Source organism: Panthera uncia, assembly GCF_023721935.1.
Source record: "Panthera uncia isolate 11264 chromosome A1 unlocalized genomic scaffold, Puncia_PCG_1.0 HiC_scaffold_16, whole genome shotgun sequence".
Classification (NCBI taxonomy): domain Eukaryota; kingdom Metazoa; phylum Chordata; class Mammalia; order Carnivora; family Felidae; genus Panthera; species Panthera uncia.
The window spans coordinates 45,284,005-45,428,183 of NW_026057576.1; the positions used below are offsets into that span (position 1 = coordinate 45,284,005).

The 144,179-nt window shown below is 37.9% G+C and overlaps 4 protein-coding genes and 1 non-coding gene across 13 annotated transcripts in view; 3 read left to right on the forward strand and 2 right to left on the reverse strand.

Annotated features, from left to right (window-relative positions):
• The first annotated feature begins 35,680 nt into the window (after nucleotides 1-35,680).
• On the forward strand, nucleotides 35,681-35,816 carry LOC125934225 (small nucleolar RNA SNORA42/SNORA80 family). Its single transcript, XR_007461273.1, has one exon. It is a non-coding gene; the product is annotated as a small nucleolar RNA SNORA42/SNORA80 family (small nucleolar RNA).
• Nucleotides 35,817-42,062: 6,246 nt separating this feature from the next.
• Nucleotides 42,063-60,491, reverse strand: MZT1 (mitotic spindle organizing protein 1). 2 transcript variants are annotated; one of them, XM_049647067.1, is made up of 3 exons: nucleotides 60,145-60,484; nucleotides 49,619-49,764; nucleotides 42,063-43,820 (listed from the first exon to the last, which is right to left on the reverse strand). In XM_049647067.1, the coding sequence occupies exons 1-3, from the start codon at nucleotides 60,215-60,217 to the stop codon at nucleotides 43,797-43,799; spliced, it is 243 nt and encodes an 80-aa protein (XP_049503024.1). In that variant the 5' UTR covers nucleotides 60,218-60,484; the 3' UTR covers nucleotides 42,063-43,796. The 2 variants fall into 2 exon arrangements, with proteins under 2 accessions (XP_049503024.1, XP_049503023.1); XM_049647066.1 differs by lacking the exon at nucleotides 42,063-43,820 and adding an exon at nucleotides 43,827-49,424 and having other exon boundaries at nucleotides 60,145-60,491.
• Nucleotides 59,927-88,688, forward strand: BORA (BORA aurora kinase A activator). Of its 2 annotated transcripts, none has more exons than XM_049647061.1 (12): nucleotides 59,927-60,118; nucleotides 61,553-61,720; nucleotides 63,476-63,582; nucleotides 66,513-66,558; nucleotides 69,482-69,563; nucleotides 74,252-74,317; nucleotides 75,695-75,751; nucleotides 76,166-76,392; nucleotides 76,956-77,088; nucleotides 79,472-80,079; nucleotides 87,225-87,341; nucleotides 88,370-88,688. In XM_049647061.1, the coding sequence occupies exons 1-12, from the start codon at nucleotides 59,981-59,983 to the stop codon at nucleotides 88,394-88,396; spliced, it is 1,776 nt and encodes a 591-aa protein (XP_049503018.1). In that variant the 5' UTR covers nucleotides 59,927-59,980; the 3' UTR covers nucleotides 88,397-88,688. The 2 variants fall into 2 exon arrangements, with proteins under 2 accessions (XP_049503018.1, XP_049503019.1); XM_049647062.1 differs by having other exon boundaries at nucleotides 59,928-60,118; nucleotides 76,346-76,392.
• A 3,132-nt stretch (nucleotides 88,689-91,820) lies between these two features.
• On the reverse strand, nucleotides 91,821-120,242 carry DIS3 (DIS3 homolog, exosome endoribonuclease and 3'-5' exoribonuclease). Of its 3 annotated transcripts, none has more exons than XM_049647056.1 (21): nucleotides 119,901-120,242; nucleotides 119,549-119,616; nucleotides 116,473-116,666; nucleotides 115,529-115,602; nucleotides 109,521-109,688; nucleotides 108,605-108,769; nucleotides 107,185-107,298; nucleotides 106,921-107,058; nucleotides 105,763-105,909; nucleotides 105,295-105,411; nucleotides 104,937-105,038; nucleotides 103,722-103,786; nucleotides 103,551-103,635; nucleotides 102,043-102,170; nucleotides 98,045-98,131; nucleotides 95,895-96,051; nucleotides 94,313-94,527; nucleotides 94,032-94,200; nucleotides 93,738-93,896; nucleotides 92,946-93,068; nucleotides 91,821-92,066 (listed from the first exon to the last, which is right to left on the reverse strand). In XM_049647056.1, exons 1-21 carry the CDS (start codon nucleotides 120,126-120,128, stop codon nucleotides 91,983-91,985), a joined length of 2,787 nt encoding a protein of 928 aa, XP_049503013.1. In that variant the 5' UTR covers nucleotides 120,129-120,242; the 3' UTR covers nucleotides 91,821-91,982. The 3 variants fall into 3 exon arrangements, with proteins under 3 accessions (XP_049503013.1, XP_049503011.1, XP_049503012.1); XM_049647054.1 differs by lacking the exon at nucleotides 119,549-119,616 and adding an exon at nucleotides 119,129-119,286 and having other exon boundaries at nucleotides 119,901-120,220; XM_049647055.1 differs by lacking the exon at nucleotides 119,901-120,242 and adding an exon at nucleotides 119,129-119,286.
• Nucleotides 120,243-120,459: 217 nt separating this feature from the next.
• The window catches only part of PIBF1 (progesterone immunomodulatory binding factor 1), a 201,543-nt gene continuing 177,823 nt past the window's right edge, over nucleotides 120,460-144,179 (forward strand). For 3 of the 5 annotated variants that reach the window (XR_007461128.1, XM_049647059.1, XM_049647060.1), the window contains exons 1-5: nucleotides 120,460-120,663; nucleotides 121,613-121,908; nucleotides 125,824-125,924; nucleotides 129,035-129,233; nucleotides 131,755-131,874. Coding sequence is in view for 4 of the 5 variants with exons in the window: in XM_049647059.1 (XP_049503016.1) it covers nucleotides 121,657-121,908; nucleotides 125,824-125,924; nucleotides 129,035-129,233; nucleotides 131,755-131,874 (672 nt within the window). In the remaining variant the exon portion in view is untranslated. The remainder of the gene's footprint in view (nucleotides 120,664-121,612; nucleotides 121,909-125,823; nucleotides 125,925-129,034; nucleotides 129,234-131,754; nucleotides 131,875-144,179) is intronic. The other 2 variants (XM_049647058.1, XM_049647057.1) reach the window with 2 other exon arrangements.

Sequence of the window (144,179 nt, forward strand, 5' to 3'; positions counted from 1 at the left end):
TTCACTCATATGAGGACTTAAAACACAGAACCGATGAACATAAAGGAAGGGAAGCAAAAATAATATAAAAACAATGAGGGAACAAAACATAAGAGACAAATATGGAGAACAGAGGGTTACTGGAGGAGTTGTGGGAGGGAGAATGGACTAAATGGATAAGGGGCATTAAGGAATCTACTCCTGAAATCACTGTTGCATTATATGCTAACTAATTGGGATGTAAATTTAAAAAATAAAATTAAAAAAAAGATGTGGTATATATACACAATAAAATATTAATCAGCCATAAAAAAAGAATGAAATCTTGCCATTCATGACAAAAAGAAATGGACTCATAAATACAGAAATCAAGTTCGTGGTTGCCAGAGGCAAACTGGGTGGACAGGTGAAATAGGTGAAGGGGATGAAGAAGTACAAACTTCCAATTCTAAAATAAATAAGTCACAGGGATGAAAAGTATAGCATAGGAAATATAGTCAATAATATTATAATAACTTTGTATGGTGACAGAGGGTAACCACACTTATCATGGCAAACATTTCATAATGTATTTAATTATTGAATCACTATGCTGCACACCTGAAACTAACATAACATGCCAGCTATATTTCAGTTAAACTCTAAAAAATAAATAAGAAAACAACCCAATTTTTTAAATAAGCAAAAGATTTTAACAAACACTTCACCAAGGAAGATATACTAAAACCAAATAAACACATGAAACAATACTAAGCATTATTATTTATTAGGGAAATGCAAATTAAAACCACAATGAGCTATCACCACATGCCTATTAGAATGGCTAAACTTTACAAACTGACCATCCCAAGCATTGACAAAAATGTGGAGTAACTGAAACTTTTATACACTTTTTTTAAATGTTTTATTTATTTTTGAGAGAGTGCAAACTGGGGAGGAGCAGAGAGAGGGGGACAGAGGATCTGAGGCGGGCTCTGTGCTGAGAGCATTGAGCCCGATGTGGGCCTGGAACTCACGAACCTCAAGATCATGACCTGAGGCAAAGTCGGAGGCTCAACTGACTGAGCCACCCAGACACCACCGAAACCTTTATACAGTTTCTATGGGAACATAAGATGGCATAGACCTTTGGTATTTCCTTAAAATGTTAAGTAGACACTTGCCATATGATCCAGCCATTCCACTCCTAGATATTTAGCCAAGAGAAATGAAAAACATATGTCTATACAAAAATCTGTACATGACTGTTTGTAGTAGTTTTATTTGTAATAGTCAAAACTCAGAACAGTTCAAGTGCCCCTCAACAAATGGTTTATCCATACAACGGAACACTAATCAGCACCAAAAAGATATAGTACTGATATATGTAACAACACAGATGAATCTCAAAATAATTGGGCTGAGTAAAATAAGCCAGACAAAAAGAGTACATTATGTGCACTTCCATTTATATGAAAATCTAGAAAAGTGCAAATTAATCTGTAGTGACAGAAGGCAGAGCAGTGATTGTCTGAGCTAGGGTTGGGGCAGTGGGAATTTTGGAGGGAAGATGTGAGAAAAGATTACAAAGAGGGATGTGGAAATATTTGGACATGATTGACGTGTTCAGCATCTTGGTTGTGGCAATGGTTTCATGGGTCAAAACTTCAAATAGTACCTTAAAATATATGTAATTTTTGAATGCCAATCATACTTTAATAAAGTAGGGTAGCCCCTTTTTGTTTACTGGAATTTTCTAGGCAAAGGAAAACACAAGTAAAAAATATTTTTATCATAAACTATTGAGTACAGTTTTTTAATAGAATCTGAGTTCCTAACATCTTACTTTCAAACTTTTTTGTGAATGGGGCACTCCCATTACTGATCCTATGTTCCCAAGTGAATTTTACAGTTCTTCCTTGTGCATCTAGAAACCTTAGCAGGTTAATCTTTGTGAACTGTATACCAAGCATACTTCAAATGCTTGATATGCACTATTCCACTTAATTCTTACAAAAATGCCTTAAGGTACATGTCATTATTATTCCTGTTTTACAACAGAGGAAACTGAGGCTCAGAGGGGTGAAAGAAATTTCTCAGGGTCACATAGCCAGTAAGCCTAGAATCAGGAATTGAACTCGAACAGTCAGAAACTAGAGTACATGTTCCTAAACATATGCTATATTGCTTCACTGTAGAATGAAAATGTATGATCATGTGATCATTTATCTGCCATTGGGAAAACGTGAAGAAGAGGCATAACAGTTTCTTAGGTCATCCTAACAGAGTATCAAAAACTCGACAGCTTAAAACAACAAAAAGTTCTAGAGGTTAGAAATCCAAAATTAAGGGGTTGGCAGGGCCACCGTCTCTCTGATGGTCCTAAGGGAGTCCTTCTTTGCTCTTCTACCTTCTGGTATTTACCAGCATCCCTGCTGTTCCTTGGCATGGAATGCATTACTCCAGCATATGGCTGTCTTCTTGTATCTCTTCACATCATCTTCCCTCTATGCAGTGTCTTCTTCTGTGTCCACATTTCCTTTTTGTATAAGGACACCTGCCACATTGGAAAAGGCTCATCCCAATAACCTCATTTTAACTTGATTACCTCTGTAAGATCCTGTTTCCAAATAAGGTCACTTTCTGATGTGGTGGGGGCCTAGAACTTCAACATTTCTGTTTGGGGGAACATAATTCAACCCGTAAGAGGGAGTAGCGCTAAAGGATGTAGGAAAACTGTATGATTTGCTGTACAACAATGAGTATATTCCTTATCTTTTTTTTTTTTAATGTTTATTTTTGAAGGAGAGAGAGACAGAGCATGAGCAGGTTGGAGGTGGGCAGAGAGAGAGGGAGATGAAGAATCAGAAGCAGGCTCCAGGCTCCGAGCTGTCAGCACAGAGCCCAATGTGGGGCTCGAACCCACAAGCCATGAGATCCTAACCTGGGTGGAAGTTGGACGCTTAACCACTCAGACACCCCAAGTAGATTCCTTATCTTAAACATTAGTAGAATCTCTTGTGGATCCACAAAACTGTAAGAATGGCCTTGCAATCAATCAACTATCTGGGAATTCTTAGGAGAAGAGTATCATGTGCAGCTTTCCTCACCTAAACCAAAGCCCTAGTTTTCTTTACAATTTTCTGATTTTCACAAATTATAAGATCACTATTTGGACATACAATGACTTTACTTATTTACTTATTCTATAAATACTAATAAATAATATTAATCGTGCCATGTACTGGGGATACAGAGTTAAAATATGACAGTCTAGAGGAAAGGCAATGTACCATCAAGTATAACAGGGTGGAAAGGGCCCTACTAGAGGTTTACAGAGAATGCTACTGGGTCCAGAAGAAAACAAATGACCCTACTCAGGAAAGGGGGTGGTGAGCAAGGAAAGCCTGAGGTGATTCTTTTTTTTTTTTTTTTTTCAACTTTTTTTATTTATTTTTGAGACAGAGAGAGACAGAGCATGAACGGGGGAGGGGCAGAGAGAGAGGGAGACACAGAATCGGAAACAGGCTCCAGGCTCCGAGCCATCAGCCCAGAGCCTGACGCGGGGCTCGAACTCACGGACTGTGAGATCGTGACCTGGCTGAAGTCGGACGCTTAACCGACTTCGCCACCCAGGCGCCCCCTGAGGTGATTCTTAAAAGACAAATAGAATTTTGTCAGACAACAAAAATTGGAAACAGTATTTCAGAACATGCAACATCAACTCACTCAAAACCAAACTCCCATTCTTTCCCCCTAATCTGCTCCGATAGCTGCTCTCTCCACATCACATTGCCAGCAACTCCCTCTCTCCAGTGGCTCAGAACAGAAAACTTAGAGGCATTCTTGACTCCTCTTTCTCTCGTACCTCTGTCCAGCCCATCAGGAAAGGCTGTTGTCTTTACCTTCAAAACACATCCACCATCTGTCGACTTTTCACCACCTGTGCCGTTCTAACATCATCTCTCACCTGCAGTAGGCTCCTTCCTACCTAGTCACGCTGCTTCTCGTTCTGCCACCCTCTATAGTCCCATCTCAACCCAGGGCCCGCAGCAACGTGTTAAGATGTAAATCAGGTCATGGGAGTCCCCTGCAACGCCCCCCTTCTCACTCAGCATAACAGCTAAGTTTTGCACTGGTCTAGCAAGCAATTGAGGCCCTCAATTGCCCTCTCTCCTTTCTCTGTCACTGTTACCTCTCTGACCTCTTCACCCTACTCACTGCTCCCCGGCAGCACAAGACAGCCATCTTTCCATTTTAGAGTCTTTGCACCAGCTGTTCCCTCTGCTGGAGCTCTTCTTCCAAATCTCCACATGCCTAATTCCCATACCTTTTTCAAATCTTACTCAAATGTCACCTACCCAAACATTTTATATGATAGTGCCTCTCACATTTCTCCCCAAACTACCACCTCGCATTTTCAAGTCCTCTAATCTTTTCCCCATGGTATTTATCACCATCTAACATACTATAATTTACTTCTCTGATGCTCATTGCTAGTTGGTCTTCTGCACTAGAAAGTAAACTCCATGAGGGTACAGATCTTGGTTCACTTTGTTGACATATACCTGCCTCTTACATCATACGTGTTTGCTTTCTTTCTCTAATGAATGAAAAGCTCATGGAAATGAGGGGGGGGGCATTTTATTGATTTCAAATAATCAGCTGTCATTGGAACATTAGAGGCATGGGACATAAATGCAGAAGGCAAAATTTGAGTTGTAGAAGGCATTTCCGTGCCCTGCTAAAGAGTGCCAACAAGTGGGGAACCGCTGATAAGATTTACACATGGAATTAATGTGATTATATTTGCATATGAGATCACTCTTGCAGTAGCATGGATCAGCCATCTCCAAATTGCACTGTTCACCAAAATAAAATTTTAAAATAGTATTTTTTTATGTTGTCATTAACATGGCCCTCTCTGAGTGCAACAGAAGCATAATTGCTCAGAGCACAGACTCTGGAACAGACTGCCTGGGTTTAAATCCCATTTCTACCAACAGTTCTAGGATTTTGCGCAAATTATTCAGCCTCTCTTGACCTCACCTGCAAAAAAAAAAAAAGAGTTGTTGTGGGGCTTAAAGATCTGGAACAAATAAAACATTAGAACGGTGCCAGGAAGAGTAAGCACTACATACACATTTTAATATTGTAACTTGCTGTGCTGTGTTCTGTTATTTTTAATAGTTTCTTGAATAAATAGCATTTATTTTAAACTGATCAGCAATCCTTTCATGCGTAACATTTTTAATACTGAAAGAAGGAAAACATTTCATGGGTACTTTATTAAATTGCAAAACTATAATTTCATCTTTCCTCCAATAGTTTTGCATTTTCTAAATTGAGTAAGTCTTTTATACATAAATTTCTGTGGTACTGTCATACATTTTAAATTAGCAAAATTTAAAGACATGATCATTGAAACTAACACTTCAAAGAATCAGTGTTCTGTTGTGTTTTGACTTTAAACTACTCCTGTCTCGGATTTCCACAAATTCCAGTCTAGATGAGCAATATTCATTAAAATACTCGCTGCTTGTTTTATTATTTATGGTTTAGATGTCTTTCCATTCAAACAAAGAGACAGATTGTCTTCTAGCTGAGACACCTGGAAGGTGCTTGAAGCACAAAGGCCATGATTCAAAAGTCTGCAGTGCAGTCAACAAGCAATTACTTTTGCATGTGATAGGAGACTGTCAGCTTCAAACACAGGACATTCTTTGGGAAGATTAGTCCAAATTACATTTTATTACATTGGCCCACTTGAATGGCCTAAACTTCATATACTTCTTATTCTAATGGAATTCCAACTGGGGCATTAATATATTGTTTATGACATGTTTGGAGTTCTTGTGTTATCAGCATGCATTCACGAGAGAAGCTTCAAACACTATCAGATAACAGTGAGCTGGATGTTGGCTGTTGTACAGCATAGGGGATTTTATCATCTTGTTGAACCAGTGGCAGTGATTAAATTAAACTGTCTGAACAAAGCTTTTGCATGTCAGACTGTTGAATGGCAAAATGAAAGAGTGACACACTTCAAAGATCAGAGGAAGGGAGAGAGGCCTAGAACAACACAGTTATAGAACTCCTTATTTCCAACATTCAGACACAAAATCAACGGTTAGGAGCAGTTTCCATTTTACTTCATCTTCAAACTTTTTTGTAGCGTTTTATCCGTCTTCTAGGCACGTTCCCCCACATTCTTTTTCAATAACATATTTAATTTAACTTGGAACACTGACTGAATGATGAGGTAGTTTGGGGGACTTTTACTTTTGTTCTGTTTCTTTGTGCAAACGAGGTTTTTTCATTTGTTTTAATTTCTAATTTTTCTCTTATTATTTCCAAATGAAATATTTAAGGAAGAAAAACCCAGGAGATTATGATGCTTCCATAACTTACAGGCACACTATATTTGGAGAGACAAACACAAGGGCTTTTGTTTTACCACTTCAGGAAGCAAATTAAAATTTTTGAAATAAAAGTTTAGGGGCACCTGGGTGGCTCAGTAGGTCAAGCGTCCAACTCTTGGTTTCGGCTCAGGTCCTGATCTCAAGGTTCCTGAGGTCAAGCCCAGACCACAGGCTCTGTGCTGTCTGCTTTCTGCTCTTCTCTCTCTTGCCCTCTCCCTACACCCTACCCTCCTAACCGCCCTCTCCCCCGCTGCTCAAGCTCACACACTCTCTCTCTCTCTCAAAATAAATAAGTAAAGTTTAAAAAATATTATGAAAAGAAAGTCTGATACAATAGAACTAAACAAAATTATTTTTATAAGTTGAAATATCATGATATATGAACTCTCTGAAAAAGTTCATGGTCAAAGAAGTTTTAAGGATCTAAATTTATCTGAGATGCAAAGTAAGCTTTATAGGAATCCACATGTTTCCTATCTAGTGAGACTTTTTAAATCAACAAACTGTTCTGACATTTATTTATAATTATCTTTGTTAGTTTAAAAAAAAAAAAAACGGCTGTTAGTATTAAGAAAAATGCTATTTCCTCTCAAACAAAATAAAACTGGGAAAAAGTCCAGAAAAAGCTAATTGAATTTTAGTGCTATTTCCATTTCAAAATCTACATAGTCCCAGTTTTAAATTATTTTCTAGATTGGTGGTTTCCTTTTTATTTAATATTCTCAGTCAACTATTTAGAAACATTTAAGAAACTTCAATGTGTCATCGTGGTTACAGAAGATAAGTATTCAGATGATATTAATGCTTGTAAATTTATCAGCTTCTAGTTTTACTTCAATTCTGATTTATACAATTTCTAGAACTATAAAGTAATGACCATTTTGCAATAAATGTTGATTCTTAATCATGTATTTTCACAAGTAAGTGTTTCACTTCCATTTATCATGAAAAGTGGTAGCTTTTCATAGAGATTCACTGCTCCATAACATCCACTAATATTGTATTTCACTTTATGCTATTTTATTTTACTATTTTTATCTTATCTTATCTTATCTTATCTTATCTTATTTTATAAGAGTATACACATGCACACGAACTAGCAGGGGAGGGGCAGAAGGAGAGGGAGAGAGAGAAAATCCCAAGCAGGCTCTATGCCCAGCACAGAGCCCGATGCAGGGCTCAATCTCACAACCATGAGATCATGACCTGAGCTGAAATCGAGTCGAGTGCTTAATCAATCGAGCCACCCAGGCATCCTCCACTAACATTTTAAAGTACAAAACACTTTCAATTCAATTCCACTTGAGATATTTAGCGATGAAAAAAAATCATAGGAAACACAAAAACAAAGTCAACCTGTCCTCTTAGAATATATCACTTGGAATAATTACAACAGCATATATGCTTTACAGATTTACTTCTTTCTTTAACTTACTAAATATCCAGGACATGCTGCGTGTAGTGAAGTATAATGAAACCAATAGAGGACAATCAGGATTGTGTACAAATATAACAAAAGATGAATTTTGACTTTGTTATTTGGGAAATTTTCTGAATTAGGTTAGAAACATTCTCATTTATAAGTCTGTGGAGACAACATAAAAATTCTTAAATTCACAGATCTCAGAATTCTGAAATTTTTATAATGGTTAACTTGTTCAGAGTTTCATTTATAAACTGTTTTTTCAGGTTTCGGGCTCCAAGCTGTCAGCACAGATAGGACGCGGGGCTCAAATTCACAAGCAGTGAGATCATGACCTGAGCCGAAGTTGGATGCTTAACCAACTGAACCACTCAGGCGCCCCACAGAGTATGTATTTTTGATTAAAATATAATTAGGGAGAAGTTATTTTGGGAATTTTCTATTACACAGAATGTTTATCAAAGATATTCTTTCAGTTTGTATGCATTCAAAGCCTTCTACAATCTTAAAAACAAACAAAGAATAATGTAAGTAATAACAGTTACTGAGCATATGACTATTGATATTGATATATAATTATCAATATTTGTAGTCTAAAAAGATGAACGTTCCCATTTTTCCCTACACTTTACAAAAATTATTAATGATTTGGCAATGAAGTAAATCTCTGTAAGGTCATAAAAGAAGCAAAATTTTAATATCTATTACCTGGTAAAAATATAAGAAAATCAGAAATGAATAACAAAATTTACATAAACCCTCAATAAGTAAGAAATTCTAAAAAATTCCCCAAGTAAATACTGTTTTAAATAAGAAACTATAATGGGACCATCGTACGTCAAAACTCAAGAAATCTCTTCAAAGCAGACTTTCAAAAGAAAGGCATACTCCTGGGTGTTTATATGATCCAAGAAAGAAAAAAAAGTGAATATAAATTAAATGAGTGCTCAACTAAAAAATTTATAGGAAAGCAAAAATATCAAAAAGTGCAAAAGGTAATTAATAAACATAAATTTTGAAATTAATGAATGAAAACAGAAAACTTTGGAATTGATAACTACACACATAAACTGATACTTGGAAAAGATCAATAAAATAGACAATCCATTGGCAAACCTACTCAAGAAAAAAAGGAGAAAAAGATAAAAACAAATATAATGTTAAAAATTAGAAAGAATCTATAATCACAGATAAAGTTGTCAAATTACAGATTTTTCTCAATTTATGATGATCACATCTGGATAAACACATGTTGGTTTAAAATATCATAAGTGGAAAATACATTTAATACACTTAACCTATCTAACATCATAGCTTAGCTTGGTGTACATTAAACATTTTCAAGGTTGCCTGGGTGGCTCAGTTGGTTAAGCACAGGGCTCTTGATTTTGGCTCAGGTCATGATCTCCTGGTCGTAGGATCAAGCTCCACATCGGGCTCTGTGCTGAACTCGAAGCCTGCTTGGGATTCTCTCTCTCCCTCTCTCTGCCCCTGCCCTGGTAGCACTCTCTCTATCTCTCTCAAAATAAATACACTTAAAAAAAAACAAAAAACAGGGACGCCTGGGTGGCTCAGTTGGTTAAGCATCAAACTTCAGCTCAGGTCATGATCTCACAGTTCATAAGTTTGAGCCCTGTGACCAGCTCTGTACTGACAGTTCAGTCTGCAGCCTGCTTCAGATTCTGTGTCTCCCTCTCTCTCTGTCCCTTCCCTGCTCACGGACTCTTTCTCTCTCTCTCTTTTTCTCTCTCTCTCAAATATAAATTAACATTAAAAAGAAATTAAAACACAAAAGCAAAAAACATTTTCAGAACACTTACATTAAACCATAATTGGGCAAAATCATCTAACAGAAAGCGTAGTTTATAATAAAATCTTGAATATCTCATGTAATTTATTGAATATTCTACTGAGAGTGAAAAACAGAATGGTTGTAAGCATATTGGTTATTGACCCTTGTGCTCATCTGATTGACTGGGGGCTCTGGCTGCCACTCCCACCCAGCCTCACAAGAAAGGATTGTACCAAATACCGCTAGCCCAAAAAAAGATCCAAATTCAAAATTTGAAGTTTGATTTCTACTGAATGTAAAACCATCATAAGTCAGGGGCCATCTGCATAAGAAAATATACTAACACAAAACCCAGAAACCAAAAAAGAAAAATAATTGCTTATTTTACTACATAAATACATCAAACTTTTGTTTGGCAAAAGACATCCTCAACACATTTAGAAAATAAATTACGAAATTAAAATCTGGGAGAAATGTATGTAAGCCATACGAAAGACAACTAAAACAAAAATATACACATTTCAGGGGCGCCTGGGTGGCTCAGTCAGTTGAGCCTTTGACTCAGGTTTTGATTTCGGCTCAGGTCATGGTTCCAAGCTCCTGGGATCAAGCCCTGCATCAGGCCCAACACTGGGTGTGGAGCCTGCTTAAGATTCTCTCTTTCTCTCCTTCTGCCCTCTTCCCTGCTCTCTGTCTGTCTCAAAAATAAAAAATTAAAAAAAAAAAAATTAGGGGCACCTGGGTAGCTCAGTTGGTTTACCATCCAACTTTGGCTCAGGTCACGATCTCGTGGTCTTTGGGTTCCAACCCTACCTCAGGCTCAGTGCTGACAGCTCGGAGCCTGGAGCCTGCTTCTGATTCTATGTCTCCTTTTCTCTCTGCCCTTCCCCCACTCATGCTCTGTCCCTCTCTCTCTCAAAAATAAATAAACATTAAAAAAATTTTTTTAGAATGCCCTCCCCCGGATCATTTAAGTTGTGGTATTATATACTTGATTCACCTATCCCTTGTGTTTTCTGTAACTGAAAGTTAAGTCTGCAATCTCAACTACACATTCAGACTAGATATTTTTGGCAAAATATTAGCAGCTTTCTCTGGGGAATAGGATTACAATGAAAATATCTGTATGATATTTATTTCCTGTGATACACATTTCAATATTACTAGGGTTTTTGCAGTAAACAAGCACATGTACACTTTAAAAAAAAGAAAGAAAGAAAGAAAAAAATGCATTGGCATTGATACCAAAAGTCCTAGTAGTATACAAATCATGTATTTAAGGGAAAAGGAAAGTACAAAGTAAGATCTTTCTTTTCATGAAAAAGAAAGGATTGTGTGTATATGTGCATCTACACATATACACACAACAAATAAATATGGGGGAAAAGTTAACAGAGATTCCTTTTTTAATTTTTTTAATGTTTTTATTATTTATTTTTGAGAGAGATATAGAGAGAGAGACTGAATGTGAGTGGGGGAGGGAAACACAGTCCGAAGCAGGCTCCAAGCTGTCAGCACAGAGCCTGACACGGGGATCAAACTCACAGGCCACAAGATCATGATCTGAGCTGAAGTCAGTCGCTTAACCAACTGAGCCACTCAGGTGCCCCATCAAAGATTACTTTTAACTGTGAGATTATTAATTTTCCAGGTGACTCAATTTTGCCTTTGCTTAGTTTCTACTTTTACTTCCATATGCATGTAATGGTTTTGAAAAGGAGTGAAATTTGTGATTATTTAATGAAACTAATGATTTTAGATGTTGAAAATAGCAACTTCTAACAACCAAGAAAAAGAAAGAACAAATGATTGAAGTATACACAAGAACTCAAAAACAGCAATGGTAGAAACAGTGGCCTGGTTTTTCGAGGAAATACTAAATTATATTCAATATAAGTGATACTTACTTTCCAAAGCTGTGCATTTGTAGGAAATGCATTCCATTTATGGCCTCACAAAGCAGACCATATTTCATAATATCTTTATTATAATTGTGTTTGGGAACAACAGACATGAAAATATATATTTATTCCATAGAGCTTTGCTGAACAAATTATAACTATGACCAAATTTCTTTAGAATCATAGCAACAACAATGACCTGCTACAATAATTTAAAATAAAAAATTATATTCCAAGTAAAAAAATGAACAAGAATATGTTGCTAATTAGCATACAAGAGCCATGGAAGTACATAAATCAACACATAAATATGTATTAAGTTATAAATTTGACCTTTTTAACCTTTATTTTCTAATTTTTTGTTACAAAAGGTTTCATTAATATCTCTCTATGTCAAATAGAGGTATTCAAATTATTTTGACTTATGCATCTCTTGGCATTGAGACCATTTATGTAACTAAGCTTTGCAATGGAATCTTGTAAGCCCCTTTTTAAATTTGGAGGCATGAGATCCTGGAAAGAACGAATGCATAAGTCTTTTTTATTTCTCTTCTTTCCGTGATTTTCCTAGTCTTAACAATAGTGCGAGCTTACCAGATGATTTCACTTGTATGTAGAATCCAACAAACAAAACAAACGAAAAACAACAAAAAAAGAAACAGACCCACAAATATGGAGAACAAATGAATTGTTCCCAGAGGGAAGGGGGATGGAAAGATGGACAAAATGGGGGGGAAGGGGAGTGGGAGATACAGGCTTCCAGTTATGGAATGAATCAGTCATGGGGATAAAAGGTATAGCACAGGGAATACAGCCAATGGCATTGTAACAGTATTGTATGATGACAGATGGTCGCTGCACTTGTAGTGAGCACGGTGTAACACAGATTTGTTGAATCACTATGTTGCACCCGTAAAGCTAATGCAACATTGGGTGTCAACTATAGTTCAATAAAAACAAATAATAAATAATAAATAAATAAATAAATACATTTAACAACAGTGCAAGCTTAAATGGGAAAAGAAATCTTTAAAAGGAATTCTAAGGGATGAGGAAAGTCACAGAACGTTGCTTTACGAATAATGATTTGTGTTAAAGTAGGATTGCGGATATCAACAAATCGTGTAAATATAAACTTCAGAGGTTGTTAGAGCCATCTCCCTCTTCCTCCTGCTTCTTTAGAGTCATTCAAATGAACAAGTATATACTATGTAAAATGAAGTGTGACTACCTTGCTTTTTATTTTTAATGTTTGTTTATTTTGAGAGAGAGAGAGAGAGAGAAAGTGACAGGGCAAGCAGGGGAGGGGCAGAGAGAGAGGGAAAGAGAAAGAATCCCAAGCAGGCTCCGCACTGTCAGCGCAGAACCCGACCTGGGGCTCAAACTCACAAACCGAACCATGAAATCATGACCTGAGCTGAAATCAAGAGGCCGATGCTTAACCAACTAAGCCTCCAAGGCACCCCAAAGTGTGACTATCTTTCAAGTAGTGTCAGCACTGGAGAGGAATATTGTTATTGCTGTTGTTTTAATTTCCATGCGGGTGCCAGTGTCTTCTTCAGATAGATCAGAGCCAAACGCTTCACTAGTTATGCAAGAAATCTCTAGTGAAAAGCTGAATTAACTGACACACTTATGATTTATCCCAGAGCTGTAACAATAACCCTTAAGGATTGGTGCCCCTGATGGCTGCCCAACCTGCTTACTGCTTAGCCCATTCCCAGTGGTCCAGAGCTGGGAAGGGCGGAGGGAACACAGAAGCAGAGCCCAGAAGACTGAGAAAGAACCTGCTATGCGTAAGACAGATCCCACTATGCATAAGAAGCCTTGAGTTAGAGAAGAGAGCCAGTCAGCTGGTCAATTAGTTGCTGCAAAAGTGAGACAGAGAGTCCTCTGCGTCAAAATGGTGAACCCCAGAGGAAGAACCAAGATGAACTCATGCCCAGGGGGCAGCCACTAGGTAGATGAGTCATGGATCCCCAGGGCAGCCCCCACAGCTGGGTTCTGTGGCATTTCAGTGCCCATGCAGCTGTTTTTCCTCCTATTCCCTGCATCTTTACGACAAAAGCCTAAAAGGGGAGTAACATAAACATGTCTCTTTTGCTTACCTCTACAAGGAAATCAACTAACACAAAGTTTTAGATGTTGTTCAATATTGAAAATTATGAATATATTTTCATTTCAATTGGGCTTGAGGGAGGGATTATTTTCAAATATCAAAAATAAAGACTGAAGATGGCAGAACAGCATGGAAGCTTTTTGTGTGTCTCGCGTCCATGAAATACAGCCAGACCAACACTGAACCATCCTACACAACTAGCAAACTGATTGAAGGATCAACACAACAATCTGCACAACCTGAACCACAGAATTCAGCAGGTACGCGACACGAAGACTGAACTTGGGGAGCAAGAAGCCACGAAGTTAGGGAACTGCTTTTGTGGGCAGAGAGAGGACAGAGACTGGGGAGGGGGTAGAATAAAGGAAAAGCACCCCTCCCCAAAAGCAGCTGGAGAGAAAGTGGAAAATTGGAAACAGCCGCAGGGACTAAAACTAAAAAGGGAGAAAGGAGAAAGGAGAGGGTTTAAATTCCATTAAGACTGTAAACAAGGGGAGCGCAAAGGCTGCAACTCCGCAGCTCCATACCTGGCGGTGCTCTGGTGGGAAGGGCGAATCCCCAGGAGCAGAGTGGGGTCCGGGAGGTTCTCGGGCCACACGGGGAAAAGCGGTTCCACTGCTGGAAGGACATTTGGTAGAGACTGTTGAAGCCACCTGGTCCCAGCAGACCCCGGAAGGCAGCCACATTCGCTGGTGCTAGGGCAAGGTTGTTGAGGGTGAAGCCTGGTGCCAGATGTGTGATGTGATTTTCCATAATCCCTGAAATGCTGTTGCTACACTATCTCATGGACTTTTCCTGGGGTGGGCTGGCACCTTGCTTCAGTCTCGGGGTACTGGCAGCAGCAGGGTCCAGTGGGCGTTCCTGGGTGCAGACAATATTCGGCCATTGCTCATTCGGCCATTTCTCGGTGAGACCTTCCCACAGAGTGGGGGAAAGAGTCAAAGCGGCAGTCCTTCGGACATAAGGGGCCGGGAAAAACAGCCGCATCTGAGACAAAACTCGGAAGACAGGTACTGCCTGAGGCCTGGTCACGGAGAGTGAAAAATGGGGGAGTGGACAAGAGCTGAAGACAGAGGAGGGGTGCGCGGTTTCTGATCTGGGCGAACAGACTGAGTAGCTGGGTGGCCGCATTTGCCCCACTCCCGCGCATGCGCATACGCACCTACGAGCTTCGCAACAATCCACCCCAGTAGGCTAGCAGCGCCATCTAGTGGAGAGCGGAGCCATTACACTGACCCCCGCCCAAATGCACCAACTTTGCTCTTTAAGAACACAAGTCTCACCACCTGCTTAGTTTATGGATTATAAAGCGCTTCGTAGTCTGACTTCTAGAAGAAAACGACATAATTTCAGTCCTACTTCAATCTGTTAGCAGGTCCATCATTTCAATTTTCTTTCTTTTTTCTTTTTCTTTTACAATTTTCTTTTTCTTGAATACAGAAAGAGAAAAAATTCATTTTTATATTCAATTTTTATTAAACATATCTTTCTTTAATTTTTATTACTATGTTTTTTACTTTTGTATAACTATTTTCAAATTTTACTTTACTTCCATCATTTTCTTTTAGTCTACTTCAGTGTATGTACCTTTCCAAATTTTCAAACAGTTTCCTCTTTTCTCTTTTTCTTTCTGTTTCTTTTTTTCTCTTTTTCCTTTCTTTTCTTTTTCTTGAATGCAGAAAGAGAAAAACTTCATTTTTACTTTCAATTTCTATTAAATATATTCTTATTTAGTTTTCATTACTATAGTTTTTGCTTTTAGGTAAATTTTTTCAAATTCTATTTTCTTCCATCATTTTATTTTAGTCTACTAGAGTGTATTCACTTCTTCAAATTGTCAAACCATTTCTTTTTTTTCTTTATTTTTTTAATTTTTTTCTTTTTCTTTTCTTTTCTTTTTTCTTAAATACAGAAAATGAAAAATTCATATTTATTCTTAATTTTTATTAAAAATATTTTTCTTAATTTTTTTCTACTATATTCTTTACTTTTGTGTATATTTTTTCAAATTCTATTTTCCCCCCATCATCTCATTTTAGTCTACTTCAGTGTATTCATTTTTTCAAATTCTCAAACGATTTCCTTTTTTTTCTTCCCCCCCACTTTTTTTTTTTCTAATCTGTCAAACCACTTTCAACACCCAGACCAAAACACACCTAGGATCTAGCATCATCTATTTGATTTGTGTGTGTGTGTGTGTGTGTGTGTGTGTGTTTCTGTGCTTAATTTCTAATTTTAATATTTTTTTAATTTTAATTCTTTTATTTCAATTTTTCTACCTCATTAATTCTTTTTCTCCCTTCAAAATGACAAAACGAAGGAATTCACCCCAAAAGAAAGAGCACAAAGAAACAACAGCCAGGGACTTAACCAACACAGATACAAGCAAGATGTCTGAACCAGAATTTAGAATCACGATAATAAGAATACTAATTTGAGTTGAAAATAGATTAGATCCCTTTCTGCAGAGATAAAAGAAGTTTAAAAAAAAAAGCCAGAATGAAATTAAAAATGCTATAACTGAGCTGCAATCATGGATGGATGCAGTGGCGGCAAGGATGGATGAGGCAGAACAGAGAACCAGCGATATACAGGACAAACTTATAGAGAATAATGAAGCAGAAAAAAAAGGGAGAGTAAGGCAAAAGAGCACAATTTCAGAATTAGAGAAGTCAGTGATTCATTAAAAAGGAACAACATCAGAATCATAGGGGTCCCAGAAGAGGAAGAGAGAGAGAGAGGGGTAGAAGGGTTATGTGAGCAAATCATAGTGGAAAACTTTCCTAACCTGGGGAAAGACACAGACGTCAAAATCCAGGAAGCACAGAGGACCCCCATTAGATTCAACAAAAACCAACCACCAACAAGGCATATCATAGTCAAATTCACAAAATACTCAGGCAAGGAGAGAATCATGAAAGCATGAAGGGAAAAAAAGTCCCTAACCTGAAGACAGATCAGGTTTGCAGCAGACCTATCCACAGAAAACTGGCAGGCCAGAAAGGAGTGGCAGGATATATTCAATGTGCTTAATCAGAAAAATATGCACCCAAGAGTTCTTTATCCAGCAAGGCTGTCATTCAAAATAGAGGGAGAGATAAAAAGTTTCCCAGACAAACAAAAATTAAAGGAGTTTGTGACCCCTAAACCAGCCCTGCAAGAAATTTTAAGGGAGACTCTCTCTGAGGGGAGAAAAGATGGAAATATATAAATAAATAAATAAATAAATAAATAAATAAATACCAAAAGCAACAAAGACTAGAAAGGACCAGAGAACACCACCAGAAACTCCAACTCTACAATCATCATAATGGCAATAAATTCACATCTTTCAGTACTCACTCTAAGTGTCAACAGACTCAATGCTCCAATCAAAAGACATAGGGTAACAGAATGGATAAGAAAACAAGATCCATCTACATGCTGTTTACAAGAGACTCACTTCAGACCTAAAGACACCTTCAGATTGAAAGTAAGGGGATGGAGAACAATCTATCATGCTAATGGTCGACAAAAGAAAGCTGGAGTAGCCATACTTATATCAGACAATCTAGACTTTAAAATAAAGACCGTATCAAGAGATGAAGAAGGGCATTATGTCATAATCAAGGGGTCTATCCACCAAGAAGACCTAACAATTGTAACCATTTATGCGCCAAATGTGAGAGCACCCACATATATAAATCAATTAACCCCATACATCAAGAAACTCATCGATAGTAATACCATAATAGTAGGAGATTTCAACACCCCACTCACAGCAATGGACAGATCATCTAATCAAAAAATCAACAGGGAAAAATGGCTTTGAATGACACACTGGACCAGATGGGCTTAATAGATATATTCAGAACGTTTCATCCTAAACCAGAGGAATATACATTCTTCTCCAGTGCACATGGAACGTTCTCCAGAATAGACCATATACTGGGACACAAATCAGCCCGAAGTAAGTACAAAAAGATGAAGATCATACCATGCATATTTTCAGACCACAACGCTATGAAACCCTAAATCAACCACAAGAAAATATTTGGAAAGGTAACAAATACTTGGAGACTGAAGGACATCCTACTAAAGAATGAATGGGCTAACCCAGACTTTAAAGAAGAAATTAAAAAGTATATGGAAGCCAATGAAAATTATAACACTACAAGCCAAAACCTCTGGTACACAGCAAAGGCAGTCATAAGACGAAAGTATATAGTAATCCAGGCCTTCCTAAAGAAGGAAGCAAGATCGCAGATACACAACCTAACCTTATGCCTTAAGGAGCTGGAAAAAAGAACAGCAAATAAAACACAAAACCAGCAGAAGACAGGAAATAATAAAGATTAGAGCAGAAATTAATGTTATCGAAACCAAAAAAACAAAACAAAACAAAACAAAACAAAAAAACCAGTAGAACAGATCAGTGAAACCAGAACCTGGTTCTTTGAAAGAATTAACAAAATTGATAAACCACTAGCCAGTTTGATCAAGAAGAAAACGGAAAGGACCCAAATAAATAAAATCAAGAATGAAAGAGGAGAGATCACAACCAACACAACAGAAATAAAAACAATAATAAGAGAATATTATGAGCAATTATATGCCAATAAAATGGGTAATCTGGAAGAAATGGACAAATTCCTAGAAACATATAAACTACCAAAACCAAAACAGGAAGAAATAGAAAATTTGAACAGACCCATAACCAGTAAGGAAATCGAATTGGTAATAAAAAATCTGCCAAAAAAACAAGAGTCCAGGGCCAGATGGCTTTCAGGGGAATTCTACCAAACATGTAAGGAAGAGTTAACACCTCTTCTCTTGAAACTGTTCCAAAAAATAGAAATGGAAGGAAAACTCCCAAACTCTTTCTATGAAGCCAGCATTACCTTGATTCCAAAACCAGACAGAGACCCCACTAAAAAGGAGAACTATAGACCAATTTCCCTGATCAACATGGATGCAAAAATCCTCAACAAGATATTAGCCAACCAGATCCAACAATACATTAAAAAAATTATTCATCATGACCAAGCGGGATTTATACCTGGGATGCAGGGCTGGTTCAATATCCGCAAAACAATTAATGTGATTCATCACATCAATAAAAGAAAGGACAAGAACCATATGATCCTCTCAATAGATGCCGAGAAAACATTTGACAACATATAGCATCCTTACTTGATAAAAACCCTCAAGAAAGTAGGGATAGAAGGAGCATACCTCGAGATCATAAAAGCCATATATGAATGACCCAACGTTAATACCATCCTCAATGGGGAAAAATTGAGAACTTTCCCCCTAAGGTCAGGAACACGACAGGGATGTCCACTCTCACCACTGTTATTGAACATAGTATTGGAAGTCTTAGCCTCTGCAATCAGACAACACAAGGAAATAAAAGGCATCCAAATCGGCCAGGAGGAGGCCAAACTTTCACTCTTCGCAGATGACATGATCCTCTCTATGGAAAACCCAAAAGATGCCACCAAAAACCTGCTAGAACTGATTCATGAATTCAGCAATGTTGCAGGATATAAAATCAATGCACAGAAATCGGTTGCATTCCTATACACCAACACTGAAGAAACAGAAAGAGAAATCAAGGAATCGATCCCATTTACAATTGCACCAAAAACCATAAAATACCTAGGAATAAATCTAACCAAAGAGGTGAAAAATCTATACACTGAAAACTATAGGAAGCTTATGAAAGAAATTGAAGAAGCCACAAAAAAATGGAAAAAGAATCCATGCTTCTGGATAGGAAGAACAAATATTGTTAAAATGTCAATACTACCCAAAGCAATCTACATATTCAATGCAATCCCTATCAAAGTAACACCAACATTCTTCACAGAGCTAGAACAAATAATCCTAAAATTTGTATGGAACCAGAAAAGACCCCAAATAGCCAAAGCAATCTTGAAAAAGAAAACCAAAGCAGGAGGCATCACAATCCCAGACTTCAAGCTATCCTACAAAGCTGTAATCATCAAGACAGTATGGTACTGGCACAAGAACAGACACTCAGACCAGTGGGACAGAACAGAGAACCCAGAAAGGACCCACAAATGTATGGCCAACTAATCTTTGACAAAGCAGGAAAGAATATCCCATGGATAAAGACAGTCTCTTCAGCAAATGATGCTGGGAAAACTGGACAGCGACATGCAGAAGAATGAACCTGGACCGCTTTCTTACACCATACACAAAAATGAACTCAAAATGGATGAAAGACCTCAATGTAAGACAGGAAGCCATCAAAATCCTCGAGGAGAAACCAGGCAAAAACCTCCTGGATCTTGGCCGCAGCAACTTCCTCAACACGTCTCCAGAGGCAAGGGAAACAAAAGCAAAAATGAACTACTGGGACCTCATCAAAATAAAAAGCTTCTGCACAGCGAAGGAAACAATCAGCAAAACTAAAAGGCAATCGACAGAATGGGAGAAGGTATTTGCAAATGACACATCAGATAAAGGGTTAGTATCCAAAATCTATAAAGAACTTATCAAACTCAACACCCAAAAAACAAGTAGCAAGGGTAGAAATGGGCAAAAGACATGAACAGACCCTTCTCCAAAGAAGACATCCAGATGGCCAACCAACACATGAAAAAATGCTCACCATCACTCATCATATGGGAAACACAAATCAAAACCACCATGATATACCACCTTACACCTGTCAGAATGGCTAACATTAACAACTCAGGCAACAACAGATGTTGGTGAGGATGCGGAGAAAGAGGATCTCTTTTTCATAGTTGGTGGAAATGTAAGCTGGTGCAGCCACTCTGGAAAACAGTATGGAGGTGTCTCAAAGAACTAAAAATAGAACTACCCTACAACCCAGCAATTGCACTACTAGGCATTTATTCAAGGGATACAGGTGTGCTGTTATGAAGGGACACATGCACCCCCATGTTTATAGCAGCACCATCAACAGTGGCCAAAGTATGGAAAGAGCCCAAATGTCACCGATGGATGAATGGATAAAGAAGAAGTGGTATATACATACAATGGAGTATTACTCAGCAATCGAAAGGAATGAAATCTTGCCATTTGCAACTATGTGGATAGAAATGGAGGGTATTATGCTAAGTGAAATTAGTCAGAGAAAGGCAAAAATCATATGATTTCAGTGATGTGAGGACTTTAAGAGACAAAACAGATGAACATAAGGGAAGGGCAACAAAAATAGTATAAAAACAGGGAGGGGGGACAAAACAGAAGAGACTCATAAATATGGAGAACAAAATGAGGGCTGCTGGAGGGGTTGTGGGAGGGGGGATGGGCTAAATGGGTAAGGGGCATTAAGGAATCTACTCCTGAAAACATTGTTTCACTATATGCTAACTAATTGGGATGTAAATTTTAAAAAATAAAAAATAAAATTTAAATAAATAAATAAATATTTACTGACAGGGAAAATAAAAATAAAAATAAAGACTATTTGTCAACCTTTTGAGCAAAAGAAGCCAGCATCTCCTAACACGTTTCAGTTTATAAACCACTTCCATGCTCCCACTGCCACGTAACCCTCACAGTGGGGTAGGCATTATTAGCTCTATTTTACAGATGAAGACACAAAGCACACTTATATACACCCTGTTGGTATTTAAAAAAACAAAAAGCAAGTGATGGGCAACTAGTCTTATATATTTATACACGATTTTTTTTAATGTTTATTTTTTATTTTTGAGAGAGAGAGGCTGGAAGGGAGAGAGAGCACAAGCAGGGGAAGGGCAGGGAGAATGGGGGACAGAGAATCTTAAGCGGACTCTGAACTGTAGCAGTGAACCCAGCTTGGGGCTGGAACTCGCAAACCTCAAGATTGTGGCCTGAGCCGAAGTCAGACAATCAACTGACTGAGCCACCCAGGTGCCCCTACTTACACAGGATTTTTAAAAATTCTTCACCAATTGAAATATATCTTATGCAAATATTTTGTGTAATTCCCAAATAGTTAGATTGATCATATTTTTAGTAAGCAGTTTCCATTACTCCAGGGCAAATTGAGATGAATGAACATCTAGTAAGTAATGAGTGATATATATGCATAAATCAATTCAGGAGAGACTTTTTAATCATTTTAACTACAGCAAGAAATTCACAATATTATTAGTGACTATTATTAGGGCTGTAATAACACACAAACAAAAGTTTTCATCTTTCTGGGAATTTGAAAACATTTAATATGTAATCTTCCCTGTGTCTACTGGAGGTTTTTCTTTTCACTTGGTGTTTTTAATCAATATAATATCTCACCAAGATACTATTCTTTAAAATTGTCTGTAGTGGGTTTTCTAGAGAGGAAGTTCAGTGTGGTGTTTATGAGCATAGATTCTGATACAGATTGCCTGGGTTCAACTCCCAGCCCAGCCATTTACCTTAGGCAAATTATTTTACCTCTCTTTGTCAGTTTGCTCATTCATAACATGGGAGTGATTATAATAATGGTATATATCCTCAAAAGATTTTTTTGAGGATTAAATTATTTAACACCCACTAAACTCTTAAAAATAATACTTTCCTTGCATGCTGTAGTCCCTCAATAGTTGACAGACATTGTCAATACATTTATTCTTTATATCTAACTTACGAGGAAGGTTAACGTAACCAGATTTAACTTGAGGAAAGGGTAGGTCTCCAAAGGTTTGTTTACAAATTAGAATGCACTGCTTCAAAGAAACAGTATTGCCAATAGTAGACAAATCCGTCTACAGTGGTAGACAGGAATCCAAAGAAGCCCATACATGTCCCTTTCACCCATGATGCAGTTGAGATTGTATGGTACTAGCAGCCACTGCACTGTCTGAGCCCTTCTAAGTTCTGGGAGCACAAGTTACAAGGTATGGTAGGACCCGTGCATGTCCCTTGCCACACCAGGGAACAACAAGAGGTTATGGAAAAGACGTAGGAAGGGGCTGTGAGGGACAACATAACTCCAGTATAGGATGTGGGAGAACTCTTCTTTTTGATGTTTGAAGAAGGCTCAAAACTCCAGACTTCAAGAATATCAGTTGCAAGGAAAAATTCCAGGTTGCCAGCATGGCAGCATATTTAATGATTTTTAGAAATAATCTACTAAAAACTTTGTGCCAGCATTATAGTTTTCAAGATGAGAAAAGTAAATACCAAAAGACCTACTCAATCTTATTTTCCATTCTGGTTAAAAGGTGGATCTGCATGAGTAATGGTGGGAAGAGCACGTTTTCTCTGAGGGCAACAAGTCTCGAAACAATATCATGAATGAAAAGAAAAGGAGGGAGAGGCTGACATGCTTCTGGGTTTGGCACTCTGCCACCTTAGACTGCAAGTGGATGTGTCCTGGGCATTGTACTTGAAGGCCACACTTTTGCCTTCTCCATTTCTCTCCAACCATTTCAGGAAGGAGCTGGGACAGAAGGACTCACAATGTAGCAGGGAAATGAAAAGGCATCTTGGCTTTTGCACATACTGTTTCATCTGCCTGGATTCTGTTTTCAAACCAAATACTTATGGTTATGGCCAACCTGGGCTTTGAGTCTTATTTAGAAATCCCTGGTTCCAGAAAACAGCTTTCCATATCCGGCCAAAGTAGGTGTGTGTTTATCTCCATTACAGCAATTGTGCACTCTATTGGAATGGCTTGTTTGTTAGTCTTTATTAATTTGTGAGCTCCTTGAGAGTACAGAAAGTGTCTTACTCATCTTTGGGTCTTTGGGTCTGCGATGCCCTATGTTGTGACTCTCACATAGGAGCTACCCAACAAATACTGCTTAAATGAACGAACGAACTAAAGCAGGAATTTCAGGGAGGTGGAAAGATGATTCTTCAGTCCTTTCCTATTCTTTGTTTTGTTTTGACTTGGACCTGAGTGTACCCTGATCCTTTCTCTGTAGAATAAACTAGAGCTAATATAAGGTCCAGAGTAAAAACTGCAAGAAGCTGGCTGTTCAGAGCTAGTTCGGTCCAGGCTGTAAAGAGGAGAGATGAAGAGAGAATTGTGGTTTCCCTGCTATCCAGGCAAGTTGACAGGAGCAAGAAATCAGAAGTGTCAGAGCAAAACCCCTAACTGGGAAAGAGCTGACATCCAGTTACAGTAACCTCTGCCTTCTGTGTCTTTTAGGAATGCAAGCATAGAACCAGGCAGATGAACAGGTATTGATCAAATAGAAGAATGAAAACTCCAACAGTGGCCACTCAATTAAAGCTCACTTCTACAGAGGGCAGATCTGTCCTTTACTGACACACACTAGGTAAGTGTGAATTGGGAATAAGGAAGGAGTGAGCCTAATTACAGAAAGCGAGCCGGGCGCGCTGGGTAAGGCCTCCTCTCACCTGCTAGGTGCGCCATCTGTGAGCTCTGCCTGTGGAAATATGCAAGTTACTGTCCTTATTGCTGCTAAAATAGCTTCAGGTTATTCAGCATATTAGTGGAAAGAGGTGGTCTCAGAATTAGAGAGAGGCAAATACCACTGTATTCCAGTTATGGAGATCAGAGCTGAGAAGGTAAATGCCACTCAAAGAGACAATTTTCTAGCTCAATAAAACTAAGGAATTCTTAGCTTTTAAACTCGGGTTTATCAGATGGAAGGAAGTACTGTTGGAGAAACGGGAGATTAAATGTCAAGACTAAGGCAGTGTCTACATAGAACAATCACACTGGCCAAAGTAGAACGAACCCATGATGAAGGTGTGCAGTGATCAACCATGTCAACTGTGGTGTGATCTAACTCAGTCTGTAAGAAATAACCCAATGAGCTCGCAGTAATGTGACTTTGGTTACAATCCTAAATTGAGAGTCTCTGGGCTCCCTTTTAAAACTTTATAAGGAAACACGATTCCATTAAACTGGCCAAAACTTCTCTCAAAGATTAAAAAATTATTCAAAATGTAGGATTTCTGCAAACCACAGATGCCTTCTAGAAGTTACTTCTTACTTAAACATATTCACTATGGTTCATGTTTTTCATTACTGATATTTTCCCATGTGATGTATTTTTCTTCAAGTATATAGTTTTATCAGGTTTGCCAAATGGCCTAATAAGTAAGATATCAGATTCTGGCTGCATTTTGTCTACCTTTTTATTAAGTGTGATGTGCATACTGTTCTCATACATAGCGTAACAGTAGCAGCAAATGGCCAACAACTAATAATAACATCAGTGACCATAACTGTGAATTGACCATTTAGATAAACACAAACCATCCCTTCCCCTGGACCCTTTATATGAATTTAGAATTTAAATTAATCTTCGTACCTTTGATGTCAAGCCTAATTTCTTCTCTAGGCCCCATCACCTTACTTCTTCCATTTTCTTAGATGTTTACACGCATGCAAGGGAAATTAATAATAAGAGCTAATATTTGTTGAATGCTGTTTACATTCTAGAAACTTCACTGTTTTCTTTGTAGACTGTATCTTTTTCCCAATAATCCTAAAGGTAGCTACCATTATTAACATTTCTACCTAAAAATGAGAACACTGAAACTGATTGAGATTAAGCCATTTATTCAAGTACACAGGTCAGATATTTAAATTATTGTTCAGCAAATGCCCTCTCCCTTTCACATTCTGTGCAGAGTAGACTTGCCTGCATTCTTGATATTGGACTTGGCCCTACAACTTTCTAGGTCCATGGAATGTTAGCAGACATGATGTGAGCAAAGGCCTTAAATGTGCTTCGTGGGTTTGGCTTGCCTTTTGCATTCTGGTCATCTGCCATCAGAAAACATGCTCCAGGGGGATGCTGCCTTTCATCCTGGACCATTTAATGGAATACATGAAATAATGAAAGCCCTCTTCCTCCTTACACTCAAGCCCTATATCTATACTTCCTGTCTCTCCCTCCTGTCCCAAATCTCACTTCTGGACACAGAGAAAAAGTTAGAAACAATATATGTGCTGGCCCAAAGAAAGCAAACTGCTCTAGAAAAGTCCTGAAGTGTCTGCTTTTACATATATTTTTCTCATCTTTCATTTTAAAGGATTTAGAGAATAGTTTTGCCCATATTTCCCCTGGTTGCAGAGACCCAGAAAACTACTTATGAGTCAATATTTAACAGCTGCTCAAATAGAAGTAGATTCTTTTTGATAGCAATATCACTTCCTGATGAGATGGAGACCCAGAAATTCACAATAGTGGTTTTCATTAAAGAGCATCCTTGCACTTTTTATGGCAAAAATTATTAGCACTTGTCTTTTGGCAAAATTCCAAGCCAAGCAATTATATTATACCTGTTCATACTCCTCCCATTCTTTCAAATGTCATTCTTCTTGCTTTCTTCCTTGAAACAATGCGATGTTACTGTGAGTGTCAAATTCAATTCCAGAAGCCAGTGAGCCACGGTTTCTCTTTTCTTAATATCAAAGCTTTTAAAGTTTTAATTAATTGTTATAAAGCAATTATATGAAAGGAAATATGGTATTTATAACATTGATATCAACTGGCTCATAATACCTAAAGCCAGTAAGATCATTAAGAGTGATAAATTAGAAAACCTCCTTAGATCTACTCCACTCCCAATGCCTGTGATATTTTAGGTATTTTGCCAGAATTGAGGTCTCTTTAGCAATACTTACTGCTGAATCCATATTTCAGATTCACTTGATAAAAACTAGAACCACATGGCAGAAAGTATAAATAAGCCTAGATTTTATTTTACTTTAGGATTCTAAATTTGTTAATATCATCCTTAAACCTGGGACTTCTTATAATGTCTCAAATTATGCCCTTCCAGAGGTTGAAAGTGCTTCTCTAACTCAATTTATGAATCAGAGTTCTCCAAAGAAGTGACAGCAGAAATTCTGTGTGTGTGTGTGTGTGTGTGCATGTGTATATATGTATATGGAAGAGGCCACAAACCTCTCTATGTATATAGAGAGACAGAGCTTTAGTTTAAGGAATTGGATCACATGATCACGGAATTTGGAAAGTCTGAAATCCTCAGGGCAGGCTAACAGACTAGAAATTCCGGCAGAAATTGATGTTGGAATCTTGAGTCCAAAGGCAATCTGGAGGTAGAATTCTTTCCTCTGTTGGGGGACTTTAGTCTTTTCTCTTAAGGCCTTCAACTGATTAGATGAAACCCACTTACATTATGGAGGGTAAGCTGTCTTACTCAAAGTCAACTGATTTAAATAGCAATCACATCTAAAGAATACCTTCACAGCAACATCTGGATTGCTGTTTGACCATAGCATAGCCAAGGTGACAAATAAAATTGACCATGACATGCATTGATCACCAAAGTGGAATGACTATATTCCTGAAGATGCTATAGAAAATCACATGGCATGTGGGAATTAAAAATAGAACTTCTTAATATTTATTTTCATCCAACGAAATTATTTTTACCAGTATTTAGTGCATAGATTGACAGCAGTACCCCCCTCCGTCTATATGTGAGGTGTCACATGACATGACCAGCATTTAAGTTGTCCTAGGAAGAGGTGGGTAGGCGATCTCCAGCACAGAACACTGACAAGGGTCCCTCACAGCAGAGGTTTCATTCTCGTTTACTTGAGCCATTGTGTAGACAAAATAATAGCCTCCCAAAAGACATCAATGTCTTTATCCCTAGAAACTACTGTCAATATGTTACCTTATGTGACAAAAAGCACTTTACAGATGTAAACAAGCTAAAAATCTTGAGATGGGGTGTTTATCCTGAATTACCCAGGGGTGGGGGCAATATAATCATAATTGCTTATAAGAGGGACTACAGGAGGAGCCAGAATCAGAAAAGGTGATGTGGTGACAGAAGTGGAGACTTAAGTGATGCCCTTTAAGAGAGAAAGAGGCCACAAGCCTAGGAATATGAGTGTTCCCCAGGAGCTTGGAAAGGCAGGGAAGCAGATTCTCTCCTAGAGCTTCCAGAAGGGATGCAACTCTGCCAGTACCTTGATTTTAGCCCAGTGACACTCATGTTTGCAAAAGCAATGTATTAATAATAAAAAAAAAAGGTGGAAATTTCTTGCTAAATTTCAAGAAACATCTCTGCATCATTTTGAATGGGATTTAAAAATGTTTAGCATGATTTTTTATTAGTGCTGCCCTTCTGCAATTACGAGATCGTGTCTTTGTGAGTTATTTCAACTATGGCAGTCATTGAACCAACTATAAAAAAAAAAACCCTTATAGAATCATGCCCTCAAATTATTTCTTCATAAAGGCAGTGCATTGAGATTTCAAAATAATGTTATATATTCATTCACAATGAGAGCCCAAGACACCAGAAAGACCACTGCTGATGACTCTGGTTTGGGGCCGCCCTGCCAGGCTGAATCTCTGGGCAGGATTTCTACTTCAAAATGCAGCACTGGGGGAGACAGTCACCTAAGCTCGAGATCCAGCAGTCTTAAGAATGTGAAAAGAGAAATTGAGAAGGGAATGTCCAAGGGCAGCTGGTCAGTGCACACCTGATTTTGTTTTAACTTGAAGATTACTGCCCCCAGGTAGACCCATCCAGCCTGTGGCTGTGGATTTCTAGGGAAAACAGACAGGTTGATTATAACAAGGCAACCTGAAAAAAAGGGAAAAGAAAAAACTACATGCTAATTCTCCACCTTGGCTAGAATGCCTTTAAGGCTTATTCACACCATCTGGTGCCCTCACAGACCCACCACTAAACCCTTTACCAATTTACTTAGAATGTCAAGGACATCACCTTGAATTCCTTCAAGTTTTCTGCTGTCCATTTCAACACACTTTCCTTCTTCTGAAACAAGAAGAAATTGTTACTTTTCTTTTTGAAAGCTAGCCCTTTCTACCTTCCCTGTGACTTTGCTCTATCAACAATCCGTTCTCTTTCTTTCATATCTAGTCTCCCCTGTCCATTGGCTCCGCTTCTTTCTCAAGCATAATTGGGTCCCACTTACCCTTAAATATAAGTCATATTTTTTTAAGTTCATTTATTTTATTTTGAGAGAGATAGTGCAAGCAGGGGAGGGGCAGAGAGAGTGGGAGAGAGAGAATCCCAAACAGGTTTGCACACCATCAGTCTGGAGCCGAACACAGAGCTTGATCTCATGAACCACGAGATCATGACCTGAGCCAAAATAAAGGGCTGGACACTTAACTGAACCACCTAGGTGCTCCTATAAGTCATATTCTTAATTTTGTTACAGCCACAAACCAACATTTTCTCTTATTCCTTTCTTCTAGTGTCAGATTTGAGGAAATTGATGTCTCCCATGATCTCCATTTCTCTCTGCCCCTTCCCTCCTTCACCCTAGTGGAGAAGGAAAGTCTTTAACTGGCTCCAACTATACAAACCAATAGTCTCTTCCCATTTCTTCTACGTTCCAGTTGATGATTTAATACCGACTCCTCATGACTTCCTTTTTCCTTAACTATATACCACCCAGATTAACTTGCGACCTTTTAGCCATCTTGAATTTTTCTCAACATCCTTCACCCCCTGAAGCATAGGATCCCAAACTTTGATGTTTATAAGAAAAATGTTGACAACTTGTTAAAAATATAGAGTTCTTAATGCTATCCCTAAATTCTGATTAAGTAGGTATGAGTGGGGGCTGGGCATCGGTATTTTCAACAAGCCCTTTCCTGCTGTGGTGCTCAGGCTTTCACTCTCACTCAGGGGAAATGTTCCGTGACTGTCAGTTCACAAACTGGCTCCATACACAGAGGGCAGGGAGAGAATGAAAAGGAAGCCCACCCCAGATTGCTAAGTGGCAGGTTTCATAAGCAAGGGAACTTACATCTGAGGCTTGTCATGGTGGCCTCAAGACCAGTAGATCACTCTATCTGCCCAAAAGAATCTTAAAATTATATACAGAAGCCCTAACTGGGTTCACTCTTGTTCTCCAGGCTGTGTCCTTGAAATAGTTCCCACTGTGGGACTGGTCAGCAGAGCATACATCCCAAGGATGGGAAAGGTTAAGGAGCTTCCGATTGCTTGGGTGCAGTCTGAAGGTCAATTGGCAGTCACACTCTCTTGACTACTTCCTCCAACAATGACCTCATCTGTGTCCCTCGCCTCAACTTCCACTGAGATGAATCCTCATTCTATATTTGTTGGTTTACATTTTTGTTCAACATCAAAACTTACATTTCCAATCCATTGTTAACTTCATTCTTTCATTTTAAAACTGGACCTTACACTTAAATATAGTTTAGAAACAAACCCATTGGCTTCCCCCCAAACCTGTTTCTACTCCCATCTTTCTTAACTTTTCTAACCACCATTTTCCTAATTCTGTGGGCTCCCAAATCTCAAGAAACCTCAGTCATTGTGAACGTTCAGGACCATGCTCTCTTGACCTCTGAGGGGAGGCTGACACTACCTTCCCCTTCTGTTTTCAGTATCCTAACTCATCTTTACTCTCCCAGCAACCCAACATGCCGCTGCCAGCTTAATCTTCCTTAGGAACAATTCTGTTTCTAGAAAACTTTAACAATTCTTTCCTATTAACCAAATTTTAACTCAAACACTTTAGTTTGCAATCAACATCCTCCTCTCAGGTTCTGAAATTCCTCTGGAAAATTCACATGTGCACATCCTCCTCCCAGTTGTCCTAAATGCGGGATATCAATCCTTTGTCAACCAAGGGTGCGGAAAGTATTTTTTCCTTTTGTTTTGTCACCTGTGGATTTTTAGGGTATTTTGTGCGTGTGTTTGAAAGTTTGAAACTTTTGGGGCACCTGGGTGGCTCAGTCGGTTAAGCATCTGACTTCGGCTCAGGTCATGATCTCATTCATGGTCGGCGGGTTCAAGCCCTGTGTCAGGCTCAGTGCTGACAGCTCAGAGCCTGAAGCCTGATGCAGATTCTGTGTCTCCCTTTCTTTTTTGCCCCTGCCCCGCTCAGGCTCTGTCTCTCTCTCTCTCTCTCAAAAATAAATAAACATTAAAAAAAATTTTAAGACAGTTTGAAACTTTTAGATTGTCAAATTTGTCAACTTTTTCTTTTTTTGCTTCAAGCTTGTTTGTTTGTTTGTTTGGTTCAAGGTTATGTGTGGGTCACTCCAGGGTGCAGTCTATCTTGTTTTATATGACTCTTGTGCATATCTTCTCTTAGACCTTAGATAGTAAATTCCTTTATGGTAATAATGTTATCTTTTTTACAGGTGTAATGAACATATTAATGAACACTTACTATGAGCTATTATTATTTTTAGCACCTTACGAATATTGATTCATTTAATCCTGATTTCTACCTATATGAAGGGTACTACTATTAGACTGTTAGTTCTGTTTTGCAGATGTGGAAACTGAGGTAACTTGTCCAACTATCACACAACGAGGTCCTACTACTACCAATCCTGATGGAGCCCGGATTACAATCCAGGCAGTTTGACTCCAAAAACTCTACATGGGATAAATTCCTTATGCTGCCTTTTGCTGTGTGGAAAAATAGTGGGCACTCGATAAGTGCTCGTTGAAGGAAAGAAAATTAATACATAGACAAGCTGGGTTGGTATTTCTAGGCTACACCCAATTTCCTAGAAGACCTCATGAGAGTTTAAGAGGTCACAAGAAACGATCAAGCAGCCATAATGTGAAGTGCCAAAGAACCCCAAACTGAGACACCAAGTGATGATGCTTGAGAGCACAGCAGTCTTGAAGCACCTGGTTGGCTAAAAGGAAAATCTTGAATGATGAATGGAGGGAGCACAAAAAACGTGGGATCCAAAGCAATGGGCAGTTTTCCACATCATTATAGCAGTATTTTGTAACAATTTCTTTGGCAACTGACAGCAGGCATTTAAATCAGCTATTTCCTCCTCAGAATTCCTCTCCAAAGAATAATAATGGCCTCTGCGACTCTGAAGGAAATGTAGCCCCTACTCGGATACAATCTTATCTGGGAAATTGCCATGGTATTCGTCACAGCTGTCACTGTGCTGAGCCCATTAGAGATGTGCTGAGTGGGGATCTACAGGGTTGTGTGTTCTGAGGGCTCTTGCTACACATTCTTCCTGGTTGACGCGGGAAAACAAAATAACACTCAACGTTTTAGGGGCCAGAGTCTTCTCAGGACTGGGTGGGCAAAAGAGAGCCATTCATACAGCCCTCAAGGAGTTACTCTATGGCTCAGGTTGTAGATTTATAAAGACATTTGCAGTGACACCAATAGGAAGGGCAGAACAGAAGAAAGAGCATACAGAGAAAGCCCAGCTTTCTATTTCTTTAATTGGAGAGCATGCAGGGAGCTGAAGGCCTAAGAAGTTGGGGTAGGAGGTTAGCATTGGAACCTTGGACTGGAGTTCTTTTCAGTCTGTTTCAAGTAAACAACAGGCTGTTACAATTTCTATTCTTCTCATGTAGAGAATGTTAGAGCTGGGGGACTAACTCCTTCTCCATGATATGTAATTTAAGAAACGGGGCCCAGAAGTATAAAGCCACTGACTGGGGCCCCACATTTAGCAGGCAGCAGGACCCACGATGCCTGGATTAGAGCCAGTGGGACTTTTCAAGTTTGGTTTTGTAAGGGAATGCTCCTGCAAATCTAATGTAAGTTTTCTTGATTTAAAAAAACAAAACAACAACAACAACAAAAACTCCAAATCATATTCCCTTTTGTTTTAATATTTATTTTGTTTGCTTTTAACCCACAGTTGCCTTTATAAAGAAACAAACATAAAAATAGCCTTCCACTCAATATACCAGGGGAGATCATTTACTCTGATGTTACATTATCCTAGAAACTAGCTTACTGCTCCATGTGAGTTACTTATTCCCAAAAAGTCGTTTATCTGCCTTGACTCAAAACGAGATCAGGCATCTCTGCCACGCACAGCACAGCACAGCGATTTCTAAGCTAGACACTCTGGGACTGGGTATAACTTACTTTGTACGGACAGCATGCTGCCTGGGGCCCAGTGTGGTTCCCACCCCTCCACCCCTTTCCTATCACCATAAGACCCTCTCTAGGTCCCTGAGGATTGTGGGCATTGTCCCGAGGCTCCACAGTTTTCCTTCTGTTTGTTTTTTCGTTGTTGTTGAGGAAGAGGAAATCGGCAAGTCTGGGAGAGGAGAGCTGAGGTAATGGGACACCTGTTACACGGCAACTGTTACGTAATTTACATAATCTCAGCAATATCTTGTATGTCTTCCCATCGGCTCGCTTAATGTCTATCCTACTCTCTTTCTCATGCTCTCATTTTGATTGAAGAAGCTACATCTCCATTCCCACCTCAGCGCCTAACCCAGAACAAGCACTCAGCAGAAGTCCATGGACTGCCTGCATGAATGATTGGGCTTTACTTCTTTGCATCACCTCCTATTTCCCATCCCTCTTCTTTTCCAAGGCCAGTTGTAAGACAAACAGTAACAAAAGCAATGACTGAAATAGGGGCAAAATACTTAGCTTCTTTGAACTAGTTTTTATTTGATGATTTGGTAGGACTTTATCAAATCATGTCTGTGTTTCCTAAAACATTCTCTTTGCTATAACTCACTTACTAACCATTTGCTTTCTGTGGGTCCATAAAATAATTTTCTCTTTGGTGGTAAATGAACCAGAGCAAAGGTCTGTGAAACTCTTCTCAAGTGCATAGTAAAGTGTTCTAATTACAAAGGCCCCTGAAGACTTATTGTTGATAAATGGCAACCTGACACATATATCCAGGGTAGGAAAAAAAAAAAAGTCACATTAGAATTATTAACACAGAAAGAAAAGGACATACCATGTTTAACTTTTGTATTATATTTCCCTAGCTCACATAGTTTTTATTCTCTTTATAAAAAGTGTGTTTTGGGTTTATAACCATGGATGTGTCATCAATCTTTTTATTTATACTAATATCATTATTTGCAATATATCATAATTAAGTATATCTCAACTGTACCTAATTATACCCATGTGTAACATGAAAAATGTTTCTGTATTAATTTAAAATTGTTTTTAAATACTACCTTTAATTTTTAAATTTGTATTAAAAGAGAGCATGGCAATATTCCAAGGCCAGTAAAATTCCAGCATGTATGTCTTAATTGAGACATGTGGGCCTATATGTGCATACATAAACAAATTTAAAGTTTCTCTTTATTTTTAAGCTTAATGTGATTAAATCAGTTAAGAAATAATCAGATGTCTTACAATCATATTCTGCTGTTCAAACTGAAATGAAATATACCCCCTTTATTTAAAAAGTCTGCAGAACTGATCAAGTAGATGGCAATGTAATATCCATTACAAGTGCTTTTTCTGCCATCTAGTGGAAAAATGAAATCTGTGAGGATTCATAATTTACATTTTAAATTCTATTGTCTTAAAATATTTGGCAAAGCCTTATTTGAAATCTCAAGAGAAGAAAACAGAACAATATATTCTCTCCCTGTTTCTGATTTGATCTGCTGGTGGACCAGATGTGGGTCATCCTTGGCATTCATTCCCCATGATGCCAAAGGGGCTGCCGACAATAATGTAGAGGGTGCTTCAGGCTTTCTGTAAAAATGGTGGAGGCCATGGGCTCCAAACAAAATACCAGCACCACTGCATTTATTGTCAAAGTGACAAATGATATCTCAAGTCCGTCCAACCCTTTCTGTTCCATATTCAAATCCTGTAAACTGGAGGAGAGAAGGTTGAGAGAGATGGCTTGTTGGACACTGTCTAAATCAGTGGCTTTCAAACTTTTTAAACTGCATCTCACACGTACTTGACATTGCAACTCATTCTGCGTACATAAAACAGAAGCCACGTTCCTCAAAGTAATAACCTTTCCATGTGATCACTCTATTTTACATTCTGTTCTGCTTTATTCTATTTCACTTATTTTGGTATTATTTTATAACATTTTAAATTGACTTCATGATTCACAAATGGGCCTGACGCTTGAAAAACACTGGTCTCCTAAAAACTCCTAAAAAGTTACCTCTACTGCCTTAAAAATATATGATACTAAGTCTAAAATTATGACCAAATAGTTAAATAAAATAAGGTATGATGGACATTGGTTAATTAATACAAAGACCTTTGAGATCTTATCAGTTCAGGATATTTTATCAGATGACTGTTCTCTATCATCCTCTCTATCTCCCAGAATAGGAGGCTTGACCTCATTTTCATAAACGCCTCTGTTAAGTCAGCCATCAAAGGATTCTATCCTCATCAGTCTTGTGTCTTTGCTCTCTTTTCATCTTCATCTGGTTCAGACCCTTCCTGTTTTCCCCCTGGATGATTACAGAAGGTTCCATACTGCTCTCCCTGACTCCATCTCTCACCCCTGTGAACCTTCCTTCACACAGCTTCGAAGACTTACCCTCCGCCTCACAAGTCAGATAAAATCATTCACTGCATCCTCTGCCTGAGGAATAACACCCGAGTGACTTAGGGTGACATTCAAGATCCTCCCTGTTTAGTGCTTTGCTGGCATTTACTATTTTAAACTATCTCATTAGGTTGCGAGCTAGGTCTTTATCTTTATCTCTTTTTAAGCATACTCTATTTGCCCCAGCAGGTGCTTAATAAATATTTGTGGAAGGCGCTGAAAGGAACTTCCTTTCTGACCTTCAGTTTTGTGCATGCTCTACATTCTAGTTGCCGTTCTACTAACCATTCCCTGAACTCTTCTTTTATTAATTCATGTATTTGTTTATTTTTAAAGAATGCGCATTTGCTTGAGCTTTTTCCTGAGCTGCCTTACTGTTTTCTGCCTAAGGAAATTCTTTTCACCTTTCAAACACCAGCTCAAATGCCATCCCTTGCGAGAAACTCCCTTGGTCCCCAGCAGAATAAACTCCCACAGCTTGTTGATAGTAACCCCTAGTTTCTATTCAGAACTCATGCTCTCTCGTGCAGGTTTAGACGATGCTTCTCTGTGTCTATCTCACTTGATTGAGAACGTCTTGAAGGGCAGGGAAGATGCTTTGGGCATCTTTCTAGTCCTTAGTGGTATTCTAGGTCTTAAATATATGTTTGTTTACTTAAACATACTTGTTGCATATATCTTTTTTTAAATAGGTAGAACTGGAGCCTGAGCCTGCTGGCAACCATTTTTAATACAGGCCAGCCAATCTTTGATGGGCTATTTTGGAGTATATACACAAGTTTCAGAGCAGCATTTGACCAAGATTTTTACTTTGAATTATCATTCTCCACCCCCCTCCCTCAAGGACACTTTGTTTCAGCCCATGGTGAGGCCTTCTCTGGGGGCCTCTCATTGTGGACCCCTGCCAGAGGAATGTGCAGCCTCGAACCATTGTTCAGCCTCCTTAATGGTGGGCTGTGAGCACTGAAGAGGGCGGTACAGCATGAAAACAGAAACCAAAAAACCAAAAACTGTTTCAGTATCTGCTGGGCACGATGTCCTGCTGAGAATCCCAAGAAGTGGAAAAGCCAACTGCCACCCTGATACAATGAAAACCCTATTGAGTGGCCCTTTGTCATGTTCCCATAATGTGTGCTTTTTTCCTGTCACTGGACTTCCTTCTTGTATTGCATTGTATGTGTTTCCATGAGTTCGTTGTAGGTAGAAAGTCTCATTCATTTGTATATGCAGCAACTAACCTACCACCTACAATAGCAGACATTCAATAAATATTTGTTGAATGAGAATGAGAGACACAAAGAATTATAATGGATAAAGAACTATTAGATATGATGTCCATCTTCAAGGCACTTATGCACCCGTTAGAAAATAATTACCTAAACATTCTGACCATAATGTTTTACACTTAATAGACATTCAATACATGTTAATGAATTACAATTAATGAAATGAGAGCCAATTTCTATGTCCAAGAAAAATGCTACTTATCAAGAGGTCTAAGTGGCTGTTTCTGTCCTCTAGGAGAGAATAATCAAGTGTGAGGTAATAAAAATGTTCATAAATACATTACTCAGCAGTTGGGTTTCCTGCCAAATGTGTGTTAGAGATATCGCTAGAAGTTGGAATAGTCAGAAAAGACTTCCCAAAGGAGGAAGTTCTTTGTCAAGAACTATGAAAAAAAGCTAAGATTTTACCCAATTTGCAAGCTGGAAAGTTAGTCTATCATTTTCATAGGTATTTGAAGAGGACACAAAACTCCTCGGTCAGAGATAAGGGACTTTATTACTCACAGTATAGCAGCCCATAGGGACTTTGTGTCCACACTGGTTCTCCTGGCCCTCCAAATCCTGTAGGACTGGCACAGAGCAGCCCAAGGGGGTGCAGCACACTCTATGGGTTTGTATCATAGCTGAGGAGCACTGAGGTAAGAAAACCCCAGTCTTACAAAGGGGTTGTTAGCAAACCTGTCCAATCTGCCCTGGAAGGCGACACTATCCTTCTTAACCTGTAAGGAAACAAATCTGTCCTTTCCCAGAAGGAGATCTCTCTCTGTTCAACGCTGTATGCTATACAAACACCCTTGAAAAAACAGCCCACACCAAAAGTTGTCAATGTCTTTACTAAGAAGATGGATACAAACACAAGACATCCATGAAGAATGAATTTCCAACAGTCTTACTTTCGTTCTTGAAGGTTGGGTGTGATTTGATCAAGCAATAGGAAGAGAACAGATATTCTAGGAATAAGAAAATTTTCCTGTGCACATATATATTTCATGACAGACCTCTCTGGGCCTCAGTTTCTTGACCTGTAAAGTTGGAATTCCTACTTCACAAGGTTGCTGTAAAAATTACATGAAGTAATCTATGTATGGCATCCAGCCTGGTGATTGACACATAGCAGGTGCCAAACTGTTACTTCTTCTCCACTTTCCCCAGAATGTATGGGATGTGACTCTGTAGCCTGCCCTGACATTAAGAAAGGAGTAAATGAAGGAACTTAGTCATTCCATTTGCAAACATTTTATTGAGCATCTACGATGTTCCAAGTGCCAGGCTAGATACCATGCCTGCCTCTTGAAGCTTATTGTCCGCTTCAAGGGGAAAATACAGGAGAGTAGAAATATCCTGCTTCCACCAAGTAAGCTTGTAGAAGCTAGATGCCCAAAGTTTTAGGGCAATTCTATCTGACCATGAAGCCAGGAAATTATTGAGACATAGAAGGACCATAAACCTAAGAACAATGGAATGTCAAAGTTCAGTGATGGAATACACCATTCAACAACAAGCTTTTTCAGGATCTTTTTGGAAAAAGAATACTAATAACTGCAGCAAGATTTCATGTGAACATTATTGTCACCAATGTATGATTGTTACATCACTCATTTGGTAAATACGTGTTGAGCATTCACTACATGTATGGTGATAAGGGCAAGAATTCAAGAATCAAGAATAGGAATTTCCTTGAGGGTAAGATGGCCCCCAAGGGACAAGGGATTGATTTTTCATAAGTTGGTGTCAAAATTTATCTATATATAGATGGAGAGAAGTGTGAGAATCTGAGAAATACTGTGAATAAGGTATTCAATTTAAAGATAAGATTACTGATTCACTGAGGGGCGCCTGGGTGGCTCAGTTGGTTGAGCATCTGGCTCTTGGTTTCCACGCAGGTCATGGTGTCAGTTTATGGGTTTGAGCCCCACTTGGGGCTCTGTGCTGACAGAGTGGAGCCTGCTTGGAATTCTCTCTCTCTCCCTCTCTGTCCCTCTCCTGCTCTCTCTCACAATAAGTGAACTTTTAAAAAATATTAAAAAAAAAAGATTGATTCATTGAACAATCCTAAATTACACCTTAATTAGGAGAGAAGGAAGTGGTTAAAATGCCTTTATCTATGGAGACGGTACACAGTTATTTGCTATAGACTACATGCATCAAATATTTAATAGAATAAAATAACAATTCTTTTGAGAGATGCAAGAATTATAACAACCATCCCTACTTTGGGGGGGTGGGGCTTGATAATTTCACCACTATGTTAAGCCTATTTGATGCGTTAGAACGGTACATGAAGGGGCATCTCCAGTTGGTTTTGGTACTAGTGGTAACAGTACTTTGTTCTTACCTTGTTTCCAGTGCAGTGTAGCCTGGATTCCACTTATTTGTTTAGCATCTCCCTACTGGACTAGACTGAAAAATGCTCCTGACATGTGAGAGCTGAGTGATGGGGGCTTAACAGGAGGAGAAGTAAATTCTACCCGAAATGAGATGCTAAGGACAAGGTATGAAAGCAAAGCCAAAGGGAGCAGTGCTCGATCTTCACTTTTTATTATCGTGGGTCACAAGGCGGGCCTTAGCCAATGCTAAGAGCTGGCCTCACAGTGGATGGCTGAGGGAAATGTTAGGTCCAACAGTCAAATGATTCAAAACTCTCCAGCTGCCAATCTTACCCTCTCCCCTACTGCCCTGTGCTGTCCAGCTGACTACATCCCTTCATGTTAAATCATACTTCCAGGACTCGGCTCTCCCCAGACAGGGAAGACACATCATTAGCAACATCTTAGCATGGATTCCTTTGTTCCAACTTGAGTCTGTGAGAGAAACAAGAAAGATGGCACAAAATGCTGAAAGTGGAATTAGAAAAGACTGGAGAAATCCCGAGGGAGAAGCATCCTCTCTCCTCCATACCTTGTTTTCCTTATGGGCTCCCTTGTTAACCAGATTTACTGCTACATCCCAACATTTTCTCAAACCTTCTGAACTGATGAAAGTAACAGCATGGGAATCCTAATAACCCATCACAACAGCCCTCTCTCCTCCTATTTGCGTCGTGTTGGTGGCTGCTGCCTGGAAGGCTGGGGCCACACCAGTTTTCCCTGAGACTGCAGGGCTCCCACGGTCCTTGCATGGTAGCGTTTCAACCTAGCAACAGCGCAGATCGTGACATCAGAGCACTTCCCTTCGTCTTTGGTCCACTGAAAACACTCTTCTCTTCCTCTCTAAACTTGGCCATAGTTGGTAAAGTCCTTTCTGTGTCTATTAGGTAAAGCCAGATGAGAGCAGGAATGGTGTACATCTGGCGCCAAAATTAAGCCTTACCAAATTCTCTCTCCCTGGCTACCCCTCCTCCCTCACCATGTTCTATAAGCCGACTTCCGCCTGAGGTTTCCTTTAGCCAGCTGTTTGCTCCTATTTTACATGATGGTTCTCAGTGTTCAGCAGGAACAAAGATCACTGATATTCCCATCGGGTTTATCAGAAAGCAACTGAGAACAATGAGCTCTTTTTATGTTGAAAATAGAGATTTTGCAATTATTCATAATCCTGCTTCTCCCAACACATTTCCATCCCCAATGGGCTCCTTTCACTAATTAGCTATGTAAGACTTTACACTCAATTAATCTTTTAGTTTTATTGGTAGGATGTCTTGATCTTCCTTCCTGTATAACTGTGAAAATAAAGAAAATATCATTTCAAATGGAGTCAGGAAGTCCAAAAGGGGGAGTTTTCAGTCACTTGCCATAGGAAGCACAGCTCCACATTTCATTGTGGGCACCTAGTTTATTCTACTATCCTAGTTTTATGCAGAATTCTTAAACAGCTCTTCACTCTTGACTCAATGGAATGTTTGTACAAAAATAAGCATTTAGTGTGTTTCAGGTACATGGCAAAGAATCTTCCACACACGGTCTATGAGGTAGGGATAAATCCCCCCCTTTTTCATAAAAGGATGCTGGATCTCAGTAGTAACTTGCCCAAAATCATGGCGCTGAACAGGAAACCAGGTGAGTCTGACTCCGAGAGATTGTAAGAACTGCAGAGCTTACACCATGTTGGGTTCTTCATTATGCTACAGCCTTGCACCTGTCAACTCAGCATTCTGGGGTGCCTCTGCTATGACACCAAAAACACTGGCAACAGAAGAAAAAAATACCTAAATAAGACTTCATCAAAATTAAAAAATTGTGCAAAGAACACTGTCAAGAAAGTGAAAAAACAACCCATAGACTGGGAAAAAATATTTGCAAATCATGTATCTGATAAGCATTATCATCCCAGAATGTAAAAAGAATCCACAGTAACAAAAACAATTGAAAATTGGGCAAAGGACTCAAATGGACATTTCTCAAAAGATATACACAAATAGCCAGTAAGTATATATAAAAAGATGGTCAAGATAACAATTAGGGAAATGCAAATTAAAACCATAATTAGTTACCACTTCACACCTATACAATGGCTATTATTTAAAGAAACAAAAACAAAGCATTGGCAAGGATGCAGAGAAACTGGAATCCTTGAACATTGCTAATGGGAATGTAAAATGGTACAGCCACTGTATGGAACAATATGGCAGTTCCTCAAAAAATTAATCCCACATTAAGCACAAGGTCCAGCAATTCTGCTTCTGGCTATATACCAAAAGGAATCAAAAGCAGGCACTTGACTAGATATTTAGATACCAATATTAAAAGCAGCATTATTCACAATAGCCAAGACAGAAACAACCCAAATATTCACTGGATGAATGGATAAACAAAATATGGTAAACATATTAATATGGAATATTTTTCAGCCTTAAAAAGGAATGAAATTCTGATACATAACGGAAGAATATTTTTAATTTTTTTTTTAACATTTATTTTTGAGAGAGATAGACTACAAGCAGGGGATGGACAGAGAGAGAGAGGGAGACACAGAATCCGAAGCAGGCTCCAGGCTCTGAGCTGTCAGCACAGAGCCCAATGTGGGGCTCGAACCCATGAACCATAAGATCATGACCTGAGCTGAAGTCTGACCCTTAACCGACTGAACCACCCAGCTGCGTCTATAATGGAAGAATCTTGAAAACCTAACACTTAGTGAAAAGAGACATGAAAGGACAAATACTGTATGATTTGACTTATATGAGATACCCAGAATAGTCAAATTCACAGAAAAAAAGTAGAAAAATGTTCACCTAGAAAAATGGGCTAAAGGGAAGTGGGGAGTTACCACTTAATGGGTAGAATTTGTTTGGATAATAAGAAGTTCTAGATAGTGATGGTTGCACAACAGTGTGAATGTTGTTATTGTCACTGAACTGTAAAACCTAAAAATGGTTAAAATAGTAAATTTTATGTTGCATACATTTTAAAATATAAAATAAGGCAAGGGGTGCCTGGATGGCTCAGTCAGTTAAGCATCTGACTTTTGATTTTGGCTCAGGTCATGACCTCACAGTTTGTGGATTCAAGCCCCTTGTCGGTCGGGCTCTGTGCTGACAACATGTATCCTGCTTCAGATTCTCTCTCTTTGCCCCTCCCCTGTTCGCGCTCTCTCTCACACACAAAAAAACAAACATGACAAAAAATGTAAAAATATATATACATAAAATGTGGCTTAGGGCACCTGGGGGAGGGGCAGAGAGACACAGAATCCCAAGTGAGCTCCAGGCTCTGAGCTGTCAGCACAGAGCCTGATGAGGGGCTGGAACTCACAAACCAGGAGATCATGGGACTTGAAGTTGGACGCTTAACCCACCCAGGGGAAGCCTGGGCAATGCTAATATAGCTATCTCCTTTAAGTACCAGGAGAAAAATATTCCATTTCACACCTCAAGCCTGATTTTACACTGTAAATTTAGTCTGCCCTCAAATAGTCTTCATTCACATGTAACTAATCAGCATCTAAATATAAGAATACCTACAGAAACACAAGTTGTACACACAAAAGCATAAACTAAATCAAAAGTACATGCCAATACCACCAAAATGGTTTTATTTTTGTCACTGACAACATGCATAACACTGCCAATTGTATCATTATAATTTGTTTTGATTTCGTTAAATAGTACTTAAGTATGCATTAAAAATATATGTTTACATTTAAGTGTAACACATTAAAGTTCTTTGTAAACATACTCAATATATTTTCCTGCTTTGTTTCATACATAAATAACTTAATCTACAAAATCATAAATAAAACTATTAACTCTTGTGGCCTAAGGGTATATACAAATTTTGGAGCCTGACAAATGTGTTCTCTTTATGATTTTGTAAGTAACAACATGCAATATATGCAGTGTTTATTAACAAATAAATGATTTAGCATCACAAGTCGTTATTGTCTCTCAACCAGGTTCTGCCAATAGACCTTCCAGTGCCCTTGGTAAAGAGGTTATCCACTTTCAAAGTCAAAATAATTAAAAGATGAGATTTTTACAACAGTACAGAAGGTTGCCACTTAGATACTACTAAGCCTTACTTTGTCTGAAGAAAAAAGCTGCTAAAGAGTAAATGCTTGTACTATCATTTAAAAGAATGCTAACAAAACCTAAAATAAGATCAGATTAAAATATTAGTCTGGGGGAAAATATTCCATTGAGATTCTGTTACAGGAGCAGAATTAACACTATTGTAAATTTCCCAAAATTTATTTTGAACCATCACTTTGATTCATTAAAACTTTCAGGGAAAAAATAATGACACAAAAAAATGACCTTAGAAAGTTGATACTTACAATTCCTGATATAGAACATTTGATTATTTACTTTTTGTTTAATGACTGCAAATATGTATTCCTTCAGAAAATATCATATTTGTTGAAAGATACTTCCTCTTTAGTGATTTATTAGATAACCACTCAAATTATTTTTCTGTAATAAAATTAAAGAATTTTGCCTGTTGGAAATGTTTCACTATGCTTTATTTTTCTAGGCCATCATGTTTAGAGTATAAAACTTAGAAAAAAAATATTATCAATTAATATTCTCATTAAATGTAAATAATCCAAATGACAAATAAAACTAAGCACTGCCATTACTTTTAAAATCTAAGTTTCTAAGTTTTATTTTTCAGTCAATACAAAAACAATCTGGTTCATATTATTAACTGCCAGAAAAACTTTTGTTTAAAAAACTAAATATTCTTTGTTAAAGAGCAGATGAAAACAATGATTTCCATGCTCTTATAAGAAAGAATCTGATATACCTAAGTCTAAATCAAATCCATAAATAAGGTGGCTGAAATTCTGTCAACTTTTAACCCAGTACAACATGAATCCACGGTTATTTTGCATAAACAATTCAAAATTAAATTTTATAATGGAAATGTCAACAAGTCATAACTACTACATTACTTCTGATGGGCTCCACTATACTTCAACCAGGCACAGCAGATGTGCACATCTGATAGACAGACTGCTTAGAAAATTAAAGCTATCAGAGCTATAAATAAGGAATACATAAATATGAACCAGCATTAGAGCTGTTAAAAAAAAGTAAGATGTGATGTAAACACATCTGATAGTTCTCTCTGTAAGCCATTTTCCACTGATTTATAAAGCTATGGTTTTATAATTCTTTTAAAAAGGAAAATGTTTCTACACTGCTGCATGCAGTAATTTCATTGTACATTCTTGACTACAATGCAATCTTCAAATCCTCTTGAAGAGCCTGACATATCTCATCAGGATTTCTCCAGAAAGTCAGCTTGTCGCATTTTCAGCAGCCTAGAACAAGAAAGTAAGTTTCATTATAATAAAATCATGGAAAAGACACCACAGAGATATATTTGTCAATACTGTACTGTCATTAACAAACAATTCCTCCCCCACATATACCAAGCCACTTGCACCAGGATAATGCAGTGTTTTTCACTTTTTGCAGTACATTAGAACTACCTTTTGAACTGACTGCTAGGCTAACAGTGGAAAATTGTTATATCATCTTAATGCAGTTAACGTAAAAATAAAAATATTCTGCTACTTGAAAAACTGACCCACAGCAGACCTTGTCCACACACTGTATCCACCTTATCCAGTCTTTATTGGTTTATCTGTTTCTGCATGTTTCATTTTAGTGTGAAAAGGGGATTAAGAATGAAAAAGACCTTTCTGTTACAGGGCAGAGAAAAAAAAGGGCAAAAGGAATACTGAACACATGGTTAATCCTGCTTCACCTATTCCACCAACTAGTATACTTTCCCCGATTATTCTGCAGGAATTTCCAGACACTATATTATTATCAGTAAATGATTTGATACAGATTTCTAAAAGATAAAAATTTAAACAAGTAATTTCTTAATTCCAAATATGAAAATGATGATTTTAAACAAGTGTTTCAGAAATACAGGGTAAACTTGTAATTCATGTATGTTTCAACTTCATTATTAAAACTTGCTTTTATGTTTAGTCTAAGTTCGAAGGCCTTTCATGAAAATCACTTAACGTGCTGGGAAAATTGTAGTTCTCAATCTGAAACCTTCTCTCTGCAATCAACAGAACCTACCTCGTCCAGATAGTTGGCTATTCTAATTAGCCTTTCGCTTCTTTAGGTTTATCATTCACAAGGATTAGAAAACTAGTTTGAAAAACATTCCCCTTATTCTAAAAGATTTCCTACTTCTTTCTACCTTTATAGGTTCTTATGTTAGATTTAGCTACATACCTTTAGGCACTTTGTCTTCTTCCTAACCCACATTTTAGTATCATCTACTTCAAGGAAGACTTGAATAATATAGACAACTACAGAAATTTTTAAAAATTAAAGTACCTTTAACTTTTTGTCCAGCCGCATTCCATTTTCGTACGAATTTTAGAGATTCTCCTCCAAGATACAGACATTGAAATAAGTATTTTCACCTAAACTAAGCAAACCATTAACCCTGTACAGCATTCCCATTACATGAATGTAGCACTACTCTGTTTGAAAGGACAGTAATGGCATCCTAGAGAACTAGTTACCAGATTGTCATTAGAGACTCCAAAATCTCGTAAGCATTGGCCCTGGGGAAAAACCAACCTTAACAAGTCTTGTCTTTCACACTTCCCTTTCCTGTGTACATTTATTCCCTCCTTTGGGAGGATGGGTGGGGACACAAGACTTATTGAATCCCTCATTTCTCTCCCAGCTGTCTCCAATGTCCTCATGCTGTACAAGACGTTCATACAGTGAGGAGACACGTCGGTCACCCTAAGATATCATCATACAGGACAGCTGCAAGAGAAAGGGCAAGGCTTATTCTGCATAGGAATGCATCAACAGTACAATTCAAGGCCCCTTGGCACTAAAAGTAGAAGATACAGGAAAGTAGGTTTTGCCCAGAATTTCTGAAATCACAATGTGTGAATGATTACTTACACATAAATACTAGCTCTAAGGAGACAATACCAAAATTCAGTGTTGATAGATCATTCATAAAAATAAAGTCTATTTTTTAAAAACTGCACCTAATGTCCTATCTATGCTGTGAGAGATACACATAATGTGACATATCTATTGATGCTTAAGAAACTGACCTAATTGTGTTACACACAACCAGTTACTTTTACTATAAATGACTTAAACATTATCAATATACAAATGTATGAGAAAGAAAGGCAAAATAATTAATGAAGAATGGTTGCAATTTTCTACAGTTAGCTAAAGAACAAAGGAAAAACTGGATGTTTCAGACCAACAGCTCCTTGCAACATTTCAGGATGTCCTCGATTTATATTTTACACATTCTAAAATAGAGTTAAGTACCACACAATTATATTCTAATCACCAGGATTTCAAGGTAAAGGCAGAAAACACAATAGGAACAGTTTTTCCTTACCCTATTTTTAGTTCTGAAAGAAAAAGTATGAGAGAAATTAATTACTAGCAACCACCCAAAAAGGGGAAAACAACCATACATTTAAAAAGTCTATAAAGATGGGGCGCCTGGGTGGCTCAGTCGGTTGAGCGTCCGACTTTGGCTCAGATCATGATCTCACAGCTCATGAGTTCAAGCCCCACGTCAGGCTCTGTGCTGAAAGCTCGGAGCCTGGAGCCTGTTTCAGATTCTGTGTCTCCCTCTCTCTGCCCCTCCCCAGCTCATGCTCTGTCTCTGTCAAATATAAACAAACATTAAAAAAAATTTTTTAAAGTCTGTAAAGAGTAAAGAGTGATCAAGGAAAGACAGGTGTGGTTCACATTATTTTTAAAGTAGCATACCATCTAGAATGGTATTTGCCAAATATCACTGGTTATCTTGTGGGTGGTTCTGAAGGACTTGTTTCCTTCTTTAATACAAATTATATACAGATTTCAAAAATGCCTTTAAAGAAAACATGAAAAAGTTCTAATTAACAATTTTCTTCTTTGCTACAAACTTTTCAGGATTCTCCTCCCGGTTTGTTGTTTTTTTTTAAAATATTTATTTTGAGGGGGGCGGGGAGGGAGGGAGGGAGGGAGCATGTGCCTGCAAACAGGAAGGGGAAGAGAGAGACAGGGAGAGCCAGAATCCTAAGTAGATTCTGCATGGTCAGTGTGGGGCCAATGCAAGGCTCGAACTCATGAATTGTGAGATCATGATCTGAACTGAAATCAAGAGTTGGACACTTAACCAACTGAGCCACCCAGTGCCCCAAGTCTGAATAGATTTTATAATTATTTAAAAACCTGACTAAAAGAACTTAGTAATCTTACATGCACAGTTAACAAAAGGTTCACATTCAGAATACTTAAGGAAAGACTACCAGCAAAAAAGGGAAAATAAGCCAGAAAAAATGGGCAAGCAACTTGAAAAGGTTATCTTGCAAAAGAAAATGGCCAAAACTATGTAAGAACATTCAACCTCACTGGTATTAGAAGAAATGCAAATAAAACTATATAAGAAACCTACACATACCCAGCAAAAATGACTAAAATTAAAAACACTCCCAATATTAAGTATTGACAAAGACGTGGAACAAGGAAGGGAAATTTGTATGCTCCTGCTGTAAACAGAAATTAGCACAACTACTTTAGAAGAGTTTAGCATTATCTATTCAAGTTGAAGATAAACATAACCTAACAACCAAGCAACTTTATTTCTAGAATACACACCCAAAGGAAATGCATGCATATATGCATCACGAGACATGGACAACTATACTCATAGCAGCATATTCCTAATAGCCTCACACTGGAAGCAATCGAATATCCACACAAGGTAGAAAGGATAAATAAATAGTAGTATATTTGTGTAATGAAGCATGATTATTCCAGTGGAAAGGACTGTGTTACAGCTACACACAACATAAATGACCCTCACATGATCCCACTCATAAGTGGAATCCAAAAAAATAAAAACAAAATCAGAATCAGACCTATAAAAAGTGAACAAACTGATGGTTGCAGAAGGGAGCAGGGAGGCAGATGGGCACAACGCGTGAGGGGAGAGGGAGAGACAGGCTTCCAGTTACAGAATGAATAAGTCACAGGAATAAAAGGCGAGGCATAAAGAAATATAGTGATGTCATGGGACAGATGGCAGCTTTTGGTGAACATATAATGTATAAATCTGTCAAGTCACTAAGTTGTACACCTGAAATTAATGTAACATTGTATGTCAACTATACTCAAAAAAACCAAAACACAAGAACTCTCTCAAACATGTTAAATGGGGGCGCCTTGGTGGCTCAGTCAGTTAAGCCTCTGACTTCAGCGTGGGTACTGATCTCGTGGTGCGCGGAGTTCAAGCCCCGTGTAGGGCTCTGTGTTGACAGCTCAGAGCCTGGGTAGAGCCTGCTTCAGATTCTGTGTCTCCCTCTCTCTGCCCCTCCCCTGCTCATGCTCATGCTCTGTCTCTCTCTCAAAAATAAAGATTAAAAAAGACCATAATGTTAAATGAAGAACTAGGTAAAGATTGTGCTCTAAGATTCTCTTTATATCAAGCTCGAAAATTTTATAAAATTAGCCTGCAGTGTTTAAAGACCCATGTTAGACAGTAAAACTGTTCAAAGAAAGTATCTACCATAAAAGTCAGGACAGTAGCTACTGGAAGGGGAACAGGACACGTTAGTGATGGGGGAGCTCCCAGGAACTTCTGGGTGCTGGCAGTGAGAACTGTACAGATAGTCTCTTTATGATAAATTTTTGCTCTGTGAATATGCTCTGTTTGCCTTTTTGTGTTAGTTTCCTTCCTTAAGAACCCTAGCCTTCTTTCATTTTGTCCCGGTTGCTTTCAGTCAGGCTGGCAGTGTTCTGTGCACAGACAGTTGACTGCATCTAGGAGTCATGCACATAATCTCCTTACCAAATCCACACCCTGGGCCTTCTCTCCAGAGCATGCTGTGGGGTAAGGCTGATAATTTTCCAAATCAAGTGGTGGTTCCTTTTGACTTACCAGTTCCTTCCTTGATTTCTTATTCCTCTTATATTTTATTTTTCAGTAGCAAAGGAAAAATCAGACTGCACTTTCCACACTTTGCTAGGAAATTTCCTCTGCTAGCTATCCAAGTTCATCACTTACAAGTTTTATTTTTCTTCCAATAGTAAAACATAATTGAGCCAAGTGCTCTGTCACTCTATAGCAAGGACAACCTTCCCTCCAGAGTTCAATAATATGATCCTCATGAGGTCTCACAGAAGCCCCTTTAATGGCCATTATTTCCAGCAACATTCTGTTCATAATAATGTGTGTATTCTCTAAGACAAATAAAGCTTTCTGTACAGCTCTCCTCTCTTTTCTGTGCCGTCACCAGAACTGCTTTTAATGTCCACAGTTCTACCAAGTTTTTTCAAGGAAATCTGGGCTCTATTAAGTGGTGTAAAATTTTCCCACCTCAACCCATCACCCAATTCCAAAGCCACTTCCTCACTTGTAGGTGTTTATTACAACAGCACCCCACTTTCTAAAAGTGAAATCTGAGTTAGATTTCTAGAGCTGCCATCACCAGGTTCCAAACAAACTGGGTGGCTGAAAACAACAGAGATTTATTTTCTCACAGTTCTAAAGGCTAGAAGTCCAACATCAAGGAGTCAGAAGGCTCTAGCAGAAGATCCTTCCTTGCCTCTTCCTAGCTTCTGATGGCTGCCAACAATCCTTGGCCACCACTCTCTCTGTCTCCACTGTCACAAGCCATTCTCCCATGTCTGTCTGTGTCTCCACATGGCACTCTTTTTGTGTATCTTGGTCCAAATTTTCCTTGTCTAATAAGAACATCGCTCATTAATCCATTATGAGCTCACCTTAATTACACCTGCTGATACATTATTTCCAAGTAAGGTCACATTCACAGGTACCGGCCTTGAACACATCTTTTTGGGCACAGACACAACTTTAGTCACAACGCAAGGAAAATTCTAAACACAGCTGGAGACTTCTGTGAGAGACAACATGGTCCACGATAGTAGCAATTTTTGTAGTTGAACATATGCTACAAAGATCCTGGTTTTCAGAATTTCTAATGGTGACAGAAGTTAGTTTAATAATATTTAACTAGGATCTTTCACATAAATTCATTAAAAAATAAAAAAGTATTTTTATTTACAATGAACTAACATACAAATCTCTAACCTTTAGTGCTTCAGTGGCCTTGCGAAGTTCCTTAATAACCGACGATAAAGCTTCTGGGTTAATTCCTTGTTCACAAAGACGTACACAAATAGACAGAGTTTCCATATCTAAGCCAGTATTCAAAATTCTTGAAATTTCCAACAGAACTGAAAAAGACATTGAGAAAACTTCAAAAAAATTACATTTCAAAATATGCACACATTACTGTTTTTAATTCATAGAATACTGCACAATATCAAAGAACTAGCACAGCATCCCTAGATTTTGAAATTGTCAAGTATACTGTCTTGCTCTTACTTAGTCCTAGAACCAAAAACAGACTTACACCACCCTCCCTCCGCATAACTGCATTTTACACTGTGATTTATATTCTACCACTCACTTAATATCTTAAGTATATGCATCATAATCAGGATTATTCTAAACATTTCCCCATTTTTTAGTAACCTTTTACAATGTAATTTAGTCACATAACATCCCATTATATGAAAACACCATACATTACTTAGCTACTCTATTTTAAGAGTTAAGTGGGTCTCATGTTTCCCCCACTGAAGTAATACTGTGATAAGCATCTGTACATACTAATTTCATTTTATTAGGATAAATTCCTAGAAGTGGAATTGTTCAGTAATGTACATATTTAAGGCTTTAAAAGTGCTTAGAAGTGTCTACAATTTGACGGAATCATGTCTATTGAAATCTAATAGTAAAAAACAAGTTTATTTTTTAACTTCATTTTTTATAGTTACTTCATTTTATTGTAGTTTATGAAAGTAATTGACATGAGAAACACTAGCAAAAAGCAGCACAGAATATAAATACATTGGCTTCATTAAATTTTGTTTTATGGTGGTTGTTCCCCAGAGCATGTTTAGAATTTGTTAAGTCAATGGCCAACATATTATCTATTGCTTCCTATATTATTTTCTCTTGGCATTATATTTAGAAGGTTATTCCCCATGCAAAGATTATAGAATTATCCATCAGTATATCCTTCCATCACTTCAAAGTTTATTTCCTGCCCACCTATAAACATTTAAATATTTAACTCCCTGGAGTTGGGTGGAAAATAGGATCTGAAATAAGTTCACTGCCTCAATACTATTTATTGAGTGACTCATATTTTTACCATTCAATTAAGATGCCATCTTTATCACATAGTAAATTCCCATTTACCTATGGATTTGTTGCATGTCTATCTTATTTAATTACTAACTTTTATCAGCATGTAGAAGTTTCAAGATTCTTTGTAATCTTTCATTTTTGTAAGCTTTTTTGTTCTCTCAGTGAACTTAAAAATCCTGATCAATTCCAAAAACAAACTCCAGGTGGATTCTGACTTGCATTGCATAAAAACTACGGTGTTGAATGGACAAGTTAACAATACTGAATGATCCATTAAGTCTAACTCCTTCTGAAAACTATTACACTATTCACAATGTGCATGAAATGGACCCTTTTCACCTTTTTATATCAGACATTCATTTTCATCTCCAGAATTTCAAGTTTTTTTTAAAAAATGTCTCCCATGCCTCTAATTAATTTTTTGAACACATGGAGTACAGTTCTAAGGTCCTTGTCTTGATAATTCTAAAAACTGTGCCAATTTTGGGTCTGTTTCAACTGATTCAATTTTCTCCTATCGTTGGTTGCATTTTCCTGCTTTGTATACTTAATAATTTTTTATTAGATGCTTGACATTGTAAATTTTACCTTGTTGGTTGATAAGTATTTCTGTACATATTCTTAAGTTTTGTAATGAGATGCAGTTAACTGAAAACAGTTTGAGTCATTTAAGATTTACATAGTCAGGATTAGAGCCCTGTTTAGTGCACAGCTAACTGTTCCTCATCACTGAGGAAAGATGCTCCTGAGTACTATACTCAATGCCTCGTGAATTATGAAGCTTTCCATTCTGGCTGGTAGAGAGAAGCCTTGTATAAGCATGGCGTACTGTTCCTTCTAATTCTTTTGGATGCCTTTTCTAGCTTTTGGGGTACTTTCCTCATACGTACGTGCTAGTCAATGCTCTTCTGAATATTTGAGGAGGACCCTTCTCCTGATCTCCAGAATCCTCTGTAAGCTCTTTCCTCTCAGGTATTCTGTCTTGCAAACTCTACCTGCCTTGGTCTCCCTGGACTCTATAACCTCCTTTTGCTAACTCAGGGGGTCCACTGAGTTCTACCTGGGTTCACAACACCCCCCAACTGCTGGGAACTCTCTAAAGGTACCAAGAACAGGAAAGTACTGGGCTCACTTCATTTACTGTGCTTAGGATCACTTTCCTTCACAGCCTGATGTCCAGTGTCTTGAAAACCATTGTTCTGTATCGGTTTTGTTGTTGTTTTCCAGGCAGGAGGGTAAATCCGGGTTGTTCCTCCACCATGGCTGGAAGCTGACAGCCCTTTCCATTTCATTTCTTCAGTCTGGATATGCCAACATACCAATAATGCTCTTCAGTTGTATGTAGGCTGTAATTCATGTTATGTTGAATTTATTTCACTAACTCTGTTTTGAGATTTCTAATTTCCCCTCAGAATTGCTTGTTGTTTTTAAGTTTATCTAAACTTTTTAATGTTTATTCACTTTTTGAGAGAGAGAGAGAGAGAGAGAGAGAGACAGACCACGCGTGTGTGCGCACGAGTGGGGAGCGGGGAGAGAGGGAGACACAGAATCTGAAGCAGGCTCAAGGTTCTGAGCTGTCCGCACAGAGCCCAACAAGGGGCTTGAACTCAAGAAGCCCTGAGATCATGAGCTGGCTGAAGTCAGACGCTTAACCAACTGAGCCACCCAGGCACCTCTATTTAACCATTTTTGAAAGACAGAGCAGGAAAGAGTACAAATAACGGTGGGGAGTGGGGGTGGGGGTGGGCAGAGAGAGAGGGAGAGAAAAGAATCTCAAGCAGGCTCCGCCCAGTCAGCAAGGAGCCCCAACGTGGGGCTAGATCCCATGAACTGTTAGATCAAGACCTGAGCCGAGATCAAGAGTTGGGACGCTTAACCCTGAGTGACCCAGTGCCTCTGCTTGTTCTTATTTCATAGTTACATGCTTTTTTATAACCACTTATTTCATGACTGTTGTTTCTGCCTTTACCTATTTGAAGCTATATTCTTATCTTTGGCCATTTTTGAGATTTGTGTTTTCTGTTTCTTTAAGTATAAGCCAGCAGGAAAAGAGAATGCTTAAGTGTCTGATCTCTAGAGGCTAAGTACCTCTTAGGTGAGTTCAAATGTCACCTTCATTACTTAGTAAGCAAGGTAACCTTTCTATGCCTTTATTTTATCATTCTGTGAAAGTGGGGTAATAATACTTTACAGGATCATTGTGAGGATTACAGGACATACTCAGAATGCCGTGTCCACTGGCATCTGGTAGTGCTCAAAAAAAGAGTTACCTGTTACTACTAAACTTTCTCCCTCTTTTTCAATTTGTATGTGAGTTGTTTATGTTTTTCATCTACCTTAGGTACTTCTGTGACTTCTGGTTGGAAGCTCATCTTCCAAAGGAGATCTTTATTGATGTCCTGAATTGGAGAAGCATTCTTGGACCGGTAGTGTCACGCCAGCCCCAGCCCTCTGGATCAGACTGGTGGAAACACCCTGGCTCCAGACCCACAGGACACACGGACGGTCCTTCCCAATCCCTGGCCATGGCAGATGGCACATTTCTGGCCCCAGCTTCTCTCGGGCAGGGTAGCATGCTTTGTCAGGTTTCATTCCCAATCTCCTGCTGTGGTGCCCATCTGCTCTTCTCTTTGGGGAAAACCTCTCTTTCTAACCAGGAGATCTTCCTTTCTTGTTTTTAAACATTGCTGGGCTGATAATTGCATGTTAGTATTATTTCCGGTCCTTTTTATATGCTTGGAGTAGAAAGTTTCGGCAAGTGCTCAATCATCATCAATTTTGATAGTGAATCATTAATTTCTTTAATTTTTAGTTTTGATTGTTTTCACAAATTCATTCTACCTTGCTTTGGTATATTCTAAGTGATTAGTGCAGATACCCATAATATGCTCATAATACTTATTTTTATTTTGTAGCCAGTCATCTTTAACTCTACTGAAGTTTTTCGGTTTTCAGTTGATTCTCTTGTGTTTTCTAATAGATAATCATTTTACCTACAAATAATAGTTTCACATCTTTCTTAACAGTCTTTTCCTTTTCTTATCCTGCACTATCTGCTAAAACTTTCCTATTAATGCTTAAAAAAAGCAGTGAAAGCAGGTATTTCTGATTTTATTTAGAATGCTTTTAACATTCATGTTAAGGATGATGGTGATTTCATATAGCTATCCTTTGGTGTAACATTTACTGTCTTCTTTGCTAAGACTCTAAAATTAGGAAAAAAGTGTTGAGTCTTATGAATACCTTTTCAGCAAACACTGAAATAACCAGGTAGTTTTCCTTTTTACATAGCAAGAGAGTACATTATGTTGCCAGACTACAGTCACAGAAGAACAATAAGCATGGAAAATCCCTACTTTTACTGTAAGCAGTTAGCAAGCCTGCTCTTTACCTTGAAGTAGAATAGATGTTACCTCATTCCTCACATTGGTCACTGTAAACATTTCCCTGAGAAATAGCAGGAAGAAAGAACAGTCAGGGCCTTGCCTTCTTGGCCTCCAGAGCAAGAATGTGCAGGTATGCTCAGGTCTCACAGGCTGCATCTCTCAACAGCGACACTGCATGACTTCTGACACTAGGCTTAAAAAGATAATATAACTTCCTCCTGGCTCTCTCTTGAGACACTCTCCCTGGCAACCCAGCCACCAACTGGGAGCAAACCCACATGTTCCAGACAACAGACCTGCTGCAGGCCCAGCTAATAGGCAGTGTCAACTAGAAGATATGTGAGTGGGGCGCCTGGGTGGCTCAGTCGGTTGAGTGTCTGACTCTTGATTTCGGCTCAGGTCAGGATCTCACAGGTCGTGAGTTTCGAGCCCCACGTCAGGCTCTGTTCTAACAGTGCAGAGCCTGCTTCAGATTCTCTCTCTCCATCTTTCTCTGCCCCTCCCCACCGCTTGCTTGCTCTCACGCTCTCTCTCTCAAAATAAGTAAATAAACTCAAAAAAAAAAAAAAAAAAAAAAAGAAGATACGTGAGTGAAGAAGCTTTGGGATGACTCCAGAATCAGCACTAACTGCAATGCACGAGAGACCCCCAATGAGAACTACCCAGACAAGACTGGCCAATGTCCAGAACTGTGAGAGACAAGTACACAACTGTGAGCAACAAGTGTTGCTGTTTTATTTCACTAACCGTGGGATGGTTTGTTACATGACAGCAGAAAACCAGAACACATACTCTGACCCTACTCCAACTCGCCAACATTATCATCACCATCATCATTAACTGATAGCGACAAATTCTCCTCTCCAGTTTTCTCTTCCTGGTAGACCCCTATCCATAAATGCTCTGCTTGCTCTTCATGCCTTTGTTCATGCTTTTCTCCTCTGCCTTTTTCTATGTAATTCCATGCTCTCTTTCAGGTCCATCTCAGTACTAGTATTTCTTTCCTTTAAGCTTGCTTATGAGATTTATGTTGATCTTTACTTCCTAACTTCATAACCTGTCGGTAATAAGTACTTCTATAGTGCCTACTGTGTAATTGGTACTTACATGCATTTTATGCCTATGTTACTGCTGTAAATATAGTTATGAAAAAGGTAAATATGGTCCCAGTCCTCATGAAATTATGGTGTAGGTGAGATAGATATTGAAGTAATAACTGATCCTTGTTAAAAGGGAAACAGGGACAAGAAAAGCATACCTCCAAAACAAATTACAAGGACATCCTACTTAGTTGTGACAGTGTTTAGGAAAGATTTGTTCTGAAAAAGTGACAATTAAACTTAGACTTCAAGGGTGAAGACAACCTGAATAATGCAGAGGCAGGAAAAAGTGCAAAGAGAGGGAGAGTGAAGAAAACAGCTTGTGCAAAAGTTCCTGTGCTAGACAGAACTTGGTAAGTTCACAGAATAAATTCATAGATCTGAAAGGCTCTTCATGTAAAGGCAATGTAATTACAGGGGGAGCATAGGTGTAAAATATGAGAAAAGATAGACATGAACACACACTAAGGCTCTACTGAAGATTTTAGAACTTTGGCAAGATATAAAAACGGGAGTATACAAGCAGATTTTCATTTTTAAAAGACTTTGGCTGCATAGTATGGAATAGATCTTGGAAAGAGAGTCCTAAGTTATTGCAATCTTGGTGATAGAATGGCAGATGGCATGAACAGGATAGAGACAAGTGGTTCAATTTGAGATGTAGGAAGAATTGAAAGGGCTTAGTAAAGAAAAGAAGGCAGGGAAGGTCAAAGAAAGAAAAATGACTGCTAGGTTTATTTCTCCCATCAGTAATTAGACTGACAGCAAGGAATATACATTTGTTTCACTGACACTGCCGCCTTGTACACTGTGAACTCTCTTAACTCCTTTTTCTAGCTGACTACCTGGTATATAACTAAGCAGCACTACAGTGAAAGATAAAGGAGTTTTTGTTTTTTTTTTTAACACAATTGTTAAAAACCATAATTACCAGTAATAATTGGAGGCATAAAGAAAATATAGGAAAACAAAACTCAAAGTATGAAACTATCAATAAAGAGTATCTAAAATTTCAAAACGCTGAAAAGCAAAAAAGGTCACTGAGTACACTGGAGGACAGAGAGAGGGGTAGCTGAAAAGGCTGACATTAAAAAAAATTTTTTTTAATGTTTATTTATTTTGGAGAGGGAGAAAGAGACAGAGCACAAGTGGGAGTGGGCAGAGAGAGGGAGACACAGAATCTGAAACAGGCTCCAGGCTCTGAGCGGTCAGCACAGAGCCTGACGCAGGGCTCGAACTCATGGGCTGTGAGATCACGACCTGAACTGAAATCAAACACTTAACCAACTGAGCCACCCAGGCATCTGGAAAAGGCTGACATTTTAAAGAAGGAATCTGGGAGAGAATGTTAAGAATCTAAAAATGAGAGCAGGGGACTGATACAAGACCGTATACTAAATTAGGACCAGAATCGGTCAGGTTCCTTTCAGAGTGAGCCACACAGATAAACTATAAAGTCTACTTGCTTCTGAAGTATCATCAAAATGCGTTTATTTCATAATAAAAATAAAAATGTTCATAGCTGAGTTCTACAACCCTAACATCATTCAGATCCGTTAAAAGATTAAATTACTATTAGCTGACTCTAGAGGAGTAAAATGAGGAGAAATATACTAGACCTTGAAGGAGGGAAGTCAGATTCAAAAACTTTTGGCTCTCATGGGTGGATATAAATACAGGGAAACCCCACATTAACAGAGTTTCATATATTAATGCTACTTGGGTAGTTCAGTCTAGCCTGTTGGGCAAGCTAAAGTTTTATTTCTGGGAATGAATGTGAAGGAAGATGGGATTATAAAATGACAACATGTAAACTTGTCCAATTCAGTGTATGGTCAATTATGTATAGTGTGTCACTGTGTTTACCTTTGTGTCTCAATTATTATAGACAACATGGAAAATATAGTTTTCTGTTAACTTCGCAATAATTCAACTTCACATTTTATGTGACTGTCTTAGACTCTAATTATGGCATGACATATGGCAGGGATTTTCTGTAAGTTTAGAGTTCTAATGGACATAATAGTCCCTAGCTGCCACATTTAACAAATGGTGATCCAGTGCCAACCTGGGGCCTTTCTATCTTGAGGTTTGTGGGCAAACTGTGTATAGAGGAGCAGCATTCTCAAAGTCACATAGCCTCTCTTTGAATTTTTATTTTTAAAACAATCTGTCAGGGGCACCTGGGTGGCTCAGTCAGTTGAGCATCGGACTCTTGATTTTGGCTCAGGTCAAGATCTCACGGTTTGTGGGTTCGAGCACCGTGTCAGGCTCTGCACTGACAGAGTCTGCTTGAGATTCTCTCTCTCCCTCTCCCCTGTGTGTGAGTGCTCTCTCAATAAATAGACTTTATGAGGCGCCTGGGTGGCTCAGTCGGTTAAGTGTCCAACCCTAGATTTTGCCTCAGGTCACGATCTCAGGGTTCAGGAGTTTGAGCCCCACATCGGGCTCTGTGCTGGCAGTATGAAGCCTGCTTGGGATTCACTCTGTCTCCCTGTCTCTGCCACTCCCCAGCAGAGAGCTCTCTTTCAAAGCAAATACATAAACTTTAAAATAAACTTTAAAGAAAAAAACGTCATTTCTTCACTTTTTCACATGCTTATACTCTCAATAATCATTTTACACACACTTCTCTCAGTAAAAATCTTGATGCAACCAGTACAATCAGTTCTCATTTGTACATCGGCAATTCCACCAGCAATAAAATGTGAGTTTTCCATTCAAATGGGATTCTATGGCCATATAAATAAGGACCTGAGCATAGCTAACATAAGAAAACTAACAGGAAGTGAGGCCTCTTACTCTCCATTCGGTTAGAAAACCCACTGGCTTCCAAGCAAAGATGTAAAACAAAACCAGCATCGCCCCACTTTTTGAAAGTTCGTCTCCACTTAGCTTTTACGAAAGATCTATATTAATAGCTATTTTTGCTAACCAAAAGAAATCCAAAGAGGGTTAAAAAAAAAAAAAAGGCAGAAAGTGAAAATAGTGTTCAGTGCTTGTTTGCAGCAAGCCATTAGCATGTAACCCCAGCATTTTGAGCATCACTGCCAAGCTCCTTCCCCAGGAATTACACTCAGTATCTCACCATCAAGCTGCCAGAGCTTTGAACTATTACCGGGAGCACATGTGCTTTATCTCTATTTCTTTTGTATACCTGTTAACAAGATGTGTCTTAAATTATCAGAAAAGTCTAAGAAAGATTATTTTCTGGATTTGAGAACACTCAAAAAATTTTCCATAGAAGTTAATACTAACTGCTTCTTCACTTTATACCATTTCAGCTTAGGAAAAGTTTCATGAGAACACTCTGCTTTCGGAAAGCTGGGGAAACCTGTAATGTTATACACATATCACTTCTTATGTATTTAAGTCCACTTACAAAATAAAACTAATATGCTGTGGTACACTGAGAAAGAACGGGAAATAAGCTGAAAATGGTGTTAAGAACCGAATTCTACGTTTCGGAGAAACACCAAATAGATTCTTGATAAGTAAAAACTTAGATGCAAAGATTCTAATAATATAAGTAGTTCTTTAAAAAGGAAGCAGCAGGGCGCCTGGGTGGCTCAGTCGGTTAAGCGTCCGACTTCGGCTCAGGTCATGATCTCACAGTTCATGAGTTCGAGCCCCGCATCGGGCTCTGTGCTGACAGCCTGGAGCCTGCTTCACATTCTGTGTCTCCCTCTCTCTCTGCCCCTTCCCTGCTCATGTGGTGTCTCTCTGTCTCAAAAACAAATAAACATTAAAACAATAAAACGGAAGCAGCAACCTGTACAGAAAAAGCAAGAAGCCTTATTAGAAGCCCCCATAAGAAGCAGCTGAATCACTAAGTGGGGCCCTACAGTAAAGCAGACAAGGAGATACAGCGGGAAGGCTGACACGACTTAGTGAGAACTGCACACCACAGTTAGGGTTCAATAAAGATGGAGACTGATGTCAGTATCCACTGGAAAATGTCAAAAACGCAATGTTTTAACATCCATCAAACACACATAGGTGGATGCGAGACAAAGGATTCTGCAAGTGGGATGTACACGTAACATAACATAAAAATAAAAGTAACTACTTTTTGATCGCCTTTGATACGCCTTTACCTGGTTGTCTTAAATATTCACAATAACCTCAGGAGAAAGTGCTCTCATTTTACACAGAATAAAGAAAGAAGCAGGCTCAATGATGTTTAAGTAGCTTGTCTAAACTCACCCCCAGGAGTACAAAGTGGCCGAGCCGGCAGAGAGTAGAGAGAACAGAAAGGGTAACTCCAAGACACGTCTAGCACGTGTGCGCAGGCTTTACGCCCGCTTGCTTGCGGGCGCGAAAACAGGTTAAATACACCTACAGCCTCAGACACGGGCGTCACTTGATCCAGGACGAAACAGAGCAGTTATGAAGGGGTTGACCTAACAAGCGCCTACTGAACTAAGAGACAAAGGACACAGAGGTGACCAAACACACAAGGCCACTGTCTGCAAGGGGCTTACAGACCTGCAGACTGTCCTCGCTCGGGACTATAAGGAAAGGGGACTCTGCACCACGTCCGGCTCAGAAGTGGGTGCGTGGGGCGACAACGGCTCCCGAGGCCTGCAAGGGGGGAAAGGACAAGAGGACCCGACGCAGCGAAGGGGCGTGGCGCGCGGGGAGGGGGCGGCGCGCGGTAAACACGGAGCGCGTGCCGGGCTGACGTGGGGGCCCGAACGTCGTGCGCGCGACAAACTACGCAAGAACGAAGAGACAACTCCCAAAGGATGGGGCCATCAGCCCTACGGCCCTGGCGGGTCCCTTGGGAGAACCCTCAAAGATGCTGTTTGGAGCAGGAAGTGGACCTAAAGTCCTTCTGGACTCATCGTCGCCTGGGAGGCCTGGCTAAGGGAAACGGAGACAAGGTAAAGGGGGAGAAACGGGCACTCACCATCCATGGTCTCCCTCACCGCGTTCAGATTCGCCGCCGCCGCCGCCGCTCCGGCACCGCTGCTACTCGCCATGGCGGAGGCCGAGGGAGGCGGGAAAAGGGCCTGACCCGGAACTGGAGCGCCTTCCTTTCTCCTGGGCAATCACACCGCGCGTCCCCAGCTCACGCCGGGCAGGCTCCGCCCCTCGCGCTCGTCGCCAGCGTGAGGCTGCGTTGATTTAAATTTGGAGCCTCGTTACTCAGCGCGGAATGTGAAGCGAGGAGTTGCCATTCGAATTTACTACGCGGCCTCGATGCGATTGGTTGGTTCGCGGACAGCGGTACGTCGCGATTGGCTAGCTCCCCACAAGGCCCGTGCCCTGGTTGGCCTAAGACAGCGCGGAAGCGGGGAGTTAAAGAGTCTGTGCTTGTCGTGGGAGCTGGCCTGGCCCCTCGGGAGCGCCCTGGAGTCGCCTATTGGGGGGCTTCCTTTTTACACACACCACTAGGTATGTTCTTTATAGTCCCTGGCCTTTCCTCTTGTCTGGAATTGGAGAGATCACTTTTCCTTTCTCGGAACCCACCTGCCCATTCTCCCCGGGGTGAATGGGAGCAGCGAGGGAATAGGTGAGGAAGAGTTGGGGGGGGGGGGACGCCAAAGTATGATCGTGTAGGGTTGGGGGGTGACACTGGCTTGAGTGTCCACCCTGCTCCTCACCCAACGAAACCAGCTGCTTCAGCCTTCCAAGAAGTGGATTCTTTATCCACGGTCGTATCCCCCGATGACTGAAAGCAATGCAGTCTCGCCTTCTATCCTGGAAGTCGGCGAAAGGAGGATGTTTGAGGAGAGGCAACCAAAGGCGGTTAATTTCTTAGCCCTCATCAGTCATACTTATTTGATTGGTGCTAATGTGGAGGAAAGGCACCCGTGCACAGGCTTCCTCGTCTCATATTTGCTTGTTGTAAATAACTGTTGTTTAGTAACTGCAGTTTAATAGGCAATTGCTGGGATATCCGAAGGTTGTTCAAAATGCTTCGAGATGTGAAATAAAGAAACCATAGGTGTAAGTCCTTTAGTTGAAAAGAGTTTTGTGTCTGTTGTTAACATTTAGTTGCCTCAGATCGATCCTGAACACATTCATATTTGGCTGACTGCTGTTTATATGCCACTTAACTTCTCTGAGCTTAATTCTTCTGCAAAATGGTATCACTACTACCATACCTCTCTAGCCTTCAAGGTTATTTTAAGGATCGCTTTAGAAACTATATGTGATGCCTCTTTGTAAACTATATTTTTTTTAAAAACCCAAGAGCGTTAGATTTTGAGGTTTTTTTTTTTTTTTGCGAAATATGCTTATTGAATACATTTTAGTTGTCCTAGTGAATGTGGAACTTTATAGTTTTATTTTACATACTTATTTCTTTTTAGTTTTCTCTCTGTGCTATGGGAGATGTCAAAGAATCAAAAATGCAAATAACACCGGAAACTCCAGGAAGGATCCCAGTTTTGAATCCTTTCGAAAGTCCTGGTGATTATTCTAATCTCCATGAACAAACGCTCTCCAGTCCTTCTGTTTTTAAATCAACGAAATTACCAGTAAGTTATTCTTGACTAGTATTTATAAGTTAGTGTTTACAAACTATTTTCAATGTAAACATCTTTCTTAGCAAGTTAAGGGAGAAATTTATCATGGAGCACGTATATCTGGAATGTGCTTTTTTAGTTGTAATGTTCACTATAGTGTAGTGGTTGGGCTAAAAATAAGTTAGCTAGGTGGATTTTTTTGTTTTTGTTTGTTTTTGTTTTTTTGATGTTGTTAGCATTTCTGCTTTTTTTTATTCAGTGGATAATATGTTGGCTTCCTGTAACTAGGTGTAGCTAGATAGTATGATTGCTGATATATTAACTAATACCATATTCCAGGAGAAGCTATGTCCTCTAATTATCTATTCTCATTTATTCAGGAAACCTATTTGAATGCTGCTTTGTATTCGATACAGTGCTAGACATAGAGAACAAGTCAGGGTCATCAGACACAAACTCTCAAGAAGCTTGTATTCTAATACAGAGATCACCAAACTATTTCTGTCAAGGGCCAGACAGTAAATATTTTAGGCTTTGCGGGTCATCTTGTTGCTGTTACAACTAGTCACCTACGCCTTGTATCACAAAAGCAACCATAGGCAATATGTAAACAATGAGACCTTGCTGTGTTTCAATAAAGCTTTCTTTATGGACATTTAAATTTCATATAATTTTCACATGTCATGAAATGATAATATCCTTTTAGTTTTTCCAACCATTTTTAGCTTGTGGATTGTAGAAGCCAACCTCTACTCTAAAGGAATAGACATAACTAATCTAGGGACTTCAAAACAATATATGTGCCACGATTAGTGGTTAAACACAAGGGTGATATGGAAGGGAAAATGCTCTCTTGGAGGTTAGGGAAGACTTCATCCCTCTAGGTTATGTTTGCTGTTATTTGCCACCTAACAAGAGCAAGAACACCGGAGTTCTTTTGAAGTATAATCTCTTAACCTAGTAAATTACCTAGAAAAACTGCCAAGTGTGTGGCTGTTTATACTACACTTTCATACCAGCTTAAACAAAGACCAAGTGCAGGAAAGTTTTACAGTTATGTAGTTTATATTGAGTCATGAATCTGACCTCGTGATTTTTTATTGAACCTTATTAAATGTTAGCTATATGTTAATATAGAATAGATAATGGATTGGCTGCAACTTAATCCTCAAAGCCAGAATGTGTGGCATGTTGACCTTTTAAGCCTGATTTTGTCAAAAATGCATTCTGAATTACAGATTAGGTTTTGGATACGTTTTTGGTTCAGTTGGATAGTTGACTACAGAAAAGCAGCAGTGATTACCATTCATAATTATTTTAAGGATCAACTATTTTATGAACCTTTGTAGGCACTTCTGTAGTTAGTACTTTGTTTAGTTTCACTTCATTCGTAAGTAAAAGTAAAGAGCTATGATAACTCTTAAAAAAGATTTTTACTTGGGCATGTTGCATCACTGATGAGTATTAATTGTGAAATTTCTATACTTCATTATTCTACTGTGACTTTTTTCCGTTATTATGTAATTTCAAAAATCACCCAAATGGAAGATTTGAGTATTTTAAAATAGATATGGTCCAGTCAGTTGGTTTTATGATTTGATTACCATTTGCCATTTAATTTAGTGGTAAAGCCAAATTTTAAAATATGAGCTTTAAAATACTTTTGTATTATAACCATTCACATTATTTTTGAAGCTGACAGTTGTTAGCATTGTGATGAACTATTTTAGTTTGCTTTTACTTATAAGTTCACTTTCTTTTGTTAAGACTCCAGGGAAATTTAGATGGTCTATTGATCAACTAGCTGTAATAAATCCGGTAGAAATAGACCCAGAAGACATTCATCGTCAAGCTTTATACTTAAGTCATTCTCGGTAAGTTTTCTTTTCTTGTGTCTAAGTGTAATAACATACTTTCAAAGGGACATCAGAAATTCCAGTGATTGAATATATTTATATGTAAAGATATCAGGGAGGAAAATTTTTGATAGACATTTATTGTATCTAAATGAAGAGTAAATTCAAAGAACTATATCCAGAAAGATTCCCTTGCTAACAGTAGGGAGTAGGAACCTTTTTTTTTTTTTTTTTTTAAGAGATAATCTTCCTCTGCTACTTACGGGACAACTGTGCTTTCCAGCACTTGGTAGAAGCAAGAACATTTTGAAATTTGTATCATTCTACATGGTTGTGGCTTCTCCCGTTAATTTTTGTATTGTTTATTTTTTTGGTGGTAGGGTAAAGCAAAATATTCTTTCATTGCCATCTGTGTTTGGGGAAGCTTAAAATCCCTTTACCAAGTTAAGACACATTGAATGAAAGGGTATCCGTTAGCAACAGAGAGCTTTTCTAGACATTATCCAGCTTTGATATAGGACCCTTAGGGATCTGAATTACATCGTGTTGAAGTCAACCTAGTAATCAGAGCAGCCTTAACTTGTTTCTAAGCATAGTGTGGCCCAGACTTGTGTTTTGTGCTGCGTGATGATGTCCAGTGTAGTGAGAATGTGCACTTCTTTGGTGCAACAGACCTAGCTTTTTGATTGTGATTTACTGTAAACTCTAATTATAAATAATAGCCTTTGTCAGTAGTTTTGGGGGATTCTTGTTAATGTCAGTTTTATAGTTTGATTTTTTTTTTTATTTTAATTTTTGAAACAATTGAGTACTGGTAAGACCAGCTTTTATTTTTCAGTCCCAAGGTACATGTGTTGTCAGTCCACAATAATGGACAATTGTTTACCTCTTAACTTCAGAATTCAGTCACACAAAAATGCACACCTGATAAGATGTTTTTGCAAATACTCGTCTGGATGTTTCTGCCCCTTCCTCTCTCGGCTCAGTAACTTGATGACCATTCACTCATAATTCATGTCCATCCAAAGTGTAGTAGAAAGGGAAAAGAATGAGGACAGCATTAAAGAATTTTTAATTAAATGTAAATAACAGTTTTGAAGAGAAGGTGAAAAAAAAGAATATCTAAAAGCAAATGAGTTACAAATTAGGCTGATTTTTTTTGTTTGACGCAAAGTATATGCTTTATTATTTGCCTCTTGGTATACCCAAACATGGTTAGCTATTATCTTTCAGTTATGAAGTCTTTATTTAGCACGTTGAGCACTACTGAAGTAGGATAGGCTATTATTCCCATCTAGAGAGACAACAATACAATTAACCAAAGGTGTGACACAACATTTCTATATTTATTAATAAATGATGAATTGTTTAGGTAGGTTTATGGAAAGAATCTTGGTGTATTTCAGTAGATAGATTTGTAATACAAAAGAGGGGAAAAGAGTGGTAAAGACCCTAATTTTAATTACTATTGTAATTCAATGTATGGTTATTGCTTCTACCGAGGATAATGAGTACATTCTCAACAAAATGTGTTGATTCATTCTTAGAAACAGTGGCTTCCAGTGTCTCTTCCTGTGTAATATGAGTTCCCAATTTCAGTGCTTCCCACCCTTTTGATACCGCTACACATAAAAAATGATAACTGTAAGACAGACGAGTGCAAACAAATAAGTCTGGCCATACGGGAGGTTAATAATCCCGAAAAGGCCCTCCCTGACTCAGGACTCATTGAAGGCACACCAGTAACCTATATGCATCATGCCAGTGTTCTGTGATGTAATGGTCAGGATACTCTGTCCTGTATGACTTCTTAGAACCTCCCGTGATCAGGTTCTACAATATTTGCCTAAACCGATATTCACTGCTTCTAGCAGTCACTTGACTATTTCAGGTTCTTAAAGTCCCTCTGATGAAGCAGCAAAATGTTTCTGAATGAGGTAATACTAAATCAGAGCTTACTAAATACTACATGCTGTTATTATTATGCACTGTCATTTTGACCTGGTTGTGTTCATGATAAGGTAAAGAAAACTGATTTATTTGCCCCCCAGATGGCTGTTGTTCAAGCTGAGATGTGTGGATTATCATTGTAATCTAATTTCTCATAATTCCCTTACTTGAAAAACTCATTTGATTTTAGTTTCTGAAACACATTCTTATATAATTTTTGTTAAGCCATAAAAAAAAATATACATGAAAATTTTTGAGAGAAAATAAATTGTTGTAAAAAGAAGAAGTGTTTTACTAATTTATTGACAGAAAGCAAATGTTCTCTCCTGGAACAGATGTAAGAAGTCCTACAAGGCTAACTGCTCTGTTCTTAGCAGGTCTGTGCCCGGTACTTGAGACGTGACATGTTACATAGCTGATAAATTTGTGTTGCTATATTGCATATTGTATCAAAGTGAAAAAAATTCATTTGGACAGAATTTTACATTGTCAGTATTTTATTTCATAAGTAAAATTTTTGCCTCTTTATTGAGAACTGTAAGGATAATCGTTTCTTTTCTTCTATTTCAGAGTAAGAGTTCATTCTAAAATTATAGCTATGATAAACTTGCAGTAATTGAAGAAAAAGAATTTGGACAATTTTTAGATTTCTATAGAATGAAATACTTCTTAATTTGTGATGGTTAAAGGACGAGGTTTATTCAGATTACTTTATGTTGTAACTAGTAATTTAAAAATTATATCACTGTAAGCCTTTTTAAAGAAAATACTCTTCCATTTACACTGAATCGAAAAGAGGGAGGTAAGCCTAACAGCCAGTGCCAAATATCTAAATACTGTCATTTACTAATGTGATAAGGTACCAGTTTTTCTTTAAGATGAGCTTAACATTTGCCAGTTTCAACAGAAGGAAAGTATTTCTTTGAAAGCTTATTATTTCAAATGTTCAATCAGCTGAAGTAATGGCATGGTTATTTTTCTCCTTTATCTCTGTATAGAATAGATAAAGATGTGGAAGACAAAAGACAAAAAGCCATTGAAGAGGTAACTTAAAACTGTTACTGATCATTAAGCCAGTTAAGCGTCAATTCTGCATGCATGTCCCCTCTTTTAGGATGACTTCCTTCAATCATTTGCCATTCCAGGTCCCCACCAGCCTGGCCTGTCCCCAGCTTTGTCAAGCTCCCTTCTGTGCACCCATAAGACGATGTTGTTCATCCATTCCCCTGCCTCTCCCAGAGCACTTACAATATTGTAATGATTGGTTTAATACTTCTCTCCCCTAGACTAAGGGATTTTTTTGGCCAATATTGTACTTCGTTTGTCTTTTCATTCTCCGGGCCTAGCACAGTTTGTCTTCCTTGTGCCTTCAGAATATTGATGAGCACAAGCTTTGGTTTCAAGTTGGAGTTTATGTAGAGGAAGTTGAATTATTTTCAGACCTGAAAATCTAGATTGGCATTGGTAATGATTTTATCTGTTAATTTGAATTTTTAAGACATACAATATATTGCATGAAATAAAATACCTTACTGAAAAACAGAAAAAAGTATATTCCAAATGTAGGGTCTGTGGGTTTTTTTTAATAAAAATAATAAACTAAGTTTTTCACTTGCTCCTTTGTTTGATGAATTTCTCTTAGAGCGTAAATAAGGATTAGCAATCTAGTTATTTCCCTTTATGTCATGGCAACATTTATTTTTCCTTTTTCCCTTGCTAGCCACCTCTGCTTCCCTCTATTCATTAGCTATATTTGGCCCTTCTGCACCCCAAAGACTTCAGCTGTGGAGTGTTTCGAGATCCAGTGATGTTCTCCCCCTCCTGCACTTACTTTTCTAGTGTCGATATTTTCCCTTTGTGTTTCAGATACAGCCTATTTCTTCAAAAACCATTTCACATACTGTACTGCTCTCAAACATTATTTACTTCTTTATCCAGAAACTTCAGAATTTGCCTTCTGATCGAATCACTTGATTCCACCACAGTTAGATATTCTCAGACTGGTTCCCATTTCCCAACATTTTAGGAAATATGCTTTCCCTTTTGAACCTCAACTTTAAAGGGAAATTCAGTAGAAAATACAAGAAAATGAAGTCAGACTGAAGATTAGGGTCAGTGTATCTGAAACAAATATATCAGAAACAAATATTTTTAAATGTATAAGTATTTGAAAGAATAAATACATGTAGGTAGTAAAAACAAAACAAATTTAGACTTCAAAGAAAAATTATAAAATGAAAACGAAGAGCTTCTTGTTTCCCATCTTACTTCCTGAAAGTAACTCTGTGATATTTATACTTTCAGATTAATTTTATATATATAATAGCCAATGGCCTTTAACAGTTTTGCATAAATAGGATCATCATTCTCGCATTGTTTTACATCTTGCTTTTTTGGCTTAATAATGTTAGTTTTTTTATTACTATTTTTTATTTTTTATTTTTATTATTATTAGCACATTTGATTTTAATAATAGTGTAGTATTCCTTGTATGAATGTGTCGTATCCTAAGTCAGCCCCTATTGATAGATGTTTAGGTTGTGTTTGGTGTTCTATTGCAAATAATGGTTCAGTGAACCCACTTGTACACATCTTTGTGTAATTGAAACATACTTGCTAAGTCAGAGGCTTTGTTTGTAATTTCAGTTTTGATAAATTTTGCTATACTGCCCTCCCAAAAGGTGGTAACAATTTTTACTCCAGGCTGCATTATGGTACTTTCTATTTTCTCATTATCTGCAATACTGATTATTTTTGAACCCTTAATTTGTGTTATTCTTAACACTTTAAAAATTTCATCTTGTTAATTTGGATTTGTATGTCTTTCATTTTGAGTCAACTAAATACATTGCTTCATTAGTCTATGGGTCCTTTATTTTTTTTTTCTGGGAATTGTACATATCATAATCTTTGCCACCTTCCCCTCTTCTTTCATATCTTTCCTCATGTCAAGGAAATTAGTTCTTTATCGTGTGTATGGCAAAATATGAAGAAAATGTTTTGGGGGTGAGTCCCACGTTGGGTGTAGAGATTACTTTAAAAAAATTACATCTGTAAAAAAAAAAAATACAGGAAAGAAAATGTTTTGAATTCCCTCTAAAACAGAGACGGAAGGGGAAAATCTTGTAGTAGGCTTTATTTTATATCTGGGATGAAAAAAGGAAAGATACGTATCCAAATGCTTTATCTCCATTTGAGAATACTGGCCGGTGGTATACCAGTTAATGTTTAACAACTGGCCCTTTGGTTGTGGTAAGAGTATGAGTTTTAGAGACTCCTGCTGTCTGCAGTGTAAATACTCCAACCATAGCCGGTTTTGAGACGTGACATCACTGAATGATAAAACAAGGGCAGTGGTGCACCAGTATATGTGGGCGTTACACCATACTGATGCAAAAGACATAATCTCAAGAGCATGGGTCCTCATGAGTGTAAAATAATTAGCAGATAATGAGTGGGGGCATATATTACCTTTATTTTTGATATAATTTATTTAATTGTAACTTTACAAGTTTTTAACATTAGCTTTAACAACTGATGCACAAATTTCCTGAAAACTTACTAGATTTTGAGAGCCAGTGTAAGCCAGTACCAGCACACCATTCATACTAGCTTACCTGTGTACATCTATCTACATTTATTTCTTTCCTCTTCATCCTCCCTTTTGTCATCCCCACCTTCCCCCACCCAAGTTGGGAGGAATTAAAAATATTTTCTGCCCTTCGATTAATATTGAGTAGTTGAAATATTTAAGTGGTTGAAATATTAACATTTCTCTTTCTATATATACTGTAAATTTCTTCTGTTTCACCTTTGGTCATTTGTGCTTTTAAGTATTAAAATTTTTAAATGTAACTATAAAGTCTGTGTAACATGTTTGGTGATTATTTGATTATTTGAAAATAACAGATACTTTTTATATTTTGGGAGGAATTCACGCCTAATTGTATGACTTTAATTTTTCTAGTTTTTCACAAAAGATGTCATTGTACCCTCTCCTTGGACTGATCATGAAGGGAAACAGCTTTCAGAGTATCATTCCAGTAAATGTGAGTTGTACTAAAAATCATATGAATAGATAAAAATCATAGAATCATAAAACTCAGTGACTATAAAGCAATATGTAGTAAAGTGTCCACTTGTCTGCTTTGGTAAGGGGCTTGATACACATTAGATTTCTGGATACCAGAAGATTTAACCTTTTAAGGATCAAGCTTCCAAGTAAGGAATGAACAAGTCACGAGAATAAAAGGCACAGCATAGAGAATACAGTCAGGAATACTGTATTGGTATTGTATGGTGACAGATGGCAGCTATGCTTCTGAACACAGCACAACAGAGTTGTATAAAGTTAAATGCACAGAGCCCTCTTTCCCTGCCCCTCCCCTGCTCATGCTTGCACACGCTCAGTCTTTCTCTCTTTCTCAAATAAATAAACTTAATAAAAAAAAAACTCTTTAAAGGTTACAGTTTAAAACATAATTAAATGTACTGAGTTCTTATTTTGGGCCATTTTATTCTGATTTAACTTTTTCTTCATGACCGTTGTGAATATCAGTTATGGTGGTTGTAGAGGATTCATTGATGCAGAAATAGTTGGTATTGAATAAAGAACTGAGTTGTTAATGATTTCTGCCCAATTTTCAAGGTTAATTTCTAAAACGAGATTCTTAAATTGCTTTGCTTTTTGCTAATTTACTGATTTCTTATAAAGGTAAAGGAGGTATGGACACTTGACCTCTGGGGTAAAAGAATATAGCTGATTATCTGCAATATTGGTAAGGAAATTGAAGGACAAGCCAGGAATCTTTCAAATATTTTTCCACCCGCAGGAAATGGTTATATTTTCTCTCAATGTCCTCTGAGTTGTGAGCAATGTTAGAGTATTATACATATAGGCTCATTTCAGTGAAGTTGTCCACTCTTTTATGTAGCATGCATTAATTGTGCTCTCAGTATAAGAGAGACTGTTCTATTCTTTAGCAAAAACGCAACAATAATAGGTAAAATGGCTTGAGCACTCTCCATATGCCCTACAGTGCTAAGTACTCTCAGTAATTCCTCACAGCAGCTCACCTGCGGTAGGTACTATTATTGGCCTCATTTGATAGATGAGAAAACCTCGTTTTAGAAAGGTGAAAGCACTTGTTCAGGATTACAGAGATCATAGAAGTGGTAGAACCTGGATTCAAAACTAGGCGTTCTCAGTTGGATTCTGCATTCTCAGCCATTATAAACCGAAGGTCGCGTGCAGTAGTAGATGGAGACCTGGGCTGGGAGACCTCCTGCTACTTTAAATCTGTAGGGCTAATCTGGATCAAATTATTCAATCTCTTTAGACCTCAGCTCTTTACTTGTGAAACAAAGGAATTGAACGACATAGTTGTCTGTTAATGTCCCTCCCAGCCCTAAAATTTCTATCCAAGGTGCCATTTTCATAGACACTACTTTTATTTTGGGTTTTTGAACAGATGAATCAGCCTTCCTATGTGGTCTCTATACTGTGTTCAGAGGCAAGAATGGTTTTGTTTATTCACATTGGCTTATACTGTTAACTTTTACTATTACTAATACTTATGCAGCAAGGCACTTCAATGAATATAATCGTGTGTTTTTATTTATGGTCTTCAGTGAGATTTTCTTTAGATTGTACATACAGGCTGAGAATCTCTAGGGTATAGGCTATGTGTTTCCCTGTTTTGACTACGCAGTGCCCCCCTGCTCTCCAGAATGACTGCACAGTCTACACAACCAGTAACAGTGCCTAGGATTCCTGTGTCCCCGCAGCCCTGCCAACATTTGGCATTATCCATCTTTCACATGTTTGCCTTTCCTATGGGTTGTTTGACATTCTAAGTGATTGTTGAAATTTTCATTTCTTCATATACTAATGATCTTTGAAATTTTCTTTCTTGTAAAATACCTATTAATAATTTATTGGTCATATTTTTAGTGGATTTGCTGTCTTTTTTCTCTTGTTAATGTCTAAGACACCTTGTATAACATAGTTCTATTGGTTCTAAACATTTGAAATACCATCTCTCATTCCGCCATATATATACCATTTTTGTTCTTCATGTCTTTGGTTGCATAGAAATTCTTATTCTGATGTAATCAAAACCATCAAATTTTTTTCTCATTTTATTGTGTTCTTAAGCTTATTTAAAAAGTCCTTCTAAAGATATTTGCAAATGACATATTGGACAAAGGGCTAGTATCCAAAATCTATAAAGAGCTCACCAAACTCCACACCCGAAAAACAAATAACCCAGTGAAGAAATGGGCAGAAAACATGAATAGACACTTCTCTAAAGAAGACATCCGGATGGCCAACAGGCACATGAAAAGATGCTCAGCGTTGCTCCTCATCAGGGAAATACAAATCAAAACCACACTCAGATATCACCTCATGCCAGTCAGAATGGCCAAAATGAACACATCAGGAGACTATAGATGCTGGCAAGGATGTGGAGAAACAGGAACCCTCTTGCACTGTTGGTGGGAATGCAAACTGGTACAGCCACTCTGGAAAACAGTGTGGAGGTTCCTCAAAAAATTAAAAATAGACCTACCCTATGACCCAGCAATAGCACTGCTAGGAATTTACCCAAGGGATACAAGAGTACTGATGCATAGGGGCACTTGTACCCCAATGTTTATAGCAGCACTCTCAGCAGTAGCCAAATTATGGAAAGAGCCGAAATGTCCATCAACTGATGAATGGATAAAGAAATTGTGGCTTATATACACAATGGAGTACTACGTGGCAATGAGAAAGAATGAAATGGCCCTTTGTAGCAATGTGGATGGAACTGGAGAGTGTTATGCTAAGTGAAATAAGCCATACAGAGAAAGACAGATACCATATGTTTTCACTCTTATGTGGATCCTGAGAAACTTAACAGAAACCCATGGGGGAAGGGAAGGAAAAAAAAAGAGGTTAGAGTGGAAGAGAGCCAAAGTATAAGAGACTCTTAAAAACTGAGAACAGACCAAGGGTTGATGGGGGGTGGGAAGGAGAGGAGGGTGGGTGATGGGTATTGAAGAGGGCATCTTTCGGGATGAGCACTGGGTGTCGTATGGAAACCAATTTGACAACAAATTTCATATATTGGAAAAAAAAAGTCCTTCTAGGGGAAAACAATCAAAGAAACACTTGCAAAAGATTTGAAAAGCGTAATAGTGCTGCAGTAGGTGTCTTTTTTTTGTTGTTGTTGTTTAATGTTTGTTTATTTTTGAGACAGAGAGAGACAGAGCATGAACGGGGGAGGGGCAGAGAGAGAGGGAGACACAGAATCGGAAGCAGGCTCCAGGCTCTGAGCCATCAGCCCAGAGCCTGACGCGGGGCTCGAACTCACGGACTGTGAGATCGTGACCTGAGCCAAAGTCGGACGCTTAACCGACTGAGCCACCCAGGTGCCCCAGTAGGTGTCTTTCTAATCTAAGGTCAGAGGAGGAATGCTGTTGGAAGATAATTTAAGCTGAGACTTAATTAGCCAGACTCAGCAAATGAGGGAGGAAAGTGAGAATAGTATGAGAAATACCTAAATGTGAGAGAGAAGCTGTTTGTTTATTGATTTATCTTAAAAGAATTTTTTTAATGTTTATTTTTGAGAGGGAGAGGGAGGGGCAGAGAGCAAGGGAGACACAGAATCTGGAAGCAGTCTCCAGGCTCTGAGCTGTCAGCACAGAGCCCAACGTGGGGCTCAAACTCAAGAACCTGAGCTGAAGTCGGACACTTAATTGACTGAGCCACCCAGGCACCCTAGCCACCTGTTTTTTGAAGATGTTCAAATAACTAGTGTTTAGTTGGAGGACGACTGTGCTAGAGACAGAGACAAGGTTTTGAAGGGCTTCCTATGGTGCTAAGGTGTTTGGACTGCAGACTGAAGGACATAGAGTATTCGGCAGCATAGTGCCTTGATTGTATTTGTTATAGAAGGTCACACTGCTTACAGCAAAGAAAGCATTTGAATGTAGAATTTTCTTTTTTATTTATTCTGATAGCATTTAATAGGAGGCTTCAATTCACTTGCCCGTCCACCCACTTACTCATTCACCCATTTATTTATTTAGGTTTGTTAAGTTACTGTATTCTGTAATGTTGTTTTAAGCTTTCTGGAGTTTTTTTTTTCTTCTTCTCCGTGCCTTTTCCTCCCTTTTATTTTGTTTATATTAGTCATTTTTTTCATTGTGTGTTTGTTTTTTTATCTGATTATTTTCAAGTTACAAAACTTAGTAGTCATTAATTTTCAGTTAAAAAAATTATTTTCACTTACTTTTGACTCCTGTTATGAAAAAAAAAAAAAAACTGAGCATGGTTTTATCAAATTTTAGGTTTTGTCAAAATGATCTGGCATTTTAATTCAGACAGTTTATCTAACCCATATTACAAAAACATTAAGCAACAGAGGACTTGAGGACTTTGAGGTATGCTAACGTGCATCCTCAATCTTTTAAGGTTAACATAATGGAGAGTAACCGCACTTTGCTTAAAAATTGTTACTTGGTGCCTCCTTATTTGCTGTGGCAATCCTTTAAGTTTTATCTTTGTGCTCCTTCAAAGTTAAAAAACTAACAGAAACATGCCAAATTATTATATATGCAGACATTTATTTTTTAAGTGTTGTAAAGTAAAAGTTTTCACTCTGTTCATTTTTTTTTACTCTGAAAAAAGTAATCCTAAAGTAAATTAAGAATATAAAATATAAGATTTGACACTTAATATGTTTTACAGGTATTAACATAACTAGTGAATCTCCAGTTGGAAGAAAGCTTACCATCCATGCTGAGAAAAGCAATGGTAAGTATAAATATAATCTAAAATGAAGAATGTTCCACATTAAACTACATTTGATTTTAAATTCAGTTTGTGTGATAACATTTTAGTCTGGAATTGAAATTATTTAATTATGAATGAACTATAGGAAAGCTCATTTTAAAAAATAATCAGAATAGATATATCCTGCCAGTTTTAGAAATAGCAGAAGTGTGTGTGTGTGTGTGTGTGTGTGTGTGTGTGTGTGTGTGTTTTAACATTTTTATTTATTTTTGAGAGACAGAGCATGAAGGGGGGAGGGGCAGAGAGAGAGGGAGACACAGAATCCAAAGCAGGCTCCAGGCTCCGAGCTGTCAACACAGGGCCCAACACGGGGCTCGAACTTGCGAATTGAGAGATCATGACCTGAGCCCAAGTCAGATGCTTAACCAACTGAGCCACCCAGGCGCCTCAGTGTGTTGTTTTCTTGTTCAAAGCATGTGAGTTGTTTTCTGGTTTGGGACAGCATTTAAAAAAAAAATGTGTGCGGATATTGGGAAATCTACCCCCAAATACAGGTGACCCTTGAACAACTTGGGGGCTTGGGGTACCAGTGCCCCATGTAGTCAAAAACCCATATATAACTTTTGACTCCCCCCCAAATGTAACTACTAATAGCCTACTGTTGACTGGATGCCTTATTAATAACATAGTTGATTAACACATATTTTGTATGTTATATGTATTATGTAGTGTAGTCTTACAATAAAATAAGTTAGAAGAAAATGTTAAGATCCTAAGGAAGAGAAAATACATTTATAGTACTTTACTGTATTTATTGAAAAATGTGCACATTTAAGTGAACCCATGCAGTTGAAATCCATGTTATTGAAGAGTCAGGTGTATAGGCTGGCTTCTTTTTTTTTTTAAGTTTATTTATTTTGAGGGGGGGAGAGAGAGAGAGAGAGAGAGAGAGAGAGAGAGAGAGAGAGTGTGAGAGTGCTTGCAAGCATGGGAAGGGCAGAGAGAGAGGGAAAGAGAATCCCAGGCAGGCTCTGCACTGTCAGTGCAGGTCTTGATCTTATGAATTGTGAGATCATGACCTGAGATGAAATCAAGAGCCAGACATTGAATCGACTGAGCCACTCAGGCGCCTTAGGCTGGCTTCTTTTTTGATTCCAGCACCAACAGTACAACCAGGAATTAACTCTTGGCGTTATCAGGTTTATATCAGTGCTGGAAAGTCGGGGAAACTGCTTAAAGAAAGTTGGCATGTTAGTTAATAGAATACATAAATGAAATTATTCAGTTTGGCTGAAACAGCATGGGGAGATGGTTGATTGGGAAGCACATGCTAAATTGCATGTAATATGCTTGCATTGATTTATCTATGTTTGTATTTATTTATCTGCTTGCTTCCAGCTGCTTGTCAGACATTGCTGTCTCTTCCTGTGGATTTTAATTTAGAAAATGTATTAGGTAAGTATTGTATTTGTTTAAACCTTTAATAACTTAAATAGAAGGTTTTATTTTGATGGCTTTTCGTAAATGGAAATAGGTGGCAATGTCTCTAAAGAAGTGGGGAAACCATCCTGAACTTTCTCCTTTTAGCATGGCCTTAATTAGCCTTTTTGTGATAATGAATTTTACTGTAGACATAAACTATTCATGGGCACATCTTATTGGTATTACCTATACTAATCATGAAGTACTCAAAAAAGAATAATTTCAGATTTCCAACGTCACATATGCAATTAAACCTTGCCCTCTTTTTTGAACAAAATTCAAACATACAGTACATGCTGGTTTCTTAAAAAAAAATCATATAACTGAAGCATAATTGCTCTTCAAAATGACTAGCTTTGCCTTTTATTCTGTTAACATTAAATATAGGTGACTATTTTAGAGCTGATGAATTTTCAGATCAGTCTCCTGGAAACCTCAGTTCTTCATCCCTCAGAAGAAAGCTATTTTTAGATGGCAATGGAAGTATTTCTGACTCCTTACCTCCAGCTTCTCCCAGAAGTCCTCGCAGTGGTGCTCAAGCCTCACTTGAGGTTTTTTATTCGATAGATTTATCTCCTGTACGGTGTAGGAGCCCTGTGCAGACCCCAAGTTCGGTAAGAAGTGCACTAAAAGTGGTGGTTAGTTTGCTATGAGATGGACCTCGATGCTCATTTCACATTCCAGGAATGGTTGTTGTGGATCTTATATTTCGTGAGGATTAGGCTAGTTCACATTTTGTCGTTAGGAGTGTTTTTGGTCAGATTCTGTTTCTGATCTAGAGGTATATGGGATGACCAGATTTGTCACGAGTCTCTAGAAATTTCAGTGTAAGTTGTTTACTGAACTATGTAAGATTCTCAGTATCCCACAACTGGATTGCCATTAATGGAGTAATTTAATTTAAAGCTGTTCATAAACAGCTGCTAGGATGAAATAGAATGGTTTGTTTAAACACTGCATTTATATTTTATTTTGATTAACAGACTCTATTTCAAAATTTTTGTAACAGTCTTCTTAATTGTCCTTGCTATAAGATGCCTTGCCTTTTGGTGGATGACCAAACTTTATATGACCTACTTTATAAATGTGTTTTGAAGATGAAGATAAATAACATATGGTGTATATAACAAATTAAGAAAGAGAACCATGTGATTTTATTTATTTATTTTTATCACAGGGGCAGTTTTCTTCCAGCCCTATTCAGGGGAGCACAAAAAAATACAGTTTGGGAAGTGTAACCAGCCCTTCACCTATTTCTTCACCCACTTTCTCGCCAATTGCACTTCAAATAGGAAAGACTCCGCTCTCGGGTATGTCTCAGAATAAAATACCTATTTGAAATTTCATGTTACTATTATTTGTTATTAAAGAGGTTCTTTTTTAGCTTGTTCGAACTATAGAGCTCTAACTAGGTGAGCTCCACTCACCTTCTGAAATTTAGAAACTGGCTTTTTTATAAAAGGAACAATTTACCTTCAAAAACTGGATTCTCAGCAAAGTTCTGTGCTACTATTAAACACAGGTAATCTGATTAGCAGTATTACATCAAGCATTCTTATAAAGGGTATCAAAGAAAGATGGCAATTTTAGAGTTCATTTGGTTTCTGTATGCCTTCTGACCTGGAGGGTCAGGCTTTGGTAATCAGATATTCGTATTTTGTAAAGATACATTTGAGTAAGGTTTTAAAGTATAGTGTGTGGAGATTTATATATTTCTCTTTACATTATGTCAGTATCTCTGAAAAAAATTACAGCTTCTGTTGAAAAAATTATTCACAATCAAAAGCTATTCATAATAAATAAAATTGGAAACCTAAAAACTACTTTTATGTATGTATGTGTACTTTTGTACATACTTTATGTATGTATGTGTACTTTTATATAAATACTTACACATGTACTTTTGTGTGGAGATAGACATACACGGACCACAGTTCTGTATTCTGCTTTTTTAGCAAAGTATGGTATCATGAATATTTTCATAGGTCATTGAAATCATTTATTTTTATTTTTATTTTTATTATTATTATTTATTATTGAAACAAAGATTTTGAATCACTATATAATATCCCATATCATGGATGCATCATTTGTTTTCAGCCATTGATAACTTTTAAAATGTTTCTAATTTTTCTTTATCAAAAACCTTATTATTTTTGTATTTACATTGTACTGTACATATTTATATTTTTAGGTTAAATTCTCAGAAGTAGAATTATTTGATCAAAAGGGGTGAATGTTTTTAAGGCTCTGGATGAATTTTATCAAATTTTCTACATAAAAGTTTGTATCAGTTGAAATTTTTATCAACAGTATGTAAGAAAGTCAGTTTCTCCCATCTAGAAACACTGGTATTACCATTCTTTGTGAGGTTTCTTAGTTTGGTATATTACAAAAATGTCTCTTACTGATTTTTGTATCTTTGATTATGATGATATTGAACTCTTTCTGAATATTTATTGGCCATTTATTTGGGGGGAGGGATTCTTAGTATTTTACTGTTTTTGTTGAATAAATGCTTTCTTATTGCTTTAACTTCAATATTTTTTATTGTTTGTGTGGCTGAACACTTCGTATGTTTATTTACCATTGGGAGGATTGGTTATGGAATCTTGCCTATTTTTTTTTGAATGTTTGTTTATTTTTGAGAGAGGGAGAGAAAGAGAGCGAGCAGGGAAGGGGCAAAAGTAAGGGAGACACAGAATCCAAAGCAGGCGCCAGGCTCCGAGCTGTCAGCACGGAGCCCAGCATGGGGCTCGAACCCACGAACTGAGATCATGACCTGAGCCATAGTCGGACACTCAACCAAGTCACCCTGGCGCCCCTTGCCTATTTATTTTTTTTAATTTTTGTTTTCATTAAGCCAATGAAGTTCTAAGAAGTATTACATTGTAAAGCATTTTTATCATTTTGATTATCATTGTTAAGGTCTTTGACTCATTTTGTTTTGTTTTAAATATTTATTTATTTTTGAGAGAGAGAGGCAGGCGCAAGTGGGGAAGGGCCAGAGCAGAGGCAGGGCTGGGGGTGGGGTAGGCAGAAGATCCGAAGGAGGCTCTGCGCTGACCACGAGCTCGATGCGGGGCTCGAACTCATAAGCCTTGAGATCATGACCTGAGCCGACCTGAGCCGAAGTCAGACACTCGACCGACTGAGCCACCCAGGCGCTCCATTAAATTCTTTGTTATTGCAAATACTATTCTACAGTTTTTTGCTTGCCTTTTAACAAATTGCTTGTAGTATTTCACAAGGTTTTTACGTACTTCATTTACCAGGTACAGCTATTAACTTGTAGCTGTCAGCTGATTTATACAGTATTTTCTTTGTATATGAATAGTATTGTTACTATAATAATATTGTATGTGAATATGTAAATGAGTAATATACAATGTTAATATAATATACAATATATTATAGTAGCAATATGTTTATGGGGAAATAATTCTCAGGAAGTAAATTATTTTGATAATTGAAAGGAAGTACCAGAGGAATTCTTTTTGAAGAGTCTTACCCTACTTAAAGAGACACATTCATTTGCACTGTTGTTTTTAACACCTAAATTTCACTTAAGTAAATAGTACAGTGTTACAGAAATCCAATTTTTCTGGCATTAAAACACGATAATTACCATTCAGTAATGTCTTTTCCATTTGTATGTTTTTGTGATGTAATTTTTCCTTTCCAATCTTTTAGAACAAAGGAAGTTTACTTTTCATTCTCCTGATAATTCGTCTGGAACAACAAATTCTAACGGAATTACTAATCCATGCATCAGAAGTCCTTATATAGATGGTTGCTCACCAATTAAGAATTGGTCTCCTATGAGACTGGAAATGTGTACAGGTGGTACTCAGTATCGGACCTCACTGATTCGGATACCCTTTCCTCTTGAGGCTCATGGTGAAAATGAAGACCAAGTGAATCTTCCTCCCACGGATGCCTCATCACCAGCCATGGACACCGCTGCACACCTGCGGCAGTTGGACAGTGACACGTCTCCATGTGGCACACGTGTAGTAGTGACCGCCATGTCTATCACACAGAATCAGTCCAGTGCTTCTGAGAAAGAATTAGCACTGTTGCAGGATGTTGAAAGTGAGAAGGAGAACAACACTGTGGACATGGTTGATCCTGTAGAGATAGCAGATGAGAACACTTGGATTAAGGAGCCAGTTGATAATGGGAGTTTGCCCATGACTGATTTTGTGAGTGGAATTGCCTTCAGTATTGAAAACTCTCACATATGCATGTCACCTCTTGCAGAAAGCAGCGTCCTTCCTTGTGAAAGCAGTAACATTCAGGTAAGATAATTTAATATTCTGGAGTCCTTTACTTTCTCCTGTACTCTGTTTTTCTCAAAGATTGTACTAAGAAAGAAAATGGGTTAAATGTGAGGACTGTAGCAGGAGCCCCTGGGTGGCTCAGTCGGTGAAGCGTCCCACCTTGGCTCAGGTCATGAGCTCGCAGTCCATGGGTTCGGGCCCTGCATCAGGCTCTGTGCTGACAGTTTGGAGCCTGGAGCCTGTTTCAGATTCTGTGTCTCCCTCTCTCTCTGCCCCTCCCCCACTCGCACTCAGTCTCTCTCTCTCTCTCTCTCTCTCTCTCTCTCTCTGTCTCAGAAAATAAATAAACATTAAAAAAATTTTTTTTAAATGTGACGACTGTAGCATTATGTAACATTTAAAAAAAATATCCATACATGGTGATGCTAAGAGGTGTTGCTTTTTTTAATTTGGACTGATGGTGCGTATTTATTATTCACGTTAACTGATACTTATTCAGAGTAGGAAAGGATGACAGCAGAAAAGAAATCAAGCTGCTCTGTTTCTACAGAGTGCTAGGGTCAGGCAACCTCTCAGGATTCATCTCCCCCTCTCGTGTGAAGCTAGCACCAAGGAAATTCAATTCCTGGTAAGGTACTTGTCTTGTAAAATTTCAGTAGTTCTATTTTTCCTTTATATGGTTTGGGAAGAAAAAAACAAGTTAAAGGACTTTTATGTATATGCTTTTTGTACTTTTTAAAAATGATTTATAACCAACATTTTTCACTTAATCACACATTTCCAGTTTGCAGTATCTGACAACAGGAAAGCATGATTCATTTGACAAATAAACTTCATAGCCAGTACTTACTTTTTTTTTTAAGTTTATTTATTTTGAGAGAGAGAGAGCACAAAGAGGGAACAGAGAGAACAGGAGAGAGAATCCCAAGCAGGCTACACACGGTGAGTGCAGAGCCTGATGGGAGGCTCGAATCCGCAAACCGCGATCTCATGACCTGAGCTGAAATCGAGTCAGACGTTTAACCAACTGAGACACCCAGGCTCCCTGCCAGCATTTACTTTCAGAAAGACATTTGTTCCATTAATTGCCATAGTTTTTTGGTTTGTTTTTTTGAGAAAAAGAGTGCGAGCAGGGGGATGGGGGGAGGGAGGGGCTGAGGAGAGAGAGAGGGAACCTTAAGCAGGCTCCGTACTCAGCATGCAGCCCAACACAGGGCTCGATCCCACAAAGCTGGGATCATGACCTGAGCCAAAATTGAGTCCGATGCTCAACCATCTGAACCACCAGGCAACCCAATTGCCATAGTCTTTGAGCTGAGAACTTTAAAATAGTCAAAAAGGCAGTTCTCACCTGCCATTTCATAGTAACAACATTTAACAGTTATGTAGCTCTTAGTGTATGCCAGGTGTTATTCTGAGTACTCTACGTATGTTAATTTATTGAATCTTCACAACAGCCCTATGAAATAGGTGGACTGTTGTCCCCATTTTACAGAGGAGGAAACTGAGGGTCAGAGAGGTTAAGTAATTTACCTATATCGCTAATAAGTGGTGGTGCAAGATTTGAATCCTGGCAATATGGCTTTAGAGTTCATGTTATTTAATCCAGGTTTGGACGGACTCCTAGTAATAGCTAACACGGACACAGTGCTTCAGTGTGTCAGGCGCTCTCCCAACCACCTTATCTGTAGTCATTCATTTAATTCTCCTACCACCCTATAGTGCCCTAGTGCTGTCAGGTTTGGAATGCTAAAGTTTAAAACTCACAGGGGGATCCTAAATGGCCCAAAATTAAATATAATCATCTGCTCAGATTTTTATGTCTATAATGGTCTCTCCTGACTTCTAGGATCATTGCTCAGGAAAAATACACTAGAATCACTTTTATATATTTTAGCTTCTAAATTTGGTTCCTATATGAAAAAGCACTTAGAGTCAAACTTAGCCTTCAAGGTATTGTTAACTTCTTTTTCTCTCTCTCTCTTTTCCTCACTACCTTTTTTTGTTTTTCCAGAGCATTTATAGAAGGATCATAAAATGCTTTCACTGCCATACACTTTGATCATCTAATTCAACTACCCATTGGAAGCCTATATCACTACTAAATTATCATCCACTGTCTGCTTGAGTACCTGCCAGGGGTATTCTGGTCCATTTTCAGGCTTCTCTTATCATTACAATCTCTTCCCCACATTGAGATAAAATATGCTTCTGTCTGTGATATCTACCAGTCAGTTTCAGTTTTACCCTTTGGGCCATGTCATAATCTTAACCTTTTGCAGAGCATTTTGTAGTTTAAAAATGTTTTCAGGTGTTCTTGTGTTCCTACCGCAAAGGTAGCTTCTAAACATTTGAAGACAGCCACATTTCCCCAGGGTCTCTTGACTTGCTGGGTGGACGGGTTGGCCTCCGCGTGTGGTGGTGCACAGCTGTCATTCTAGAATCTCCCTTCATCAGACTGGGAATTCTCTTCCCCTTTCCTGTGTTCTGTCTCCTGTTTTCTACATTCCATCCTTCTCTTTCCTGGTTTATCTCACACTTTACTGGAACAAATTTTCTGGTATCTTTGTGAGGAGAAGTACATTTTTTAGATACTGCATGCCTGATCGTGTATTCTTCATTCTCTCACATGAGAGTTTGGAAATAATTATCCTTCAGACTTTGAAGGCATTGTTTCATTGATTTTCTTTCATGATTGCTGTTGACATATCTGAAGCCATTTTTAAAAATATTTTTAATGTTCATTTATTTTTGACAGAGACGGAACATTAGCGGGGGAGGGGCAGAGAGGGAGTCACAGAATTCGAATCAGGCTCCAGGCTCTGAGCTCTCAGCGCAGAGCCCTCCATGGGGCTCGAACCCACCACCCACGAGATCATGACCGGGTCCAAAGCCAGATGTTTACCTGACTGAGCCACCCACGTGCCCCTGAAACCATTTTAATACTTAATCTTTTGTAAATGGTCTCTTTTTACCCAGCCCTGGACATAAATGGATCTTTTCTTTGTCTACAGTGTGCGGAGATGTCAGTGCTTCTTTGGAGCGGGTACCTTTTCGTCCGTGGTACTGGCACTCACCAGGTCTTTATGACCTGTAAACTCGTGGATCTTTTTATCCTAAATTTCTCCTGTCTCACTTTCCTTTCTGGAATTTCCTTTTAATTCTTTTCACTCTATTTTTTATCTCCTTTTCTAATTTTGGGGGAGTTTCTTCATCTTTATATAGTAATTCTTCTATTATGTTTTTGTTTCTGCATCTTTCATTTCTAAGGTTTTTGGGTGGCCAGGGAGTTGTTTTTTGCTTTTGGTATCTGAAAATCTGTAGCATGACTGGCAAGCATCGCGTGGTCTGGCCTTTGCCTTACTCAGCGGCTTCATTTTATTTTCCTTCCCTTTGTTTCAGTCACATTAGCTTTCCAGAGTTTTAAACAGCCACGTTCCCTCTTGTCAAAAGAGCCTTTCCACACACTGTGTAGAATTTCTGTCTCTCCCACTTTACTTAGTTAACTCCTATTAGTCTTTTAGTTCACAACTTAATGGTTACATCCTCAAAGGAGTCCTCCCTGATCACTGTAGCCAAGCCAGATCTCATTATATGCTTTCATAATTCCCTGTACGCTTCGCATTCTTGCCAGTCAGACCATCTATCACGCAATCATGTATGTTTGTGTTTATCCCAGAGCTTATGTAATAGCTACTCGTTAAATATTTTGGAAGGAAAACAGAATGGATATAGAGGTAAGTTCAACCAGAAGGACTGTATAAAGTCAGAACACTGATCCAGCCTTTTGACCCCTGAGGAAAAGGTTTGGTGAAGGAAGCAGAGCCCCCGAAGGACACTGAGAAGGACCAGGAGGCGGTGGGGGGAAGAGGGGGACATGAGGAAAGCACGGTGTCATGGAACATCTTAAGGAAAGAAAGGTTAGTACTACGAAAGTAAGAGCAAGGGATATAGAGCTTGAAAAGTAGCTGTTGAATTAATAACAAGTAATTTGGTGAGTGAGCAGCCTCAAGGTGGGGAGGTGAAAAGTGAATGGAAGGAAGGTAAAGGAGGTGAGGAATGACACTATGTGTAGATAACTCTTTGAAGAACATTAGTTGTGAGGGGGAGGGTTGCCATAGCTAGAGAAGAACACTAATGTCCAAGATCGTTTTGTAGTTTCTTTTTTAACTTTGTTTTTCACTTTAGATGGGGGAACTAGCATATTTAACTGGAGAGGGAGAAGAGTAAAAAGAACAAAGAAAACCAGAAATTGGGCACGATAATTATTAATAATAGGTATCAATTATGTGTCCTTTTGAAGTATGAGAGACCAGGGCGAGTATCTCACAGTTAGAATCTAATCCTCATGATACCTTCCAGCAGATGTGATAAATATAATCTGTAAAAAAGTGATGAATTTTATATATGAAGGAACCAAGGCGTGCAAGATGGGATAGACTGTAGAGCTCTGGTGGGGGATTAGCACAAGTGACCCTTCCACTATCGTAGGGGGTGGGGGGCTGGGGTGGACGTGGGTGCACATATTTGTAGCTGGGGCTAGCATGGCTTTAAGGGCCTTGGGCTTGGGAAAGCAAAATGGCAGATTTCAGCTGATTTACTAGCTCAGTTAGTTTTCTGTTTCAGGAAGTGAGAGCTTCTGTGACCTTGTTCCCTCTTATTGACAACAGCAAGAATAGGAGGGTTGTATGTAGGCTAATAGTTTGGTCATTGTGAGTAGAGTTCACATGAGTGTACTTTCAGTGCACTGCCTTAACTAATGGGAGACAAAGTCTTCTGTGACAAGTAGCGAGCAAGAGGGACAGAGGACGAGGAAGAGGAGGATGGTGAGGGAAGGGTGAAAGTGCTGAGGCCTGATTTCAGGGAATGGACAACAAGCCACAACTCTTGCCAGCTGCCAACCTGAACCTGGAAGGTTTTTGAAAGACCGCATCTGATTCATGTGGGGGAAAAATATAGTAACTGTGTAGGGTGATGGCAGTAGAAACACCATTTAAAGGCAGCGTAGTCCAACTGGAAGCAGATCTACATAGCATTCAGAACTCAGTTTGAATTACAGTTTGGTCATTTACAGGCTGTGGGATCTTAAGACAAGGTTCACTTGACAGTGAGTAGAGCGTGACTTTTTAAGCTAAAAAAGCACCTCATCTACAGCTAAGAACAACTATAAAATGTTTCTGAGGCCCCTGATGCCTGTGGGAAGTTACGAGATGACGTGTACGGTCTAGTTGGCCTGTGGTACACATCATTAGTAGTGGTCTCGCTGAGAGCCAGTGCGGTCCGCCAGCATCTCATGGGGCCGCCCGTTGATTATTCTCTTCCTGTGGAGTGGGACAAACTCCTGTGCCTGTCTTACTCCCTACTGTATTCACTTTTCCCTTGATGTATTGCTATTGAGTTCCCTAAGCCAGTTGTTTGGCGCTAGTGATAAAAGTGTAATTGGCAGGGGGGCCTGGGTGGCTCAGTCATTTGAGCATCTCACTCTTGACTTTGGCTCAGGTCATGATCCCAGGGTGGTGGGGTCGAGCCCCGCTTTGGACTCTGTGCTAATTGTGGAACCTGCCTAAGATGGTCTCTCTTCTCTCCCTCTCCCCCTCCCCCCCACCCTCTCCCTCTCAAAAATAAAATAAAAAATGAGTCATTGTCAGCTCCTCTGGAAGCAATCTCGTAATTATATTTTTGATCAAATAGCTGTTGAATGGCAACACAACCAGGTGTTTCCCCTAGAATGTAATGGAAGGTGGTTTTTTTTGTTTTTGTTTTTGTTTTAGGTGTTACAAGGATTTTATTCAAATACAATGTTACTCCCAGTGGTCAACACATAGGCATCCATCTCTGAAAACTGGAAACATTTTTCTAAGATTATGAATGCACATAGGATATTACTTAGGATATTCTGATGTTGGTGATGGGGACAAAAATACACAATCTTTTCCTTCTGAACCTAATTTGCAACAAAGAGTTTCAGTGCAGGGTGAATCCCTCCCCTGGTGGGGTTTTGTGTTTGGTGCTCAGCACTGCGCAGGTAGATGCCGTGTGTGTAGTGCACAGAGCTTGGAGCCTCAGCTCTTCATCACTGCATTCTGATACTGTGAAAGTCCCCTTTCTGACCCTTCACTTCCTCATGTGTGAAGTTAATAGGGTTGTCGCACGGACACAGTAAGAATGGCATTATACAGATTGCCTTACAGGCCCTGGCACTTTTCTAGGGACTCAGTAAATGTTTATTATACATGTACCTAAACTGCAGTTTGCCAGAATCCCTTGTTTAATTTGGGGCTGCCAACAGTACATCCTAGAATGCTACAGTTAATTAAAATGAAAAGTTGAACTAACATCTAGAGCCATTGTATACGTGGTATTATTATGAAGTAAGATTTGTGTGTCAGCAGTGGGTGTGAGTATAATGTAAATGACCTTTTAAAAAATAAATTATTTTGAATACTTTTAAAGATAGCATGCCTGTTAGTAAATCTTAGAGATACAGTCAAGCCATTCAAAGACAAGCCTGGTAAATAAATTGGAATTTGAAGTTGATTGTAATCCTCACTTTTATCTACTGAGTGTGATCACAAGGTAACAGGAAAGCAAGTTTATACTGGCTTGTTCACGGATTCTAAACGAAATTACAAGATATATTTTAGTAAAAGGAATGGTATAGTACAATGACTCCTTTGGAGAACAACCAGTTCTATGTAGAACTACATTTTATGTTTGCATATTACTTTTCGATTGCATTCAGTATGATCAGGAATAAATAATATTGTTTTGTTCAGTTGTGAGTGGTAGTATATAATGATTCACTTATATTTATATAATTATATAAACTATATATTTTAAATATACATAATTTTATCAGTGTTTATTTTTGAGAGAGAGAGAGCACAAGCTGGGGAGGCGGGGGGGGACACAGACTCCGAAGCAGGCTCCAGGTTCTGAGCTGTCAGCACAGAGCCTGATGCGGGACTCGAACTCACAAACTGTGAGATCATGACCTGAGCCAAAGTCAACCGCTTAACCGACTGAGCCACCCAGGCACCCCAATGTACATAATTTTGAAATACATTTTATATATTTTTAATTTTACTTAAACATAAGTTTCTCAGATTTTGTGGATAAGTGAATTAGTTATCCTTGGTATTTTTCCTTCTCTTCCCTATCAGATGGATAGTGGCTATAACACACAGAATTGTGGAAGCAATATTATGGATACAGTTGGAGCAGATAGTGATGCACAAACCTTGGAAGTTGAGAATAAATCTCAAGTTCTTAATACAAAGGTATGGAAAAAATAGAGAAAGCTTGGTATGGTTGTAGGCTATAAGTATTTACTAAATGTGATTTTTTTCAGGGGCGCCTGGCTGGCTCAGCTGGTGGAGCATGTGACTTCATCGTGGGGTTGGGAGTTCAAGCACTACATTAGGTGTAGAGATTACTTAAAAATAGAAACAAAAATAAATGACCATTTTCAATATTTTTTCCACCCCATTTTGCTTAAAATTTTTTTAATTATCATGTTTAAGCCTCATCCTATTTTCAGTTCATTTAACCACAGAACGTGCTTTTTAAATCAAAACACTTCATTTTCCTAAATAACTCTGGCTATGGGAGAGATTAAGAGGTTGGAGAGGGAGAACTAGTCCTATTTTGGAATTGGCACCTGAACGCTTTTCCTTAAAACTAAAGGGAAAGATAGGTTTTTGCCTTTAACGTTTCAAACCGAGACTACACATCAAAATAAGAACTCTCAAAGGTTAAGTGCTTTTTTCTTAAAAATCCACGAGCCTTTGGAGACCAGGAATAACACATACCTTACCTACTAAGTATTTGTACAGAGATATACTTTTGATTAGGACATTTACTTAACTTTCTAGATAGGATGGTTATACTATATATATATATATATATATATATGCACATATTTGAATAAACATTAATTTTAGGCACTAATTGGGAGAATCTTTGATTTTTATATGCCAATTTATTAATGAACACAATACACTGAACACAACTCTCCAGTGAATATGAAGATTTAATGTGGAGGCCACCTTAATTTCTCTTTCGTCCATTTTGTCATGAGGTGGGATTGTAGTTGCCCATTTAAAAGTAAGCAAGCATTAGGATATAGGAAAAGTACTCTTTTTGTTGCAGAATATGGACTTCTAGAAAATCCTATCTTCACTTGTACCTTTAGTATTCATAAGGAAATCCTCATTCCAGTTTTAAAAAATATTCACATAATAGTTGCACGCTTGAATGGTCCTATCCAAGCAGCAAATAAGGTATTTTCTGTTTTTTCCCCCCACAGGAAGACCGCATAACACAGAGGTGTTGAATGAGAACAGCAAATCCTCCCAAGGCAGCAATCCATAGAATAACTTCTCAGAACCAAAGACCATCAGTGAATGGCTCCTCACATATTTTTTACGCACAGGATCAATAATGTGATCGTGATTGGGAAAAAGTTGCTTTAACTAACAGGTTTAGATTTTCTTCTTTCTCCCTTAATGTGAAAAATCAAGGGCTTAATTTAGTGACATGGGAACAACAGAAAAACTCCTGGAACTTTCAAGTCATTGAAGTACAAGTGTATTTTTTATTAATAAATATTTTTGTACTTACCTTGATTGATGTGTTTAACAATAAATTTGAGAGTAAGGACTTTGCCCCTATCAGGGTCAGTGAACTGCTTATTAGTTAGTATACCCTACCAACAGCACTGAATTTGGCAGTAGTTGTGAGATCATGTAAAATTGTGAGGGTACTGTTGTACATAAAACGAATTTACATTTATAACCTTTGTGAAAGAAATAGATCTTTCTTTTCTTTTCAATTAAGCAAACTTAATTGAAAAAATAGAAAGATGAAGGCTTCCAGACTTTTTTGTTCTTGATTTAATTTCTGTGCAGAAATTCTTAGTTCCAGTGATAGCTGTTCCAGTTACTACTTTTGAAAACGTAAACACTAGAAAGGTCCAAATAGCATCTTAGTATCACACGTTATTGGGGCACCTGGGTGGCTCAGTCGGTTGGGCTTCCCACTCTTGGTTTTGGCTCAGGTCATGATCTCAGGGTCATGGATTCGAGCTCCATGTTGGGCTCTGCTGACAGAGTAGAGCCTGCTTGGGAATCTCTCTCTCTCTGCCCCAACCGTGCACACATACACATGCGTTCTCTCTCCAAATAAACTTTAAAAAAAAATCATACATTATTAGTGGGGTAAATGTGGGAATGCCCAGAATATATCTCCATCCCTAGGGTTGGAACATTGTTTTCAGCTCAAATTTGGCTGGGGAGGAATAAATCAGTGGGGACTGGGTGACACAGTTCCTGTATGACTTTAGGCCTATAAAATTATGGTTGGGCAGACACAAAACTGATTTTTTAAAATCTTAAAGTTCACGCTGGGAGTAGAAGGGATGTATAAATTTTTTGGACACATTACCTCTGGAGAATGTATATGCAGATTTGCAAATCACCTTTTCAAAGTTATCTTATTCAAAAGATGGAGGAATAATTCATATGCAGCCCTAGGAAATAAAAACATACTATCATTGTGTCATTTTATTTTTTGCACCTTATAAATTTATTGCTAACCTGCAAAAAGACCATTTCTTCCTGTGTACCTGATTCCTCTCCCCCAGCACACTAACCATTGAGTGGTTAGTCACTAGGTCCACTGTTCGACTCTATTATGAAATTGAGTCCTTAAGCACATGGGCTTTAGAATCAATATAAACTTAAATTTAACAACTACTGTGTAGTAGGAGGAATTCGGTTCCCTGGCTATGTTTTCTTAATAGCACAAGAAATAAGATAGTGATTATAGCTTGGGTTCAAATCCATCATCACTTACTACTTGATCTGGGACATAAAATCTTCATCTTCTCATCTATTAAATGGGGAAAGTGGTTTTACCTAACAGGGCTTTTTAAGTGTAATATTCCACGTATGCTACTTCGCCTAATAACTGGCACTAGAAGCATATTAGATTACCAAAGATGAAGTGTTAGGGTGAAAATTTGGTTTCTGGTCATCTTAAACTACCCAGTAAGGACTAATTCCTGAATTAGGTCTTCCTCATAAATGACACACAAGAAAACAAACTTGGAAAGTAGAAGGTTAGCCATTGCTTTGTTTAACCAAGAAGCCCCCATTTCCTTTTGTTGCAAGTAAACTACGGGCTGTTGGCAAAGGATTTTTAAATGGTGGGGCGGTGGAAATCAAATGAGTAATATTTTGTGACACATGAAGTTTGTGATATTTAAATGCAAGGTTTTGTTTGAACACAGCCAGGCTTGTCTACATACTGTCTGTAGCTGCTTTCGCACTGCAATGGAAGAGTTGAGTACCGTGTTGTAACACAGACTGTCCAGCATCGTCAAACATGGCTGGACCTTTACAGAAAATGGCTTATTGGCACCTGCTCTTGCGTGTTAACTTACTACTTGGACCCAAGACCACTCCAAGTTATTTTCTTTAAACTGGGACAATTTCTGCCTCCATGTTGGGATGTTTTCCTCAGTAACAGGAAACTAGAGTGCCCAAATTGTACACATTGTAATTATTCCCACTGAGTATGCCTGCTGATATATTTGCCAGTCCTTTCTCTGGCATTGCACCACAAGCTACTTCAAGGCAGAGATAGTTTACCTGACGTGGTGATGAGCATGGTACACTGTAAGTACTTTAGAAATTGGATAAGCTAAGTAAAAACTTTTTTTTAAGGTAACTCTATCTCAAAATATTCTTTTTTTTTTTTTTTAACCTTTATTTTTGAGAGAGAAAGAGAGACAATCTGAAACAGGCTCTAGGCTCTGAGCTGTCATCACAGAGCCTGATGTGGGGCTTGGACTCAAGAACTGTGAGATCATGACCTGAGCCAAAGTCGGACCGTTAACCGACTGAGCCACCCAGGCAGGCGCCCCATATCTCAAAATAATTCTTAAAAAATAATCATTACTAATCTTTGTGGTTAACAAGGCATACCAAACTAATACTTACTTCAACTGTTCCCTTTAATATGTCCTTAACACGATCCCCCCTTTCCTACAGAACCTGATATGTATGCAGTTTAAAAGCCATTAATGACCTACTTTTTATAAGAAACATAATGTACATGTTTAATGTGCCCTCTCTATTCTCTGAGTTCCAATGCCTTGCTTGGAGGGGTGGAGGGGAAAGTGTGAGCTCTAAGGTCAAGGATGGTGATCACACTTCTTGGTATTAAAAAAAAACTTTTTCCAGTCAGATCCAAATATCCTACTTCTTGCCTTCCTACAACATCCAATTCCCAAAAACTCACAGCTGTTTAAGGACCACTAATAAAAATACCGGAAGCTTTCAACAGTAAGGGAACACTTAAAATAAATGAGGTAAATTAAAGATGGCAAAGGACTAAATTCCTTGACAAATCTTGACTTCATTGTCTTGCAATCTAATAACTGCCACACCAAACACGGACAGCTTTCAAGATTTAGAAAGAACAGATTGTTCCTGACTTCTCAAATGTTCTATCCTCCTCCATAGGAAAATGATAGTTTTTCTCTATCAATATTAAATAATCAAATTACTTACTAAAATTAATCTGTTCTTTAGCAAGCAGACAAATACTCTATTTAAATGATATTTACAGATCCTTGAAGTTGCTATCCTGTCACTATTTACGTGATGGATATTCAATTGAATTTTTATGCATAAATAGTTCTGTTCAATTCAGAAATGAAGTAGTATGATGGGACAGACACAGTCAACAAACAGTTCAATAAAAATGCAAATTTTTAAAACCATTAAAATGTACTTAAGAGTAACAAACTGTATCACACACTTCTTAGGTTTAAAAGTGTTCACTCAAGGTTTCTTTTTTTGTTTTTTTTTTTGTTTTAAGGAAACCAGTGTTTGAAGTTTTTTTGTTGACTGTAGCTATTTCTCACGTCTCTTCTTCTTTCTCTCTGGTTCATTAATGTCCATGTTTGGAGTATCAACCGGAATGCTTATTCCTGGGATCTAAAGTAATGCAAACAGGGAAAAAAGGTCAGTAAAAGCATTAAATAAGAATAAATCTCATTCTCATCTTCCCCTTCCCCACTGACAATTTCAAATTTAAAAGGATGTAGGGGTAGAGAGGGAGAAGAAAGTAAAGGTTTTCCATACAAAGTATACATATTTCACACACAAATAGTGGCTTAAAATGTAAAAGGTAGACAGTCTCTGGATGGCAAGCTGTCAGTGACACTGTCACTGTCATTTGTAAAGTGTGGTTGAACTTTAACACTTCCAGTTTACCCTAGCTAGGCCCCTGTAACAGTCAGCATCAGAGGCCTTAGGTGTGTTGGGACAGAACAAGCTTAAGAACCAGTATCTTAGGGGGAAACATACTTAATCTTCAAAAGTTCAGATTTCAAAACCAATTAAAGTGAAAAGGGACCAGGCAGGATATCTCAGAGATGTCTCAGCATCTGATACTGAGGACCTTTTCCAAAGAATCCCCAATATCTGGGATCCTACAGCTTAGGAAAATCAGTCAGAAAATAGATTTGCTATGCAAATATCTGGCCTCTACACTATTTACAAGATCCTCTTATTTTTTATTTATTTTTTTACCATTTATTTATTTTTGAGAGAGTGAGAGAAGCAGAAAGAGAGGGAGAGAGAGAATCCCAAGCTGGCTCCATGCTCAGTGCAGAGCCCTATGCAGGGCTCAATGCCACCTCCATGAGTTCACGACCTGAGTTGATATCAAGAGTTGGAGGCTCAACCAACTGAGCCACCCAGGCTCCCCAATTCTCTATTCTTGAACAGAAATAACTTATGACCACACTCCTGTCTTTCACACAATATGTGCTATATCCCATCACAACACGGACAGTTTAAGTTTGGTCTTACCTGTGGTTCTACCAGGGACATTCGGATTTTCTGATGCTGAAGATTAGATGAGTCTAACATGATTTTCACTTTAACTTTATCAAAAATATGGAACACTGTATCCTCTATTTTAAGTGAAGGAATCTAAACAAAACACATTTTACTGCTTTTTAAACTGCTTTCATACACTTGAGGTTTGTTCTAGTTCTTTATCTTTCACATTGATTTAAAAGTTTACATTAAATAATTACTTCCATATTTAATAAGCATCTAGGTGTTCAGTATAACAAAAACCACCAATCTAGTAGCTTCACATATACATGGCCTATTGATGTGCATACTACCCATTTTCAGTAAAATGGTCCCACTGTATACATTCATTCATCTCAGGATTCTCACCCCATTCATCAGCAAATTGTTGGTCTACTAGAAGAAAAGGTACTGTGGGCAAGGTCTGCTGTTTTGTAGTTCTATTACGGTTAGGGAAGTAGGGAGTGTGTCAGATAAGAGATGCTGGAAAGAGGTTTAAAAAATTCCTCCAGGCTATAAGCAATCATTTATTCCGTTAATGCATCTGTCCGCCTAGTGCAAAGCATAATTCAAGTTTTCCTTGGAGGGGGAAACTACACAACGTAAAATCAAGGACACTTGTATGTGAGAAGATATACTGAGGTGGGAAATTATGAACAGAACAAACTTAGTTGGCACAAGTAACTGTAGCGTACAAAACATAATTTTATCCTTTCTAGGTACCATAAAAAAAAGTGCCCCCTCCAGAAAAAAAACAAAACAAGAACATTAGAAATACTATACCTCATCATCATAAATAAGCCTTGGCTTTGGTTTGTCCTTTTCTTCAAAAAAGACTGTACCTTCTAAACCATACTTTGGAATTAACACCACAATAGCATTCTTCCTTACAAATAGAATATAGGCCTCTTCACTTACTATTCCTTTACTTTTGAAGAACAACTGTAAAATAACATATAACATTATTAAGGATTATCTTAAAGTATTTTTTTTGGAAATTAACAAAAAGCATTCTGAAATTAAATTAAAGGTGAACAAAACCTCATCTCCCCAATATTACTGACAGAGAGCAAATACCTGAGTATGAAAAGCTACTGATGCACGTTGGGCATACTGAGCCATTTTGTGCCTGAAATTAAGATTTTTACATAAATCTGCAAGCTTGTGTTTGTCTGTCAACTCTGGGTAAGTACAGTCAGCCCCAATAGCCACAGCCAACAACCGATGAACGATGATATCTGCATATCTAGACACATGAAGGAGAAAGAAAAAATCACACTATGTTAGCATTAAAGCCTCTTTTCACAATTGAAAATCAACTATCCTCTATCTCCTATAATTTTATAAGAAAAAAGTACCTTCTGATGGGTGAAGTAAAATGTGTATAGATAGGGGATGCTAAGCCATAGTGATGAAAATCATTATCCATTCCAGAGCAGAAGTACACAGCCTGCATCATACAGCGAGTGGCTAATATCCTTAAGAGAGTGTTCAGATACGGGAAGGTAGGAGAATCAGCCCGGTCCAAAGAGTCAGCCAAGGACTTGGCTGTATCAGTTTTAATTTCCAAATTCTAAGAGCAATGAAGGGGAAGGAGCATCATATTAAACATTTTAAAATCAGTACCATCATGTCTTCAAAACACAAATTATATTGAATAAATATGGTGGTCTTGACCAGATGGTATTTATACCTTTTTTCCTTAACCTAAGAGAACTACAAATAATTTATAAAAAGTAATGATTATTTTGTGTAACATCAAAGCTGAAAATTTTCTGAATGCATTTAAAGGTACTACTAAGTATCAACCTCCTGCAGAAGTTTCAAAGGGGAAATGGACGGTGGTAGCAGTAGCTCCGTTTCTCAAAGTCCAATTGGTGCTTGCCTATTCTTTGTTGCAATAGGAAAAAAAAAAAAAAAAAAATCAAAGCAGATCTGGATCCTTGTCAGCATGTCTGGATTTCCCCTGCAGGTATTTATTTTCCTTCCATTCAAAGTAGAAGTAAAGGCCAGAAGCAAACTAAAACTTTATTGGTCACTAAAGCCCAATCTGCTGATACATCAAAGTAACTGCTTTGTTCTACTGTGGGAGAGGAGGCAAATATACTTAAATCCTCCTTCCTCTACCCAGATCTTAGGAAGAAATAAGACAGTAAGAGAAAATTCCCCAATTTACAGTGCAAGCCTTACAGCAGAGAAGCCGATTCTATTCTTATGGAGATGATAGGAGTAGTAGGCCCACCAGAAAGATTTGAAAAATCAGAAACCAACACCATTCCGTTAGAATAATACCCTGAGGCCCAATACTACTTCCAGCTCTATTCTGGGCAGGAAAGGTTGGACTTGAATAAGTGATCCAAAGAAAACCAATGTAAGCCGTAGTCCCCTCAAGGGTAAAGGTAATTATGCCTAAATGAAAGTCCACTAACCAAAGCTATGTGGTGGGGGATACAGTAACCCTTTCTAGATATTTCCATTTCCCTAATGTATACAGTAAATGGACTTACTTCTTAGAGACATGGTATAAAGAGGGCTTAACTGAGTTGAAGAGGAAAAAAATTATTTCTAAGTCTCTAAAGTTAGGCAGTTCAGAGGAGGCATGAAATAACACAGGCATAAAGAACATGTATAAAGGCAAAGAGATATGGAAGAGCTTCATATGTTCAGAATATTGCAAATAACTTAGTCTGGAATTTACGGCTGTAGCATAGGGTGCTCTTTAAGGACATTAAAGAATTTTATTAAGCAAATTATTTCAGTGTGGGAAGAGACGACTACACCCAAGTTAGGTAAATTTTTTTTTTAAATCAAAGATATTCCTGGCATATTTTTCTATCAAAAAACAACGCAACTTTCCTGTAGATGCAAATACAGATAATATAGTACAACAGATAGATCACAACACAAATACAGATGATCTTGCAAACTATGTGACCTTACCTTGGATTTAGCTGCCTTAACAAGAATTTCATAATTTGATGGAGGAGGAGCAGGATGTTTTCGAAGCAGGGCATGTTCTGAAAATTCTTCGTGAATTTTTTTTGCAACAGAGATATTGGCAAGTAACATAAATTCTTCCACCATGGAATTTGTTTCTCTGCCAACGGAAAAATCATTAAATAAGGATATCACATTTATTCCCAGGTTATCTTCTCTATCAGGGAGACAATAGACATACTTCCTATGTAAACATAGTGTGTGCACATGCTTGTTTTTAATAACTTCTGACTTTCATTTTTCAGCTGTGGTGTTAACAATCTCTTACTATGCATCTACTACATGAGTAAATCTCATGTGAGAAATTTTAAAACTGCATTTAAAAAATAAAAGCTTTACAGGGAACCTGAGTGGGTCAGTCGGTGAACCATCTGACCCTTGATTTTGGCTCAGGTCATGATATCACGGGTTCGGAGATGGAGCCCTGCATCGGGCTTGTGCAGAGTCTACTTACAGTTCTCTCTCTCCCTCTCAGTCCCTTCACTGCTCTCATTTTCTCTCTCTCAAAAATAAACAAACTTTAAAATGAATGAATAAAGCTTACTAACTCTAGTAATATATAAAATCTAAACTGTACTGAACATTTCACCTTCTTTTACTAAGTCTGAAGAGATTTTTAACTATAAATGCATTTAAAAAGTTTACTAAGAAGAATTAAAAGCTATTTAGATCAGATCGATTTGGGCTTAAAAAATTAAAATTTTCACCAATAAATCACAAAAATGAAGAAATTATATTTACATTAGCCATTCTGGGTATTTATTACAGGCCAGACATTGCACTATGTTGTAAGATATCTATCTATATCCATACACACACACACACACACACACACACACACAGACATAAGTCCTGTTTTGCAGATGACAAAACTAAGGATGTGTAGCATTATTCTCTTGCTCAAAGTTGGAGTTAGTAGTAACAAGACCCAAGCCCACATAATCTGACTTCAAAACTCTTAACCAATTTCCTAGTCCTCTCACTCTATATCGTTAGTCCATGTCTATTTACAACTTAGGTTAGTAAATTATGTGTTCTGTTTACACTGTGTTTTCTTTCTCCCAAGTCACTAACATGCATTATGTTAATCTTTCATTCATGTTTCCATTTTTAACAACATCCTAGAACTTCTTGACTAGATTCCTTTTACTTTTTAAATATTAGGAAGGCCTCTAATCATACCTTTAAAACTACAATCTGTTAGAAATTTGTTTTTTTCTTCTTGGTAAGAAGAAATGGATCATGTTCTACTTTGGCAAAGTTAGATTCAACATTTTCCTCAAAAAAACCCTCTTAGTAATAGGCTTACTATTCATATTCATTACTTATATTTGACCAATAGTTCACCCAAAAGTATTTTTTAATTGTAGCTCTAATTTTATAATTTTATAAAGCACAAAATGAGCATGTACTCAAATTTCTGGTCCTAAGAAACCTGAGTGCATGCTCATTCTTAATCCTTGTTTATCTAATAGAAAAAAGTGTAAGTATACACTTCATGTCAGAATTACCTGGTAAGAGGCATGGAAAAGAGGCCTAACTCTGATTTAACCAAAAATAGTCTTTCTTCCTAAATCAATACAACAGTAACAACAATAACATGAGTATTCTTAACACCCTGTGAGATAGGTACCATTCAATCCCATTTTACCAACAAACAGAGGTATAGAAATGTTAAGTAACTTGTCTGGAGCCATTGGAGAAAGTGAGATCCAAACACAGGTAGTCTGGCTTCAAAGCACGTGATCTTGACCACTATTCTCTTCTACATTAAATATTAGATTACTAGGGCAATCTTTTACTTACCACAACTATTACTAGTCAAGTTCTATTATCAAGTTGAATCAAGACCAATTCAAGTTGAAAATTTTTCTATTATAATAATACTTCTCAATTTTACATAAGATAGACTAAAAAGCAAAATGATACTTACTTTTCTCTATATATCGTTAAGTCAAAAAACTACAGAAATCACAGCCCTACTAGAAATAGGTATTCTGGGTATAAATATGTTTTGTTTGTTATTATATATACTAGATATACATTTAAGATAAGATAAAAATCTTATCTAATGCCCATTAAAAGTTACATACCTAAGTTCCTTGGTCTGCAGATCTATAGGATCATGAGTTTCACTGTCCATGTGGAATCGAACTTCTGGAGAAGAAAGTGTCAAAGCCCTAAATAAAAATCAAAGAGGTAAATTAGTCAAGTGAGCCAATAACAGACATAATTCCAGAAGTGATGCTTTTAAAATAGAAAATGATTATAACAAAAGCATTAACAGTTTTCCTTCTGAAGGCTTTAAGGTCAACCTGCTAAATTTTATGTTCTATTTTTATAGAAAGCTTTGTATCTTACAGATCTAAAATGTATTTAAAAAGAGAACAAGAGTGAGGCGCCTGGGTGGATCAGTCAGTTAAGTGTTTGACTCTTGATTTCAGCTCAGGTCATGATCTCATGGTTGTGGGATTGAGCCACACGTCAGGCTCTGTGCTGACAACACAAAACATGCTTGGGATTCTCTCTCTCCCTCTCTCTCTACCCCTCCCCTGCTCATGCACATTTTCTCTCATTCTCTCAAAATACATAAACATTTTTAAAAACTTAAAAAAAAAAAAAAGGACAATAGCAACACAATAAAAGTCCTTGTGCTTCTGAGAATCTAAATATGTTCTGTACCCAACCTATGGGCTTTTATTGAGCTACAGGAGTCTATAATCACTTTTATAAATGAAGAAGATAACAGGTAGGGTTTTATTTACTACTGAAAATAATGTATTGGGGAAAGGGATGACAGAGAGAGGCAAAAGAGAAGCTGCCATGTGTAGATGAGTACTATCAGAAGACCCACAGTTCAAAAGTACCTCCACGTTCACTGAGCCAACATAGAGGGGACTGATAAACTACTACCCTGATATGCTACACACACTGACAGCTACTGATATGGAATGCTACATGTCAGACAACACCCTATGTTAAGTGCTTTCTGTGCATGGTTCACTTAACGAGTTAGCAAGTTCTCCTGTGAAAAGTAAATTCCAACAAGGAAAATCTTATGTTTCTTCATACCTTGATGCTATTTTCATCAGCTCCAAACCAACTTAAAGAATTTTAATGAAGGGGCACCCTGGGTGGCTCAGTTGGTTGAGCGTCCGACTTTGGCTCAGGTCATTATCTTGCAGTTCATGAGTTTGAGCCCCGTGTCGGGCTCTGTGCTGACAGCTCGGAGCCTGGAGCCTACTTCAGATTCTGTGTCTCCCTCTCTCTCTCTGTCCCTTCCCCGCTCATGCTCTGTCTCTCAAAAATGAATAAACGTTAGGGGCGCCTGGGTGGCTCAGTTGGTTAAGCGGCCGACTTCGGCTCAGGTCATGATCTCGCGGTCCGTGAGTTCGAGCCCCGCGTCGGGCTCTGTGCTGACAGCTCAGAGCCTGGAGCCTGTTTCAGATTCTGTGTCTCCCTCTCTCTGTGACCCTCCCCCATTCATGCTCTGTCTCTTTCTGTCCCAAAAATAAATAAACGTTAAAAAAAAAAATTAAAAAAAAAAAATGAATAAATGTTAAAAAAAATATTTTTAAAGAATTTTAATGAAGCTGGGTAACCCTAAACAATCATGGAGAAGGGGGAAACGTAAAGGAAAAAAGAAGAGATGGTGCAAGCTAATTCTTTACCTTTTCCCTCAATTCTTCAGCTTTATTAGAAGAACAACCAAAGGAATACTAGAGAGAGAATCTTGACCAATTTTCCTTTCTTGCTACGCAGTCTTTACAACAAGATTCTACACTACGTTTAGTCTGTGTTGAATACATCTGGCCTAAAAAGCAATTCTTTCGAAGACTGAGAAGATTCAATGATCTGTTTTTACCAGGAAATGACTGTCTAGTTACAAAATTAAGTAGACTGTTTTTGACATTAAAAATTATCTTTCTGTCCTAATTAAGAGAAGCTATGTTACAAGTGCAAATTTCTCTCCCTTACTTTAAAACCACCAAAATGAATATAGTTTCAATTTGCATTTTATTCATTTTGCTTTTAAAACAAACTTTTTAAAAATTTTAAACATTTATTCATTTTTGAGAGACAGAGAGAGACAGGGCATGAGCAGGGGAGGGGCAGATAGAGGGAGACACAATATCTGAAGCAGGCTCAAAGCTCTGTCAGCACAGAGCCCAATGTGGGGCTCGAACCCACGAACTGTGAGATCATGACCTGAGCTGAAGTCAGACGCTTAACTGACTGAGCCACCCAAATGCCTCTAAAACTTTCTAGAAGTTATCTTTACACACTCTCTTCTGATGTCTGGCATACTAAAAACCTTCAATGAACAAACACTTGCTGGAAAATGTGTGGTGTCCTTTTTAGTTTCTTTGGGTTTCACTGCATCTAAATTATCCTCACACAGTTTTAAGTTTTCTATTTAGGATTATATGAAATATTCCCAGAAAACTCACCTGTGTGAAGAGACAGGGATGGCTCAGTGCAACTACCTAGAGAACAACACTGTCCAATGGAACTTTCGGTAGGGATTTAAATGTTCTCTATTCACATTCTCCATTATGGTAGACACTAGCCATAAGTGACTAGTGAAACGTGGCTATTGTGACTCAGAAACTAAATTCCTAATTTCCATTAGTTGTAATGGATTTTAATTTAAATAGAAACATCTCATGACACAGCACAGAACAGTTTGTGCTCCCCAACAAAAGCACTTTTAGTAGCCGCTTGTAACCCTACCCTGATGGGCATTAGGCATGGTTACCCATAGACCAACATCTGGAAACCAGCTGTACTTGCTTCACTCTGATGGTTGATGATGTCTTTTGTTATTTTTTTTAATGTTTATTTGTGAAAGAGAGAGAGACACACAGTGTGAGCAGGCGAGGGGCAGAGAGAGGGAGACACAGAATCTGAAGCAGGCTCCAGGCTCGGAGCTGTCTGCACAGAGCCCGATGCAGAGCTCGAACTCACGAACTGCAAGATCATGACCTGAGCTGAAGTCAGATGCTAAACTAACTAAGCCACCCAGGTGCCCCAAGGATGTCTTTTAGAAATCAAATTTCTTTTACCTACTTTATCTCAACACGTTTGGGTACTTGGATACTACTTATCGCACACTGTTGCAGTTAGGCAAATCCAATGATATAACAGCTAAGAGACACATACCTGCCACTAGCTATCAAATCTTTGGGAAGACTGCTTCTATGTAACTTTTAATCATTTAAAAAATGAAGGTATTGGATTAAATAATTTCTAAAATCACTTCAAACTCTAAAGTGCAATAAGTTCATCCACATTTATTTAAGCATCTGAAAACCAATGTTCAATATGGAAACTCATTTCTAACTAAAATTAGAAACAATCTGCAGAATAGTCTTAAGAAGCTCTTGCCTCTCTAGAATCTCTTCCAGATCTTTAGCTCAAATATACCAGGTCTTTCTTTTGTTTTAATGTTTATTTTTGAGAGAGAGACAGAGCATGAACAGGGGGGAGGGGCAGAGAGCATGAGACACAGAATCTGAAGCAGGCTCCAGGCTCTGAGTTGTCAGCACAGAGCCTGACGCGGGGCTCAAACCCACAAATTGTGAGATCATGACCAGAGCCAAAGTCAGAAGCTTAACCGACTGAGCCACCCAGGCGCCCCTCACATAGATCAGTTTTTAGCACAATAAAGTACAAAGACAGAACTACTAAACAAACATCAGTTCAGAATCAAGCAAGTTGCAAACCTAAAATGTAGCCAAAATAAAAAGAAATGTCTCTACTTAAGAGTTTCTATTCAGCTCATTAAATAAATCATCATTATCTGTGACAAAACACTTTAAAAAGTTCACAAGTTATCTTATTACCAGAATAAAGATACTTTTTTTTTTTTTTTTTTTTTTTGACTGAGAGAGAGTACGATTGGGGAGGGGCAGAGAGAGAGGAGAACAGAGGATCCTAAACAGGCTCTGCACTGACAGCATCAAGCCCAATGTGGAGCTTGAACCCATAAACCGTGAGATCATGACCTGAGCCGAAGTTGGATATTCAACCGACTGAACCACCCAGGCGCCCCTAAATTAAGATACTTCTTAATATTTTTGAAATGTACCCTTTTTCAATTCTTCTTTTTTTCAAAATTTTAGCGAGTTTATTTAGTCCACGGAGACTAGTGGTAATATCATCATTCATGGCTGTGGAATCAATCCTCATCTGAGCTTCAGCATACGTAAGAGAAGCCTAAAAAAGAAATCAGATGTTACTATAACTCTTATAAAAACCAGTTCACTGTATTTTCACACTTCCACTATATACTTAAACCTAGATTCCTAGCTATACTATTTATACTCCACACCTATAACCTCTGGCTCATTATTTTGTATCTGATGCAACACACAACATAAACAACCTCATGTTAAAACAAAACAGTAGTATTCATTGGTAAATAAATTGCTTAAACTTTAATTACTTTCATAGTTCAGTTAACGTATAAATACTTAGGTAATGCTTAAATAAAAAGGGAAGTTATATTATTCTCGGACAATGACTGTAAAGTGAAATCCTTTCCAGATGATCACTGCTTCCTTACTCAATGGCAAATAATTAAGAAACTATAATAATGTAGACAAGTTTTACAGAAAATCTACGAAATACCCCATAGTAAGTATCTAAAAATAAGACAAATCGTAGGAAAAAAGATTTCAAGTAAGTTCTAATTATAATCTGAACACACAAATAATGCTTCTGCTATTTCACATCTCATGGAAAACTACCATTTTTTTAACTTATTTAAAACTAAAACTAAAAATAAAAGCACCTTCGCAAGTAAAAATCAGGAATAGCATCAGAGAGTTGGATGATACCAGCCAGGTCAGATTCTGGGGAGAGCCAACTTACCTACTAGGAATTAGGAGTTCCCCTTCTAAAAATGTTTTCTGTTGTATATTCACTAAATTTTATTTTTCATACGATTTTGTTACACTGACCAAGTCTGGGAGAAAAATAAACTCATCCTTTTAAAAAATACAAACTGAGGAAGGCTTCAATCATTCACACGTGGCTGTCAGCCCAACATTGCTTTCTTTTCCAACCACTAGTTCATCCAGAACTGCTGAAGGCAACTAGCTGATGGCAAACCTCAGGTGAAGATTCAGGGCAAAGGGAGAAGAGAAGGGAATCTGGGTAGATTGCCAATAAAGGGAAGGATGAGAAAGTTAGCCTGGCTCCCTTTTGTCTGACCTGAGCTCTTAGGCTAGTTCTGCTGAAATCCAACCATAATTCCTAATATCATTTCTATGAAAAAATATGAGTAAAAGAAGATGGTGTACATGCCAACTTTGAAAATACTGACGGGTTATAAGTTGGAACCATTTCAAATGGTAGTGTTCCTGAGTTGAGGCAAAAAGTCATCTATTTAGTCTTCTCAAGTATCCAGGCTTTGCAAGTTTCTGAATACAAAATAACTGCAGCAAGAATTAAGCAGAAAACTGGAAAAAATTAGATTTTGCTGCAGCACTGGGGGAAAAATTTAATTTGTTAAAACCCGACTTTTCCAAAACCATCTAGAATACTGTGAAAAGTACCCAAGATTTTAAACGTTAAACTAACCATGAAACTAACCTTTGAATTAATGGCACTTTTGGTAAACCTCACTTTTAAGATTTCAGCATTGTGATTCATTTCCCAAATACATGAAAATGCCAACCTACAGGGAAAGTAGACAGTGTTGGTTAATGGGAATCAGTCAAAGTAGTAAGTATTATGTTCTTATGAAAAAACATGCATAAATACCTGTCAACGTTACACCTTAAGGAACACAAGTTAGAGCTAAGCAACTCTGGAACCATGTCAATCCTCTGGAACAGAAAATAAAAAGAGCGGCAGAGTACTTAGCTATAGCCATACATGTATTTGAGGTTTTATTCTCAAATTGCATTAATTTAACAAGGGGGAAAAAGTCTTTGTGCATCAAACTGAGAAAATATGAAATAAGTCTAACTCTAGAAAAAGTATTTCCACACAACTGTTACAAATGGGAAGCAATAAAAGGAAATTGGACTTCATGTCAGTGGATGTAAGTAGAAGTCCTCTCCACGGCCACCGAGCTGTCCTCCGAGCTTGCAATCTCTGCTCTGTACAGCAAGTTTGTACTAGGTAACAGACACGAGCCTTAACAGCTCTAGGACTGGACCTTTCCCCTCCAATGCCCAACTCAAACTACATGGTGTTTCATGGTGCCACAAAATTTTTATGAAAAAAAGTCACATGGAAGAACCTTGACAATGAATTCGTAATAGACTAAGCTTAACTTTCTTTTCTATTTTCACAATTTTTCTCTGTAGGTTATGGAAGATTACTTTAAAAAGAACTGGCAAATTATGACAAAATAGACTCATGACTTAACTTTAAAAGCAACAGAAAATACCTTAGTTACCCACAGCTAACAAGTTCTATGTTACATAACAACTTATGTTAACTAAATCTACTTGTTATTTGGGCCACTCAATAACAAAACACATTGCAGTATCTTCACTGATTTAAAGTCACCTTTTTCTATGTATGCCTTTTAGCTAATTCACGTATTATTCCAGACTGTTAAGAATTCAAAAGTGCCTGTAGTTTTTACAGACTAACAATGCACAACTCACATAATAGTTATTCATCCTATTTCACTAAATACTGAGGCTGGATACACCCTTCTCAGGAAACACCTCAGATGATTTATTATTAAAAATAAAACAGGGCACTTGGGTGGCTGAGCCAGTTTAGCATTTGACTTTGGCTCAGGTCATGATCTCATAGTTTGTGAGCTCGAGCTCCACATCGGGCTCTCTGCTGTCAGCACAGAGCCTGCTTCAGATCCTCTGTCTCGCTCTCTCTCTCTGACCCTCCCCCACTCACTCTCTCTCAAAAATAAACATAAAAATATAAATAAAAAAAATAAAACAGATGATGAAAAAGTTACACGCATGTGTCAAAATTCCATTTTAAATTTAACTCATTTACCTTTTCACAAAGATACACTGTTGTTCCCCTTCTGGCTGACTCTTGATCCAAAGCATTTCCTGGCCTAATAAAATGGCTAACATCTGCAATATGAACACCAACCTTAAAAAGATAAAAATAAAAGGTTGTCTACAGGTTTAATTGGATAAATGTACTAATGGAATTCAAATGAAAAGAAATAGAGCAAAACTGACAAAGCACAGTCACGTTTACCATTTCAACTTTGACACATGCCCATTAGTCACTGCAGCTGTAACTGACTAGGCATGAATAATTCACAAATTCTACAATGGGTCAAAAGAAAATGAACTCAAAAACAGAACTATGTATTTGGATAAGAACGTCACTAGAAGAATACCTCCAAATTTCCATTTTCAAGTTCTCTACAATGCAGAGCATCATCTATATCAGTACATCCCGGTGGGTCCACACTACAAACACACAGATGTCTTAGGTCTTCTCGGTTTTTCATGTCCTAGAAGATGCCACATTATTAAGAAATAAAAAACTATTCTGATAGTACAAATCAAACAGCTCTTACAAAATCAACAATCTCTATACATGTTAAAAGAAAGTTTGTTAAAAATAACCACACATTATGATCTGTAACATACGGTTTCTTCACCTTTGAACAATTTGACATAAGCTAATGTTGGTTTCCCATAAAAACATTATCTTTGAATAAAACAAATGATTTTTTTAATACCTAAGAGTTCTATATCTAACTAAATGCAAGCGAGTAGGGGACTATGGTTTCTATGTATTTAAAAATAAAATTAGCCCAGACAGAGTAATTTATAAAGTCATTACATTCTATTCAACTTACCTTTTCAGTAATGCTCCAGGGCATCTTTGGTAGAAAGCTAAGAACAGCCTGGGAAAAAGGCTGATGGGGAACGTCATGCTCAAGCAACAGAACTTCTGTTTCAGTCTCTTTATCTCCAACTTCACCTAAGTTTTTTACAAAGTGTCCCTAAGGCCAAAAAGTATTATTAAAAAGGTGAATTTAACAGCTTTTTGTTTGGTCATTTATGTTTTATTATTATATTAAATTCTTGGAACATTTATATATCACCTTAGAATTTCTAAATGTTCCCAACACTTTTTCATTTTTTTTAATGTTCATTTTTGAGAGAGAAAGAGAGAATGTGTGTACGATGGGGAAGGGACAGAGAAGCGGGGGGGTTTGGGGGGAACAGAGGATCTGAAGTGGGCTCTGTGCTGACAGCAGAGAGCCCAATGCAGGGCTCAAACTCACAAACCATGAGATCATGACCTGAGCTGAAGCCGAAGTCGGATGCTTAACCAACTGAGCCACCCAGGTGTCCCCAAATGCTTTAAAAAAAAATTTTTTTAATGTTTATTTTTGAGAGAGAGCATGAACGGGGGAGGGGCAGAGAGAGAGAGACAGAGAGAGACAGAGAGAGACAGAGAGAGAATATGAAGCAGGCTCCAGGCTCTGAGCTGCCAGCAGAGAGCCTGATGCGGGGCTTGAACCCACAGACCGCAAGATCATGACCTGAACCGAAATCGGTCACTAACCGACTGAGCCACCCAGGCGCGCCCCCCCCACCCTCCAATGCTTTTTAAAAATGAGTCTATAAATCTCAAATGATTTAGGATGGAGACTTCCCGAGGGCCCAATTTTTATATAGCAAAGTGTCTATTTCCAATGATCTTTAAAGTTTAAAATGTACTTCGAATACAATAGCTTCAAAATTTATTAGAATCTACTAAGGTTTCAAACACCATTATCGAAAGTTATTTGTTAGGAAATTTGAGTAAAAACAATCAAATGATTTACATTACAATTTCATGACATTAATTTTCAAACAGGATATACCACTTGTTAGGTAACTTTGCGGCATATTCCTACATTCCAGTATGAATTTTATTACAAAAGCAGATTCTACTTTAAAAGAAGCAATTTTATATCCAATTCTTAATTTAATATTCTAAGATAAAATAAATCATTCAAGCTTACGTTTGGATATCTGGAATTTCTGGGCCAACCATCAATAGCAACAATAATTCTCCTTCCTTCTAATGTAGAAGCCTGTCTGGTTTCTATTCGAATTCTAGGGATTCTCTTATCAGCAGGGGTAAACAGATGTCTTCTTGACTAAAGAAAATCAGGACAGTAGATTTTACATACAGACACACAAATTTGAGGATAGGGGCATGGGGAGGCTTCTAAGTTCTTTTAATGGGTATTACTTTTAATTACATTAACATACTCTTTACTCACCTCTTTAATATCAGACTTGGAAAGCATGCCACAATATGGTCTCCAATTTCTTTTTATTATTCCTACAACTCTACCTGTAGGCTTTAACATTTTTTCATTTATAGCAGTCTTAAGCTGAGATTTAAAAATAAAAATATTCAAGTTATTTTCCTCCAGGTATAATGAGACAATTTCTCTTCAAAATCAGAATATGAATATGAATATTAATACTTTCAGGCAGTAAATTATGACATAGAGCTACAGAATCTTGATGCCTCAAAATTCTGAGAACATGCCAAACCAAACCATGGAAATAGTTCCATAATAATAAAGCACTATAAAAACAATCAAAAAACAAAGAAAAAATATAAATATAACTGAATATGTTAGAACTCAACTCTTCAGTTTATAGACACACACACACACACACACACACACACACACACGTATTTATAGGATCCATGCCCAGCATGGAGCCCAATGCGGGGCTTGAACTTACGACCCTTAGATCAAGACCTGAGCTGAGATCAAGAGTCAGATGCATAACCACCTGAGCCACCCAGGCACCCCTCAACTCTTCAGTTTTAATACGAGAATTTACTGACACACACACACACACACACACACAGGTCTGGGAATTAACACTAGGATTTTAGTAGCAGTTTGCACTAAATAACTACGTGGCAACTATTAATTCATTACAAAGAGATATACCTTTAGAGGTTCTTCCTTATCTAAAATAAAAACCCAAATAAAAAGTATTTTTTAGAAATAGCTGAGGGATTTTATGGTATTTCAACTTCAACGCTTTCCTATGGCCTCGACTCTGCAAGGATGTTAACAGCAAAACTCTAGAACGCTGAAAATAATTCATAGAAAAAGAACTACTAACATGTGAATTTCAACTATTTGTGTTATTCTTATAATTCTAAAATACAGAAATAAATGAGTCCTATCAGGTAGACTTTAGATCATGAGAAATGAGTGAAAGCATTCTCTTCACAGTAAATATGGTAACAGAGAAGGAATTAAAAGACCTTCATGTGAGGGCCTATAGGTACATCTATTATGATGATGGGATTTTAATATTACTTAAAAGCAATTCAGAAAATTTCAAATTTGTATTTACTTAAACCTCACTAATTCAGACAGATCATGTAACTGAATGGCAAAATTAAAGTTTCATAAGCAAGTTACAGTCGTTTTGCATTTAAACCCATTTATTTGAGCAAACTAAGATATTAATTGAAAAGAAGAGTATTTAAATACTTAACAGGGAAAATAATCAACTATGTGTATAAAATGTATTAAACGCACAGAACTATAATCTTAATCAGTAAATATGAAAGCAGTGAAACTTGTTTCATTTTCTCCAAAGCTAAAACATAAGTGAACTATACAAAGCTACACAGACAAAAGATAAACCTGCTTGGTTTCATACAATGCGTTCTCTCTCCTCTTCTTTTTCCAGATCATCTTCATTTTGCCCTTCATCATGTAAAACCACAGAAGATGGTGCCACCCACTGATTCTTCGGAAGAAGCTCTACAGCCACAATATCTTCATGAACAGCTCGGTTTAAATGTTTAAGTCCCTGTAAGATTATCTGTGTAAAACAGCAAATGACATGTGCCCAGATATTTTTAATGACAATATACGAATGGGAAGGCTGCCTAACAGAAGAGATATCCTGAGTGTTTCTATGTATCTCCAGTTCTCTTTTATATTTTTTCCTCTTCTATAGTGTCCCTTTACTCTGTCCTCTCAATTTCTCAATATCAAGTTGAGAATACATGTCAGAAAGTAGGGGCTGTGTTCATGGCTCCACCATAAATAACTCTTACTTTAGTACCAAAAGATCTTGGGACAATTTCTTAATCTAAATCTCAGGGTACAGACAGGTAGCATGAAAAACAGAGTACCTGCTTTCATAAGCACAGGTGGAGATTAAATGAAATGCGGCATTCAAAGCATTTAAAAGACTACCTGGCAAACAGTGAGCACCCAAAAATGATTACTATTTGCTTTAAAGTGTGTGAAGCCCTCTGGAGCAATTCTATGTTATGTAAACAGCATGTCACATAACTAGCCATCATTCAGAAAACAGGCGCAGCCTACCTTTTGATTAAATTTTCATTTTCTTAAAAATGGGTAAATAAAAAGTTCTTTTCTTCAATAAGAAGTTTTCTAAAATAGTGATTCATTCTATTATCTATGATCTCTCACATAGCTGCCTTTAAGCTGATACACTTTGAAGGGTAAATTTAAATTCCCATACAAAATTTTAAACACTGATGAAAGAAATCATGAACAAAAACTATTTTACTGCATATGGAATTTATGTACACAACACTTGCCTCTTTATTTTCTTCATCATCTCCATGAACCCATACTGTAGCTTCTAAGTAATTTTCCCTGCTGGCTCTAAATGTTCCCTGAAGGTATGTACCAGATTTTATGCCTTGTTGCAGCTTACTTAAAGGAAGATGCTCTGAAAATATTATTCTTCCACTTTCTATTTCATTCTGTGAAATAAGCAAACCAAAAGATGTGGTTAGTATGTGAATCTTCCACACGCTCCATACACAACTATTATTATCACTATCAGGTATTGTTTTTAAAAGACCTTCCACATTATGGAATATACAGCTCCATGAATTTGAGCGAATATAGCACAGTAAGAAAAAAATTCTTTCTATTCTTAGGGCAACTTACACAAATATTTCAATTTCATTACAATCAGGCGTTTAGCCACAGATGTCACTAATAAATTCTGCGTGTCCCTTCCTCCCACACCAGGCCTCCCAAAATGAAGGTGTGTAGTTAGCAGGTCAGATGAGTGGGTAGGTAAGTAAAGTGTTTTTGAAGGCTCAGTTCCATGAACAGAGTGCATTTACAAGAAAAGAACAAGAAAAGCTGTTTCTATTTGGGACATGTTAAATAGTTAAGAAATAATAGGGGCGCCTGGGTGGCGCAGTCGGTTAAGCGTCCGACTTCAGCCAGGTCACGATCTCGCGGTCCGTGAGTTCGAGCCCCGCGTCAGGCTCTGGGCTGATGGCTCGGAGCCTGGAGCCTGTTTCCGATTCTGTGTCTCCCTCTCTCTCTGCCCCTCCCCCGTTCATGCTCTGTCTCTCTCTGTCCCAAAAATAAATAAAAAATGTTGAAAAAAAAATTAAAAAAAAAAAAAAAAAAAAAGAAATAATATAGAAGCAGGTCAGGAAGTGCTTCAAGTCTGCCACAACACCTGTTAGGATTCTTAGAGACCTCAACATCCAAAACCCGCACTGCTTGGCTCCTTTAACTACCCTTTTCATCTCCCACAATTTTCCACCTTCCAAGGAGACAACTTTATTCCTTCTCCTTTTTTCTTTAACTCTCCCATTTCCCTGTTTTCCTGCCTCACTCAGATGAATGACTTCAATCTCCATACTGAGAATCAAAAGCAGTCACTAGAGACCTACCTCATCCTCCAACCACTGCATCCGTCCACCTACCTGATCGATACCAAAACCTCAGATTTCTCTCTTGCGACAATGAATAGAATGATTCTGTTCTTTTGGTTGGGCGCTACTATCTCCTCTGCTCCATTCAAGGACTCTGTCCTGTGATGATCTCCTCTCTAGGGTCAAACTCCCCCCGTACCCCCACTACAACATTCGTACCATCATATCAACTTGGAATAACCTAGTAAATATAGTTAATTAATTTTAGGTTCTCTGGCCTGACCCTCTGTTCCACTTGACACCAATATGCCACCAAAGCATTATCTGTAATTGCTGTGTATCTCCTTCTTCACCCGCACCCTCAGGAATCCATTATAATCAAGTTTCACTGTCAGTCAACGAAAGCCATTACTGTTGAGGTCGCTAATAATACATTGTCTCAGCTACTTCAGTGCTCCATTCTCAGTCTGACCAAGACTTCTTTAAATGACCTTTCCTTCCCTGAGACCCTTTAGCATCCAAATCATCCTTCCTTGGGTTTGTCACAGTTCTCTGGCAGCTCCTACTTAGGCTCCTCTGTGCATTCTCCTTTTCCTGATCACTAAATGTTGGGACTGTCACAAGACTTGGTTACAGTCTCTTTTCTTCTTTATCCACATTTATTCTCAGATCATTTCCTCCCATCGTGTCATTTCTTCCCACCTAAAACAATACCAACAAAACCTCTTGACCCCTCTTACTCTCCAAAAACCACCCCTTTTCTCTCCTTCCCATGGCAGCATCAGAAGTGTTGTAATACTGTAATCCCTCTCTTCCCATTTTTTTCCACCTATTCTAGTCAAACTTCTGCCTCCCGACTGTCAAAACTACTCTGGATAGTACCTCCCACCCCCACAAATGTCATTATGCTAAATCCAATCATCAGTTCCCATGAATTTGACTTAGCAACATTTGACACAATGATCACCCCCTCCTCCTTGAAACGTTTTCTGTACTGGGCTTCCAAGAACTTCACACTCACCTGCTTTTCCTCTTGTATCTCATTTGCTGGTTCCCCTCATGTTTCTGACTTCTTCCTGGAGAGCCCAAGGGCTCTTGGACCTCTTCTCTATTCAGCCTACGCTCATTTCCCTATATCAGGGCCGCTCAAACTACGGCCCACGCACCAAGTCCAACCCGCTGCCTGGTTCTGGTAAATTACATTTCATTGGAACACACCCATGCTCACTCATTTATCTATTATTGATAGTTGCTCTCATGCTACAACAGCAGAATTGAGTACTTGTGAGAGAGACCATATAGCCTGCAAAGCTAAAAAAATCCACAATCTGATCCTTTACCAAAAAAGCTTGCCAGGGAGAAAATATTTGCAGATCATGTATCTGATAAGAAACTTGTATCCAGATTATAAAAAAAGAAACTTTATGACTCAGTAATAAAAAGACAACCCAACTAAATATCAAGCAAAGCATTTGACTAGACATGTACATGCACATATATAAATTACAAAATATATTACACATAATATACAAATGACCAATAAGCTCATGAAAAATTGTTCAGCACCCTGTTATTAAGGAAATGCAAATTAAATCAAAACCTCAATGAGGTATCACTTGACACTCTTTAAAATGGCTATAATGAAAAAGATAGATAACATGTACTGGTGAGAATATGGAGAAACTGGAACTCTCATGTACTGCTGGGAGAAATGTAAACTGCGGCACACACTGGGAAACAGTCTGGCAGATCGTCAAAAAGTTAAAGGTAAAATTACCATACAATGAAGCAAGTCCACTTGCACATACCTAACTATGTATCAAAGAGAAACAGAAGCGGTCAAGAAAGACCACATTTTACATTACTCCATTTACATGAAATGGGACAGCTTACAGAGATAGGTTAGCAGTTGGGTGGGGCTAAAGCAAAGGCATTTCAGGGACAGACAGATCGAGTGGTAATGGATATGGATTTATTTTGGAAGAGAAGACAATGTTCTAAAATTGGATTGTGGTGATGGCTGCACAATCTTGTAACTATACTAAAAAATGTACATCTTAAATAGATGGGTTGCATGGTATGGGACTTATACTTCAACAAACCTATTTAAAAAAAAAAGTCGTCTATGCCAATCCCGGCCTCACATATTCTCATTTGGTCTTGTGGCTTAATACGCCACCTGTATGTTGATGAGATCCACATTCATCTCTCTAGTATGTCTGTATGTCTAGTCCTAAACTCTCTCAAGGGCTACAGATTTGCATATCCAACTGCTCATACCATAAAGCCCGACAGCTCTAACAGTTACCTCAAACTTAAATGTCTGAAATCGTACCTCTGATTTTTCACTCAATCTCACTCGCTCCCTTCAACCTGTGTAAATAAAGCAATACTAGCCACCTAGTTGCTCAGGTAAAACACCTAAGGTCATCCATATTTTTCATAGCCCCAACCAATCTACACCAAGTCCTAAAACATCCATCTGTAACATATACCCAATATCTGACTACTTCCCACTACCTTAACTGCTACTACCATGGTCCAATTTTCTACCCTGCCGAGTCCTAAAATATCCTGACTAGAGGACCCTGCTTCTAATCTGTTCTCTTAGAGCAGCCAGATGGATCTTATTATTCTCCCATTCAACCTCTGTCCAGCACTCATGGACTAAAATCTAAGGTGTTCACCATGACTCATTAAATCCTACGTGATCTAGTCCCTGCCTTATTGTTCACTTCATTTGTAACATTTTCTCCCTTGCTTACTCTATCCTAGGCACACTTTTCACTGTCTCTGGATCTTGCCAACTTATTCTAACCTCAGAGCCTTTGAACTTGCTAGCCTTCTTCTGTAAGAAATGCTCTTCCCCAGTTACTAACATGGTTAATGCCCTAACATAATTCAACTAAAACGTCCCTGTCTTGAAGCAAATTTGCTTAGTTAGTATCCTTTACATCTCAGCTTAGACATTACTTGCACCAGGAAGCCTTGACATCACAAATCTGGATTAGGTACTAAGTACAGTCAGTTCTCCTATGCTTGTTTTGAAAACATGAATGGGTTCTGATGCAACTAACATATTAAAAAATACTGGGTGAACACAGGAAACTGCAGCTAGCTGAACAAAGCCGCTCAGGAACCCGCAAAACACACTCACCTCTCCAACATCTGTTACCTCAGATTCCACATCATCTTCACGTACCTAACAACTTTTTGTCCAAATTTAGATAACTCTCTTTCCACCACTTCACTCAGTTTTTGAGTGTGCCCCAAGCTCATTTTCCCGTTAGCTCTGCTGCCTTTAATACATGAATTTGCATGACACAGTGAACTTGAATATACATGTTGTATTACAACAGAACTGGCTGGAATTTCACCCTATCCTACACTAACCGTAAAACAATCCTTGATCAAATATTATACATTACCAATGTTAGATTACTTCTTTCTCCTTCTAGACCAGCACTATCCAAAACAACTTTGAGATAGGAATATGCTTTCTGTGATCTCCAATATGGTAGCCATGGGACACAAGTGTGAGCACTTCTAAGGTGAGTATTGCAACTGAGATTTAAACTGATTTAAATCTGAATTAAACTTAAACAGCCAGATGCAACTAGTGGCTACCTGTTAGAGCAGTCTCTGAATCTATATTCTAAAAAAATAAAATCAAGCCCACTTTTTATTTTCTCACTTCCTTTTAGTTTTGTAAAATAATCATGATTGAAGATCAGCAGGGTGAAGGAAAGACTGGATGTCTGTCTAATGTCCTATCACATAAAATGTTTCTATAATAACGATAGCTGCCATTTACATTTACCGTAGCTGTGTGCCATGCAGTGAAATAAGAATTTTATTAATGATGTTATTTCATTTGACTCTTATAACCATGCTATGAAGTCATTGCTAAATCTACCTTACATATAAGGAAGTGAGTGCCCATGAGGTTCACTGATTCACTTAGCATGCCCTCCCATATCCCACTATTGTAGGAATCCCTTTATTCCTCTTTCTGCCTCTAACTTTGCCCTTGATACAATGTATCATCTTACAAATTGGAATCAGAATGGTCTTTCCAATGAGTAACATTTCTGATCATTCTCCCCCATTCCTCCCAGGCACACTCTCATATACTCTTAATTTCTTTCAGCCTGCCTTTATGAGGTAGGAAGCCCAGAATCCTATCTGCTATCTTTCTCTTCATAGCAGTCCTTTAGAATAAGATAGTGTAAAAATTACTGACCTACAGAATAAATTCTAGACCTTCGTTAGATGGCCCCTACCCTTCCTGTGCTATCTCTTACGGTTCCTTCCCTTCTTCCTTCAGGACTAATGCTACAGCTTTATGCTGTCTGCACTCACATTACTTCCTTATTGGTCAAATACTTATGCCTTATTCACAAACCAGCTATGGATTCCTTTATCCATTCATTCTAATGGTGCCACCATGTGACAGGTCCTACTCAGGTTGCTGAGAGTGTATTAATGAACAGTGCTAGTTTAGAAAGTAAAGTCTTTCTTTAAGAATGGCATTTTCGGAGGCATCTGGGTGGCTCAGTAGGTTGGGCATCAGACTTCGGCTCAGGTCATGATCTCAAGGTTCGTGAGTTCGAGCCCCCATCAGGCTCTCTGCTGTTACCACAGAGCCTGCTTTGGATCCTCTGTCTCCCTCTCTCTCTCTGCTCCTCCCCCGCTCTCTCTTTCCCTCTCAGAAATAATAAACATTAAAAAAAAATTTTTTTAATGTTATTTTAATAAGCCTATTATAGTCACTCTTGTTTATAACCCAGCTCCTAATGAATTCCAGCTTACCTACTGATATTCCAATTTTTAAATTTGTTTAACTGTAAATCTAATATCCCAAAGTGGCCATTTTAATACTTTCACTTTTCAAAAACAAAATAAAACAAACTCAAACTTACCCCTTCTTCAGACAAACAAGCAAGACGATCTATGAGTTCTGGGTTAGCAGTTAGGCTCTTTACATATTCTTCACCTGAAAAGTAAGTTTTGTTGTTCTCAATAAAATCAAGTGATTTTTTTAGATAAGAAAACATGAATAATATTGTTTATGATATTACATCTATCAATTCTTTTTTAAACCTGCATCTGTTGATATGGTCATGTCTAAGCAGAAGTATCAGGTTAAGCATATCTATGAGTTTTTATTGCAAAACCAAGTACAAAGGGTGATGGGGAAAGTTACCAGCCACTGGCCACCACAACTTACTTGGCTGAGAAATGCTGAGAAGTTTAAAAATGCAAAATATCACATGAAGTTATATAGAAACATGAAAATATTAAATATTCAAGTGACCATCTGACCAAGGGTCTGATGGTAGTTCATATTTGCAAATGCCTATAAAAATTAACAGCTTCAGGGCATCTGACTGGCTCAGCTGGTTACATGTCTCACTCGATTTCAGCTCAGGTCATGATCTCACAGTTTGTGGGTTCGAGCTCTGCATTGGACTCTCTGCACTCACAGTGCTGAGCCTGCTTGGGGTCTCCCTCTCTCTCTGCCCTTCCTCCACTGGCATGTGCTCTCCCTCTCTCAAAACCAAATGAAGAGGGGCGCCTAGGTGGCTCAGTCAGTTAAGCGTCCGACTTCGGCTCAGGTCAAGATCTCGCAGTTTGTGAGTTCGAGTCCTGCGTCAGGTTCTGTGCTAACAGCTCAGAGCCTGGAGCCTGCTTTGGATTCTGTGTCTCCCTCTCTCTCTCTGCCCCTCCCCCGCTTACACTCTGTCTCTCTCTCTCTCTCTCTCTCTCAAAAATAAACATTAAAAAAAAATTTAAAAAAACAAAAAACAAAAAAACAACAGATAAACTAAAAAAAAAAATTAACAGTTTCTACATTTAGACTTACAAGTGAAAGCTGGTATTCCTTCTTCTATGGCTTTTTCTTTGTTTTTCTTGTCATTTGTTATGAAGATAACTTGCAGGTGATTCTCTGCTGACATTTTCTTCAAATGTTCATTGTACCATTTTGCTGCTACTCGAATAGCTCTATCATTTCTGTCATTAGCATTTTCTCCCTGTTCCTGTTCTACATAAGTTTCTCTAAATACAAAGGAGAAAATGAAATAAATGAAAACCAATAGAAATAATATACAAAGGCTTAGGACATATATGGTAAACTTAAAAGTCCATGGTATGTATTTTCCTCTTGAGTGCATTCAGATTCATGCCTCAGGAAATATATGAGAACCTTATAGTTTTTAAGACAATGATTGCTTGAAAAATAAGACAATCATGTTATTAATGAAACTATAAAAAGGCTAAAACAATTTTATTTCACAAAAAATATTCAAGAGCAGAATTTATATTTTAGATTGAGATCTGAAATAATAATTTATTGTAAAAACTATAATAAAACTTTGCAGGTTTGATAAGATATTATTTAAAGTATAGATTAACAGTAATTCTCAAAAGCTACAAAGAGGATGTTCTAATCATATGATTCTACAGTCATTAAATACACAACACATATAAATTACCAACAGTAAGCACTTAATAAAATGGAAGAGGTTATCTAAAGACTGAAAGACCACATACAAATAATGACTGAATATTCCTTCCTAGTCTATCCACTCTAAATTCCCAAATATGTTGGCATACTTATTTCCTTAAAATTGCTTTTCAAAGCCAAATTTAAATAACAAAATTTAGCTCAAAACTTTTAGTACTTACAAGTAATAGATTCAATTTTAGAATCTTAGACTTGTATTAATAGTTTTTAGAACTGCTTCATTCCTCACCATTAAATGCCCCTGCTAATGCTTTAAGCTTATTAGTTAGACACAATCATTAATTTCTGAATTGGTTTTAGCTTGACTTGAGCAATAGAATCTTGGATGAGATTTGCCCAAGTGTCCTAAGATTCTTCCCACCAACTCCAGTATTGCTAAGCTATATTCATTGCACTTAGGCAGAAAAACTGCTAACCTCTGATGAAGAATCTGATGATAATGCTCCACAAAAACTTGGTCTTTCTGCACTGAAAAACAAGTAAATTTTCTGAATTTCAAAAAGCTAAGAATAAGATGACTATAAGTGCTTTACCAATGATTTTTACAAGAATAATACCTAAATTGGCGCTATAAAAATAAAGAGAAGGAAAAAAACAAGATAAAAACAGAGGGAGGCAAACCATAAGAAAATTTTAAATACAGAGAACAAACTGAGGGTTGCTGGAGGGGTGGGTTAAATGGTTGACGGGCATTAAGGAGAACATTTTTGGGGATGAGTGCTGGGTGTCATATGTAAGAGATGAAACACTGGGTTCTACTCCTGAAGCCAGGACTACACTGTGTGTTAACTAACTTGAATATAAATTTAAAAAAATAAATAAAAAAGAGAAAATTGAGAAATTAAGTATTTTCAAATATGCATATTCCGATGAGATTTCATTACCAGAATTCTACCGTCTCATCTACTGAGGGTGATTTTGCTGCCCAGGAACATTTGACAATGTCTGGAAACATTCTGGGTTGTTACAACTCTGTGAATAGAGGGGGACTGGGGGTCACTACAGGCATGTAGAAGCACATGATAATGCTAAACATCCTATGATGTAAAAGACAGCCTATTCACAATAAAGAATTATTCAGTCCAAAATATCAACAGTGCTAAGGAAGGTTGAGAAGTCTTAATGTAGTAAAAGTACACTATACGTCAACCCAGATTATTTATGTAACAAAACAAATAACAATAAATGGGGGGGGGGGAGAAGTAGCAATTTATTTTCACACCCTTATGCTGAAAGGGTGTAAATCTGAAATACAACAAAGAAGTCTGTTTCTTAACCTTATCTTCTTCAATGTGATCAGTTATAAGGTATTAGTTTAACTTTTAAAAACCCATCAATAAATCTGCTTTATATTGTTAAACCTCTCTTTCATAAACTCTTACATTTTATCAATCTATGTTGACATCAAATAACACAGTATTCTAGGAACCTAGGAAAATCTCATCTTCTAAGATTCTTTGAAAAAAATTTTTTTAATGTTTTTATTTTTGAGAGAGAGAAGAGACTGAGCACGAGCCAGGGAGGGGCAGAGAGAGAGGGAGACACAGAATCCGAAGCAGGCTCCAGGCTCTGAGCTGTCAGCACAGAGCCCGACGCTGGGCTCGAACCCACGGACCATGAGATCATGACCTGAGCCGAAGTCAGCCGCTTAACCGACTGAACCACCCAGGCACCCCATCATCTTCCAAGATTCTTATTGCTCAACTCATGAGAACCAACTCAAAATGAAAACGTTTTGGAAACAAAAGTACTGACTGCACCCTAGGAGTCCAGAGACCTTAGTTCTAGGTTTGAACTAATCAATGACTATATGACCTTAGTGAGGTCCACTGAGCATTATATCTGTACAACTGTGTAACAATCAAATAACACTCCCATAAGTATGAAACTTACCACATGTTTTCTGACAATGTCACGGTTACTGCCAAGAACTCTTCCCCAAATTTAGCCAATTGTATGGTTTTCTGGTAATTAACATAAAAATTTCCCCTACCTATGGTGCTCATTAGTGAACGTATAGAAATGCTTCTCCCTGTTATTAGTCACATCTCGGATTCGTTTATATACAGGAGCACTCCGATTTCTCACTTCTTGCAGAACTGTTTGCAGTACAATTACATTCCTGATAGCTGGGTCTTCAAGAACATCGATCTTAAAAGAATGAAAAAATAAGTAAAATTAAACTTTCCTATGTTCACTGATAAGCTGTTTCTGCCAAACATAAAACTGTGTCGATTTAAAAAAATAAACACTAAATATACGTTAAACTAAGGAGCTATTTTGCTACAGAAAACCCTTCGGGTCTATTAGAGAATAGCACATATTAAACAGACTAAATACAAAACTTCGTAGAAGTAAGACCGTTAATAAATAAATACGTTGGCCCACATGGTTTTCATTCGTAGGCACTTACAAGCTGCCTGGGAGTCGCAGGCTGGAGGCCACAGAAGCCCAGGTCCCCGGCCTCCAGACTCTTAAAATCTAAGGCAGAAGAGACACCAGGAGTTAGAAAAATAACCTAAAATTCTTATGACTCCAAGAACTCAAAAAAAAAAAAAAAACAAAAAAAACCCACACACAAAAAAGCCCCACAATACAAAGAAAAGAACCTTGGCCTGGGGGACAGGAGGCAAGGGTCTGCCTCTCCCTAAGTAGGTAATGTTTTTCCAAGACGCGCCTCCTTGGGCCTCAATTTCCCTATTCTGTCACACCCCCTTCTCCTGGTGGTGCCGAAATGACCCCGGATCTCCCACCCTCGGACGCACCTGATGCAGCAGCACATTGGTGTCAGGAAGCAAGTAGTGCGGCCAGGGGCACAGGCTGCTCGCCGGATCCAGGGGCTGCGGCTCGAGGACCGGCCCCTCGTGGGCACTGCCGCACGCCGCGCACCCGGGCGCGCCGCAGCCGATGTCGTCCCGCAAGTAATGCTCGCGCACGATCTTCATCACGCCACCTGCCCGCGTCTTTTTTAAGAAAGTCTTGGACTTGAGCATCTTGCTGGCAGCGCAGAATCCCGACCCTTACCGCGCTCTTCCGGTGAAGAGTAACAAGCAGAAGCCCTACCGCACGACTGTACTTTACCCCGAAGTTCACCCCTTCCCGCTCCAGGGTATTAGTAAATACCTCTCGCGGGAAAACGTCGAGGATGACATTGGTTGGCTCTCTGAGGGCTGCGAGGATTGGGCAAAAACTAGAAGCTCGGGAGGATTGGCAGATCTCGGAGCCATTTCCACCCACGATCTAGGCGGGACCCTCCTGTGGACCACAGCTCCCAGCATGCGTTGCTTCTCGCGTCGGGGTGGATCCAGTCTGAGTTCCGGCGACAGTACACTGCCGCTTCCTCCGTCCTCCTCGGGGCGCGGAAGTGGTTGTCTTGGTGACGGGTCCTAACGGTCTCCGACCTGAGATTCCTCGTTGAGGGGCTGCAACCTGAGCTTCAGTTCCGAGACGCTTTCAGGTCCTTGAAGTGGACGCGGTGGGTGGGTGGCTGGTCCAGCCTTCGACGTGGAGTAATTTGAAGCTTTCGAGGTAGCGCGCCGCTGGCCCTTCCTTTCCCGCGCGGGGTAGGGAATCCTAGGCTGCCAGGCTTGGTTTTTCTTCACTGTCGCACGTGTGGGCAGTCCCAGGCGCTGGTCCTTTGTAACCCAGATGCTGCCTCTCTGATTTCGCCTTTCTTTACCCTCTTTCCTTTGAAAGGAGTGGTGCCGTTTCCCCTCCATACATCTTTTTTTCTGATCATTCAGTTTAGAAAAGCTGATATCTGTAGTACCGTAAATAACTTATTATGTCGTTTAGTATTAAAACACGAGAATTTCTAAAACCCTTGTGAAAGGGTAAGAAATTCGATTTAAAACACTTGAATTTTTCTTTTCTACATTCTTGTTTTTATTCTATCTGGAAGTCTATTAAAACGTATTTATTTCACTGTCTTCCCATTTTTTAAAAGTCTTCAGTGTTGCCTCATTGTGGAGTAAATTTCGGACACATTTTGACACTTGAGGATTCTCTGGAATCTCGATTATTAAGGTCGTATGTGTGTTTGTATATGAGGGATGGGGCGAGTCCTACTCAAATTCAGAAAGACTTGGCCCCAGCCGAACGACTACTATCTTCTGATGTTGGGTATATTCGCCAACCTTAATTCCTACATGTTTTTTTTTCTTTTCCTTTTATTGGTAGTGTTCCTGGGTACTACTCACTTATGGCTTTTATCCTTTATGTCCAAGATTTCTTTGTTTCCTCCAAGTAAGATTCCGGCCCCCAGGACCAGGGTTTTTTATTCATCAAGCGCAAATTCATAGTCAGGCTTAATGAGCTTAATGTTTGACTTGAGCCATAGTTTACTAATCTGTCCTAGATGAGGGGTCCTCCAGATTGTCTAATAATTACTTAGGCATCCTTAGTGTCTCTTTAGTATTCTTTATGCTTTCCATTAAGAATGTTTGAGTACATTTAAATAAATATTTTTAACCCTCAGAAAATTGAAATAGAACTGGAGAAGAAAACTGACCCATAAAAAAGATGTCTCGAAAAATTGCCAAGGCATCAAAAAAGGTGAACATCTCTAGCTCTCTGGAATCTGAAGATATTAGTCTAGAAACAACAATTCCTACAGACGATATTTCATCATCAGAAGAACGAGATGGGAAAATTAAAATCACCCAGCAACTAATTGAACGTAAAGAACTACTTCATAATATTCAGTTACTGAAAATAGAACTATCCCAGAAAAATATGATGATAGACAACTTGAAAGTGGATTATCTTACAAAGGTAAGATTTGGTGTAATTTTTGTTACCTGTGTGCTTTATTGTCTTCAAACTACAGATAAATGAGAATTAAAATTACGCATATGTAATCTGAACTTGATATGCTTATAATTTCAAGAAGTAAGTTATATTTTCTTGCATAGTTTAAAAAAAAAAACTTTCTGGAAGGAGAGAGGATGTGAATTATATTGCTGTGTACTGAACAAAAAGCCCTGAGGGAGGGGATGATTTGAAGTTGGGCAGGGATGAATTGCCTCTGTAAACCCAATTTTTTGAATCTAGCATGTGTGAGGTATATCTTTTTAGGTGTTTTTTCCAGCCAAGTTGTTTTCTGCTTCACTGAGAATTAACCCTGATGTAACTAGTTTGATAGGGACAATCAAGATCATAATTAGGTTAGTGACTCTGTATAGTCCTCTGTCCAGGGGATTTGGTTTTTTTGATATGTTTCTGTATGATAGTTAGTGTGTCTTAGAACCAAGTGGAATTTCAGTTACCATAGTGTTTAACAAGTGGTTTTTGCCAAATAAGAAGGGATGTCTTAGTCCTTGTTTGTTTTTTTTTCTTTTCCTCTTGTGTGTTTATTTATAGGTATGGAGTATTTTATGTAAGACCTGGTAAAATTGTCACTAGTTCTGAGAAATTTACAGTGATTTCAGAAAGATAGGAGACACTTCTTAATTCTTACTACTTCTGTCTCTGAGAAAAATCTTTTCTTTCCAACAGTAGATTCTCCACTTTTACTCTTGATCCCACCTCTTCCTATCCGCCCCCATTTTGTTGTTTCACTTACACTTTCTTTCCTGTTAAGTCAGCCTCCTATTTTAGCTCTTGCCAATTATACCAACATACTTCAGTATCTTGCCGCTAGAAAAAATTGTTGACCATCCCTCTCTAGGAAAATGAGGTGTCCTAAACCCCAACATCTTCATGAAGTAAAGAAGTAATTTAGGTACATTTTTTAAAAACATTAATGGCTAACTTTTATTGAGTGCTTATTCTGGGCCATACATTGTTCTATGAGATTTTCATGTGTTACCTCATTTAAACCTCACAACAACTCTGTGAGGTGTAAGTGCTTCTAGGAGGATCTTCCCTGCCCCTTAACATTAAATGAATCAATATGATAAATTAGCCCACTTCCTGATATTTGGTAAAAGCACACAATATTAGTTATTGTTGCTGTTGTCTACTAAAATAATATCCTCATTTTTCACCCATTTTATTTTCTATACTTTATATGTGTATTCATAGGAGCTACCTGACTTTTTTTGGTATCTGTCTCTTTTAATGGACTGTAAGGTTCATGAGAACAGGGGTTTCTTTGTAGTCTTGTGGCTCATCATCTCCAGCACTGAAAACAGTTCCTGACACGTCGTACGTATGCAACTGTTTCTTAAATGAGGGACTGAACTCCATTTCACTTTGGATAAAACAGAATCACAAGTGGTTAATAGCATATGAAGGCCATTTAGATGGAAGTGATGGAGCCAGGTAGGATTCAAACCAAGAGATCTAAAGCCCATACTCTTAGTGAATCTCCTAACATGTTCTTAGGTTGTCTGTACAGTCACCTACTTAGGTGACTTGGTCTAGACTAGGTCACTTGGTATTTTACCAGTGTGTCCAGTGGTTTTCTATCTGTTACAATAGTTTCCTATTGTTGATTGTTTCCTGTTGTCTATCTGTTTCTGTCTGCCCTTGGGCAGATCCCTTAACTTTGTTATTCTCTTATTTTCTGTAAAATAAGAAAAATAGTAGTATTCATGGAGTTGTTGGGAAGATTCAATTAATCAATGTACATAGCTCATGATACCTGCAGTAAAATAAGTAACTATAGCCACTATACTTATTCAGCACTATATTATTTTTGTACCACGTAGTGCTTAGTACAGTTTTTATTGTTGTGGTTTTCCAGTTGGACCACAAATGTAGAAAACCAGATTAGCATATTCCTGAGTTTATGTCACCTAATCATCACTGATCCTTGCCAAGGCCATTTATTTTTCTTCAGTGTTTACTTATTTATTTTGAGAGAGCGAGAAAGAGCACATGCTCACGCAGGAGTGACAGAGAGGGAGAGAGAGAATCCCAAGCAGGGATTCATTCAGTCAGCACACTGTCAGCACAGAGCCCGACATGGAGCTCCATCCCACGAACTGTGAGATCAGACCTGAGCCCAGCTCAGGAGTAGGATGCTTAACAGACTGAGTCACCCAGGCGCCCCAAGGCCACTTTTTATTTTGTGTACTTTTTTTATTCCCATGGCTCATTTCCCTTCTCTATTCAACCATTTTAATGGGGTTTTTTTAAACATTTGTTCTTGAAAATGGGTATTTTTCTTATTTTTTTCCTTTACATAAATGTAAATTGCATGTTTTGCTTTAGAGTTTATCTCTTTCATAGTTTTTATTTTTTTTCCCAACTCAGTGCTGCTTTTGAAATCATAATTGTTACTATGGTATATCTAGTCTTCTGCTTCCAACTTCAACATAATTATCTCTGTGTGTGTCTACCAATCTATCCATCCACTACCACAGTGATAGGCACTTAGGATGCCGCACAACTCTTTGCCACCACATGCAACATGGGCCTTCTATAGACATTTCTCTGCTGGACCTGTGTGACCATTTCTTTGGCATGTATACTCAGGAGTAGAATTTCTGGCTCACAGGGTATATGTAGACTTAATTAAACTGAGCGTACTGTCAAATTACTCTCCAGAATAGCTGCCTCCACTACATTACCATGCTTTTTTGTCCATGAGCAGTAGGGTTGTTTTGCTTAGAGACCCTTTGGGAGTAAGATGTTTGCTGTCAAATATATGGAAAAATACTATACGGTAGAAGAATTACACTTCTGTAATTCATCAAATCCAAGGCAACTTGATTGTAAAGTGGACCCTTACTTGTATCACTGAGATTAAGAACTGCTAAGTTAAATTGTTACGTGCTAGAGATTGTAAAATGCATTCCAGTTTCAGAGATGTAATTTGTGAAGAAGTTAGAGTCTGAAGGAACAGAATTTTTAGCCACTTATTTATTCTCTAAAGTTTACCAATACATTGAGCATTGGGGTTACGAGATGAACATCTCATTATTTAGCATTACAAAAAATTTCCCTCATCAGATTATCACTCCCTGATAATAGAAGTCACAGGAAAGGCAGATTTCTGCTGACTATAAACCTGTTTTTTGCTATTAACATTTAAATGGCCTGATTAAAGTTACTGAGCTTCCTGTCATTGGAAGCATTCAAGTAATCCTGAAAGGTCAAATGTCATGATATAGGTATTTTTGCTGTGGAAAAAGGTTGGATCAGCTGTCCAGTGTTTTAGGGATTAAGTTCAGCTGTTAGTACCAGAGATTTAGAAAATGATATCTGCCTAGACCAGAACTGTGGAAACAGTAGCTTACACAGGATAAGAATTTTGTTTCTCTGTTTTAACAGGAATCTGAAAATAGGTAGTTTAGGCTTAGTATGGTTATTCCTTGATATTGTTAGAAGCGCAGGTTCCTATTAACCTTTTTTGCAGCTGTTTTAAGCGTGTAGTTTTCACAGATGCCTGATCTACCTCCGGCACTGTATCCATGTTACAGGCAGACATGAGAAGGGTAATAGGAAAATAGGCACATGCCAAAGGATTCAATTAAAGAGCTTTCCCAGAGGCTCAAGCCAGTGACCTCAATAATCCAGAACTATGGGACAGCCTGGCAAAAAAACTTTTATGTGGCAGCAGTTTAAACCACAGTTTCAAAACCATTTGTATGAACAGACTGTAATTTGTTGACACAACCATTGCAAAGGAACCTCTATTCATCTTTAGCCTTTTTTTTTTACATTTAGTATTTTTCAAACATTTCTTAATGATAAATTTGAAAGTTGACCATGTAATTTACCTCTTTCTTTTTTATGAAGATTGAAGAATTAGAGGAGAAACTTAATGATGCTCTTCACCAGAAGCAGCTACTGACATTGAGATTAGACAATCAATTGACTTTTCAACAGAAAGATGCCAGGTAAGAAAGTTTTTAAAAAGCAGCAATACCTATTTAGCCGTTAAAAGTAATTTCATTACCTGTTCGTGCATGTGATTGCAAGCTAAAATAAAGGAAGAAATTTTAAGTCAGTAATGGTAAGAATTTTTACAGCCAGGCCAACCAAAAAAAAGTAGGTTATTTGATACAATACACAAAATACAAAAAGTCAAAATTCAACGTTCATTCAACAAACTGTGCTGATGTAAGTAAGCCGTAAATGACAATGGAAGTTCTGTAAACTCCGCACCACTTAATATGCTTTCTGGATTAACCTTTCTTCATTTTCTCTGTAAAACACACTAATTCTTGTGGCCCATTTAACTCTGCAAGTTTAAATTATCTTCTGTTTTGCCTGCATACTTTCTCCCAGCTCAGTTGTGTACTTACTTACCAAGAGTCCATTGTGTTTACCATCAAATATGTCTATGATGGTTGTACTTACTACAGTTATATAATTTAATTAAGAATGATGTAACCAGTGAAAGATATGCTGTTTCTGTATAAACTATAAGGAATTCTTTGGGACAATTAATAAAAGTAATTTTAAAAAATAATCATCAAAGTAAATAAAAGCAAGACAGATTTAAAAGTTGGGAACAAAAATCAAATCCATAAAAAGCATCCTCTCAGATTTCTTACCAAGTGTCTTTTAAGGTAAAGAAATTGAACTTGGCAGGGGCGCCTGGGTGGCTCAGTCGGTTGAACGTCCGACTTCGGCTCAGGTCATGATCTCGCAGTCTGTGAGTTCGAGCCCCGCGTCGGGCTCTGTGCTGACAGCTCAGAGCCTGGAGCCTGCTTCGGATTCTGTGTCTCCCTCTCTCTCTGCCCCTCCCCACTCATGCTGTCTCTCTCTCTCTGTCTGTCAAAAATAAATAAACATTAAAAAAAAATTTAAAGAAATTGAACTTGGCAATCAAGAACAATGATTTTCACAAAAACAAAGCATACCTTTATATTTAAAAAAATTTGAAGCCTACGTAGAAAATTTGGCGAGTAAATGCTGTTTTCTGTGTTTTAACTAGAAGTGAATGTGTAGGGGCACCTGGCTGGCTCAGTCATAAGAGCGTGTGACTCTTGATCTCAGGTTCGTGAGTTTGAGCCTCACATTGGGTGTAGAGATTATTTAAATAAATAAAATTTTTAAAAAAGAAGTAACTTTATAAAGTACTTTTCTTTCTTTAAGATTTCATTATTGGGGTGCCTGAGTAGCTCAGTCGGTTAAACATCTGACTTCAGCTCAGGTCATGATCTCAAAGTTTTTGAATTTGAGCCCCGTGTCAGGCTCTGGGCTGACACCTCAGAGCCTGGAGCTTGCTTTGGGTTCTGTGTCTCCCTCTCTCTCTGCCCCTCCCCTGCTTGCTCTCTCTCTCTCTCTCTCTCTCTCTGTCAAAAATAAATAAACATTAAAAAAAATTAAAAGATTTCATTAACTGATACTTTTAAAAATTATCTGACCAGTTACTAGGCAGTATCATGTTAGATCAGTGGTTCTGAAACTTTGGTATGCATCAGAACTGTGTAGAGAGCTTGTTAGGAAGGACTGTTAGTCCCCACCCTCTGATGTTCTAATTTGAGTGAGCCCTGAGAACCTGTATTTCTATCATGTTCTTGGGTGATACTGATGCTGTAGGTCTGGGGACAATACGTTGGGAACCACTGCATTCAGTGGTAGGGCTTCTACTCAAATTCTTGAGGCATTTTTCAGATTAAATGATGCTGAGAGGGCAATTGAGAGGCTGCTGCAATAATCCTCTTGATAGCTGATGTTGGTAAAAAGTGGTTGGATTTTTAATGTATTTTGAAGGTAGAGCTGATAGGATGTCCTAATGAATTACATGTGGCTAAGAGAAAAATAAGGAGTCAAGGATTGTGCCAATATTTTGGTTTGAATAAATGAAGGGTGGAATTGCTGTCAACTAAGATGGGGAGACCACAGTGGAATAGGTTTGTGAGCAAAGAGCAGGAGTTCAGTTTAGGACGTGTTCAGTTAGCGTTGTCTTATTAGAAGTCCATGTGTAGGTAAATAGAAGAGTTTGGTCTAGAGCTATATATCTGGAAGTCATTAGGATATGGACGGTAACATTTAAGTCATAAGACTAGATGAATTCCTCAAGGTAGTGAATATAGGCAGAGAAGAGAGCCAAATACTCCAAACATGAAGACAAACCAGAAAAGGAGAAGGAGCAAATACCAGAGAAAAATGACAAAAGTAAAGTGACTTGGAAGCCAGGCGAAGAGAGTGTGTATAAAGGAAGGAGAGAGCAGTGTGTCAAATAATCATTAGGTCATAGATGAAAAGAACTGGGAATTGATCATTAGCAATCTGGATGTCATTAGTGACCTTGAGATTTCCGTAGGAAGGATGAAAACCTAATTGGCATGGGCTTAAAAAGAAGGGCATCAGAGACAGTGAGTATAGACAACTTGTGAGCAGTTTTGCTCCATGGAAGTCCAAACAAAGGAGGCAGTGAAATGGGGTCTCAATTCATTTTTTGGGGGGATAGGAGTAATAATAACAGCATGTGTGTATATTGATGGGTGTGATACAGTAGGGAGGGGAAAGAATCAATTGTCCCTTCCTACTCAAAACCTTTGGAATAGGCAACTAACGATAGCAATGTCTTCTACATGTGTTCTTTGAGAATGATTATGTACAGATTACTGTTTTCATTAGTTCATGGGTTGAATGAATACTTTATGGTGGTTCAGCGTTGCCATCTTTAAGAGGTATACCTTAGAATACCTAGAGAAAAAGAAATGAAAATTATTTTATTGAGTAGGGTCCAAAACAGATGTATAAAACTAAAACTTTAAGCAGAGTAGATGTATAATTTTATAATTTGATTTTGAAAATTATTTTTTAAGAATATCAATTTTCTATTTAACAATTTATGTGGCCACACATTTAGTAATGAGTATAGAATTGTCTTTTCATGTTTAATTAGTGAAGTAAATAAGCATTTAGTTGGAGCTAAAAATACTACAGAGCTTCTCATTTCCTAATTTTATGTTACCATAAAAAGGTATCTTTGAGAAAATAAAATCTCAAAGATTTTTTTAAGCTTGCCATAAACTCTTTCCTAATTTAGAAAATATCAAGAACTAATGAAACAAGAAATGGAAACGATTTTATTGAGGCAGAAACAACTAGAAGAGACAAATACTCAGCTAAGGGAGAAGGCGGGAGATATTCGTCGAAATCTGCGTGACTTTGAGTTGACAGAGGAGCAATATATGAAACTAAAAGGTTTTCCTGAAGATCAGCTTTCTATTCCTGAATACGTATCTGTAAGTGTGTTGTATCACTTTTTTAAAAAAACACTGCATGTATTTAAAAAAAATTTTTTTTAATGTTTATTTTTGAGAGAGAGACAGAGCGTGAGCAGTGGAGGCACAGAGAGAGAGGGAGACACTGAACTGGAAGCAGGCTCCAGGCTCCAACTGTCAGCTCTGTGCTCTGTGCTTGTGGGTCTCAAACTCACGAACTATGAGATCATGACCTGAGCCGAAGTGGGAGACTTAACCGACTGAGCCACCCAGGCACCCCCCAAAAATACTGCATATATTTTCAAATTAAAATATGCCATTTATGTAATAGCCATAACCTTTGAAGTACCAATTAATAATTTTATTATTTTATGGCCCTGCTCTGAAAATGGTGAATGATGTTCAGATCACCAAATTTTAAAGGGTCTTGACCATTGACCTCCAAGGTCAAGAATAAATAGGGTTATGAAGTTAATAGCTGCATAGTCCGTGGAAATGAGTCATTTTATCATAAACTGGTAGTTTATAATGTTCTCAAAATGCAAAATTATAGAGAGAACAGATTAGTGGTTGCCAGGGGGTAGGGATAGTTCAGGATCTCTTGCAGTGTTGGTTAAACAAATCTATACATAGGATTCATCTATGGCAGTAGTCTCAAATTTTTTAATGTCAGTATCCCTTTACACTCTCAAAATTACTGAAGACCCCAAGGAGCTTTTGTTTATATGGGTTATATCTATTAGTGTTTACCATAGTGGAAATTAACCTGAGACATTTTCAAAACACAGGAATACATAAGCGCATATTCCATTAGCCTTAAAGGCGATGATCTCATCACACATTAGATAGCCACTGGCAAACATCACTGAACAAGCATAAGAGAACAAGAGTAAAACAGGCAAAAAAAAAATCTTAGTATAACCAGAAAAATAGTTTTCATCTTTCATTCATCTTTCATCAATTCCCTAAAAGGGTCTCAAAGTGGCAGAGTGGTTACCAGGGGCTCCTAAACCACACATCGAAAACTTCTGGTTTGTGATCTATACATGTTATTTCACCCTTAGAGGCTTGAACTTTTTCATATGTAATATTAATAGTGCTTTTCTGCTGAGGTAATTGTGAAGATTCACTGTGAATATGTATGTAAAATGCTTAGCACTGTGCTTAGAATGTAGTATCATTTTTGCCAGAGTGGTGATTGCTACTCTTGGTTCTCATTTGCATAAGGTTTCCAGATTAATGATTTCTTCTAAAAAGAAGTGTTACTTTTCTGTCCATATTTTAATTTATATAGCTTAAATAAATTTTTTTTCTGTCCAAAGTGTACTAAGACAGATGTCTCAAGTGCTGTCATTGAGGCTTTTTCCATATTAAGTATCAACTATCCCACTAATAGCAGTTATATATAATTTTGTTCCCTGGTTTGTTAATGTTCTTTGTTATCTTTTGTTTTCACAGACGGTATTATCTTAACTAGTTAGTTATACACAGATTCATTGTGTTGAGGACTAACCTTAGGACTTGCCTCTTGCCAGATGTGGTACTCTTGGAATACAGCAATATAGTAAGGAATTTCAGACTGCATGCCTATATAATAAATAGGCATAATTACCCTTTCCAAATGTGCTCATGGCTTCTTAACTTCATAGGAATTTGTCAGATGGAACACTTTACTAGATTAGGTCAGACAAATTCCCCTGAGAATTATGAGTGAGAAGAGAGATCTGAACTGAATGGAAGTAATGATATGAAAGATACCCCCTGATTCATCCTGATTATCGCTTACACTGCAGTGGTAGCAGTAGAGCTTCCCCAAGAGCCTAGGATGTAGGCTTACCATATGTTTAGGCAATAAAGATAGAGCAATGTACAAACTTGGCAAAAATTCCTGCCTATAGGAGTGGAGCATTATAGACGATAAATTAAAAGTAATACATAGAATGTTTGTTGTAAATGCTATGGAGAAAAGAACAGGGGTGAGAATAGAAACTGCCACCAGGTGGAGATACTATTTTAAATCAGGTTAGGAGGATTAGGGAGGGTTTACTGATAGGGTGACATTTGATCAGAGACCTGAAAGGAGTGAAAGCATGAGCTATGCATTTGTATGTGGGAAAAAATTCCTCTATCAGAGGAAATAAGGGCAAAACTCGGACACATAATGTGTTCAGGAAGTAATAAGCAGATAATGTGGAATGAGCAGTGGTGGGAAATGGAGAATAAGTAGTAAATGGAGTATAGATAGAGGAGAAGAGAGACTGTGCCAGGGATGGAGAATTACAGATAATCTAGACTTTGAGGAAACTGAATCGGACATCAAGGCTTAATGTTAGTGGTCAAAGTCAGTTAACAATGGTCTTGTTTCTGTTTTGTACAAACAAATGTTTATTGTACGGGTATATATTCTGAAACTTTTTAACACTTTTCCTTTTGTTACTTTCATATTTTTATTACTGATAATTGAGGGTACTATAAATTAGCTAATTTCAGTGGTAACTTGGATTCTAAAATGGCTTATTAACTTGTTTTTTTGTTTTTAAAGATTCGGTTCTATGAACTAGTAAATCCATTAAGAAAGGAAATCTCTGAACTGCAAGTGAAAAAGAATGACCTATTAGAAGAATTGAGTGAAAATAAAGGCCAATTGAAACAACTGACAGAGGTTTGTATGATTTTGATCACTTGTGGGAGAAGCTGCAAGTTTTTTTAATAGAGAGTTCCTCAAGATTTGTGATCAGGAATATAAAAGTCAATGATCGGAAAATGGGACTGGGTGATGCCGACTACTGCGATTCTTCAAGTAGTGGGAAGGTTAAAGTGGAGATGGTCGTCTGAAAGATTGGCAACGTCAGTCTGTGCTGTTGACTTGTAGTCTGTGGTTGAGTATTTTGTTGTAACTCTTTCATTCTTAGTCTTCGTTACACTATAGCCTTGTTTGTGATCTGAAAGGGAGCTGCTATCCATTTATCATTTTGCCTCTTCATTAAATACATTAGTTCTCCTGATGCTTGTTCAGAGCATGTGCTCTGATAGAAGCATCAGCCCCAGTGATGTGCATGGTCCTGTGCTGTGTGCTGGCAACAGGGGATTCAAAAGAGACTCTGCCCTTCTAGGGTTCATACTCTAATAGAGTTAGAACCTTAGATGATATCTTGACACTGCCATTTTTCTGTGTAACTTGGAATAAGCCATTTAATGTTTACTGCTCTGTCAGTAAAGAGAGAAGATAACCCTGTTTGTCCATTCATGTCCATTGAACTGCTCATATTTCTGTTTCAAAGTAAAAATGTCATTTTTCGCAAAGTCGCATATAAATATTTTTATGTCCTTTTTCAAGGGCAGCTTTTACCGAAGATGTATTGTCTAGAAATAAATAATTAAAATTTAATTTATATTTCATTGCTCTAATTTGCTGTTCTGTGAGTGCTGGACAAAATCTACTTCCATCATTAATGTAGAGCCAATATTACAGGCAAATGAAGGCTCATATTCTTCCTCTCCTCATAGGAGTGATTAAGTCAGCAGGAGTGGTGGCAGAGAAGCATATGTGCCAATATGAACCCTACTACAAGGTTCTATTTTGGGTTTGTTCTTTTTCTTCTGATAACCTGCTACATTGTGCAGGTAAAGTATTTTGCACACTTTAGAAAGATAGCTTTTAATGTTTAAAACATTTTCATCTATAGTCAGAATAATAAAGGGCAAAGTTAGAAGGCCTCAGTTTGGCTACTAGCTAATTTTGCAGGCTTGGCCAAATCATTTAATCTCTTTTTCTGTAAAATGGATGGTGGTGGTGGAAACACAGGACTTACTGGGGACAAGGCAGTTAGATGGGTTTTCAGACTTAGTTCTGTAGCACCTCATGGTACCTCAGCTTCCCTCAGAGACTTCTTATTTTTTTAGGAGGAGGACTGGAAAAGTTTCCTAACCTTGTTTATATCAAGCTACCTCTTCTTTAATGACTTTAACATTGGTGGATTCTAAGAATGGTTTCTTTTGAACTAAAGATTCCTTGGGCCAAAAAGAAAAAAACTTGCAACTCTAGAATTATTATTAGTATGTGATATATTTTTACTGTGTGGTAAAGCAGATATCCCAACTCTCGAGGGTCAATAATGGCATTGTATCCCAGATGTTTGTTTGTTTGTTTGTTTGTTTGTTTGTTTCAACCTTGCAAATAGCACTTTTAGTGTTTTATTGATAGGAAAACACTAGATAATTAACACTGGTCTGACTCATAGGTTCCTGAGTGTTTTTAATGCACTAATAATTCTTGAACGAAGAAACAGTTTTGTTTGTGAACCTGTGTTGGACGTCTTCAGAGATATAGTACAAACAGGATATATATAGAAAGAGAAGGAGAGAGAGAAAGAAGGGTTTATTTTAAGGAATTGGCTCACATGATTGTGGAGACTTGATGAGTCCAAAATCTGATGGGGTAGGCTGGCAGACTGGAGATTCAGGGGAGAGTTGCAGTTCAAGTCCAAAGATAGTCTGCTGACAGAATTCCTTCTTGCTGAAGGGAGGTCAGATTTTATTAAGTCCTTTGGCTGATTAGATGTGGCTCGCCACGGGATACCTGGGTGGCTCAGTGAATTAAGCATCTGATTCGGCTCAGGTCATGATCTCACGGTCTGTGAGTTCGAGCCCCATGTCAGGGTCTGTGCTGACAGCTCAGAGGCTGAAACCTGCTTCAGATTCTGTGTCTCCCTCTCTCTCTGCCCCTCCCCCATTTGTGCTCTGTCTCACTCTGTCTCTCAAAAATAAAAAAATAACATAAAAAAAGATGTGGCTTACCACATTATTGAGGGTAATTGGCTGTACTGAAAGTCTGTTGATTTAAATGTTACTCTCATCTAAAAAATACCTTTACAGAAAGATCTAAAATAATGTTTGACTAAATATTTGAGTATTGTGGGCTAACCACTTGACACATGAAATTAACCATCACAGAACCCTTCCATGTGTAAGTTTGTTTCTTAAAGGTTTATCATTTCTCAGCTGAAAATATCCTGTCTTAAACCTTTTCCTAAATTTAACAATCATATAAACAGAGAATTGAATCACAATCAGGAAAAAAGAAGCAGTGTCTTGTCTGCTTAATAAAAGGTCTTAAAAACCCAGAGAATGTGATTTAGACAGAACAGAATTTACTTTTATATTAAAGCCTCATAAAGTTTGATTCTTCTCCTCTGTTAAGGGCTAATACAGGTCAACTTGCCCAACAGTGAAGAAAAGTAAACAATATTTTTAAATCAAAAGACTTTTATAAGGATATAGTGAACAATAAATATAATATTTAACGTTAAAAGAAATTTTGCTTAACTATATATTTGGGGGATTTTTTTTTAAATGGTTTGTTAAATTATTTACTGCCCTGGTATTTGGAAAGTTCACAGATACTGGTTTACATTCCATCTTTGCAACTTGACAATGGCATGATGATCTTGGACAAAAAACTTAGTCTTCTTTACTCTCCCCGCCCCTAATCTTACAACTTTTCCATCTACTAAATAGGATGAGACTATATAACACTTTCCTCATATGGCCATTATTAATAAGAGTGAAATTCACTCAGTAAATGTATATCGTACATCTCTTATGTGGCAGGCATTGTTGTAGGTGCTTGGGATACCTCAGTGAGCAAAACAGTGCTCTCAGGCCTCATGGAGTTTATATTTTAGGAGTACAGGGAAACAAATAGTAAGCATTATAAATAAGCACATCATGGAGATAGAAGGTGATAACTGCAAAGGACAAAAGAAAAATGGTTCATAGCAGGGAAAAAACTATATTCAGAATTCTGTAGGGTCAGCTAATAGGCCTCATTGAGGAGGTTAGACAATTACAAAGACTTGGAGGTGGGGGAGACAACAGAGTCCTCAAGGAAGAACTTCCAGGTGGAGGGAACAGCCAATGCAAAGGCAAGAGGGTGCCTTGGTGTTTGTGGAACAGTGAGGAAGCCAATATGACTGGAATGGTTGAAGGGAGAGAATAGTTAGATAAGATCAGAGAGGTAATGGGTTTGTTGAGGTAATTGTAACAACTTTGATTTTAACCATAAGTGAAAAGAAGCATTGGCGGATTTGGGGGAAGATGTGGCATGATCTGACATATTGTGAAAGGATTATTCTGACTGGTACATAGCAGACCCTCAAAGAATTTTAAAGTGGTTTGTTAATGACCCAAAAAATGGATTTTTGCTGAGAACAGACTATAGAGCTCTAAGGATGGAAACAGAGAGACTTGTTATGAAGTTGTTGTAGTTATGTAGGTGAGAGGGGGCAGTGCTTCAGATCAGGGATCAGGGTAGTAGCAGTAGAAGTGCTGTGAACTGGTTGGGCCCTATATGTATTCTAAAAGTAGAGCCATTAGGATTTCCTGATGAATTGAATGGAGGACGTGAAAGAAAGATAGGAGTCCAATTCAACTCCAATGTTTGGGGACTGAAATCATGATGGATTTGCATTCAGCTGAGATGGTAGCTTGTGGGTGAGGCAGATTTAGGGTTAAAAGAGAGTTCAGGTTTTAGCTGTTTTGAGTTTGAGAGATCTGTTAGATGTACAATTGAAAATACTTGGATATGCAAGTCTGAACTTGGGAAGCTATGTATTTGGAAGTTGTTAACATAAAGAATAATACTTAAAGCCAGGATGGGATCACCACAGGAGGGTGTATACAGAGGGGGGCTAAGTCCTGAGTTCTAGGACGGTTCAATATTGAATTGTAGAATAGAGAAGGAGGATTTATCCATGAGGAAAGGAAACCAAGAGAATTTCATGTCCCGGAAGCCAAGGGAGAAAAGTTTGTCAAGGAAGAGAGTCAGCTATTTCAAATGCTGTCCATAGGTCTAGTATGATGAAGTCTGGGAATTCACGTTATATTTAACAAGGCCATTGATAACCTTGTGAAGAGTAGTTCTGGTGGAGTGATGAGGTCAAAACTTTGATTACAGTGTGTTTTAGAGGAAAGGAATCGGAGACAAGTCTAGGCAACTCTTTCTGTAGAGCTTTGATTGCATAAGGGAACATCGGGATAGAGATGAAGATGACAGGAGAAGTAGGGTCAAGGGAGGCATTTGTTTTTATGGTGAGAGAACATAACTAATATACACAAAATTACATTGTTAAACCATAGTTTTTTTGTTGTCAATAACAGACATTCATCTAATTGCTAACCAGCGGTGTAGGCAGTGCTCTTGGACATCAGGGTATACTGTGTCTAAGGCTCACCACATCAGTGTGATCCATGTGATAAAAAGAATCATCTGTGTTTGGGGCATAGCCAGTAATTATATATTTGGGGGAAAGTGTTTGAACTCAGTGGTGTTTGTTGATTGAATTACTCTTGAGTTTTAAAGCATTTTATCTTCATATTCCACGTAATGGCTTTTAAAATAATTTTATTAGAGTAAATCACTTAGCTCTTGATGGCTTGAGTTTTAATTTTACGTGAACTTTTTACCAAAAGATGGGACTCAGTTTAAAAAACAACTGAAGAATGTGAATATAACCAGATATAAGGAAGGTAGAGAAGATTATGATCATTAAAGGAAGGTTTGTAAACAGGAAGTTTATCAAAAATCATTGAATTAGGATTCAGTTAGGTTGAAGAGGTAACAGAGATTGCCGGGTTACTGGAGTTCAGTTGTCATCAGTGAGAGTCATTGTCTCGAGGACTTTTAAGTGTTCCCAAGCACCTAGTTTATTTAAAGCACTAAATGAAATTGTTTTTAAGTGCAGATTTCTGTTTTTGGTTCTGTTACTTGAAATGTTCTCGTTTCGGTGCTTTTTACCCAGTGGGTTTCATAATTCTTTTCTCTTCATTATGTGTGCTGTATGTAATTTATTGTTGGTGGTTCGAGGCAGGTAATTAGAGACTCAAAAATGCCCATCATATACAAATGGAGTAGCAAAATTTTTTTACTTTTCTAGTGGTATCATTAATTTAGGTCTCAATACATAAAAGTAAATTTTCTTCTTAACTATTGTGAGAGAAAATTTGGATTCCTTCCTAAGGGGAATAAATATTTTGTTTCATAGAGGACAAGTTGAAAATGCATCCAGTGAAAGATAGTATCCATTTCTAAGCTCTCCTAAATTTGACAAATGTAAGGAAGTATTACTTCATTCAATAAGCGGTAAGATACAGTGCCACAGTAAGCCTTGGGACAAGGTCATGGTGTTAATGGCTGCAATCACTATGAAGTTACTGATATTCAGTAAGTCATGAGTCTAAATTTTTATAGTATTTGACCTTTTCATATAGTAATTCAGCAAACATTTTATCTTTATATACTTTTAGGGTTGGATACCTTAAGGGAAGTAACATGGGTCTTACACACAATGCTATGTAATTTTAAAGAGGAATAAAATCTCTGAAAAAAAAAAAAAATGAGTAGATGGTATTCACCCAAGAATTTTAAAGGACTTCAAGGATGTACTCGAAATGGCAGCAAATGTATAATCTTGTTATTCAAATAGAGCAGTTAGAGTAGATTTAATTGCTTGAGAGATGGTAAATTGTCTACCCATCCTTAGAAACTAAGGACCTTGATAACTACAAACTGATAAACGACACTTCTGTTCCTCCTGAGCTTGCAGAATGCATGAAGACTAGGATACTGAATAATTATTTAAGTGTAAACTTATAGGAGAAGGTCAGCAAAAAATTGTTAAATGAATATAAAGGAACAAACCAAATATAGTATTTTACTTGGGTGATACCTGTACATGATGGAATATATAGACTTCCAAAAAGCCATTCACAGACTTCTAAATTTTAGTTTTAAAAATTTTGACAGACTTCTGAAGAATTGTTATCATGAGTACTTGGGGAATTGCTTTCTCTTCAGTGTTTGAAAGATGAGAGCCAGAGAGTAGAAATAAAAGAAACTTTATGAAAAATCAAAATAGAAGTACTGTCCAGAGATAACTGTTAAGTCCAATCTTATTAAATATTTAACATTTTAAAGCATTATACTAGAAAGGAAGCCCGGAGGAGAATCTCAAATTTGGAGACAGTGAAGTTTTTCTTAGTAGAATAAAAAAACTAGTAAGGCAAATTGGAGGAAGATCTCAGGAGATAAGAGGACTGATTATAACTTGTGTGGTTTCTTTTTTATAACCTCTCAGTTTATAATCCCCAAATTAGCATGTTCAAAATTGGTCACCAGCTCTAGAGAGTATAATATATTTCCATTTTATTAAAATATTTTCAAGAATAGATAACTTCAAAGAATGTTACAGGGAATGCCAGTGTATCTATCACCTAATTTCTGCCATTAACATTTTATTATACCTGTCCTACTCACATATATATCCATCCATCCACCAGTCATATTGAGTCTTATGAGAAGTTGTCAAGCCTTTTTTTCCATGTATCAATATTTTATTCCTTTTAACTGCTGAGTAATATTCCATTATATGGATGTGTTCATTAGCCAGTTGATGGGCATTTGAGTTATTTCCACCTTGGAGCCATTATAAATAAAGCTGCTTCAAACATATGAATATGGGCTTTTGTGTGGGCATGTTTTTGTTTTTCAGGGGTAAATGTTAAAAGTGGAATTTTTCACTTCTAGATTTCCATTTGGTTGTTTATTCATTGTGAGCGTATTTTTCTTTATGCCGTTGAGAATAGTTAAATCACTGCTCTAAAGCCTTGTTGCTAATTCCAAAATCTGGGTCACCTCAGAGTTGATCTCTGTTCATTGTCTTTTAAAAATGGGTTACGTTTTTCTGTTTCTTCAGAAGTCAAGTAATTGTAAATTGTTTATTTAAAACATAGGGTAAACTTCGATCATAACATGTGACTGTTGTGGAGACTACATTTTATGTTCCTCTAGACAGTGCCTTTGTTTTTGCTGTAGCAGAAATTAACCTGGTTGTACTCAAGCTGCATACTGTGTCTCTTGGGCAGCATCTCAAATTTCAGTTCAACTTTTTTGGGCGTTAGTATGGCTTCGAGGGTCTCTCCTACACATACGTTGTTCAGAGGTCAACCAGAGATTTGGCTGAGATTGTCCATAGAACTCAAGGTTCCCTTTCTCTGGTTGTCTGGAATCTGTCCTTACATTAGAGCATCTGAGTTGCCCTAAACTCTGTCTTCTGGTTCTTCAAGCTAGAAAGATGAAGGATTTTCTGCTGCAACTTGGCACCGAGTAGGCCTCCCCTCAAACTAAAACCCTTTAAAAAAAAAGTCAGACAAGACCAGGAGACTCATCTAGGGAAATTTGCTTCTTCCTTGTGCAGATGGATTCCGCTTTAGAATTTGCCTAATTTGGGTCACTTTTCTGTACCCTTAGGTAGTTGTTTTATATTTTGTCCAGAATTTATGCTTGTTCTACATTAGAATTGTTCAAGTGAGAACTTACAGAGCCATTAGCAGATGTGGAACTGCTTACAATTTTGTTTTAAGCGTAGGTGAAGAAAGAGAAAATCTAATCTATGCAGGTAGAATATTTGACTTTGAGATCACCCTACTTTTTTTAAAAAGGGCCTTAGCTCCATGGGAGACACTTTTTCTCAACATGTTTGGCTTTGTACTGACACGGATGGTGACGTGTCCGGTGCTATTAAGAAAAATATTAGAAGCAAAAGAAAACATATTACTAGACCTTGAACCAAGTGTGCAGTTTTGAAAACTGTAACTTTGGTTGTTTGCACTTCTTACCTACTGATAATTATTGAATTCCTGATAAAGCAATAGAGTTTGGAGTTTAGAAACTAAAATCTGGTAATCAGGGAGCTGAGTTCATTCTCTGGAGATATATAAAAACTAGGATGTGTTGAATGAACACCAACAGCTAGGAAAAAATGCAGTTGAAGTTTCTAAAATCACAATACAGATGAGGATTGAGTTGCAAGAGGATAGGAGCACCTGGGTGGCTCAGTGGGTTAAACATTGGACTTGATCTCAGCTCTGGTCTTGATCTCAGGGTCGTGAATTCAAGCTCCGCGTTGGGCTCCGTGCTAGGCGTGAAGCTTACTTGAAAAAAAAAAAAATTGTAAGAGGCTAAACTCAAGACAAATCTAGGAAGGTGTGTACTATGTCATAGAACAAGTAGTAAGTTAATAGAAACTTTGAAGAGGAGAGAACAGCCAACAAATATAGATGCTTCAAAAATGACAACAATAATGACAGTTTCATTGTTGTTTAGTAAGAGAAACTAATATATTTGTTAGTTGTGTCTCTGAGTTTGAGACTGACAACTAGGAGAACAAATTTTGTACTTTAGTATAAATAAGACTTTCCTAGATTGAGTTAGTAGTTTCCAAAATGGTCTTAATTTTTTTCACCATATGGTGGCAGCATATATCCATCTATTTCTTTAACCTGTTTTGGTCTGCTCAGAAAATCTTGTCATTTTTGACCTAAAGGCCAAAGTGTTACTTTGTAACCTTATTTTCATTTTTTTTTACATTTATTTATTTGTTTGTTTGTTTGTTTATTTATTTATTTATTTTGGGAGAGTGAGGGGGAGGGGCAGAGAAAGAGAGGGGGAGAGAATCCCACACAGGCCCTGCACTCACGAACCCTGAGATCATGACCTAAGCCGAAATCAAGTTAGATACTTAACCAACTGAGCCAGCCAGGAGTCCACCTTATTTTCATTTCTATTCCTTACTTCATATCCTCTGCCTAAAACCAGTCAAATACTATTTTTTCCTAATAATTCAGATTTATAACTGGAAGACAAAAGTATAAAAACAAACTTTCCTGGCGTAACACATATTCTTCAGACCAAAGGTGTGTCGATTATTACACTGATTTCATAATTATACCTAATAAAAATATTTAGAGATGTTAAAGCCCTGTAAGTACACCATTAACTCTGCTTTTGTTTATATAATCTGGTTCATAGCTGATATGACATGAAAACTATCTTAGAAATTTAACAGAAAGTGATTTTTGGGGGCACCAGGGTGGCTCAGTCAGTTAAGCACCCGACTCTTGGTTTCAGCTCAGGTCATCATCTCATGGTTCATGGGTTCGAGCCCCACATTGGGCTCTGTGCTGACGGTGCAGAGCCTACTTGGGTGTCTCTCTGTCTCTGTCTGTCTCTCTGTCTCTCAAAATAAATTTTTTTTTAAAAAAAGGATTTTTGATTTTTAAAAATGAAGTCACCCTTCCTGACGTGCAAATATTAATGAATTTCTGGGATCTTCTTTCATAATTTTATTTTCCAGATCTGTAATAAAATTTGGAAATAATATCTAGACACTAACACTGGAAAATAGGGCTCATCTTCTACTTCAAATTTATTTTTTTGAGTGGCTGCACCCTTTACTTCAAGTTTAGAGTTTGTAAGTGTCAGTGATGTCTAAAATTAACGTATTTTGAGCTGTATTGTGTGCATAAGCTTGTGTACGGTACTTAGTATTTTCATAAGTGCTGTACTTTTATTTTCTACTTATGAAATCTGTAACAGGTCAAATTTTGTTCCAATGCATGTAGCTAAATCATGTGCAGCTATTTTGCTGCTGTAGAGTTATTTCAGTAGGTAAGTTTTGTTTCAGAAGAAAGAAATGTTAACAGTACTATGTAAGGAATTAATGAGTTTGCCCTGAATGAAGCTATAGCGTTTCATGAGGAAATGGTGAAAAATTTTTTTCTTATGAGAACTTTGGTAACTAGGAAGCAAGAAGAGTGTTTTGTTTAAGATAACTTCCTCGTTTAGAAACATAGTGACGTTTGTTGAGAAAAATTCTGCAAGATTACCTCAAGGCTCATTTTAGGTACATCTTAGGTATTCGTATATGAGTAATCCAGTTGACTTTAACTGTATGAAAATGAGGTATGATACATATTTGTTATTTAGGTATTTCTTTTTTATCTGACTTAACTGATGAGATTTAAATTACTTTTTTTTTTTATTTTTTTTTAAACGTTTATTTATTTTTGAGACAGAGAGAGACAGAGCATCAACGGGGGAGGGTCAGAGAGAGAGGGAGACACAGAATCTGAAACAGGCTCCAGGCTCTGAGCGGTCAGCACAGAGCCCAACGCGGGGCTCGATCCCACGGACCGGGAGATCATGACCCGAGCCAAAGTCGGACACTTAACTGACTGAGCCACCCAGGCGCCCCTTAAATTACTTTTTAAGGTACATGTTTAAGATGATATCTGTCATTTATAATTATCGTAGAGTATCTAACAAACTCGTCAGTAAACAATTATAGTTTTGCCCCTATGTTAAAGTAAACAAGCACTTCTCAAAATTTTGATTTATCGTTACATTTGTAGGCTCTTTTGGTCAGAGGTAGAACTAAGAATCTCAATTTTAATGAACAGCCTGAGATTCTAATGTGGCAGCTTCGTGCATTTGAAACACACTCTTGAACCCGGTGGCCAAGATGGTATATCACCATATTATGACAGGAAAAAAACTCATGCGGGACCTTACCAAATGCTCAACTTCTATCAAGATACACTGTGACCACTTCATTCTTTTCATCTACATCTCAGCCCAGATTTCACAAACATATTTGGGTGTCTAAGAGTTCTTTTTGGTCATTTTTAATTTTATGAGATAACTTTATGATCTAAAAAATTAATTAATAACTGCATATTCTAGATCATCTGAACAAATAATTTATACTAAGAGTGTAATCACTATGATGTTCGTGCCCATGTTTGCATTTAATTTTGTCATGGCACCACAAAGATAATTTTAAAAATAGCCATCAGCTGGGGCACCTGGGTGGCTCAGTGGGTGAAGCGTCCGACTTAGGCTCAGGTCGGATCTCATGGTTCTTGAGACCCGCGTCAAGCTCTGTGCTGACAGCTCAGAGCCTGGAACCTGCTTCAGATTCTGTGTCCTTTCTCTCTCTGCTCCTCCCCCACTTGTACCCTGTCTCTCTCTCTTTCAAAAGTAAGTAAACATTAAAAATATTTTTCTAAATAGCCATCAACTTAATATGTAAAATACACACTTCAGCCAAATAAAGGCCAGATGCTGTCATGGATTACTGTATGAATACAGGGTTCACAGTTCGCATAGAGAAAAAGTCACAATAGTGAGTCATCATACTTGATACCTGGTATAGCTATGAAAACTCAAAACTAAATAAACTTCTACATGTTCTAACATTTTAAAGTTACATTATGTAGTCAACATAAACTACTGAGTAGAACAAGCGTTGCTGTTTAGGCTTACTTGAAAAAGGAGGAAATAAAGGGATTCTAGGAGCTGACAACCTAAATGAAACCTCATTTCATTTTTCCTTTCATCTAATTCCAGTGATCTGCCTCTTCTTAGCAATCTGCCACTTGGGCTAGCAGGCTGGGAAATGTGAAAAAAAAACTTCTGACTGAAGTTTTGGACTTTAGGAAAACTGGTGTTCCAATTGTATATTTCTGCATAACAAACTACACTAAAACTTGGTGACTTAAAACTATTTATTTGTTACATCTCTGAAGATTGATAGGTTCAGCTGGTTATTGCTTGCCTGTCTGAGGCTAGAATCATTTGAAGTCTAATTCGGTGACATATTTGGGGTCAGAGCACTCTCTTTGCACCTAGCCTCTCCATATGACTAGTTTAGGCATCCTTCAACATGGTTATTTCAGCACAAGGCAACTAGAGTCCTCCAGAGTGAGCATTCAAGCATTCAAGAAACTCAGGCCAACACTTAAAGGCTTCCTAGGACCTAACTATGAAGTCTCAGAACATCACTTACAGCATATTCTTAGTCAAGCAAACCATTAAGAGGAATAGACTACATTTCTCAGTCGGGTCATAGCTTGCCACATATAAGGGAAGAAGTTGATAGAGGCCATCTTGGAGATAAGTTGATAGAGGCCATCTTGGAGATAAGCAGGTTTGGGGTGTTTCTCCCCTGGCCTGGTGACAGCCTGGAGACAGTGTGAGAGAGCCTTAAGCAAGATCAGGAAAATTGTTGGCAGACGTTAGTCTGTAAAAATCTATGAATTCCTCCCTACCCAACCCCAAATAAGATGAAT

Bases quoted from the DNA above. Each gene is read 5' to 3' on its own strand.
- BORA (XM_049647061.1), top strand. From the start codon at position 59,981: ATGGGGCCATCAGCCCTACGGCCCTGGCGGGTCCCTTGGGAGAACCCT. The intron at 60,119-61,552 runs GTAAAGGGGGAG...ATTTCTTTTTAG, and splicing joins CTAAGGGAAACGGAGACAAG to TTTTCTCTCTGTGCTATGGG. The intron at 61,721-63,475 runs GTAAGTTATTCT...TCTTTTGTTAAG, and splicing joins TTAAATCAACGAAATTACCA to ACTCCAGGGAAATTTAGATG.
- MZT1 (XM_049647066.1), bottom strand. From the start codon at position 60,217: ATGGCGAGTAGCAGCGGTGCCGGAGCGGCGGCGGCGGCGGCGAATCTG. The intron at 49,765-60,144 runs GTGAGTGCCCGT...TGTCTTTTTCAG, and splicing joins GGTGAGGGAGACCATGGATG to TTCTGTTGGAAATTTCAAGA. The intron at 49,425-49,618 runs GTTAGAGATTTG...TGTCTCTCACAG, and splicing joins AGGCCACTGAAGCACTAAAG to AAGTCTCCAGCTGTGTTTAG.
- DIS3 (XM_049647054.1), bottom strand. From the start codon at position 120,128: ATGCTCAAGTCCAAGACTTTCTTAAAAAAGACGCGGGCAGGTGGCGTG. The intron at 108,770-109,520 runs GCAAGTGTTGTG...TGTTTTACACAG, and splicing joins ATGATGAAGAAAATAAAGAG to ATAATCTTACAGGGACTTAA. The intron at 105,412-105,762 runs GTAAGTTGAATA...GGCATCTTCTAG, and splicing joins CCTGGAGCATTACTGAAAAG to GACATGAAAAACCGAGAAGA.